Source organism: Clinocottus analis, unplaced genomic scaffold (assembly GCF_023055335.1).
Source record: "Clinocottus analis isolate CAN_PGR_092001 unplaced genomic scaffold, fCliAna1.0.p SCAF_7, whole genome shotgun sequence".
NCBI lineage: Eukaryota > Metazoa > Chordata > Actinopteri > Perciformes > Cottidae > Clinocottus > Clinocottus analis.
This window is the reverse complement of record NW_027176229.1, coordinates 11,386,101-11,523,577: the sequence shown is the minus strand read 5'-3', so window position 1 is coordinate 11,523,577 and position 137,477 is coordinate 11,386,101. Positions and strand designations below refer to the sequence as shown.

The 137,477-nt window shown below is 41.3% G+C and overlaps 15 protein-coding genes and 1 long non-coding RNA gene across 22 annotated transcripts; 9 read left to right on the top strand and 7 right to left on the bottom strand.

The window, feature by feature from the left end:
* Positions 1–1,625: 1,625 nt before the first annotated feature.
* LOC137805292 (serpin A3-1-like) lies at positions 1,626–3,371 on the bottom strand. The gene is made up of 5 exons (XM_068605132.1): positions 2,729–3,371; positions 2,556–2,626; positions 2,247–2,440; positions 1,966–2,113; positions 1,626–1,877 (listed from the first exon to the last, which is right to left on the bottom strand). The coding sequence occupies exons 1-5, from the start codon at positions 3,369–3,371 to the stop codon at positions 1,683–1,685; spliced, it is 1,251 nt and encodes a 416-aa protein (XP_068461233.1). The 3' UTR covers positions 1,626–1,682.
* Positions 3,372–5,144: 1,773 nt separating this feature from the next.
* Positions 5,145–7,231, bottom strand: LOC137805291 (dual specificity protein phosphatase 26-like). Its single transcript, XM_068605131.1, has 3 exons — positions 6,797–7,231; positions 5,510–5,721; positions 5,145–5,429 (listed from the first exon to the last, which is right to left on the bottom strand). The coding sequence occupies exons 1-3, from the start codon at positions 6,973–6,975 to the stop codon at positions 5,236–5,238; spliced, it is 585 nt and encodes a 194-aa protein (XP_068461232.1). The 5' UTR covers positions 6,976–7,231; the 3' UTR covers positions 5,145–5,235.
* Positions 7,232–7,577: 346 nt separating this feature from the next.
* On the bottom strand, positions 7,578–12,288 carry bag4 (BCL2 associated athanogene 4). 2 transcript variants are annotated; one of them, XM_068566805.1, is made up of 5 exons: positions 12,163–12,288; positions 10,571–10,690; positions 10,060–10,290; positions 9,650–9,919; positions 7,578–9,510 (listed from the first exon to the last, which is right to left on the bottom strand). In XM_068566805.1, the coding sequence occupies exons 3-5, from the start codon at positions 10,285–10,287 to the stop codon at positions 9,052–9,054; spliced, it is 957 nt and encodes a 318-aa protein (XP_068422906.1). In that variant the 5' UTR covers positions 10,288–10,290; positions 10,571–10,690; positions 12,163–12,288; the 3' UTR covers positions 7,578–9,051. The 2 variants fall into 2 exon arrangements, with proteins under 2 accessions (XP_068422906.1, XP_068422905.1); XM_068566804.1 differs by lacking the exon at positions 12,163–12,288 and adding an exon at positions 11,268–11,527.
* On the top strand, positions 12,035–14,234 carry lsm1 (LSM1, U6 small nuclear RNA associated). The gene is made up of 4 exons (XM_068566807.1): positions 12,035–12,195; positions 12,333–12,401; positions 12,603–12,718; positions 13,643–14,234. Exons 1-4 carry the CDS (start codon positions 12,150–12,152, stop codon positions 13,811–13,813), a joined length of 402 nt encoding a protein of 133 aa, XP_068422908.1. The 5' UTR covers positions 12,035–12,149; the 3' UTR covers positions 13,814–14,234.
* Positions 14,235–16,001: 1,767 nt separating this feature from the next.
* On the top strand, positions 16,002–38,773 carry grk5l (G protein-coupled receptor kinase 5 like). Its single transcript, XM_068605120.1, has 16 exons — positions 16,002–16,438; positions 27,987–28,082; positions 28,188–28,300; positions 32,223–32,300; positions 32,632–32,729; positions 32,899–32,991; positions 34,408–34,471; positions 34,585–34,725; positions 34,828–35,018; positions 35,206–35,243; positions 35,392–35,481; positions 35,575–35,783; positions 35,872–36,009; positions 36,201–36,338; positions 36,451–36,582; positions 36,677–38,773. The coding sequence occupies exons 1-16, from the start codon at positions 16,387–16,389 to the stop codon at positions 36,758–36,760; spliced, it is 1,755 nt and encodes a 584-aa protein (XP_068461221.1). The 5' UTR covers positions 16,002–16,386; the 3' UTR covers positions 36,761–38,773.
* A 3,222-nt stretch (positions 38,774–41,995) lies between these two features.
* Positions 41,996–44,630, top strand: star (steroidogenic acute regulatory protein). Its single transcript, XM_068605119.1, has 7 exons — positions 41,996–42,185; positions 42,664–42,771; positions 42,878–43,008; positions 43,246–43,404; positions 43,543–43,727; positions 43,868–43,961; positions 44,096–44,630. The coding sequence occupies exons 1-7, from the start codon at positions 42,122–42,124 to the stop codon at positions 44,213–44,215; spliced, it is 861 nt and encodes a 286-aa protein (XP_068461220.1). The 5' UTR covers positions 41,996–42,121; the 3' UTR covers positions 44,216–44,630.
* Positions 44,631–46,017: 1,387 nt separating this feature from the next.
* Positions 46,018–52,943, top strand: elmod3 (ELMO/CED-12 domain containing 3). Its single transcript, XM_068605378.1, has 13 exons — positions 46,018–46,088; positions 47,089–47,914; positions 48,535–48,606; positions 48,698–48,772; positions 48,860–48,929; positions 49,277–49,339; positions 49,467–49,555; positions 50,037–50,160; positions 50,264–50,386; positions 50,728–50,858; positions 51,156–51,232; positions 51,353–51,480; positions 52,297–52,943. The coding sequence occupies exons 2-13, from the start codon at positions 47,879–47,881 to the stop codon at positions 52,536–52,538; spliced, it is 1,230 nt and encodes a 409-aa protein (XP_068461479.1). The 5' UTR covers positions 46,018–46,088; positions 47,089–47,878; the 3' UTR covers positions 52,539–52,943.
* A 7,561-nt stretch (positions 52,944–60,504) lies between these two features.
* On the top strand, positions 60,505–72,348 carry aebp1b (AE binding protein 1b). The gene is made up of 22 exons (XM_068604663.1): positions 60,505–61,172; positions 62,530–62,703; positions 62,788–62,844; positions 63,094–63,564; positions 64,488–64,562; positions 65,069–65,134; positions 65,494–65,577; positions 66,594–66,665; positions 66,743–66,852; positions 67,245–67,384; positions 67,467–67,551; positions 67,650–67,794; positions 68,096–68,184; positions 68,687–68,810; positions 69,019–69,215; positions 69,369–69,545; positions 69,758–69,921; positions 70,025–70,599; positions 70,738–70,877; positions 71,015–71,114; positions 71,224–71,390; positions 71,478–72,348. The coding sequence occupies exons 1-22, from the start codon at positions 60,923–60,925 to the stop codon at positions 71,844–71,846; spliced, it is 3,831 nt and encodes a 1,276-aa protein (XP_068460764.1). The 5' UTR covers positions 60,505–60,922; the 3' UTR covers positions 71,847–72,348.
* pold2 (polymerase (DNA directed), delta 2, regulatory subunit) lies at positions 72,114–75,575 on the bottom strand. Its single transcript, XM_068604664.1, has 11 exons — positions 75,250–75,575; positions 74,821–75,053; positions 74,602–74,723; positions 74,368–74,491; positions 74,120–74,234; positions 73,829–74,027; positions 73,616–73,696; positions 73,321–73,478; positions 73,085–73,212; positions 72,889–72,990; positions 72,114–72,739 (listed from the first exon to the last, which is right to left on the bottom strand). Exons 2-11 carry the CDS (start codon positions 75,044–75,046, stop codon positions 72,579–72,581), a joined length of 1,416 nt encoding a protein of 471 aa, XP_068460765.1. The 5' UTR covers positions 75,047–75,053; positions 75,250–75,575; the 3' UTR covers positions 72,114–72,578.
* Positions 75,576–75,618: 43 nt separating this feature from the next.
* nono (non-POU domain containing, octamer-binding) lies at positions 75,619–77,331 on the top strand. Its single transcript, XM_068604666.1, has one exon. It carries the CDS (start codon positions 75,739–75,741, stop codon positions 77,062–77,064), a length of 1,326 nt encoding a protein of 441 aa, XP_068460767.1. The 5' UTR covers positions 75,619–75,738; the 3' UTR covers positions 77,065–77,331.
* A 5,129-nt stretch (positions 77,332–82,460) lies between these two features.
* Positions 82,461–92,982, top strand: npc1l1 (NPC1-like 1). The gene is made up of 21 exons (XM_068605208.1): positions 82,461–82,502; positions 83,287–83,448; positions 83,611–84,516; positions 84,841–85,134; positions 85,729–85,952; positions 86,048–86,148; positions 86,328–86,500; positions 86,624–86,752; positions 87,076–87,258; positions 87,348–87,462; positions 87,574–87,839; positions 88,138–88,227; positions 88,326–88,516; positions 89,733–89,860; positions 89,954–90,083; positions 90,174–90,229; positions 90,317–90,467; positions 90,604–90,835; positions 91,264–91,377; positions 92,001–92,163; positions 92,272–92,982. Exons 1-21 carry the CDS (start codon positions 82,461–82,463, stop codon positions 92,514–92,516), a joined length of 4,095 nt encoding a protein of 1,364 aa, XP_068461309.1. The 3' UTR covers positions 92,517–92,982.
* A 517-nt stretch (positions 92,983–93,499) lies between these two features.
* Positions 93,500–112,880, bottom strand: LOC137805043 (rapamycin-insensitive companion of mTOR-like). 2 transcript variants are annotated; one of them, XR_011080191.1, is made up of 38 exons: positions 112,650–112,880; positions 112,476–112,523; positions 110,893–110,990; positions 109,398–109,462; positions 108,970–109,101; positions 108,675–108,738; positions 108,088–108,214; positions 107,822–107,991; positions 107,371–107,438; positions 106,904–106,971; positions 106,694–106,776; positions 105,564–105,651; positions 105,251–105,341; positions 105,081–105,147; positions 104,805–104,885; positions 104,501–104,601; positions 104,101–104,266; positions 103,468–103,569; positions 103,345–103,391; positions 103,124–103,259; positions 102,812–103,011; positions 102,579–102,705; positions 102,197–102,361; positions 101,905–101,981; positions 101,724–101,802; positions 101,471–101,580; positions 101,294–101,381; positions 101,067–101,159; positions 100,870–100,976; positions 100,181–100,410; positions 98,905–100,009; positions 96,451–96,710; positions 96,129–96,335; positions 95,866–96,018; positions 95,550–95,673; positions 95,301–95,439; positions 95,047–95,205; positions 93,500–94,821 (listed from the first exon to the last, which is right to left on the bottom strand). XR_011080191.1 is itself a non-coding variant. In XM_068604704.1 (37 exons), the coding sequence occupies exons 1-37, from the start codon at positions 112,696–112,698 to the stop codon at positions 95,125–95,127; spliced, it is 5,196 nt and encodes a 1,731-aa protein (XP_068460805.1). In that variant the 5' UTR covers positions 112,699–112,879; the 3' UTR covers positions 93,500–95,124. The 2 variants fall into 2 exon arrangements, 1 of the variants encoding a protein (XP_068460805.1); XM_068604704.1 differs by having other exon boundaries at positions 93,500–95,205; positions 112,650–112,879.
* Positions 112,881–114,858: 1,978 nt separating this feature from the next.
* On the bottom strand, positions 114,859–118,045 carry cunh5orf34 (chromosome unknown C5orf34 homolog). Of its 2 annotated transcripts, XM_068604706.1 has the most exons (12): positions 117,471–118,045; positions 117,207–117,296; positions 117,060–117,114; positions 116,749–116,984; positions 116,415–116,677; positions 116,218–116,316; positions 115,951–116,071; positions 115,743–115,834; positions 115,603–115,672; positions 115,408–115,505; positions 115,282–115,328; positions 114,859–115,166 (listed from the first exon to the last, which is right to left on the bottom strand). In XM_068604706.1, exons 1-12 carry the CDS (start codon positions 117,723–117,725, stop codon positions 114,988–114,990), a joined length of 1,605 nt encoding a protein of 534 aa, XP_068460807.1. In that variant the 5' UTR covers positions 117,726–118,045; the 3' UTR covers positions 114,859–114,987. The 2 variants fall into 2 exon arrangements, with proteins under 2 accessions (XP_068460807.1, XP_068460806.1); XM_068604705.1 differs by having other exon boundaries at positions 116,749–117,114.
* LOC137805046 (uncharacterized) lies at positions 116,207–117,151 on the top strand. The gene is made up of 2 exons (XR_011080192.1): positions 116,207–116,461; positions 116,557–117,151. It is a non-coding gene; the product is annotated as an uncharacterized lncRNA (long non-coding RNA).
* A 1,033-nt stretch (positions 118,046–119,078) lies between the features above and the next one.
* rnf34a (ring finger protein 34a) lies at positions 119,079–125,545 on the top strand. Of its 3 annotated transcripts, XM_068566666.1 has the most exons (8): positions 119,079–119,301; positions 119,812–120,030; positions 120,688–121,074; positions 121,719–121,781; positions 122,281–122,482; positions 122,673–122,702; positions 123,051–123,092; positions 123,700–125,545. In XM_068566666.1, exons 1-8 carry the CDS (start codon positions 119,296–119,298, stop codon positions 123,885–123,887), a joined length of 1,137 nt encoding a protein of 378 aa, XP_068422767.1. In that variant the 5' UTR covers positions 119,079–119,295; the 3' UTR covers positions 123,888–125,545. The 3 variants fall into 3 exon arrangements, with proteins under 3 accessions (XP_068422767.1, XP_068422770.1, XP_068422769.1); XM_068566669.1 differs by lacking the exon at positions 121,719–121,781; XM_068566668.1 differs by lacking the exon at positions 123,051–123,092.
* A 1,989-nt stretch (positions 125,546–127,534) lies between these two features.
* kdm2ba (lysine (K)-specific demethylase 2Ba) lies at positions 127,535–136,573 on the bottom strand. Of its 2 annotated transcripts, none has more exons than XM_068566557.1 (10): positions 136,436–136,573; positions 133,456–133,680; positions 133,089–133,232; positions 132,252–132,338; positions 131,559–131,846; positions 130,618–131,438; positions 130,312–130,475; positions 130,051–130,212; positions 129,439–129,657; positions 127,535–128,779 (listed from the first exon to the last, which is right to left on the bottom strand). In XM_068566557.1, exons 1-10 carry the CDS (start codon positions 136,487–136,489, stop codon positions 128,598–128,600), a joined length of 2,346 nt encoding a protein of 781 aa, XP_068422658.1. In that variant the 5' UTR covers positions 136,490–136,573; the 3' UTR covers positions 127,535–128,597. The 2 variants fall into 2 exon arrangements, with proteins under 2 accessions (XP_068422658.1, XP_068422659.1); XM_068566558.1 differs by having other exon boundaries at positions 131,559–131,837.
* Between the last annotated feature and the right edge of the window lie 904 nt (positions 136,574–137,477).

Genomic DNA, 137,477 nt, shown 5'->3' with positions numbered 1-137,477 from the left:
TAAAACGTAAATCCATAGAACATGTACAAATTGACAAAATATAAATATGTTTGAACTAAAAGTTAAAGCCAATTAATAGATGATGCAGGAAATGATCAGATGATAGGAGTCCCTTTTCAAAAACATTAGTACATGTACTGCATACTGTAATTCATTGTGACGGCTGGAACCAGCCATAAAAGCGACAGGCCAAATAGGAGGCAATGTTTTCTAGATCTCCGCAGTAAACACCTTCCTACCCCCCCCCCCCCCCCTCCTCCCAAAAAAAACCTGCTGCATCCATTACATTATAAAAACAAAAAGGTCAAGTGACGTTTCCTACAATATCTCCGGAACCACAACTTGGATTAACTTCATTTAAATTACTAAAATACAGTAAAGACTTGTGGGGAAGCGATCTATCCGAACAGATAAATAAAAAAATACCGTTAAGTTTATGAAATTACATAAAACCCGTAACCTCAAAAAACCTTACCAGTCACTTTTTCGAGCAAAAGTTACTTTTCACGTTTCTGTTAATAACTACCCTTAACAACGGAGTTCAAGAATAATAAACACATCTATGTTATTCTGGAGGTCCTTACGAATCTAACAAGGTATGGTTAAGCTGAGTGGATGTTGTTTGGTACCTGAAAAGTCCAGATTAAGCCGGGATGTCTCGTTTTTCAATGCATCCAGTCTTGCAGTTACAAAGTGCTGTAACTCACTTCCGGGTATGAATGTCGCGTTTCAAACGCGTCACACGTCTTAAGGTGGAATTTCTGCAGATTTTGAATACAGGCTTCAACCAGTCAGAGCATGTTTAGGCATAAAGCTTCTAACATTTCCATTTTTTAACCGAACGACACAGTTTTTTTGACTAAAATCATTAGTAACAGGCCAAGGCTTTGTTTTATTGTGAATTGTATTGCAGATTCTGGTTCTTTAGGTCATTATCTTTCCAAAGATGGGTGTTTCAACTCTGTAGGTTGTTGTTTAGGCCTTTTAAAGTGGGGGCGAAAACACTCGGAGCGGCTCGAAAACGCATTGTCGCAACAACAAAAATTAGGTCATGCTAGGTGTTTATAGTAATGTTTCAAATTGAGTACATATTTTTACTATATTTTTTTTCACAAGAAAATTCTGAAAAAAATGATATAAAATAACAAGTATTATAACTCATTTGGGGTTCATATCACTACTTGAACACAGATCTGCTAAATTCTCGAAGCTCATGCCCCGCGCGGGTCACTTTGGGGCTAAAAAGGTTAAGAGGGAACTAAACACAATATTGCCTTTTGTTGTCCCATGTGTTGGGTCCAGCAGCAGTAGTTTGGTTGGCCGTGTGGTTGACTAATTGCTTAAGAATTGCTTAAGGACCAAAATGTCTCAATTTTTAAATTATAATAAAAAAGCTGGAACCTATAGAAGCCACCCACCCACACACTTAAATAATATACAAAGTCACAAAAGTATTTGTCAGAAAAAATATGTCAGGATAAATATCAAATTCTGATGTCTTTCAATCATATTTTATCCCTTTATTATTTTACCCTTTAGTATAAAAATGAACACTCAGACATTCAGAGTGATTGTTACAGACTGAATCACAAAGAAAGAGACCAAACAAAGACTTTTTTCTGAATGTGTTTTATGTGACTCACAGCAAGCAGTGCTTGCGCAAACACAAAATGTCCATTTCATTAGAGGTTTGGGTTAATAATCTTACCCATGAAGAGCATTTTTTCTGTGTTGCGTTCAGTGATGACAACCATAAATGGACGATTGAACTTCAAGACAGGTATTTGGCGGAAGGACAGAAGTGTCATACTAATGCCTGTGGCAGCTGCAGCAGTGGCTCCAGCCTCATCGACATCCAGGGTAGCTTGGTGAACAACCTACAACGTAATGGAGGATAAGAGAGATGAGAGCGATCCAATATAAGGAAAGAAAATGTATGAAATAAAATAGATCATCTCTCCTCACATCTGAGATTGCCAGTTTTTGCCCATCTGAAACACCACTAAAATTTGCATGATCGCCAAACATGTCTGTCATTCCCATTTCAGTCAGCACATCATTCAGGTTGTAGGAAGTCTTGATGGAGAACTTTGGAATATAAACATCATGTGTCCTATGTGAAATAGACATATTGTAATTAATCCAACAGTGACTGATCTTACAAGACCAAGCTGAGTTGTTTATACAGTGTCAAACCTTTTATTCAAGAAACCAAAAATTTCAGGAAGATTTTAGATTCTCCTGACCTGGACGTCATCCATTTCAACCATTTGGTGACATAAGCTGGAGAAATGGCACTCTCCAGTGTTGACATGTCGTCAGGCAACAACAGCAGCATGGAGTAAGAGCTGTTGAAGGGCAGGTGGAGGACTGATGTGTTAATGGCCCTGTCGTAATATGTATCAAAACGCTCCTCCATATTCATCATCTGGACTGCAACCTGAAAATGACAGTATAAACGTGAGGTCCCTTGATTGGAAAAGACCGCCAAGATGAATGTGAGATGATGCATCGTTACTGCGACTCAAAACCATCCTGAATGAACAACTCTGAACCTTATTGTTCTCATCCACCATGAAGATGTCCTCCTTGGTAAGTTTGGGATCAAATGGAGTCGCCCACTTTCCTGTTTGACGATGAGCATAACAAAAATACAACTTTCATAAAACTTAAAGGCGTGGTCTCAAAATAAGCCAATAAACCAATCACATCTCACATGACCTTTTACCTTTGAAGTAGATGTAGCTAATGAGGTACATGACAGTGTTTGGATCCAGGCTGTCGACCAGCTTGTCTATCTTCCCGTTGGTTTTCTCCTTCACATACTTATTGATGGTATTGGCGCTATCTGTGCTTTGGGTGAAGTCAAGGCTGAACCCATCTGCAAAGTAGGACTGCTTCAAGGTCTCCAGGAACTCAGGCTGTGCTTTGAAGCGATTGTCCACAAATACAGCCGTCCCTTCACTGGTGTCTTCCTGAGATGTGTCGTTTGGCCTTTTGAGCAGCATCTGGAAGGCCTGATCTACATCGGTCTGCGTCAGTAAGGAGTTATTGAAACCCAGACCACTGAAAAGCTGACGGTGGGTCTCCCCCCGTGCTCCTACGGACAAGGCAGCCAAGGCAACAGAGACACTGGATGGGGAGAAGAGGATATTCTTGCCTTGGGAGTCAGCATGGGCTGCTAATTTCATGTAGAGACGGTAGGCAAACCCTTTGTTTTCTGAAGTCACCACTGAGAGGCTGTTGGCACCACCATCGAGTGCAGTGTCTTGATCTTTGCCATGATCATGGTGACCATAACTATGTAGATGGCCTCTCCCCACACAGATCACTGCTGATAAGATCCACAAACCCACGGCTGCATGCATCATTGTGAGCTAAGACAAAAGTTCAAAAGGGCAATATAGTTTATTTGGGTTTCACAATGTTTGCTATTGAAAGTACTCATTCAGTAATTGATCGAGAAGCAACCATGACCATGGTTTAAAAACATCTTTCTTAGCTCCCTTGGTATGAATGATGGACTCCAACATAAACGTATCATTTTCTGACAACATTGGTTCAGTACTGGTTGTTGATACATTTCTTTGTGCTTTAAATCTGGCTGTTTGGTTACAGTCATTCAAATCTGATTAAACTCTACCCACAGTCTTCATGAAGCAAGTCATCAGAAGTATTGAGTGTTGTACTCTGAATAAATTATACTTAAAGATTTTGGGAGATTGACTAAAACTCATGTTGTTGAGAAATACTTTAAGTTTAAAGAGGATCCGATTTTAAATAAATGAAGTTACATTAAATGCATTGAACCTCAAAAAAGAGGCTAAGACGAGTTTCTTAACAATACATTAACATTTGTAACGTTCGACAGATGTTAAAGGATTTTTCAATTCCCTGTGCATAGTTGAATCTCAAATTCAAGACATCAACATTGTTGCCAGAATAAACTTGTATGTTAAAAAACATCCTGCTAAAACAATAAGCTCTCAATTATTTTAACCACGTACCTTCTACTGGTGGAAGCACAGATAGAAAAGCACAGGCTGGACTGGGGTAACTGTCCCTTCTTCATAAAATTGATCAGAGCAACTGAACTTTGGATTTGTTTATTCTTCAACTCAACCTCATATTTGTTCTGGCCCCACATTTGTTCTGTGTAATGATTACTGTCTAACCATTGCATCAAACTGAGACTCTACAGGTTGATAGCACGAGCCAAACTGCAATGGTGTTTTTCAGCAACATTTACGACAACATGTTAGTGATGATTATTGTCTCTGACACAGACTGTATCATACAAAATAACCATAATGATTATTTTACATGCAAGTAGCACAAATGTGTAAATTGAATGCCAGACATTTAACAAAAGCTGCATCAGATTATTACGTTAATTATAAAACGTACTGTAAATCCATAGAACATGTACAAATTGACAAAATATAAATATGTTTGAACTAAAAGTTAAAGCCAATTAATACATGATGCAGGAAATGATCAGATGATAGGAGTCCCTTTATAAAAACATTAGTACATGTACTGCATACTGAAAATCAGTGTGACGGCTGGAACCAGCCATAAAAGCAACAGGCCAAATAGGAGGCAATGTTTTCTAGATCTCTGCAGTAAACACCTTTAAGAGGGAACTAAACACTTGTCTATCCCCTTGTCTATATTGAGTGCATGCACTTTAGACAGTTGGAGTTGATATGAGTGCTAACAGTTTCTGTCAGTTACCTTTAGCCAACGATCCTTTGAAGACACTGGCCCCTCTGCAGCACACCTGCCTAAATAGACTGCCCTGGGTAATTGGACCGTGCCAGGCTACCTCAGCCAGAGGGGTGTCCTCGGCATACAGGCTATTCTGCACCACTAGGGAGGGTCTCCTCTCCCCCTTCAATTAACATGGACTCTCTATGTATCCTGCTATATACCCTGCCCATGGGAGATGGTTCAGGAGTGCTTCCTGCTTTGATAGGGACCTTATTATGTTTGTCTTGCATGCCAGTTTGTTATTGGGCACTTTGGTAAGATTTTGTTCCCCATCCTTAAACTGTACATATTATTGGGCCAATAAATCAATATTTTTCACACCTTACCCTGCCTTCCAAGTTGTTTCTTACCCTGGGCCTTCACATCCATGTATCATACAATATGCATGAAACTTGAATTATTTTTTGTCACATTTATTCTTATGTTCCGGACCTACATCTGACCAGTAATGCAAGGCAGTGTTCACTGTGTGCGATATAGCTGCCCATCCAGTTTGATGAGCTGTCGGAGGAAACCTCGATTAGGGATGACGCCCCGGTTATCTTTCACAGCACAAATGGCCTCCACGAGAGTCAGGTTCTGCTTCAGCATCAGGTAAGCCAGGACAAGGGTGGCGGAGCGGCTCACTCCTACATGACAGTGCACCAACACTTTGCCTGAGAATCAGCGAAACATTGCAACATTAATGTCAAAACAGGCTGCCTTTAGATGCATCTGCTAACCCAGCTGCTCTCACCTCCTCTGCTGAGAGCCCTGTGGATAAAGTTTGCTGCTGCCTGGAAGTTGACGCTCATGTCAAAGCCACAGGAGTCATGAGCCTCGACGCCCATGTAGGTGACCTCCATGCCCTCGTAGATGTCCGGTTGTACTCCACGTTTACTGTGAGCTGCATTGAGGATGTGGGTGACTCGATGCTTGGATAGATCAGCCCGATTCTCTGCACTGTGTCTGAAAAGCACAACACTCTGTATTCACTGACAGGAACTGACAATCAGTAGAATATACAGTCAAATGTTGCAAGTGTTTCTTGATGAGCCATTTGCATGTGTCGTTGCATGTTTCATGTAGGGATCAATTGATATTTAGAAGCTGCTTCAGGCATGTAGGCTGAATTTATTTAGAGATCTGAGATATGCTTTCATGGAAAGGCATCAGTGTAAACTTTGACATCGCAAAGCTGTAGTTTACGCATGTCTCCAATGTGTAATGCAACTTGTGGGATCTCAGGTTATTCCTTCTGCAACTATATCTGATTTATGATCAGTTCCCCTTTCAGACTTGAACTAAATCCAAGTCTAGTCTTGGGCAATACTTGTAAAAAGGTTGCTCAGTTCAGTCTCTGTCACAACACAATAATATTTGGAAAGTAAAACACACCGCACAGATTTACAAGGCCATGATTCATTGTTGCCAGCCAAAGACCAAATGCAGATCTCAACCCTTATGAAATCAGAGACTTTGAGGGTTTAGTGCTGTCCCACTGTCAAATCATTGAGTGTTTAATGTGAGGTCAAACCTGGAGTTTCCAGTGGAAGCATGGAGACGTAAACACAAAAGTTAAACAAAGAGGGCGGCATATTGAGGTTTAGTCTGGCAAATTACATTTGCACAGAAATATTAAGGATTAGAGATGGAACATAAAACACATGAAATAAAAGGAATGCATACATGCATATATATATATATATATATGTATATATATATATATAACAGATTTATTCAAACATTTTACTTAGTAATTTAAGGTCTTTCGACAAGTAAATAGTTTATTTGAAATAACCTCTCATCTTGTGAGGAAAAAGCATCTTAGACGTTCAAATCAGGGAGTATAAAATATATAATAAGTATCCACAATATGTCAAAGCTGTCATTGTTATGTGATATGTCCCATTTGTATTTACAGTATTCCAAGCCCTACAGCCTCGCACACTGAACCGGTGACAACAGTAATTCCCTGAGGGTTCAGGGTTTAAGGCCTTAGGGACGTTGGGAGTTGTGATTTAGAAAAAAGTGAGTTACTTACTGGTCACCAATGTACAGCCTTGGCCACACTTCATCTGCATGGCTGATGATTGCTTTCCCAGTAAACAAAAGTCTTTCCAACTCTAACACTGCTAAGCCAGGTGAACTCAGGTCAATTTCCACTTTGCGTGAAGGAGGTTTATCATTCCATGAAGCAGGAAGCTTGGACGTATAGGACATTGATTTTTCTGTGGTGTTCCCTTCGGTGAGAGAGCAGTTTGCGAAGAGGCAACTTCTAGTCCTTTAAAAGTAAACAGTACGAAAAGTCTAAAACAAAAACAAAAAAGATTGCGGTAGTATAGCCACCTAGTTTACCGAGTAAAAAGTAAAAGTAAAGTAAAAGTAAAATAAATGAGAAATCCAACGAGCCGTGGGGAACCACTGTACCAAACTGATTTTAGTCTCAGGCTTCTTTGCCTCAGATGTACTCAACACAGGCTGCTCCAAGGTGTGTCAGGTCATTTGACCCTCACATTGCATCCAGCCCATGTGCCTCAAGCCCTCAGGGGCTTGTATTATGCCTTTGCATCAGAATAGCTGTCTATTTAAAGACCAGTATGCTACATGGCAGACGCAGGGAGGGTCTACTCATGCAGCAATTGCCACTACACAAAAAAGAAGCAATTTCTCATTCTTAAATTTTATAACAGGATTTTCTTTTTAGAATGAAATATGCTCTTTTATATGTCCTCTTTATCCATTTAGAGCTGAATTTGCTTTCTAAACTGTATTTGTATACAATATAGTTGTGAGTGAAATTTTTTTAATTCATTTATCACAGGTTAAAAAATATACTGACATTTAATTATTTCTCTGCAATTTTCTCACTTAATAATGGAAATACTTATCAGGCAAAGATTCCCATCTTGTGTTGGAAACATGCATTACATCTTGAACTGTACAGCTTTTCTCCAACTAAACAGAAAGTGAACAGCACAGGGAAATTAACACATTGACAGGCAATTTGATTTTTCCATGCAAAGCTTGTGATCATATTTTATTTATTTTTTTCTTTCTAACTATATAAAACCACCCCCTGAAATATGGCACTTTTTTTAATGATTGAAAAAAAAGATTTGCTCTTAACATGAAAATAGAATATAGAGCAAATCTGGATTTGTATAACAAGGTTATTATTGTGACAGAAAACAAAAACCGGGTCCAAATGAAACACTTGATCCAAGTGCTGTGAACAAAGTAGTCATCAAACACAAAACATTACTAAAAATGTTGACGTACATACAGCAACTGATGGAACACTTAATTCTGAAAATACGATTCACTTGCTTGTCATGTATATATACATATATATTTCAAGCATTCGGAAAGGGATAAAAGGAACATAATTTAACATTTTCAAGTAATTCTTAAACTTCCTTATGTCCTATATATCTGTCATAACAGTAGTTCCTAGAGTAAAATACATGGCATTCATATGTAGGTCTGATTCTAGATCCGCACTCAGGAAGAAATTTCATCTAAAAGATGGAATAATAGGGAAAGCAATTTTAATGGTTTTTTTTTCTTCTTTTTTTCCACTAATCTGCATCGCTTTAGGCCCAATTACGAGCTTTGAGATGTTAGGACTGTATCGAGTGCTCGTTTGACATTACATGCAGAACTGGGTGCACAAAGGAAAACTTTGCTCATTCCTGCAGAGAAATGGGGAACTAAGAGATAATGGGCAACTAAGTGTGGCCTCTATTGGAGGGGAGGACAATATCGTGCAAACAGACAGAGATGAAAAAAAGATGTTGGATCAGACTGAAACCAACCCACAATCCTGAGGGACAGCATGAATCTGAACAACAGGTTATAGACCACTAACCGCTGCCATGTGGCACTAAATTCATCATCTTGTGACTCTGCCGTGCATTATGCTGGCAAAGGCATGACATAAAAGAGAAGCTGAGCGAGAGTGTCAGGTTGTGAAGTCTGCACAGTCATTCACTGAGGCTGAAAGTCACCAATGCGTACAACTATCAGTTTACACTTGTCACACCATCATATCACTTTTACCAGTATAATTGGGCTTCAATGGTTGATTCCAGGTAGAAATAATTGCTCCACCTTGGCCTCGGGTCCATGTCACTTATTTCCATGCCACTTATTTATGGCATTTTATATCATAGTGGTGGAAAAAAAAAGTAAGATAACACAGCTCAGAGAGAACACGAGAGTAGACTTGACCCTGACTGTGTCCATGGAAGAAAACAGCAAGACGTAGAGATCCATAAACTAGTAAATAAGTCCAGTTCAGAAGGCTTTCTTCTCCAGCTGGTCCAGAATAGCCTGGATCCTCTGTACAGCATCCTTTCGGGCTTGCCGGACATTTTCCTGTCCCCGAGTCTCCACAGAGTCCAGCACTAGCAGCTCTTTGGTCAGCAGTTCCTCCAGACACCGATAACTCTTGTCTGTCTTTTTGCCAACAAACTCATCAACATCCTCCTGGAGCAGTAGCATTCTGGCCATGACCTGTTGGACCTTAGCTAGGCTGTGGTTATCGCTCAGGGGATAAGGTCCAGCCTGGACTGGAGCTGGACCTTGGACTGGGGCCAAAGGCTCACCTTGCGAAGGATTAGGATCACCTCTCCCGGTTTTGTTGTACATTTGGGGAGGAGAACTTATTTCAGCAGGCTTTCCATTGGGGGGATTTAGGGATGAGGTCGGCCTGGGTTTAGGTCCCACTTGTGGAGCACGTTGGTGCTGTTGCTCCTACAGCACAATAAAAGAAATGATTGTTAAGATTTTCTTAGATTGAGATGATTCACATTTGAGAGTTATTTCAGACTTATTTTTGCATCATTGAAGAATCACAAAAACACATTGAAATACAGTGGATGTAGACTCATACCTTGGGTTGGTACGGTGGAGGAGCACCACTTCCAGTCCCTGGCCATGCTGGAGGATGTGCTGGACGGACAGGATTTCCATAGTGGTTTTGTGGAGGCTGCTGACCTGTCTGCCAATGCTGCTGCGGGGGGGCATATGCACCAGAGTGCGCCCAAGCATCAGCCTGAGGGTTTGGATGGAGAGGCTGGCCAGTGGGGTATGGGGGAGTTGAAGGCATTGCATGACCACCTTCACTGTAGTGAGGGTACGCCCCAGGAGGATATCCAGGACCCTGAGAGTAGAGGCAAGACAGATATATGTAGTATTTCTAAAACTACTCCAAAAGAAAAAGTGGTTCTATGGCTTATGTTGGTCAAAGACAATGAATAGTCATGTTATATTTGGCAAATCCAACATTTTAAATTTACTCACTCCTTGACAGTGTGGACCAGGATAGTGATGATGTTGGTGTGGAGCGTGTGGCTGCCCAGACGGCCCACTGCTCTGGTCTGCAGGACAACCCTGGTTAGGATAAGGACCTTGAGCAGGTCTCTGAGGGTCAGCACAGTAGAAAGGGTTGGATGGGTGGAAACCACTTGTTGGATATTGACTCTGCGCTGGGCTGTAGACACCGTGGCCATTTGGATAACCTGCAGGCATTACCTACAGGGAAAGCACAAGAGGGTTTGAATTATCTGACATACCATTGTCTGTGTGTAAATGTATCATGGTATCCTGAATTTCCATTAGGGGGATCAATAAAGCAATTATCTATCCATCCATCCATCTGGTGATGTTACTGTTCGGACAAAGCAGCTGACTGTTGAGGACAATGTGAGGGAAAGGTGAAAGCACTTAAGAGACTTAAAGATAATGATTAGATTTAGTGCTACTGTACTAAATCAGTTTAGAGGGCCGGGTTATGTTGCATCTTGAGTTGTACCTGTTGATTGTACTGTGATTGAACATCTGATCCCGATGGGTAGGTATTTGCATAGTGTCCTGTGGAATGAGACTGGGGATACCAGTAGTGTGAGGGGTAGCCCGGATACTGAGGAGCGTCCTGTGAAAACAGATCACCACACAGAAGAGTTTATGTGAGGGAATAGCTCTGTCCTTGAGTTGCAAGAGTACTATTTAATTGACGAACTGTCTTTGGTACAAGCCACCGGAATCTGTAAACCACATGCTTTCAACATCACCTCCTATCCCAGAAAATATAGCAACACAGTAAACAATGGCAATAATAAATGCATTGCTTGCTGAAGATGTTTAGCTCAGAGCAGATAAATACTGTAGAGAGCTAGCCGAAAACAGGCCACGTTGACTTTTGAGGAGACACATTTCTCAAACATATACGATCTGACACAACTGCAGTCACCTCCAACGTTGCCATCAGCAGTGTCGTCACGTCCAGATGAACGTGACAAAGCCGGGCTACTGCTGAACAAGTAGTCCGACGGTAACTGTTATATAATGCCAGCTAGCTCCGTTAGCCGTCCAGCTAACACGCACGGCGCTACCTGACACTATTTTCTGTACGACGTCAGGTGTTTTTAAACAATGGAGCACACTCAAAGAGTGGCGAAACGGCAGCGGACAAAGGCTGTGGGGTTGTCTCAGTTGTGTCCGCCACTCACCATGGTGTTATTCCAGTTTCCGTTTGTATTTTCCGAGTTGCTCGTCGAGGGCCAGCCAGGTTTCTGCATTTGAAGATGACGGTGCGTCAGCTAAGCCGTCCTGTTAATTGCCATTGTAAGAGACAAACCTTTAACCAAATTAACGTTGCGTATCTGAGATGTTGGTCCAGACTGTAAACAACTATGCTGCCGTTTCCACAGACGTAGAGATTGACTGAATGGACTCGGGAAATTATGGAACGGCAACAAGAATCGGCAATCCCGGCCAGTCCTATAGTTTTAATGAAGAGCACGGGTTATCCAGAAGCGCTCTCACTCTGCGGCTTTTTTATGACACCACAAACCTCGTTACGAAGTGAGGAATATTATACTCATGCTGCAGACAGATGTGAGATTATACAGGCGCTCGACTGTCTAATTATCTAGGCCTATTTGTGTTTTGATGAAAGATACAAAACAACAATTTAGATGGTTGTATGGCTGCACAAGCGAAAATAGTTGAATTGTTCCGAATCTGTCACTGTCGATTATATACGATCTTTGGTGTCACCCGCGCTTCGGTCGACGCTATGAGCCAATAGGAAACACGTCGTTAAATATCCTCTTATGTTGTATATAAACTACTATTTAAATCTGTTATCTACTATTTCAATTTGTTGTTACGTTTATTTGAATGTGTTTTTTAAGCACTGGTCCTAAAAATAAAATAAATCGACATTAAATTGAGTTGCAGCGCTCAAACAGTTAATCAACTACAGGAAGTTGATCCCGGGCGTGTATAAAGACGCTTCCTGTACTCCACTTGAAAGAAACAACATTTTCAAACATTCATGGCTTGACGTTGCATAAAGATACACGAAGCAAATAAAAAAACAGCCCAAGATGAACTACGTACCAGGGACAGCAAGTCTCATTGACGACATCGACAGTAAGTCGGAGGATCCGCTTCTCCATGGTTTGCGCAAAAATCGTTTCAAAATGTGGCATCGTGTCAGATTCAAAGTGGATCGCTTGTGACCGTATAATGTTGTAATTAAACATGCTTATGTTGGTTGTATCATGCAGAGAAGCACCTGGTGTTGCTCCGAGATGGCAGAACACTGATCGGTTACCTCAGAAGCATTGATCAGTTTGGTATGTCTCGTTTAATTGTCGCACACTTGTGTTTTACTCATAGGGTGCAACACAAGCCAAAGCATTTCAGCTAACTCCATAGAGGCTCAATTTAAATGTCCATACTATTCCCAACATCTGGTGTTTTTATTTCAGATGTTGTCCTTTCTATAATACCTTGCACTTAATTTACTTAACCTGTTTCTTTTGTTTCCCCCCCAGCGAATTTAGTTTTTCATCAAACAGTTGAGCGCATCCATGTGGGGAAGAAATTTGGGGACATCCCTCGAGGAATATTCATTGTGAGAGGAGAAAATGTGGTGCTGCTTGGAGAGATAGTAAGTGAGAGTATCACTGTTTTATTTGTGTATTTGGCATGCTATTTAAATTATATAAACTGTGACAACATTCAATTTGCCTAAATCCAAATTATGTCGTTCACAAACAAGTACATGTTGGAGTGCATTTCCTCATAACCATGAGGTCAAGGATCCAAGCAAGATTGTTTGGAAACAACAAGTGAAATGTGTTTTGTAAAACAAAGCTTATTAACCACAGCTTACGTATGTATCTTTTTACTTTCGGACGGTGAATGACTAGGTTGCAAACAAAGTAAATCCAACCGCTCGGATTCTTTGATATATCAGCCCTTTTTTATTTTTTAGTGTGACAGGATGAGCCTAATTGATTATAACATATCTTTTGTAAACGTCTTAAGATATCTGGAACCTACAGAAACGTGTAACTTGGGCGTAGTCATTTGAACTTCTTTTTCAGCAGCACAGCCTCGACAGCTGCATAGGATGTACAGCATGAAGCGAGTATAGCATTTATTGTAAGCAACAAACGATGGCTGCAGAGATGTTATATGCATCATAGTACCAAATTTTGTAATACCATTTTTATTTTTAAGACAGTTGCTGTCAATACACTATTACTATTGTCAGGCTCGGTGCTCCACATCTTTTGTGCTAGTAGAGGTTTGCAAAAGCCAGATAATTGGTTTGATTTGCCATTTCAGTTTAATTTTGTTTATTAATTTATCACTCATTCATTAATTCATGTTTTAATTGCTTGGAAAAGGGGAGTTGTCAGTGGGGAGTCAGCATGCAGGCTGGAATGGTAGTTGAATACTGATGCATTTTCATAAAAAGTGTCTTATAATACACATTGTGTCTTTTGAGATGTTTGCTGGTGTACATATGTGTGATGAGTTTTTCACAAGTCTGGTGACAGATGAAATGCTATCCCTGTCTCTGTAGGATGTGGATAAGCCCTGCGACACAGTCCTGCAGCAGGTCTCCATTGAAGAGATTCTAGAGGAGCAACGGTTGCAGCAGCAAGCCAAACAGGAAACGGACAAAGTCAAATTGCTGGCCCTGAAGGACCGAGGCCTTTCCATCCCCAAAGCTGATAACTTGGATGAATACTAATCTTGATTCCATGAGCCTCTTTCTCAGTTTGTATCAGACTGATAAGTTTTACGTTGAGTTTGAGTTTTTTTACAAGGCTGCATCATGCTGGGCCTGTATACTGTAGTGTACTGTATAAATTTCATTTGAATTATTTGGAGAAAGAAATGTGATGCTGCTCTCATTTGTGCAACAGATATTTACAGCAAAATGAAAGAATCATGGGTTTATGTAAGATCACTCTGTCTGCAATTTAGCAATTATTTTACAGCAGCACTTTCTATTTTGTCAGTGATATGTTGAGCCTTTTTATTTGGAGATGTCGGCCTGCTATTGACAAAAACAACATGCTATGCTCCAATAAAGAGTTTAGTTTTTCATTATGGAAGGTAAGCGTTGATTTTTTTTTTTGCCATCCTACATCTGACCATGTCGCCCATTCTGTTTTGTAGCATGTGATGTATTCGTGAGGCATTAAAGTGGAAAATACATTTGGTGACCGTTGCAGCCAGGGCCCTATTAGTCTTGTGTGATGGCGCTTTAATGGCAACATGGAGACCATGTTGCATGCTGCAATGTGACATCCATTCAGTCTACAGATCAAACGAGAGACTTGTGCATTTGTTATGTCTTAAAGAAAATGGCATATTTCATTTTTAGGAATTCAATGTAGACAGTCGTAATTTCAGTGCATTAGACTATTGCGTATGTTTTGCTTTCAAAGATAAGAGTGTGTCCAGAGAAGTGAATCATTAATCAATAACACGCCCGGTAATAGTTTGGAAGGATACAGTGAGTTAATATAAAACAGCTGCTCGTCAGTCACTCCGATATTGCTTCTGTGGGCCCTTTTCTGGCAGAAGCTGTCTGCAAATCAGCGCCACTGAGTGTTATAACCTCTATAATGGTGTTATCATGACACCACGCGATAGCCTTCTGCCGGGATTCAATGTATGTGCTAGTCATTTTTATTTTTGTTGTTTTTACAGGGACCATTCTACAGCAGCCTGCATGCTCAAACAATAAAAGTTTCCAGAAATTGACGAGCTGTTTACAGTTAAAGTATGGATACCGGTCAACCTTCAAAGTAAGAGTCCTTCAAATTACAGGGGCATACTTTAATCAGGAGGGCAAATATAGAACAGTGTAAACATCCAAAGGACATGACATGTCTTTATTGTCCAGCCACTGACTAGTCTTTAGGACTTAAATACAATTAAATAATGGCAAATTATTCTTAATGTTCAAGATGTTTTATTCATTACATAATTTCTTACCCTTTTCTGTTTTTACTAAGTAATCTACAGTCTATCATGTAGACTTACATATACTGTTTTTAGGTGTCGTGGAGATGATGGAAGATGAGAGCCTTCCAACTCAAATATAAACTGGTTATACAATATATAATATAATACTATCTGTGCAGGTTATATAAACACTTGTGGGATCCTAGAGTTTGGATCCTATTCTCTCAAGTGCTACCAACAAGACAAAAGGATACACTGAGTGACTTGAATACGGCCCAGGCAGTGCTTGTTGAAATAGAAACTTGCAACTGTGTGAACTAATTCAGTCAGAACTCATGGCATCATTTATTAATCTTAGTAGTGTGTACAGAGACACTTTACAAGTGACAGGATAACATTCTTTATGCCCCAAAACAACAGGGGGCATTGTTGCCTTATGTAATGTCTAGATCATAATAGTAAATTAAGGTAGACATTCAACCACAAGAGGGCAACCTTATTCGCACTCAGTATTTACTACTACAATAATCTTACAATTTGACTCGTATCTGTATCATTACAATACTGAAAACTGCAGTTAAAACCAAGACGATGAAGGGAATAGGCACTTTCTGTGGCTTTACAACAGGGATTTCACAGACATACAGCTATGTCCAGTTATATAAATGTGTGATGAAAAACGTCCGTTATTATCTGGATGGTTAGACCTCTATTCGGGTCGGTGCTATTTATTTTTCTTATGATTATTGTTTGGGCTATAATGCAACACGGGGCACTGCCAGAAAAGCAATACTGATATATGCTTTTATTTTGCTGACAATTTTGCTTTACTTCGGGTGGAGTTGATTCTCTCTCTCTGCCTTGACGCAGCTGTTCCAAAGAAGCCCAACCCATTTTGATTACGCACCAACAGGGGAGGGGGCGCGCTTGATGTGCTCTCTGAAGCGCTCCACCAACCCCCTGCTGTTGAAATGTAAAGCGAGCAGTATCCTGGTGTACCGTACCGCCGTTAAGGAGCCGGTTCGCATACATTGGTGTCTGCAACTTGAGTATTCTCTGCATCGGAGAGATTCCTGCAGCGATATTACGCATGGAATGGTTTTGGGGGGATTGGTGTAGAAATGCAGCGCCGCACTTCCAGCCCACAACAAGAACCATGTCCAGCTTACATTGCAAGCAAATCTATCACATCCTGTTTTATCCATTACGACTTTGATATGAGTGAAATTTGCTCGGACACCGACGAGGAGTGAAGAAAATATACACAGCATACGAGCTGAAGGACGTTGTTTTTGCTGCAGAAGATTGTGAACCGAAAAACCTCTACATTTAGGATATTTTTTTTAGATGGAGCTGGAGAACATAGTAGCGAACACTGTACTGCTAAAAGCGAGAGAGGGTAAGTTGGCACATAAAATAGCTGCAATTACTTAGAAGGCCTGGCTGTGTGACAGTGTGCAGATAAAGGTGGGAATAATCGTAATGACGGCAGTAGGTAGCTGTCTGCGGACTGTAGGGCTCAGTACAGCAGCAGGTAAATCCTACAGATTCCACAGAAAATTATTCATACGCAATGAGACACATCTCATTTAAAAATAATTCGTCTTGTGATGCATTCAAATCTCAAACTCAATCTCATGGATCATTATTTATCACTATTGATTTTGACAGATTCTATACATTTTCCCACATATGCAAGAGGAGGGGGGATTCTGCCTCCCACATCCGCCTTCTCTGTCTGGAAATGAATGCGTTCTTTCGCAACATTATACATGCCGAGGCACAGAGAGAAGCAGGGAATAACTCTTAGCACAGGGAGAATACACGAGTGTAGGCTGGCTGGCATTTCAACGATGATTTGATGATGTGTCTGTTGAAAACGATGTATGGGGAGAGAGACTGGTTATCAGACACGGTGGGTCTGAGAAGGCCAAATAGTCTGACAGTCTGGAATGTAAAGGTATATAGTGTTATTAATAGCTCTTTTCTTGGAAGATAGGCTCGTGCGAAGGGCAGAAGGCAGGCCTGCAGGTAAACCATGCAGTCTGACGACATGATTGTTTCCCTTAAAAGTCTTCTGGGGGTCCCCAAACCTGTTTTAGAAACACGTGGGTTAAAGAAAACTTTCATAAGTAAGTATAAGTATGTGTGTCCTATTTATGCCTTTTCTGGATATATTATGAAACCTTTTACAAGAAATACTTAGTGCACCCACAAGTTTGGTTTCAGGCAGCACAGGGTTCCTTGTAGCAACAGTCTCTGTGCTCTTGCAGGGGGATGCAGGAGAAGACTGCACCTCTGGCAGCTCCCTCTATTCATCTCACATGATAACATACTGAGGAGGAAAGGGGGCTGGGCTGCAGAGAGGGCAGAGAGAGAGAGAGAGAGAGAGAGTCATGAGAATCAACAAAGTGTAAGAGGGAGCTGACATACTGTCAAAACCCTTCACGAAGGATGCGTTCACCTGCAGGTCAATCTGGATATTTTGTTTTATGAAGACAGAGCACGACTGGGCTTGTGAATTTAGCTTCATGAATTAATAAGAGCAGTTAATGACCCATGACAGATTGTGCTTGTCCCAGCTGCTCCATTGGTGCTCATCTCTGCCTTGACTGTGTGTGGGAGAGAAAAAGCCTTTTACAATTTCACATAAAGGGATGAGGAGGTTCTTTGAGTTAAAGCTGAAGCACAACTTTCTCTGCAGCTTGATCAACAAATGCAGATCAACAGTTGAGTTCAAATGTGTTGCACTGCACACATTAAAACATGTCACAGGTTGTTGTGTGTCCTTCAACTGTGTGACTCATTAGAGGTATTATCTTACAGGGCCCAGTGCCAAAGAGGTCCCCGATGTGCTGCTGCTAACTCTCCTGCTTCTCGCTCATATGTATGTGAGAGGACCGTGAACACAGAAGCTCACTTTAGGTTCACATAGCAACAGTGAGGGGATGTGAATGGAGCGAAGAAAGAGTGTTTATTCCTGTTTGTTTATGCGGGTGCGTCTTAAGCCAGAGCTGAAGCGAGAGGCATGCATCCTCTTTCCAAACGCTTCCAGGGACGCACAGCAGCAAGGCCGAATTTCCACTGCGATCTCTGCTGTGTGTTATGCCAGCGTTCTCACACCTTCCAAAGCAGTAAAACAGTGTGAGTCTCAGTGAAGCGTAGAAATAAAAAATGATTTGATATCCCCAGGCCAGGAGCTGCAAAACAGGCCCGGTGCCAACTTCCATTGCTCTTTGGCCCTTCTGTGTCAGGCAGATCTGATGGTACAGAACCTGATTTTACTTTGTGAACACTCATTGATTAGGATGGGAGGTTAAAACCAGCTGGTACTCGTTTAAAACTTTAAGATCAATGAGGATTTACAACCAACATGCTATGTCACGTTAATCACAGTGGAAAATATAACTCATATGGATTTCCACAGAGAAACGAAGCAGCTCTCATCATATTGAACCATCTCGTTAAGTGACCACTCTCTTACATAAAGCCAAATGGTATTATGCACCACCAGTTAGATGCAGCCCATAAGCTATTTAATCAAATTGATTGTTACATAACAAACTGAGTGGGCTAGCGCCATCCAAGCTCCATTTTCCTGTGGAGCTGCTCTTCAGTCTCTGTGGAAGATACTTTATGGATGATGAGTGAGTATGCAGTGAAATGAAACCCCCGATCTCCAGCTCAGTCATCAGAGTATCGTCTGACGTCTGCAATCCTGTTAACCAACCTTAAACGCTCTGCTGTCTGCATGATCTTTGTCAGCTGAGGAAACAGGGGGTCACAGCAGATCAAAGAAAGTTCTGTGAAGTCATTCATGGGTTCAATAGTGCGGCGTACTGTATGATGTTTGTGTGTAAGCAGAAGATGGTTGTGGGAGTGAATTCCTTTGTTTAAATGTAACCTGAATCCAGCTGCCCATACGAGAACAACATCAGTGCAGTAGACCCTGGACTTAAAGTGTGTGTGTGTGTGCATGCGCACGTGTGCACATCCCTCTCGTCCCATTCACAACTCTTGCTTGGCAGCAGCCACAGTTTCTAAGCCAGGCGAACAAACGTCATCGGCTGTCGAGGTGAATGAGAGTAACGGGGAAAAAAACTGCATTGCTGCATGCCGATGCCTTTCTTGAATTGCTGTAGCAGAGCTGGGTTATTTAGTTTGGGCTACGAGACTGAATTTCACTCCAATGTCTGCTTGCTTTTGTCTTCGGGCTGTCGTGTTTTTGGAGGTTGTGATTGTGAGAGTAAAAATCCCTTCTGTTACATTTGGTGTATAATTCAGTCCAGGGAAATGCTCCAACCAGTGCAACCAGTATGTTAATATCTTTGTTGTAAAATCAACAAATTAAATCATCAAATTTAGTTGATGAGGAACAAAATGGTCAAATAGTTGACTTATAATGAAAGTAAACGTTTTTTGCAGCTTTAGTATAATTACATGTCTCAAAGATATTTATTTAATGGGCTTGTTGCCGGTCAAGAAGCTCAAATGTGAGTATACCTTGAAATTATCTGACATTGTTCCAGAATTAAATGTTTTTTAATGAATGCTGAACTCATTTTTGGGCTAAAGTATAATTGGAATCCGTACAGAAAAGACGTACATAATCTGTACCTAAATATGGTGGTATCCATTCATTTGGGATCTCCCAAAGTGCAATGGGGCTGTAAAGAGTCCCAGATTCAGATTGCGAAGAGCCCTGATAAAATCTGTAGTTTGACAACAATGTTATGGTTATACTTTTTATTCATTTTGTCTGGCCCCATTGCGCTCTCAAGAGGATGTTTAGATTCATACAAACATGACATGCCAACTGAGTAACGACAAGTGGCCATGCATGATACAAGAATATGAGATAAAAAGCATGAGGTATTTGTCTATACAAGCGATTCAAGTTGACTCCGAACGTGCACAGTGTCTTCGAGCACTTGCGGCACGCGGTTGGGATGGTGTTGCTCTATCGTGCGATGCCACAGCAAGTCTAAGCAACTGGGAGAGCTGCTGTTGTCAGTGCTGACAGAATTATAGTGATAATGAGCTGAGTACTTGCTTGAATCTGCAGCCATGACTGTCAAACACAACGATCCCCCACCTGTCTACTAATGGAAATGCCAGTATGAATAATATCCTGTAGACTCTCGCACACAAACCTTCTCTTCCACTTCCATACAAACAAAAACACTTGCTTGGAAGGCTCCTCCCTCTGGACCTCTCTAAAAGGACGGAGCCATGACATAATGGCATCCACTTTTATTGGGTAGAGAGCCTTAATGGAGAGGAAAGTAAAATACACAAGGGTAAACCAGCTTGTTGTTTCCTCACTTGGTTCTTCTGACAGGAAAGAAGCAAGGCATAGGAAGAGAAAATCTGTGAATAAATTCAGTTAAGTTACTGAAGTAAAATTACAAATAGCTGCAGGGCTGATTGTGACTTACTCTCATATTTATCAGTTCTCTCACAGGTGATTCACTTTGATTATTAAAGCGATAGTTTTCTTTATGTTTTAATTTCCCAGCATGCATGTACAGGAGCACTTAGCCTGCAACATTAGACCCCAAAAAATGTACTGGCGGTCAGGGTTCAGATTTAACTGGTAATATTAAGTCAGAGACTCCAAAAAAACCCAACACTTTCTTTGTTCCAGACTAAAATATTTCAATTTGGTGCGACCATTCATGGTACCAATAGAATTAACTGCAATAATGTTGTGGGTTGCGTGGGTTTCCATTTAGCAGCATCAGCTCAACATTTTGTCCAACACTTTGTCCCTCGTGCCCTTGTTATATGACCAAAAACTTGCAAAACTAATCCCATTCCCATCAACGTCAGCTGTACTTTGGGCTTATTATTAAATGTTAACATATTTACAGGCAGAACTAAGATGATAAGCTTTATACCGGTTGACCTACATTCAGCATGTTAGCATGCTGGCATTCACATTTATTCAGAGCACTACTGTGCCAAAGTACAGCCTCACATAGTTGCTATAGCATGACTGTACTGCTGCGTTCACGCCAAAAGAGTTGCGAGTTTTCGCAACGCTTTTTCGCCTGAGTTTACTCGCTCAACTTTATGTGGTAAATTTGCTTTTTCGCACCATCTACTATTGAAATAACCACTAGTTCTGCTTTATACTTGTTGTGGAAGTTCCACAAACGTTGGAACATCAAACGCCATCGTGTCCGGGTTCATAATATTATCCATGGACACGCACTTCCGACCTGTGTCTGAATGAGTGCCGCTTCCAGCACTACTCCAGGCGGACCAGCAGCAATTGCATTCAGCAGTAGAGACGCACACCTGCATTAGTGACAGCGAGTAGGGACGACAGTACAGCAGTCGGGACGGGCTGATTAGCTTTTACAAACTCGGCAAATCTTTCGCCCAGGTTGATATATTTCATGACTGACATAAAGATAGGCTTCCATATTACTCTTTATCTGTCAAAACACTATTTAGAGTTCCAGTTTCAAATGTTATTTTTTGGGGACCAACTTGGATCTTGTGTCTTATTCGTGCAGGTTCCAGTATAGAGTAATTATTTCTTGCTGAGATATTTTTTAGCAGTATTAAAGAACAAGGGCTTTTACTTGGCTACCCAGTTTCCACCAGTAGTTTTCATGTATTAACAACAACAACAAAAAAGTAGCAGATATACCCATTTCTCCATCAAAAACGCACCACAAGGCTTGCCGTGTTTTGAGTAGGAGTGTGACTCATTTTTTCTTGAGTGGAAATATTCTGCTCTCTGGCTCTTACTATCTCTATTGTTATTGCTGCCTCTACCCACACATAGAGTATACATAACTCCACTGGATGCAACAAGTTCACGCCTTTTCTCTGGGGGTTGTTGTGTGGAATTCTGGGAAATATAGGAGATAATTATCTAAAGTAGAAGTAGACAAGGTGGGCTGAGGAAAAGTGGATGTGGAAAAAAATGTGATTTTTTTTTCTCACCCTATCAGCCATACAGGTGATTACTCATGCAACATTTTATCATGTCTTGATGCTTACACAAATGAGACCTGCTTCCTGTGCTCTGCCACATCTCTTTAATGGAACATCCAATAAATATTTGATGTGCATTAATTGTGGGATAATCAATACTGTAGTTTATGAAGCTTTTACCCTGTCTCCTGTTGTATGAAGAGCTAAATACTAGACTATGCACTTTTTCAACATATACATAAAAACCCATGTACATATTCACAATATGGTCAGACATTTTGAAATTACATGAGGCTACATATTTAAAGATAATAAAATAAGAGGTCAGATATTGTAAAACACTCCAACAAATAAATCTCAGACAGCCTCTGTGTTTTCTAAAGGCCTGCTGTGAGTTTTCTGACAAGATATTGAAAAAAAAGACAAAGCAAATTACCCCATGAGTAAGTCAAAAATGCTGCAGAAAACCAGGTAAATGCATGTGGTAAAAGCTGAAACAGCAACTTTCTCTCAGCAGTTCAGCTCAGTCAAGACCACAACACACACCTAAGTACTTTTTTTTTTCTTTTGTGGGGTGTTGCCATAACAGGGACAAAAAACATGGAATGTCGACACATGAGCAAGACGTGGAACAAACATTTTAATAAAGAGTGTGTGTGTGTGTGTGTGTGGGTGTGTGTTTGTGTGTGTTTATGTGTGTTTGAGGACAAAGAGGAAATGGAGAACAGCGCGAGAGGACAGCTTGAGAAGAGTAATGGAATCACTTTAACCCTATTTCCGGGATAGGTTTTTGTGCACGTACTCACACACATGTTCACTGCTATCTATCTACATACAGTACAGTGCAGCATGTGTTCAATCCCTTTGATAAGTTGGACCTCTTGTTTTCATTGGAAGCACTTTCCTCAATGTTTTGCTTCCCCTCTCTCACTCGGAGTTTCACTCCGAGCGAGAGAAAATGCAATCATTCCTTATAGAGATTTAGGATAACTTTGCCATAATTCTTTGTCCTATCAAAACATTTATAGAAGTGAACAAACAGTGTCAGATTGGAGAAGCGCCCATTATGGCTTGTGTCATGTGGACTATGCTCTGTCCTCCTGGATCTTTATGGATGAGCAAACAGCATGTATTACCCAGCGTGCCCTGGGCTGTGTGTGTTTGGCGCTTTGATCGGACAGCCTGGTGGGTTATATAATTTCCATCTATTGAATGTTTCTCCCCCTCTTCACATTCCATATTTAATATATTTATAGAACAGGAAACTTGTGGCACATGACTCTATCCCAGACAGGAAATGTACCCGGCCTTCTGCTGCCTTTGTAAGATTTTTGCCCTTGCATGCAAGTTGTCACGCTGGTTACCTTCGCACACATGGTTGTTCACATATGATCACGCCTACAATCACAGATAGTTACTCTGGCAACAACTGTCACAGCTCACAAACTCTGAGGTCATGAACCGGTTTGACCACCTTGGTTTGTATTAACACATTGTTCCTGCCCTTGGTTGGGTTGCTATTTATAGCAGTAATATTTACAAGGACATAAAGACAAGGATATAGCCACAGTAGTGTTTTTTTCTTTCTTTGTGTAAATGTAGCAGAGAATGTCATGTCACACACTGAATTTATGTCTAAATAAATTATAAACGCATGTAGCTTTCCTGCTATACACAGATACAATGTTACGGTCATGTTAGATTAAAATGTTATTGCCAACACAGCACACATGGCGCATCGGGAAACAGCTCCGCGCTAGCACAGATACTGCTGATAAGATCTCTCTTTATTGTCTGTAACTAATTTCGAATTTATGACCCTTCATTAACTGGTGATCCCCGCGATAGCCAAAAAATTGTTGAGTGTTGCCTGGTAAAAGGTGTACGTCACAGATGTTTGTTTTGAGGGTATTAGCAGATGTTACAGCCAGGATCATGCTGTTAATATTTCGATAATGATGAATATGTGGACAGAGAGGGTCGTTCAGGATGATATTAAGGCGGCTGGACAGAAAGAAACCAAGATGACATGGTGAACAGGGCAACAAAAAGCTTCTTCCTGTGTTAGTCCTCACCTCCTGTTCAGGTCTGGGCAGGACACACACACATGCACAAACACACACACACACACACACACAGAAAGTGCATATGCAAACGTCACTTAAATTGCTTAATAATCGGCTTGTTGTGTTCTTATCATTTATGTTTTGCATTCATAATATCACGTGAGCCCTCACCTGCAGCTCCAATGTAAATATAGTCCATGTATTGAACAGTGAAAAATTATAGGAGAGAAAGAAGAGGCATACTTGGAGAGAACAAAGGCGTCTGTATCATCATTCGGTACTGGCTGGCTTCACTGTGTTGGTACCTCCACCATGGTGTGACTCAACTGCGAGGCCGACATTTAAGAGATCAGACAAGGGAGGTGAGATGAGACTGAGCGATAATCAGAAAGAGATAATCAGTTATTTGTGAACAAGAATTACATTTTAAGTCGCTGCTGGAAGGAGATGTGTGCATAGAGTCACAGAAATTTACTAAAATCACGCTTTCTGCAGAGTGTAGGTGTAGAGAATAGCACATATTCACTGCGCTCCTGCCAGCACATTCTGTTGCAGATGTTGTTGTTACATATATGCCAGATGCACAGTGTGAGCTTCAGGATGTGGTTTCGGCTGGTTGTCCTCAGCAGATCTAACTGCATTTCTGGAGTGACAGTGTAAGTGGAGGTGTTAGAAACCTCAGAGACCATGTGTTTGAGTGTGTGTGTGTGTGTGTGTGTGTGTGTGTGTGTGCCACACACTGGCTGATGTCCGGGTTTCTTTTGTGTTTTAACACTTTATGAATATAACCTTGCAGCTCAGCAGGGAGGTTTTTGAATGTGTGGATGGATGCGGGCCTGCAGAATTGACCGAGTCGGTTAAATTGAGCAAGAGGACATTACTAGAGAGAGGTCACAGTAGAAACAATGTGAGCACACATACACACACACACACACACACACAGATGTTTGGGATGCCGGTAACGTCCCGGTGCCGCGCCAGACGGATGTCGTTCCATCTCTGACCTTATTTTTGCTTCACTTGACATGCCTTCATGATGTCAGGATCGCAAAGCAGAAACATAAATAAAAGGCAAAGACAACACAGACTCATGGAACAAATTAGAAAAGTTCCTGTGTGCAGCTGGGTACCAAGGGTGCAGTGCATACTTCTACTCCTGTGTAAGTGACAGACCATTAAAGAGGGAGAACTGTATAGTAGAGAGAGAATGAAACGGGGGAGCACAAAGGGTTTATGGACGACATTTACGAGCATATTCATACTTTTAATAGCCCAGTTTTGTGTAACATGATTCCTTTTATGTTGATATTCACAATACTTTTTGTTAACTTGTCCTTCCACCCCAACCTAGTTTGTTACATCTTTCCAAAATATTGCATACAGGGGGGTGAGTGTTCGTCCCGTCACCACAAGGTAGCTGGTTCGATTCCTGGTCTACCCATGTCGAAGTGTCCTTGAGCAAGACACAGAACCTCGTGTTACTCCCCGGGCGCCTCACAGTCCAGCCCACTGCTCCTTTCTAAAGATGAATAAAGGATACATTATTATTATGGTTATACTGCAGCTGATGACTACCAACAATGCAACACAGCATTTGAACTGATCACTGTTGTATTTGTGTATTTGTCTAAAGCGACAGACATCAGAGATGTCAAAAGATACTGAGGACAGACAGGTTTTCGCTTGTTAAATCTAGATGGATGAATCTCTTTTGTGGGGTTGAATAATGCATGCATAATATTTGCATGTTTGTGGGAGTGGTTGGTTGTGTTTGCATACAGATGTTCAGGTCTTTGCACCCAACAAGCCTCTGTTGTTACTCATGTTGCTTCTGAGAATAGAAGAGTTTGTTGCAGCTCGACTAAGTTAACATGCTGACAGGGTAGCTGGTAAGAGATTGCCAAGTAGATTGGATGTTCTCTGTGTTAACTTTGCCACACCCCTAACTCGCTTTTTTCAAAAAAGAGAAGAATGAGAATGACATTCAAGGTTTTATTTGCCTTTATACATACATATATCGAGAAGAAAATCTGTTCTGTAAAGCTGTAAACTTGCAAATGCAAGTAGTAAATGAGATCAGTCACTGGCTGGCAGCAATAATGTAGAGGTTACGGTGACAGAAAGTCATCAACAGAGTCTGAAAGAAAAAGCTGGGGTATCGGATACAGAGAAAAAACTGAAGGTGATGGCAGGATAGATGAGGAAATCAAAAGATGAGGAGGGGGATAAAATTAAAAATACATATGGAGAGCAATGAAAAGAAAACAAAAGAAAAAATAGAAAGGAAAGAGGAACTACATTATTTGTGGTTAATTCAACATTGTGTAGAAGTTGAATGCCTGGGTGGAGCGCAGATGTTTGGTACAATTATTTGACATAGCGTTGACCCTTCAGAGGAAATCTATGCCCTTTGGTGGACGCTTATATCTGCAAATGCCCTTACAGTAGTATTCAGTTTTAGCATGGTGGCCCCCATGGGGAATGACCTTCTTCGCTCACTCTCCTGTTGTGCTTTTCGGCAGACGTTAATTTTTATTTTTATTGAAAAAGATTAACTTATTGGACCACACACAGCATGGCATAGTGCGCTGAAATTTAGCTTTGGAGCATTACTTTACATATTAACTGTTTTCAGAGAACAACTGGTGTTTGAATAAGGAAGTGTGGCTGTTTATAGCTTGTTTGGTCTACAGTAATGGTGATGAGGAGCAGGTGCTGGGAGTTAATGATTCTCTTAGGCGATATTTTGACTTGAGCTATTAATAAATTCATGCTTTGCGTTTGTCCGTGGTGATTTCGCTGTACTCTCTGTGTCAGCTGTGGAGAAGCAGGGTCCTTTATTGAAAGTCATAACCTACTTGAAGTTATTATAACGATTCCTCCAAGCTTTAAAACCCATTTTTGTGATATTTTTAGATCGAAAGTGTGAGAAATTATTTAAAAAGTGTGTTTTCCTGCTCTAACATAAGCTGCAATCGTTGACCAAAATGTATGCTGAATCATTCCCGATATTATGTTTCACAGTCATTATATTTGAAATGGTTACAATCCACCAAGAAACAATTGCAAAAGATGCCAATTTTGAGTCTTTAAAATTTCACATTGTTGAGTGTAATTCAAATGTCTTGAATTAGTCCAATTGAGTGTGGGTTATTTCCTAAAAATGTGGGTTATTTCCTAAAAATGTCTGCTTGTCACTGCTTTTCCTGCTCTCATACTCTCAATGTTGCCTCTCACATCAGGCCAGCTGTTTGCAGCCAATTTCTACTGCAGAGAGTGTTTAAAGGAAATCCCTGTCAGTTTATTAGAGCAGTCTTTTCCCATTAAGAAAAAACTGAGACAAACTTTACTTAAGGCACAGAAAGCTGGAATGGATGGAAAACCGTGAAATAAGTTCTCACAATATCAAAGAGGAAGACGTTGCGGTGAATATAACATGGATTAGATGGGGATTGTTGAGGCGTACAAATGTGAAAGTCAAGATGAATTGGATTGATGGATGACTGTGCAGAAAGTTTCCCTTTTAGGATGTGGATGTAAGGGATTTTAGGACACGTTGCTGCAGGAAGTTGATGCATGATTATTCAGAGCCGTGGAATCCAGTCTGGCAAATTCTCAGGTTCTGATGGGAACGGAGCGTGTCAGAATAAGCTTTCTGTCTGCATGGACATAAACACACACACACACACACTGTTCAAAAGAAGAGTAAGAAAGAAAGTCAGCAGAGTAAGGAACGATTTACAGAGGATGTGAGACATAATCTATGAATTATTTATAAACATAGAGACTATGATTTCATTCAGGGGGGAGCCCCTTCCCAGCCTTCTCGCCATTAGCAATCTAATTGCTTCTCCCTGATGAAAATAAACATTGACAACTTTATGAAGTTCTTTCATTATAAATTTTATCTGTTTTTCTCTGTTTCCACAGGTGGAGGAGGAAAGCGGAAAGGCAGGAGCAAAAAATGGAAGGAGATCCTTCGCTTCCCCCATATAAGCCAGTGCACTGAGCAGGGAAACGACATCGGTACGCGTTTGTGTGCTAACCTTCCTCGGAAGAGGATGTGTGTGTCTATCGGTGTTTCAAAAGACAGAGTTTCAAAGTGTTTGTACTTTTTTTTAATTTCTGCAGAGAGGGACTATGTCAGCATCTGTGAGAAACAGCCTATTGGACGGCTGCTGTTCCGTCTTTACTGTGATACCAGACCTAAACTGCAACGATGCATCCAACTACTGGACACAATGGTAAACACACACACAGACACACAAACTAACACTCACTTGGAGCGAGTGACTTTTAACCAAAAGTTTTCCATTACGAATAAAGGAATGATACGGGGAGAGTGAATAATCAACTCTTTTTCCTTCTAATGATTTCTATCTAAAAGTGTGTACTCAAAGCGTTTAACCAGTAATTGACCATGCACTAACTCTAGCTTTAACTAGAAACAGCAGGCCTCCTACACTTTGGATTTCCTCAGTGAAACAACACGTTGGGTTCTAATAAGAGAAAACCAAAAACACAAGCGCTGTGAGGCACAGTAGACAATCGAGTTCAAAAGCACAACTTAGAGACAGGTGGCAGGCAAAGTTCTTTAGTCGTATATTCAGGCAGGGGTCAAAACCAGGAGATCAATCACACAGGCAAACAAATCCGATAAGGAGCAGGCAAAATCCAAGGTAGTCAAGACAGGCAAAAACGGGGTCAGAACACTAAGGCAAAAGTACAGGGATACGCTGGAGAGTTTGGCACAATGGACAAGACAATCTGGCAGAGGACATGTGCAAGTGAGGGGACCTAAATAGTGAGCTAATGGGCTGCAGGTGAGATGGGTGTGAGGACAACGTGACGGTGATGAGGGGTAATCAGGGGTGAGTGGCAAGACCTGGAATGACAGGCGAGTGGTTAGAACAGACAGACAGGATGAAAACGGTTAACATGAGCGGGAATCCGTGACAAGCGTGAAAGTGTAGGGGATGGATAAACAGGGGAGGGGCTTAGCGAATGGTCAATTCCGCAGACGTGTTCATGTGGGACTTTATATTTAAAGCAGTCAAAAGCAACACTCTTTCCTGGATTAAAGCAAGTGTGGAAAACAGCCCCATACTTTTTTTCAGTGCACTCACTTTCATTACAGCATGGCCTGAAAGTACCTTGATGCTGAGTCATGCAAGAAGAGGAGACAATTAAACGGAGTAGTGATTATTCTACCAGCCGGATTCCCCCTCCCCCGGCATGTTGTCCCCCTGACCAGTCTCGCTCTCTCTGCGTCTAGACGAATAGCTCCCACATGACACATTTAACCCTTTATCTATGCCCAGAATATCTTTGCGGTCATGTGACAGGACAGAAAGGACGGCATTGTTTCCCACACCACCCCTTCCAAACCCACAACCCCCACTCTTCTCTGCCCCCCTTCAACCACCCAGCCCTAAAAATTAACATCACCCTCAGCGAGGGGGAAACCACTTACAGTCACTCATCCCAAACATGCTGTCGTTAATTCTGCGATCCGTGAGGCCACACTCGGTGTTGAGCTTTATACTCACCACTCTACAGACCAGCTATAAACCAGGCCTGAGGGTGATTACAACCAGGCAGGTGCTTGTATTTTAAGTGATTCATGTGATTATGTTGTGTTTACTGGAAACTGTTTTATTATGTAATCTGGACATCATGCATTTCACTCAACTATATAAAAAAAAGTAGATATGTTTTTAATCAGTCAGATGTACGGGAACATGTCTCTCTGTGTGTGTGTGTGTGTGTGTGTGTGTGTGTGTGTGTGTGTATGCATTGCATGTGTGCATGTGCAGTGCAGTAACCGCTTTGTTGTTGGCAGTAAGCTACTATGAAATATTAAGGGGAGTTCTGCCTCATTTGCTAAGTTACGAGCTGTTTACAATGTAAAAAAAATCCAGACTATGTCAGGAAGCATATGCCTAACCATTAAATCTTGACTGACCATGAGTCGCTGTAGGCAATAAATGCATTTGATCCAGTTACTCGCGAGGCAGTCTTCCTTTTCTATCAGATCCTGGACAACAGCTCTGCTGAACACCTCAGGACTTTAACGAGCTGCGTACAGGACTTAAGGATAAGGTCTTGGACAAATGTTTAAAGAGTATACATGGCTGTTACACAGTCTGCGTTATTCCAGATAAAAGTTATGGTATATATAATCAGCTTTTCTCTGACTCTTCCCCCATTTGTAATGAAAGTCTATGATCAGTAATTTAACACATGCTGTCTGGTCATGCAGTAAACTTAATATTGGACCATCTTTGAAGTTACAAGCTAGACCCTGCCCACATATGATGTGTGTGTGTGTGTGTGTGTGTGTGTGTGTGTGTGTGTGTGTGTGTGTGTGTGTGTGTGTGTGTGGGGTGGGGGTGTGCGGGTGCGCCTAGGTGTGTGTAACAGAGGAAGGAATGCACTTGGGAGTTCCAGTGGTTTCTCTTCCATCATGAGAAAGTGTATGTGCATGCAATAGTATGTGTGCGTTTGTCGATGTTGGATCCCATCTGCTTCCAAAAGGCTAAAGGGGCGTCTTCTTTTCCATTTGGCTGACCCACCCCCCACCCCCCCACCCCCACTGGCAAAGGGTGGGAGTCAGAGAGCTCATTTACTCTGTTTGTGTGTGTGTGTGTGTGTGTGTGTGTGTGTGTGTGTGTGTGTGTGTGTGTGTGTTATTTCTCTGCAGTCATTCTGATAACAAAGCCTCAGTTAATCAACACTTGGCAGCCATCCGTGTGTCTCCCCCCTCTCTGTGTCTCTCATACTCCAATACATTTCCTACATTTGTATATTTTCAGCATGTATTTATTTCTGGTCTTCTTTTGGCTTTGTTCCGAAGGGTCAGTGACGCTGTGGCTTTTTAAAGCTCCAGGCTTATGTGTGTATGTACTGAATATATACGTGTGTGTGTGTGTGTGTGTGTGTGTTTGTGTGTTTGTGTGTGTGTGTGTTTGTGTGTGTGTGTGTGTGTGTGTGTGTGTGTGTGTGTGTGTGTGTGTGTGTGTGTGTGTGTGTTTGTGTGTGTGCTGTAGTGGAAAGCTGGTGATGCTGGTGTGACACACTGTGACACTCCAGGACCTCAAGGAATCCCGTCGTGTTTACTGTGTGGTTGCCAAGCGACACAAGACCATGTTGGAAAAAGACCCAGATAGAAAGAGTTGGTCCAGAGTGCAGCACGGGCGGGATAATGCTCCCCCACTTTTTTTGAGAAGTTAAAAGTGCTACAAAATGCGTCAGAGCGTCTCTGCGAGAAAGTCTAATATGTCCAGCGTGGAACATCCAAAACTGTTTGTGTCAACAGCTTCATGTGTTGATCACGCAGTCGAGAGCAGCATATGTTCATGTGGGAGTGACAGCGACACTCAGAGATGCAGAGGGAGAGGTGTGTGTCCCGTCACCACTGAGCAGCAGCTACTCCATCATACAAATTACACAATCAATTAAGCTTTTTTTCCTTCTCATTAAACGTAGAGAGAGAATTTTACAGTTCAGCATTTTTATTTTTTCAAAGTTGGAAAGCAGGGAGAGATAATAAAGACTCAGCACCATTTTCCGAGTCTGTGCAGACTTCTTCCGGTTGGATAACTATTTAACATTTATTATGTTATAGATTTATTCCGTTTAAGGCTTTCTTTTATTTTGTCACTTTTATTAATATAACACAAATAGGTACCACTCTGTGTTGAGTCACCCTTTATGAAGTTGTTGGTGAAGTTGTAATATAAAGGGTTAGATTCATTTTGATATTCTTTATCATTCAATTATATATCATTATTTTAAAATGTGGTTACCAAGTTGAGAAAAAACCCTTTTGCTGATATTTTACTTTATCACAAATAAAGGTGAATAGGGATGACTTTTCATAGTTCATCAATTTTTCTGTTACAAACGTTATTTAAGTAATAAATGTATAATCTCACAAGTTAAATCAGGTTCAAAGAAACAAGTCTGGAGTTCGAATCTTAAGTAATTGATAATAAATCATTTTCTACAAAAATCAACACTTCTTTATACATGTGAGTCTCGACGCTCACAAAATGAAGTAAATGTAGTACTTTCATGTAATCTGTTGATATTTGTAATGCTGTATTGAAATTAAAAAAAAAGGCAAATAATAAAGTTTTCAATATGATTTATTTTGTCATCTAGGAAGACTATGAAGTGACACCAGATGAAAAAAGAAAATGCAGAGGGGACCAGATCATCAAGACTTTTCTCTCAAAACAAGTAAGTTCCTTTATCTGACACATTTTTGATCTATTTTCTTTCACATTTTGAAGTAAAAGTTAAATTAGTTGCCTTTTACAGTGCTATTTAAATCATGTTCAAAAACTGACAATAATGTTGACACAAGGATGCTTCCAAAGGGTGTAGTAGTCACCTTACACATGTACAACAACGAAAAAACAATGTAGTGTTTGCACAGCGCGCATGTTCATGATGTGCTAAAAGTTATGAGTGTTTCTCCTTAGTCTGACGGAGTTTGTGTAGTAAAAAGTAATGTACTTGTGTATGTGTGCACGTATGTCACTGTGTGTGTTTGCATGTGTTGATGTAGTCACCTCAGCGTGTAGAAATAGCAGAGGTTTTTGCAGACCAGTGCAGAGAGAACCTCGAGCTCAGTCCGTGTAAGGAGATCTTCAGCAACTGCCACAAGTGAGCCGCCACTTTGTCTTTATTCCCTCTCACCTGTTTGTTGGACTCTCACCTGTTCTCTCGCTGCCTTTTTTTTTACCTTGTGAAAATAATGGAAACAGCACAATGTTGAGGACTGATTTATAGCTTGTAGTGTATTGTCAGTTGTATCTGTTTTGTGTGGGTCCAGGACTGTCCACGACTACCTGAGTGGAGCTCCGTTCTTGGACTACCAGAACAGCATGTACTTTGACCGATTCCTGCAGTGGAGGATGCTGGAGAGGTACACAAATGATCTAATATTTGTTGTTTGTGTAGGAGAGGTAAATTATTATAATGCTGAAGTATTATACAACTGAATGTACAATTAGTGGTCACTTGTGTTCACCCGTACTATCTAATCCAGTTCAGTATAACTGCACTGTCAAACATTTTAGCTTTACAAAATGTATAATGTTTTTATTGACATTGTCGGATATATGTAAATTAAATTAAAATGTTTATTACTGAAGTTGAACAGAACTGTATCAAGAGATGTTTCCAATTTGGAGGGTGGCAGAATATTAGACACACCTCTCTAATATGATGCAATCCATTACACAACCACCATTAACACAAACTATATTATCAGTGCAAAGTAATTAAATTAATTTGAAATCTCTATGACAGTGCAAACAATAATATTATAAGAATCATAAACATTTTCTTTATTGCACAACTGTTTTATATTGGATTACATTAGGCTGTACAACTGTAGCTCGTAAGGTGGCCACTGAGCAGTATTGCCTTAACAATACTTAACACTAAGAATTATCGTCACTGTCTTTGGGATTTTCTTTGATATGTACTTCTTTTTTGTTGAGGTGGCTTTAATGCTGAAATAGAAAAACCTGAAATAGTCTACACGGTGGGGTAGGTGCACCTCACAGTTCGATCTCCGGTTTGGACGTCCTTCTGTGTGGAGTTTGCAAGTTCTCCCCATGGCGACTTGTCCAGGGTTTCTAAAGATCGACACTACTTACCTAATTTATACATTGTGGGATGGTTCAATCTATAATTTTAAATCTGTAACTATAAATCTATAACTATAGATATCTTCTATGATTATGTTTTGTGTTTTACTTAATAATACTTCATTAAAGTAAATATTAACTATATTTGTCAAATAAATGTATCATGGATGGAGTAAAAGAAAAAATAAGACAATAGTAGAAGTAAAAATATAAACTAGCATAAAATTACAACCGTCAAGTAAAGTACAAGTATGTGTATTTAAAAATGTTGAGTACGTTTACTTTGTGACATTGCTCCTCTGATTCAAACACATGAAATAACTGTCAGATGGGATTTTGCCACAGCATTATATCAGTTTGAAGAACAAAACAAATGGCAGGTAAAGAAACTTAACTTGGATCGAGTTACGCTTCACTTCAAAAACTCTTTAGTGGAGTATGATGGCTCTAGGCTGGAAAATATTTTATGCAGAGTGCATTCAAAGGCAGTTGGAAGTAAACAACAGGCTTTTAGAGCAGCCTTTATTGTATCCGTGTCTGGAAAAAGAAACTGTGTACAAGAGGCCACACCCTCTGCACAGGAAACAGACTCAGGATGATATTGAGTTCCGTTGATAACATCTCTGTCCTAATCAATACTATATGAGCATCTATTAATGGATTTTGCTGTGTCTGTGTTCTGTCAGGCAACCAATCACTAAAGACACATTCAGACAGTACAGAGTGCTGGGGAAGGGGGGATTCGGAGAGGTAAGATGATGATGATGATGATGATGATTGTAATAAATATGGTTGACAATGTTTAATGTATTGTGATTTAAATGGCAGTAATGTGAGAGACACCCTTTTGTTTTTGGCTTCAGGTGTGTGCCTGTCAGGTTCGAGCTACAGGGAAGATGTATGCCTGTAAGAAACTAGAAAAGAAGAGGATAAAGAAGAGAAAAGGGGAGTCCATGGCCCTTAACGAGAAGCAGATTTTAGAGAAAGTCAACAGTAGATTTGTTGTGAGTAGAAAAATGTAAAAGAAGAGTATGAAGGTTGTCTGCACGCCTGTTGCTTTGTCTAAGCACGTTCATACCATTTAACGTGGTCTTCTTTTCTTCCAGGTGAGCTTAGCGTATGCATACGAGACCAAAGATGCTCTGTGTCTGGTGCTGACCCTCATGAACGGTGGAGACCTGAAGTTTCACACCTACAACATGGGCACACCGGGCTTCGAGAAAGACAGGGTCCAGTTTTACGCCGCACAAATCTGCTGTGGACTGGATCATTTGCACAGGGAATTCATCGTCTATAGGTAACCTAGCCCTCTAAATGTTACATGTCCTGAAATGCATTCTGAAATGTTGTTCAGCTGAATTCTCAATTTATTATTTTTATTGAGTTTCAATGCTTTCCTGATTTTTCTTGGTTTTGAAATGCTATACATTATATAACGTATGAATCAATACTTTTGTCCTTAACCAATGCTGTGTTATTTGCAGGGATTTGAAACCGGAGAATATCCTATTAGATGACAATGGTGAGTTTCAGCTAAGATTGGCATTGCACAGCCTTTTTTTTTTTTTGGCCGTGCTGGACAATTTAAAATGTAGCCACTTGCAGGCTTTATAATCCACTGAACTTTTTATAAATCAAAATGCATCATGCTCACCACTACTTTGCTGCAGGACACATTCGTATTTCTGACCTCGGACTGGCCATCAAAGTGCCTGAAACAGAACTCATCAGAGGCAGGGTGGGGACTGTGGGCTACATGGGTAAGAAACACTGTAATCAACATTTTCACGAGTACATTTACCTGAGTAATTATCAACTTTTAAGCATAACAACCTGCTTCCCTTCCTCTGCAGCTCCGGAGGTGATAAACAATGAAAAGTACGGTATGAGTCCTGATTGGTGGGGGCTGGGCTGTCTTGTTTACGAGATGACCGCCGGGCGATCGCCCTTCCGCGCCCGCAAAGAACGAGTAAAACGGGAGGAGGTGGAGCGGAGGGTGCAGGAAGAGGAGGAGGAGTATAGTGACAAGTTTACAGAGGACACAAAGGCCATCTGTAGAATGGTAAGCGATGACGGAAAAATGTTGGTATGGAGAAACAAATGAATTGAATGATTGATTTAGTTATTCATCTTTGCTTCTGCTCACTCAGCTGCTGACCAAAGACCCCAAGCAGAGGCTGGGTTGTCTGGCGGACAGAGCGGCGGGCGTCAAGGCCCACCCGTTCTTCAAAAACATCAACTTCAAGAGGCTGGAAGCAGGAATAGTGGAGCCCCCCTTTGTGCCTGATGTGAGTAGCACTACATACTGCATGTTTAAATCAGTCTCTGCATACAAAACATATTCCAAAAGCTTAAATTGTCTAAAATGGCCACAAAAGCACGTCAAATTCCATGATTATAAATGATCTGTTTGGATAAACTTGTCTTCTGTTTTACCTCTCAACCCCACATCTTTTTCACGGTCACTGCCCTTCCTCAGCCTCGGGCAGTGTACTGTAAGGATGTTTTGGACATAGAGCAGTTCTCCACAGTCAAAGGAGTAAATTTGGACCAAACTGACAATGACTTCTACTCCAAATTTAATACAGGCAGTGTTTCCATCCCATGGCAGAATGAGGTAAGTGTGTGACTTCTTTAAACACTCGGTGCAGTTTGTGTAACTGCTGAAACCCCTCACTTAACAAAGTTCAACGTTTCCTTTTCTTGTCCTTTTCCCTCCTCTCATTCAGATGATTGAAACTGAGTGTTTCAGAGATTTGAATGTGTTTGGGCCTCAAGGGACGAGACCTCCAGATCTGGACTGGAATCAGCCGCCAGAGCCGCCCAGACGCAGCCTGCTGGACAGGATCTTCAGGAGGCATGTAAGTTATCACACACACAAACACATTCACACACAAACATTGACAAATGCTTACAAACTACCTAACACAAATCTATTTAACTCTTTCTCTGCAGCACCCAGAGGTATCCATTTCTCACAGCCGTGTGCAGTCTTCCAGCGTAAACTCTGTGGACTCCATGTCCAACTCTGCCCCCTAGTGGCACAGTTACAGTGTGGGAGCCCAACACACACAAAGGGAAGGAGCTCTGAGGGGCTTCCCTGCTGCTGATTGGTCCACAGCCGGGGCCTGAGCAGCAGCCAGAGACAGCCTGTCTAAAAGCCTAAATGGGCCGGCCATGGGTGGGAGGGGGGTGGGGGTGGGGGACCAGGCCCTGAGACCCCAGGCATTTGTAGTGGGATGGTCAATGTTGCAAAGTTTGGAAATATTTGGACAAACATTACTTACCCTCTGGATTGTTGGACGATAGAACAGAGCCACTGACGTTGAAGAAAACAGAAAAGGATATAAAACAAGCTAATTTTCAGGGGATCCACTGTATAATAAAGACCACAGGGGAAAGAAGTTGGGGGTCTTGGTGAATTTTTGTTTTTTCCAGAAAAGGAATTTCTTTTTCACTCATTCTTTACTTTCTGGCCTGTACCTTGTCTCTCTCCATCTATCTACACCCCTCTGAGCTTCACATCTGTATAACTCTTACTCTGACTTATTTCTTTCTCTATTTTACCTTCCATACTGTACCTCAGATATCACTCCTAAACATTCAGAACACATCACCTCAACAACCTCAACACATAAAGTACATTGCCTTGCGTACGCTCAGGCCAAAGATTACAGTTTAGTTTTGTTATACTGTTGTCATGTTGATTTATTGTTTTTTCAAGGTTTGCAGCCGTCGTTTAGAACCACAAGAGGATCAGGACATGTGATCCGTTTTATACACTTTCTCTAAATATGAGCCTACAGACATATCATATCGCTTAATACATTCAGTACATGCATACACAATCAGATAGATATACAGAGACAGAATTGTGAGAATCGTGTTGTGTTTTCATTGCATGGACAACTGTAAGTATGGACAACTGTATCCTTTTCGCTTCTGCATACCTCATTCCACTAATGTTACAATCGTACACCGTACAACACGCAAACACCTCCATCGGTTTACAGTGTCACTTTATATTTGACATTATGTGGAAACAAATTAATATGCTGTACAGAAACAGAAATCTTGAATTTTTTAATTCTTTTTGCTCAATTCTTATGCACAGTCCCCGTTTGAGTGGAGAGGAACACATGCACTCAGCCTGACTTACAAGTTGCACAATTAAAACTGCCATGCGCTTTCTTCTCCAAATAAACTTGTTTTACCTCTGATCATTAGGGCACATTAATGTACTGATATTGTACCGCACCTCTTGTTTTCAGCTTCTGAATCTAAAGTGTTCTTGATCTCCCTATGCCTTTTTTTCATTTAAGAGATATTGCTGAATTGCCATTGTTGTCACATGTAAAGGTTTTTATATTTGGCCCCTTTTACACTTAAAATGCTCTTTAAAAAGCCTCACAAATCTAAAGGGTTTTTTTTTCTTGTTTGTGCCCAACCATAATCTAACAATCAGGGTGTAAACGACGATGTAAAAGGTTGATCTCATCTAAATTTAATTTTAATCAGTCCAGTTCTTCCATGTCAGAGGAAGAGAGGAAGACGCCAGAGGATCCCGCAGACACCACACAAAGAAGTGGCCTTCTCCCAACAGCACAACAAATTAAGAGAGGAAGATCTTATTCTCTTCTGCTTGTTTTAAGAATGTGGTATTTTCCTTTTGTGAGGTCGTGAGAGAGGGGCCATGCAGTCATTTTAATCGTCTTTGCAGATCTCAAGCAAGCAGATGTTTTTTTTTTGTATATTTTCTGCATACTTGATGTGAAAAAAAGAGAATCTGAATCAGATTGAAGTGCCTCGTTGTTAACATGATCTCCCAGACAATGCCCACACAGACATCAGGACTTTGTTTATTCTCTGACTGTCACGCTCTGTTTGTTTTGCTGGGGAACGCATCAACACAAATACACACAGACTCACATAGTTTTGGAAGGATGGAGAGGAGAGGATCGATGAGAGAATTCTCCTTCTTAATGTGATGCTGAGTGCATGTGAAAGCCAAACCCACTGTGTCCTTTAAGTCCCAATAAATTCTGTGCTATACCGTTTGTCTTTATTTGTCTCTTTTGCCCATGTGGCCACAGAACAGTTCCTTATTCATATTAAAAGACGGGTAAAGGATTAGAGATATTATTTTTCTATTCACCATTTTCATAGAATTTTTCATTCATGGTGACACAATACTCCAGTATTGTGTGCTAAACAGTTTCACAATATTATCATTTGCGATACTAAGAACTTCGTTATGAACCAGGAAAACATATCTTCACACACTCGTACAGTACAGATCTAGTAAAGTTAATGTGCAGGTGCATCATAAGGTGAGTGTTTCACTTGTGAGACCTCACTTCATCTGAAGGATAGTTAATTGTTACATTTCTAGTAAAATAAATAAATAATTTCTAAATTCAACCAAAACTGATATAAGGGTTATGCAGTTTGCGTTTTCCAAATTCAGCAAAGAATTACACAAAGGGAAAATGTCATACTTAAAAGACTATGACTAATAGAGCATTGAAAAACAGTTTCATTGTAATTAAAGGGCCTTTCCACTGAATACCTATTGTCTCTCGGTACATCTATCGTGCAAGAAGATATTATTTACATTATACTTCATTCCCCATAGATGTAATATATATATATATATATATATATATATATATATATATATATATATATATATATATATATATATATATATATCGGTCCAAATCGGTCATGATTTGTTTTTCCTGTTTCCTCTTTTATTTTGTTTTGTGTCCCATGTGTCTCTGCACTTCCTGCCCTGGTGACTGTCTGGGATTGTCTGTCTACCTGGTTCCTGATTGTGTATTGGCTGCACCTGTGCTGACCTCATTATGTCCACCTGTTGCTCGTTACCTCTCTTGTATTTAAACCCCATGTGTCACCTGTCCCCTTGTCTGTTAGTTCTGTCAGGGGATGGAGGAAGTAGGACCCAAACGCTGTAAAACAGTTCAAAGAATATTTAATTCAAACAAAAAGAGTTTTTAAAAACGGACCAGGGAGAGAAAACCAGGGACAGAAAACCAGGGACACGACCACACACTATGAACCGACAAGGAGACAGCCGACAAATGGGGTTTAAATACAAGAGGTAACGAGCAACAGGTGGACACAATGAGGGCAGCACAGGTGCAGGGCATACACAATCAGGAACCAGGTAGACAGACAATCCCAGACAATCACCAGGGCAGGAAGTGCAGAAACACATGGGCACAAGACAACAAAATAAAAGAAGAAACAGAAAACTCAAATCATGACACTCTCATTATCAAATCTAACGAGTCTCTTTGGATGTCAAGATTAACACAAATCATCATTTATTATTATTTTTTGTTTGCACATCAAAAAAGCTAAAGTGATTCCACAAAGGCACTTAAATCTCAGAGATGACTCTAAAAAAACTTCTGAACCCTCTCCAAGTGTTTAAACTCTGATCAGCCTGAGAGCCACATTAGAGAAATGCAGTCGGCCCCATGCAAGACTGAGGCTCATGAAAACATAATGCTGCTTTTGTCAAATAGGGAGCCATTAGAAACAAGCATATGACCCACTTTAGCTCCTAATTCTTTGTCTAAAAAAAAGAGCTTTACTGCACAAGAGACATGGGTGCGTGGTCTGGTCTGTCCACAGTGGCTGAGTAATGAGTCAGATAGTACGAGGCCTGTGTGTTCCCATATTAAACGAGAAAACTCACCCCGCAGAAGGCCAGAGCGACTGATGGATAATTGTGCCATTCAGCCCGAGGGACGTGAGGTTGCAGGTTAAGGTGACTTCAGTCTTTCTTTGGGATTTATTCATATGTTCCTGTTTTCTCTATTGACTAATCAGATGGCCTGCTACTCTCTTGACAGGTTTCCATTCATGTGGTCATGTGTACTGTGGACTGTGGTTGCATGCTTGACTTGCAGCCCTCTGAGGCAATATTGATGTTAGATCATTTGGATTGTGCTTAGACAGAGTTTGCAAGGTTGTCAAAATATATGAGGAGCAAAACATGTTATTAACAGATCATGGTTGCGTTATTGAACGATTAGGCAAGCCTTTTGGAAAAAACATCAAACAAGTAATCCAATATCACTAACAGAGGCCGAAAGCAGAATAATGAGGCTGATGTTTGGATGTCGGTATTATGAAATGTGATGTGTTTGGCAAGTTTAACCGCCATGGAAAAACTGACAGGGCTGCTTTTGGACGATATTAAACCCTCACCGAGTAGTTTTGTTCAACCTTCACTTTTAAAGGGTAGGTTAACTGAGCAGATTGTAGCCTATACAAGATCTGCTACGAAAACAGAGCTGTAATCCAAATATGTAACACACAAATTGTATCTAAAACATAGTGTTTTAGGAAAGCCTGAATGAGTATCTATAAATATGTATAGATAGTGGACTCACACCAGCATTCGCTGGAGGTAATTCCAACATGTACAGTATGTCAGTTCCATAGTGATGAGTCTTCCTGTTAGACTTTATATGAACAAACTGTTATGAAAATTATAGTAACAGAAATCCAGCCAACACCATGTTACTGATGTGTATACTGTGCAGTATTTCCGCAGCGGGCTTCTTAATCATCATTACCAGTAGTTTAAAATCATGTTCTTAAGAAGTTATCAAGTAAAAATCTGAAAATATGAAGGTGATAAAACACATTTGGTTTTAGTCGTGAAAGAGAGCCTAAAGTCTCAAGTACCACATACAGAAAATTAGGATAATGGCTCGTTTTTCCCATCAAATTACACCATAGATATGCTTCTGGATCATGCTAACATATCCTTTATAATAAAGAAGAAACTGAATGGATTGTTTTTGTCCTCAAATTCCAATGAGTTTATGCTGTAATAGACCTTTAAGTTATGAGTCACTCAGGGTCTCTCCCACTGACCTCTCTTTTAGGTATGTCCATCACTGTGTGTGTGTGTGCGTGCATGTGCGCATGTGTGTGTGTGTATGCATGCGTGCATGCGTGTATGTGTGTGTGGGTGTGTGAGCAATGCAGTGGGCCCGAGCACCGGACCTTATCTGACACAGTGTTTGTGAGAGTCTGAGACATGCTCGTCGTGTCCGCTACGCAGCCTTGGTGACATGGCCGTTGGAACAGTGAGGTGTGTGTGTATGTGTGTGTGTGTGTGTGTGTGTGTTTATCTACGTAGTTACAGCCCGGCGGCCTTGTGGGTGGTGCTCTTATATATACAGACTCTTTCAAACCTCCACAGTTAGAAATCCAAGTCTTCTTCAGCACTTTCAGCCATCGGTTCACTTCTTTCAAGAGGTTTTATAGCTCAACCAAATATTGAACTTTTGTGATCTACTTGTTTTTACACTTTTCTAGTTCACTTAAAGCTATAACAAACTCCTATAACGGAAAATGCTCCCTGCAACCTTCAAATTGTGCGCTGGCATCTCCTATCGGCATACAAGGAACATGACAGGTGAGTGAGACGGTCTTGTTTAGACTGACAATAAGCAATCTCGCCTTGACTTGATTTTCTTTTTACTTCATGCTCAAAACCACACGTTGTCTGGAGTTCTGCATATAGCTGAGGATCTGGTGAGTGGTTGTCCCATTACCACAAGGTAGCCGGTTTGATTCCCAGTCCCCCCATAGTTCACACGTCGAAGTGTCTCTGAGCAAGACACCTAGGCCCTCGTTGCTCCACGGGCGCCTCACAGGGCAGCCCACTGCTCCTTACTCAAGGATGGGTTAAATGCAGAGAAGAATTTCCCCAAAGGGATTAATAAAGTTTATTTTTCTTTTCAGTGGGGCTGAATGAAAAATGAAGGAAGAATGAAGCTAAAATTTATATTGTTATCATCTTTTCTTGTGATTGTTTTCTTTTCATGTACTGTATATACAATCCATGGGTTCAGAATTGTAGTATCTGTGTATTTTTCGCCTTTGCCTCACAGGTTTGAGGAAGAATGCCATTGTGGCCATTCACCACGAGCTGAATAGACTGGCAGGTCCAGGACCCAGTAACTGGATCAGGCAGGTCCGCCGCCGAAGCTCCCTTCTCAGTGAGTTGTTCCATGACGAGACAGATAGAAATAAAATGCTGCCACTTAGTATCAGACGGAAAAATATAGAAACAGTGGATGTTGACTGACACATTTTACTTCCAAGGTTCTCGTATTGAAGAAGAGGAGGGGTACAACGAGGAGGAAATGTCCTACTTAAAGCAAGGTGAGGATGCTCTGCAGAAGGCCATCAGCATCCTCAGCGAACAAGACGGCTGGACCATTGAAACTGTCGCTGTGAGTACTGAGATAAGGAACACAGAACAGAAGAAGTATTTATAAATTCACATGTTACAGTTGCTGGCTGATGACACAGTCTTTCCTCGAAAATTGCATACCCAAACTAAAAAGGGTGTATCACTGCAACCACTAAGGCTATTTGTTCTGTTGATCAGAATAAATAATGTGACATTATTCACTGTATATCTTTTCTTATGAGAAAGCCTTCCATAACTTCTTTACATTTTTTCTCAGGCAAACGGAGACAAAGTCCTGAGTAAGGTGTTGCCTGACATTGGGAAGGTGTTCAAGCTGGAGGTGTTGTTGGAGCAACACTCTGACAATCTTTACAAGGAGCTGGTGGGAAATATGGAGCAAATGGGGGAGTGGAACCCTAATGTCAAACAGGTTAAGGTGAGCAGTCGGCGCAGAAATATAGAAATATGAACAGGGATCCGTTTAAATTCTTTACCCTTAAATGAAGTTTCACAACAAGACATACAGCATGTCAATCCAAGAACACTGATATATTTTCACAATGGGATCCCACAGATCCTTCAAAAGATAGGCCAGGACACGATGGTTACCCATGAGGTTTCTGCAGAGACACCCGGTAATGTGGTGGGACCAAGAGACTTTGTCAGCGTCCGTTGTGCCAAGCGCCGGGGTTCCACCTGCTTCCTGGCAGGAATGTCAACTCAGCACACAAAAATGCCGGAGCAGAGGGGTGTGGTGAGGTGAGCTCTCACTCGAGAGGGAAATAATTGACTTGATGTGATAAGTGCAAGCCTTATCTTCAGGGTAAATAGACTATTTATGGGAAATGAATGGATGAGAATATCTCATGCAGGATAAACTGATTTTTTTCATTTTTCAGGGCGGAGAATGGCCCTACCTGTATAGTCATGAAGCCTTGTGCTGAGGACCCAAATAAGACCAAGTTCACCTGGTTACTTAGTATAGATCTAAAGGTATGTGACTTATATTTCCCACAGTACACACACACACACTGATCCGTATTGAAATGTATTCAGGAACTAAAAGTAAAGCTGTGAGGATCCAAACGACATGTTACACAATCTAACAATGTCTTTGTCGTCTGCAGGGCTGGATCCCAAAGACGATCATAAACAAAGTGCTCTCACAGACGCAGGTGGATTTTGCCAACCACCTCAGGCAAAGGATGGCTAATAATGTTTCTATGGAGATGGCTCATGCCTGCTGACACAAGATGCCTCTTGAGCTTTAGCACAGTGCGCTTAACAGTGGCAGGGGAGCAAACTGTGCTCATTAAAAAAAATCAAACATCAGCTTATAACTGCTATAACAAGAAGAAATCTAAGAAGGTCAGATGAATATGATGCTTGTCTACGATCTTAAAAAAATATAAGCATAAATGTTGGTTTCAATTGGTAAATGTGTTTTTCTTGCCCCTCTTAATGCAAAATATGTCATGAGACACATTTATATCCCTCAACTCTACCTGAGCAGACACATTGAGTCAGTGTGAGCACAACATGTACCAAACTGCACATGGTTTCCTTCTGATAGCACACCAGTTATTGTTCCTCCCTCTGCTGTGAAATTGAACTTTTATTTCAATGTTTTATTTATTGATGCTGCTCAGATGCATTACCATGACTGCCAAGTGAATTAACAATTGCAATGTCATCGGTATTTATGTTTTTATGCTTTTATTATGCTATTGGAAAAGTGATTTGGAGAATGATTACGCTGCCCTTTCCTGAATAAAAGCTCATAAAATATTTCAATGGTCGTGCTTAAGAATATAAAAATAGTCCACACATATACCTGGCCACACAGACTTTGAATAGCAAAGCTCTGCCACCATAACAAGAAGAAAAAGATAAACTAAAAGCCGAGAACTCATCTTGGAATTTACACAGCAATTGCACAATCATTACATTTTGACAGGGAGAAGATGGATGGATTTGAAGAATATTTTTTAAACCATGAGAAATTTATTTGATAAAAAATGTCTCCTTGTCCCTCGATGGATTTTCAGACTGACAGTCTGCCAGAACGAGCAGGTGTTTGGACATTTGGATGTGTGAGGAGCCCAGCATAGTGAGGTCCAGCGTGAGCCAGCAGCACATTCCACAAGATTGAGTAATTTCATCCCGGACAGGAAATCTGTTCTCCATTTTTACCAGTTGTGTAACATTTTTCCTTTTTTGTGTCGATCCAAGATGTTTACTCACTTTCCTGGATGTAGTGCAGACTGCAGGGGTCAGGACTAAATTTAAGAGTAGAGGTCTCACTTTATGTTTCGCATGATTAGGTTGGCTGCTAGATATTTGCCATCACCGCTGCATAATTATTTAATAGTGACATACTAAGACGAGACTAGACTGAAGCCTGAAATAAGTTTCTGAGGTGAAATAGAGGGTGAGCTGCAGTAGTCCATTTCATAATAATTTTGAGAATTTAGGGACTCGACAATCCCAGTGTCCATGACTTCAGTCTTCTCTAAATAAAAGAAACTTCAGCGGCATAGTTCCAAGGGCTGCCTAGTGAAATGCAAAACAAACAACTTTTCCTTGAAAGAATGTCCCAGAGGGTAATAATCGGCATCTGCTTGAAACCCTTAAAAATGTTAACATAAGCAGATGTGAGCAGAGTTGTTGCCACTTGGAGATCTTGTTCTATTGTTTGTGTAATGCGAGGAGCAGGGAAATGTTGGGGTAGGAGAGGGGAAATGATCCAGTGCAGTGGAATAAGCACAGAAAACCTAAACAATCCATATGGCAATCATATCAAATCCCTGTTACTGATACAGCCCTCACAACATCTATATTTATTGTTTCATCCGTTTAACGCAATCGTTGAGGAGGGGAATTAAACTCTTCATTTTAAGGAAAGAACAGTCTCTGTGCTGAAGGGAGGCATAGTTAGAAAACGAGGTCACAGACGTCCTGCTCTCTGAGCCTATGATATCGGTGAGAGAGGGAGCAATGACGTAATGAAGCTACAATCCGAGAGGGAACTACAATTCCCAAGATGCACTGGGAATTGCCGTGGCCACTGGACGGGGGAAGGGAAGCTGAGATTGGAGGGAGAAACAGTCAGAAACTGAGGTACTTTTCAAATGCTTCATATCGCATAAAATAGTCGGACAGGCCACAGCACGACATGTTTTATGGCGTTTCTTTAATATACCATGTCAACAAAACCCGGCTAATCCGTTTGGTGCTGTCGGATTTGTGCACCGAGTCCATCCCCGTTACAGTTCAGTGGAGCTACAGCTAGCCCGTTAGTTAGCCTGACAGCTGGCTTTTCTTGTGATAGCGAGGTCTCGACTGCTGCATTGCACTTTAGGGTCATGACATGCACTGTTGAGCTGTTTGTTGCACGTTTTGGGCTGTCGTGCATGCAATCTGTGACGGTGGTGCGTTGTCGGTCTGAGAGGAAGCTGTCGCTGCGTGTGTGTGCCTGCGGGTTGCTAGCTGACATATTGCTAGCTTCTCGGCTGCTACAGATCATATTAGCTCGCGAAGGTTTTCTACATATAAACGTGCAAACTGTCCTCTGGCAAAGTTGGACTGACTCGATACATTTGTCAGATTTTTGTTATTTTCCCACGACACAGGGCATTTAATCTGCACTGCTTTATTTTTGACACCTTAGTTTTACTTATCAGGCTTTTTTAAAATCATTGTTTGTTAAATATAAATCTGTCTGTTTCAGAGAGTAGTAGAGGAATTATTCAGATTCTTTACTTTAAAAGTAGTAATATGTTGTAAAGATACTCCGTTACAAGTCCAACTCATGCGTTAAAAAGGAAAAATGCCAAAGTATTACAAATAAAAGTACTCTGTGCAGAACATGTGTACCCCTCTGAGTCATATATTATGTAGTTAGGATTTATATGCAATTTGCTTTTTTAAATGTTTTAATCCTATGTTTTGTGCTGTTTGGTACTTTAATCTATAATTTGAAATACATGAGCTTTTTATGTTATGTATGTACAATTGTACATTATTTGTGAAGTACATTCAACTAAAGTACAATTACTTCCAAATGTGTATTGTTGTATGGTAAATATTTGTATAGTTCAATCTTTTTTTTTTCTTCTAGTTTTCAGATATTGTGTACATATGAGAACCCCTCTTCAGGACTCTGACCATACAGGAACTCTATCCATGAGCCGCATCTCACTGGACACCTTCACTTCTTACTTACTGGATGTGTGCTGCTGTTGCATGTGAGGCAGAAGACATAACACAGCTTTGTGTCAAGGGAATTATATTGCAACTGTACGGGTAACCTCTAGGTGTGCACTAGATCTGTCTTGAGTACTAAAGAAATGAAGTGTCTCGGACAGGGAGAGCCCAGCCCTGAAAAGCAATGTCATTATCCAGCGTCTGTGTACGTGTGAAGGGGTTGAGGAGTGGACCCACTGGCAAAGCAGATCTGCGGAGGAGAGGAAGGAGGCAGGTTTCCAGGAAACTTGTGCATTGATGGATAGCCATTTCCTTGTGTCAGCTCTTGTAGACCGAAACCTGCACATTTCCGTCAGTGTACGCGCTAAAGTTTGTACTTTATAGTAGCTGATAAAACCAAGCTGCCATATCAACCACACAATCATCGCTCTAACGCAGAAAAGGAAAATAATATGATGTGCACAACATGGATTTGTTCTGCAAGTGATCGCTTTGGTAAATCATACTTATGACTATGGACATTGAGTTCTCTATGTATATGAGGAGAAAAGTATAGATATTTGCAGTCACTACTAATGTGCACTACGGAAACCATGGTGGTCCTTGCATCAGCTCCTCAGCCCATCTCAGTCCATGACTACAGAAGCCTTTAGAGGCTAGGACCAGGAGCACACTCGCCAGCCAACCCATACAACTCATATGCAATGGAAGAAGACATTGATGTCACATCCCACACTGAGGTAATGTTATTTCCCCTTTGGTTTGAAACTGTGTCATCATTTATTCTCATTCCAGTGTTTTTGTTTTCAGCAACTTAACATCATTAAAACATAAAGCAACACCTGCTGTGTTAGTCAATAGGTGCTGTTGCCAGATTGATTTAGTCACCCTCAAGGAAACATCTTCCTTTCCTTTACCACACGGTTTAATATACAATTAAAAGCTAATTTGTTTAAGCAGTTCTGCCTCGTGTACTTAAATTAAAGCCTCAGGTCAAAAGTTGTCCTGCTTTTAAGAATAATCTTTTGTCTGGCTTCTTGACATGTTGCAATGGCAACAGGGCATTTCCTTTATCCTCAATTTGGTTTTCTAGCTGTAACATTAATTATTGCTCTCTGGCCTCAGTTGAATAAGTATGTCCTCTGCCTGTCTGGTTGCAATGTAACAGGGCACCGACAGTTTTCCTCAAAAGAAGTGTAGTTCCCAGATCTACCAACACACAAAGTATCCGAATAAGACAGAATACATGAAGTGCTTCCAAGTGTTCAACTTCAGAGATTCAATTTGGCTAGCTACTTTTACATTTGTATTTTGTATACATGTCTGATGCATCTGCTCTGTGTTGCTGGCCTCCTGTTAGGGCCTGAATGGTTTGTCCCGTGAATGTAAACCATTAGAGGATATCACCAATGGACACTCCAACTATAAGCCTGTGAGCAAAAATTACTTTTCGTTGATCCATGGCAGTTTTTCTTTGTAAGACTTTTATGCATTATTGACAATTCAAACTTGTGTCTTCACAGGTCATGAATGGACTACTAATTAGTCACAGTGTCAAAGACCAGACCAACGGCAATGCGCCACTCAGATCTCTGCCGGTAATTAAAATAAATTCTTAGCATCTCAGTGCAACCAACATGTCTCTCCTTGAATCTAAGGTAATCCATTATTTGGTAATTGTCCAGATTTCAGCACTGAAGCAGAATGGTCTTCTGCAGACTCTGGCAGCCGGAGCGGACCAGCCTCAGCCTGCAGGTAATACACACATAGTCTCACACAACCTCCCCTTTGTCTCACATCCTCTTCCCACCGGAATGTGAGGCGGTGTATCCTGGATACCAGGTCGTTGCTGCAGGTAAAACCTCCCTCAGGAGGCACAGGGCCTCCGTGGTACACTCTAAGTGATGCAGGTCTGCTGGAGAAGAAGGATTTATGACTGGGAATGAGTTGGATGGGTGTCGGCCATTGCATCATAGTCCACTGGCTGAGAAGATACTCATTGCCGATCTGTGCTCCTGGTGAAGTTTATGTGTGTCAGAGTGTTTGACAAAGTTGGGTGTTTTAGTTTGACGTCTTACCATATTTTTTTGTATTCTCTCTAGAGGAAAATGTGGATTTGGAAAAGGCCAGAGAAGAGTGGGAGGCTCTGGAGAACGTCCAACCAGGTCAGATTCATATTGCTATATCACCTGTTTGCGTTAGAATACTGACGGCTTTGTTGATTTATTTCATTTTAAAATTGTTATGTTGCTGTTCCACCAAAAGATTAACTTTTTACGTAATATCCTCTAGCTATCACTGAGGACCCCAACCCAACTCCGCCCATCTCCTTCAATGAAGCCCTGCAGTTCTTCCAAACCACAGACCTCGGGGACTTGCTGGTAAAGAACACTACTTACCCCAAATCCTCAAATAGAAGCTGATATTTCAATAATGGCCAGCTCTCAAATAATACCAGAAGTAGCGGTTTGAACAAATACAGGCTAATTTCAACAAAATGTATATTTCCACCATATTGTTTTGCTATTTGCAGACTTTGAGTTTGATGATATTACAGTAAAAGGTTGCCAGGGATGGGAAGGTAATTTTGAAAATAAAATGAATATAAAGTAAAGACCTGTCTCACATAAAGACCTGCGTCGCTTGTTAGTAAAGGAAAAAAAATTACGGTGTGTAAGAGAGTGAAAACCCGAATTTTTTTTAGTACAATTAAATTGCAATGCTATTGTCTCACCATTATGATGCAAATATTTACATAAGATTCAAGTGGATTACTTTTTGACTTGCCTAAGAAATTGTACTGATAGTGCCAACTATAGTTTTAAAGAGGTATTGTATTTCTGCCCCAACCTCCATCTGTAGAAGAACATCCAGCCAACCATACGCAGGACAGGTCTGGCCGCTATTACACATTTCCTCTTTGGACCTCCACGGTTGCACAGGGAACTCCTGGAGGAGAGGGATTTGGTCTTTGCCATCGCACAGTGTGAGTGTGTTTTCAGGGCTTGTTTGTGTAATGATCCCGCCATGTGTCAAATTTATGAGTGCATCCAATAAACTTTGTGTGTGTTTTCTTTTTCTTTCTACAGGCCATGTGGACAACAGCCAAGCAGTCCACATGCGTGTCCTCCGGACCATTTATAAGAGGCTGATTGGCAGCAGGCTGGACTGTCCTCGCTTTGGGGCGCACTGGGAAAACATTGGTTTTCAAGGTGACAGACGTACTTTACTACCGATACAGCGGGTCAAGTCTGTGGATGTTCACACAAAAATCATTTTGCGAGTGAACTCCTCTTTCATTTAACAACGTAGTTGTTTTTAATTGTTAAAGAATGTTACGCTTCATTAGCAACAGTCAACAAACTAATGAGATTTCTATAGTATGACTAAATGTGGTCATTAATTAAACAATAGTTCTGAAGCCTCTGTGTGATGCTATATTTATTTACTGTAGAAAAGAGTTATACATCCACAATAATACACAGTATTAACAAGGAAACATCATGACTAAATGTTGCATCGTCCCTGTGTTGGTTTGTTTTCTGTGCTGTAGGTACAGATCCTGCCACTGACTTACGTGGCACTGGTTTCCTAGGACTGATGCATACGCTGTACTTTGTGATGGACCCAGAGACTCTACCGTTGGCTAGAGACATCTACAAGTTATCACAACACCCTACGCAGGTATCACCGGGTCGCAATTAAATTGCCCTTGCTAGCAGAGTGTGCTAATGTGTGCATGCATGCATGCATGTGTTTTTATTCTGGAATCAGATTTCACGAGACACTGAAACCCATCCCACTCCAGGCGGGCTACTTTGTAGCTGACCCTGACCTTTGTCTTCCCTGCAAAGGGAACTAGAGCGAAAAGAAGAATTTCCCCCCAGGGTTCAATAAAGTCAGCTACAAAACAAGCTAGTTTCAGGCGTTACTCTTGTAGCCGCTATAACTACATTTATTTTCCTATTTTCTCTGGTTTAGAACTTTCCATTCTGTGTGATGTCAATCAACATGACCCGCATTGCTCTGCAAGTACTCAGAGAGGAAGCCATGTCCAAGTAGGTTGCTGATCCTCAGTTTTTGTTTCACTGCAGCCTCTTGAGTATGTTTTCAGCCTGCAGTCTATTTGCCACACTGTACTTCTTCACTACTTACTTCACTGTCTTCGGTCACGCCAGGGAGTGCAATCGTCGTCAGCAAGTGGTTGGGGTGCTGAATGAGTTCTACGTTGCCACGTATCTGCACCTTTACCAACTGTGGAAGACCCAACAAAAGACCATTGTTGACTCTGGCTTTGTACTAAAAGGTAAAGGAAGTGGTGTATTGTTTCTATGATCACAAGAGACTTTTAAATGTATTGGAGTTTCTCTATTTTTTTTTTCGTGTATAATAATGCATCAGGAAAGGAGAACGACACCGTTTTACACATCAAAGTCTGTTTACCAGACTTGGGCAGTATGACTGTATCTGTGAAAACTGCTGTATAAAGCCCTTTCTGGCTCCAGAGGGAGTTGCCTGAAATGAGATAACTTATCTCAAGGGATTATTACAAAGTCAGCGTTGGTTTGCTCTGGATGCAACAAGTTTGAAAATTAAATACAATCTTAGGGTGTGACCTCTGTATATGCTACTCTTTTACGTAAGACACCACTAGCATGACACACTGGAACCTCTAGTCGTATTGTTTTGACAAATAAGAAAAATGTATGAAATTAAAAACTCCTTAATTGATAAAGAAGTGCTACATTGTTGGAATATTCCTTTAACTGGATATGTTTTTGCCCTGATTTTTATTTACTCTTTTTTACAAAACAACCACATTTAATCCGATTGAAAGTTAAATGACAAGATCATACCACTTTTATATCTGTCAGTTAAATAGGGAAGTTATGCAGCTTACAACACTGCATAGCTCACAGATAGTTTTAAAAAAAAAAGGAAATAGGAAAACAGCTAAACTGGCTGCTGCCTTTGGCTTGGTATTTAATGGATAGTTGTGCAAGTGGTATTAATCTCACGGGTCTCTGCACTGAACGCAAAACCAGGCTGCAGAAGTACAGTTAACCACAGATTGTCATCACAGCATGAGTCCCACAGTTTCTGTGTTTTTCTACCTCTTCAGAAGTGGAGCTGTTTGCCAAAAAGAACCCCAAGCAGATGCTGCGCCGACTAGAGGTCTTCCTGAAAGAGAGGCGGGCAGGTGGAATCCCCCGTGGGACGTCGCCAGACCCGCAGGCCCAACAGCCCTCTCCCACCCTGGGGGTCAGAGCCGGGACGGGACAGGGAAGCAAAGGAAAAGAGATGCACTTCACAGGAGTGTGTGAACTTCCGCCAGACATGGAGGGAGAGGCCAGACTCATCTAAGCTAGTGTGTGTGTGTGTGTGAATGTTTGTTTGTGTTTGTATGTGTGGGTGTGTGTGAGAGAGCAATCCTGTCTGTGAGTACATTTATCACGGTATGTGTGAGAGGCTTACTCTCTGAGAGTTAAAACCCCACCAGTCCCTGATCTAGGACCTCCTATCTGAACCTATTCAAACACTTCCACTCCTTCCTTTCATGCTGGGGTGCTGCACTTTGATTAGATAAAGCTTGGTGGACTTTCAGAGTTCAGTTTGATTTTGTTTTAATAATGTTTGATTTATTTTTGTAAACGGAGAACATAGAAAAGTCAAATATAATGAGCTGATTCAGGTCAGAAACATAAAGTAAAAAGTAATTGTGGCACTTTTCTGTGGATTTAGTAGCCAATTCGATATTTGCCAAATTCTTGGTTTAACTCTACCTTCCGAGAAGTCCCAAACACAGACACATTTGTCCCATAACATTGCAGAGTGGGGGAGCATGGCATGGAGCGCCTTCTTAACAAGCTCGCCGGTCCCTCGCCCTCTAACATACATCTCTACAACACGAGCAAGCTAACAGCTCTAAGTGCATATTGTTGAGAATTAAGAGAATTGTTTAAGCAGAGAGAAGAAATTGCCAGTAGATGCTGTTCTCAAATATCTCACACTATAGACTTTGAATGCAGTTTGCTTTGAAGGTGTGATTTATATTCTCTATTAGAGCGTGAATGAAATGTTCGTCATGTGAAAGATGTGCAAGAATGGTCCAGATGTGGCGGCATAGCCAGTTGTTGGTGTACTCATGGCGTAGATGATAGACTTAGTCCAGAGCTCCCACTTAAAACAGGGAGAATATATTTTATATAATTTAAAAAATAAAAATGTTAAACCTTTCTGAAGGGACAGCTGTCAAAACTACACAGTTATCATGAAAGCAGTTCTGAACTTTGGTATTTAGTTGATGGCTGAGTGACCATGAGAAGAGTTTTAACAATGTTAAATTCCAACAGAATGTAAGAAAATCACCTGAATTCTCAACTGTTCGCCGTTAAAGCCAAGGAGACATTTCATTACAGATTATGTGCTTGGTTTGGTCCCGGCTAAAGTGGAAGGCCTGGTATGAGCTTTCTATACATTCCGTTATAAAGCATGTGATTGTAATTTTATTTGACCAGTTGAAAATGTATTCCAGTGTGTGTGAGATGAGATGAAATTAATGAGCTGATATTGATGAAGGGCGCCTCTTCTAGGAGATGTATGGTACAGTATGCAATCGCAGCTCTCACTCAATGATAATCAAAACAATAGTGCTGTGACGATAGAAATCGTTCCTAACTTCAGGGTTTGTGCGTGTGCGTGTGCGTGTGCGTGTGCGTGTGCGTGTGTGTGTGTGTGTTATATGACAGGAAATTACTACAGATGGGGTGCTTTCCTCTGCACACAATAAGCCAGCTTTACTAAGTACTTGATCCATCAAGCTGCAAAGACGGTACTTTTGTCATTTTAAAAATGGTACATAACATTTCTGAGGACAGGAATTATCTCAAACAAAAAACACATTCTTTGGTTTGCTTTTCGAAAACAAATGTTGGTTCTGGACACGGCTGCAGTCAGCGGCTTTGTGGCCTGTGATGGATAGAGCTCTTCAGCAAAGCTGCTTCCTGCTTTGTGCTAATGTGAAACCGTCACCCATCGTTGTAGTCTCACTCTGTAGCATGTTCAGGTAGCACTAGTACTGTAGCATCTTATAGCCTCCTCCTCTTCGTAAAGCTTGTTGATGTCACGTCTCAGTTACAGTCCGTAGTGTCAATTGGTGCGCAAACTGTTACTACTATAGCACATTTATTTAGTATTTGCATTAAGCCTCCTTCAGTAGACACACATTTAATTGGCGCAGCGTATGTTTTGGAGAGTTGTGGGATAGGCTTGACATGTTATTGAGCTCAACCTTGTCTTCTAAGAAGGTAACAGTTAAAACGGTGCCTACATCCAGTGGAGCCATGTGGGGTAGAGCGCTGGTTTATCCTTGTTTCCTTTTTTTTCTTTCTTTCTTTCGATCCACCGTGCCACAGTAGACTTCCTCCATTCATGTAACGCAGTAAACAGAGTTGATGTGACCCGGCCCCCGCCCCCTCCCCGACCACCACCACCACCACCACCACCACCACCACACTCTAAACATACACAAGCATGTACATTTTCCATGTCAACATCTACTCAAATAGTTGTACTTTGTCATCTCCATTCTCAGCCATAGAACTTAAAAAAAAATGAGCTGATGTAGTTTAGCCAATTGTTTGCAAGTGTTTTGAACGAACAGGAAAATTTGCACTGTTGTAGATATTTGATAGTATGTGTGACGTATGCAAGAGGAAACAGGCCATCTTCAATAGCCATAATGTTCATTATCGCCCACCTCATGAAACAGGCTTCGTGGAGTCCGATTCCCTTCCCTCTAAGAAAAATTGCACCATGGATATGATCTCACATTTAGTTTTATTAAATTTTAAACTGAGGAGCAGTACAGTGTATGTAAATCAGGAAGTTTGTATATAGAGAATTAATGATTGTAACTGTATGATTGTCTGTAGGGCATTATACTGAAACACATTGCTTACCTCAACTTGAGACAAATCTCCTTTCTCCTGATATTTGTTTGGCCTATCAGTCAGACTCTCTTTTTATGTTTCCTTGTACCTATCTCTCATGCTAATTGGACATGTTATATAATGTATATTCAACACCTGAAGCACTACATAATAGCAAACTAACACAAAAGCTGGTCAATGTTATGTGTATTCTATTTAAAGAGACATTTATAGACTATATAGGCCCACACCCGCTCTGATAACACATCTGCAGATGATAAAATCCTTTTTAAAACAATCTATAATTGGCTGATGTTTACCATGTTTGAAATAAGATGGGTTTTCTTGTGGCTTGAGTAATCGTACATTATACTTTTGCTGTGTTTAAGTGTTTAATGTCCGGAACACACTCGGAAACAAGCCGGTCTCTACAGCTACAGTCACAAACAAACAGTTCAATATATATATGATTGTGAAGATATATAGACTTGATAAGCAGTCATAATGCGTTGTAAGATTTGACATTGGTATATATTCAGTATCCAAACAAGATCTAATTTATCCTCTCATATTTTCAGCAGTTTTAATAGATCCTATTCTTATGCGTTGATCATCGTTTGACACCAGAACCAGGAGAAGAAGAAAAAAAACGGGTTCTTGCAGGATGTCTGATGCTCTGAGAGGTGTGATGTGAAGTTCTGCTTCAAATACAATCACTTCTCTCAATATCCTGCGCTTTATATAAAGGTGTTTTCCTGTCGTCATCGTCATGTCCCTCAGAGCATTTTATGACTTTACCTTGATTGTAGAAGCCCTATTTTATACTGAGAGTTATTTCAGAATACAGTATGTGCTGTTGTACATTAAATGTATTGTATGGAGAAAGCTAAATAAATGCTGTTTAAAAACATATGTATTTTCTCAATCATGGAGCTCTTTGCGGCCTTCTAATGTATAATTAATGTGTAAGTGAGTGTGAGAAAGGGAGAAATTGGCAAATATTTCCAGATAGGCCAGATAAAAAAACTAAGATGATTTATTGTTTGACAAAATTGTTGCAGACTGATTTTCTTTCTATTGAGTAATTTATGTAATGTTTTTTTTCCAGCTGTGAGCAGCTTTTATTTGTCTAATGTACTTTGGTGAAAAAGTGCACATCAACAGCACACTCTGAAATCAAGATTTACATTTGCACACAGTACACATTTTTTGAACAGTCAAATTGCATCTATTTAAGTTTGTAGTTTTGAATTGAGACGGCGTGGTTGGTAGTGGCCCCTTTTCTATTGCTTTTTTTTTTTACTGTAATTCAGCCACTAGAGTGCACACTTTGATAGATCTGCAACTATAAGGACTAAAGCTATGAGAACATCTTACAGTCTACAGGTGATACATTATTCAATGTTTTATGTCTTGTTGTACCACACAATACCATCATGTACACAATGTGTTCAGTGGCAGAAGCTGAAGTGTGATTTACACTTCTCAACATACCTCCAAATATGTGTCAGCGCTTAAGCTTTCAAAGCAGTATCAGCTAAATCCTGTAGAATGTAAACCTAATCCTTATTTATTCTCCCTTTCGGTTGTTTAGTTTCAAGTGAACCTCTTAAGTTCCTCTGGCGCTTCATTGTTAAAGTGGAGCACAAATATTGGCAGACTGTAGAGTAGACGATCTTAAAGGTTTCACAGTCCAAGACTCTTCAGTCTGCACTTCATCTTTTATTCGGAAAAACAAATTATTAAAAAACACTTGAAGTAATTAAAACTTTATTAATTAAACGTACCTTCCTTGTGTTGCTATGATGCAATGCAACTGAAGGAAATGATCTAAGAAAAGGGGGTTTTGGTCCTGGGTCAAAAAATGTGGGATGCCTCCAAAGGAATTGGTGCTGTGTGCTTCTACAGCTGCGCTTAATCAGACTTGTGGCTCCAGTCCCACGGTGCCAGATGACTAAGCTGTGGTAGACCTGCTGAATCACAGCACACACAGGGTGGAAAACACTCTTTCAGCCAACCTTTTAATCTCTAATCGGTGTCAAAATCACAGTTCCATGAGCAGTCATTCATATCTGCTAATACTTTTCCGTGCTGTCTGCGCTTGTATTAGCATTCTTTACCCATGTGTTTCAGTGGAGAGAAAAATAGAAATGCAAGACAACTGGAATTGTATCACTCAGGAGCCCATTAAAGGGTAAATAATGTAATACACAGACAGCAGTTATGTGTCAGATATCCTGAGGGAGGAGTTTGGTGTCCACATGCTCAGTGAGAGTGAAGGGGAAAAAGCAGGATGTGTTGTATATGTGTCTCCATTTGTACCTAGTGAGCCTGCTGGAATACAGTGATTCTCTCTCTCTCTCTCTCTCTCTCTCTCTCTCTCTCTCTCTCTCTCTCTCTCTCTCTCTCTCTCTCTCGTTCGTCTTCCCTCCCCTCCCCCAACTCTCTCTCTCTCTCTCTCTCTCTCTCTCTCTCTCTCTCTCTCTCTCTCTCTCTCTCTCTCTCTCTCTCTCTCTCTCTCTGATGTCATTGTTTCCTGCCCAGTAGATGCTGATGCTCAGCTCAAAGCTGTGTGCACACAGACTTTAGACTCTGTATCGGTTGCCAATCAGAGTTGTAGAAGCAAATAAAAAGGATGTCAGATCCATAAAAACCAAAGTCAGCATTCTGTTGTCTGCATTTGATAATATAAACCTAAAATTTCTGTCGATGCTTTTCATATTCATGTCTAGTGACGTTCAGATTAGGTTAGCGAGGTCAGTACAACGCAGCTATGCAGCCGTAGTTGTGTCTAGAAATGTTTGGTTCTCAAGGGAACTTTTATCACACGCCAGCACGCCTCAACACACACACCTGTTCATCAGTATGTTGACACTAGAGAAGCAGGCTGGACGTTGTGCGTCCCTTTACGTGAGAAGAGATGAGGACACAGGATTCTCCTCCTCTTGACAGTCTAGAGCCAATTAAATGTTACTTTGCTTATGATATGTTGGTGACGGAAAACCGTGTATTAAAGAGCCGGACTTCCGGCTGTTCGGGGTGTTGTCTTAGACGGTCAACCTGAGTTGACTGGACGACTCCCTGCCTTTGCAACTGCAGAGCTTCTTACTTTACCTGTGATCGAGGAAATAAATTAGGAGAAAAAGAGAAGTTGTCGAACTGAATTCTTCTGGAGGCTACACCAGGCTTCCAATAGTTTTCACGCTAGCACATTGCAATCATGTGTAAGTGCTAAGTGTCAACAGTTGTCCTCGATAAGTTAATTTAAGGCCTCGGAACGCTCATCTGCTCTTTGTGATCATGCACGGTGTCTTTTCTGTAACAATGCGCTCAAGCTTCTCGGAAAGAAAAGTCCCTCTCACTTAAGCGTGATCGCCATGTGAATGACAGGAAAGGTCAGAAATTCTTGTCTTTATGTCCTGGATGAGTATGTTTTGTCTTTAAGTTCAGCTAACACATAACCATTCTTGTGTGCAGTGGCTGGGAGGTATTCCTTTAAGTATGAGCTGGAAAAAGACCATATTTCATATGGAATTGTACTGGATTACACATTTTTGACATGTTGTACACCAGTATAATTCGGAGGGAAATATTTTGATTTCTGATTCTTATCCTTTTTACTTAACTACAGCTAAAGTTATCAGTTTCATAGACTGTATATAGATAACACTTATTCTGATTTAACATACATAAAATACTTAAAACAGAACATTTTATATACTTGCCATTTTTTTTATTTTTTATAAAAAGACAAATATGTTTATTTTAAATGTTACGTATAGTTACGCTAATATTTGGAGTTCATATTTGCTAGCTAGCTAGTATTTGTTTATTAATATCTACTATAGCTGTAAAGTGAACAAACAAGTTACTTTAATATTTGTCTATGAAATTTGAAGCAACATTATTATAATTGAGCAAAGTAAGTTATGTTACAAGCGCCTCAAATTGTTACAATCTTCCCTCGATCAAGACATTAGACGTCAGTGATTTATTATCAGGAAGTTGCTGCTGTGGCTTTCTTCTAGTCCGTGTTTTAGAAGTAAATGATTGAGGTGAATCACATGTTGTTTTCCATGCTTTTATTTGACTTTCATTAAGACATTGCCTTTGATCCAGATTTCTGTCTGTATTGTGAAAAAAGGCCTTTTTCCAGCTATCAGCCCGCAGTATGAGTCTGTATCCCTGCCAGTTGAAAAGGCCTCTGCTTGACCTCACTGGCGTCTCAATTATCTGCTGCATTTTGTTTTTCTTAGTCACATCCTCCACATTTTTTTTAAGATCAAATTCTGCACAGCTCAATGTGTGCATGTTTTTGCCTCTCTGTTTGTCCCTCTTGTCTGCTAATGTGCTCACTCAAACCCTCGGACGTTAACCAGAATTAGAAGGACTTCATTGGGCTGTGCAGTGTTTTGACTGCACTGTTTAGATTAGGCATTTTTGGATAATAAACCAATTTTCATGGGTAACAATAGAGTTTTGGGGAATTTGGGGTTAAAAACTTGAGCTGAGCTTGCTGTACTTTGTAGGAATGTCTGCATAAACTGGGTTAAGAGGTAACATGATGCCGCTTTCGTTGAACATAGTTTGCCTTCCTTCTTGCTTGAATTGTAGGAATGATTCTTGAGAATTTGGATTTCACAAATTTGGTCATTCCTGACTGAATTTACATTTCATACCCACGATTGAGCTAACATACTCCTCACTGAGAATACACTTCTCTGGATCACCGGGGAGGACAAGAAGATTTACCTTGACTGGTTGTCAAACATACACATTCAGCATTTCAAGGCCCTGACCTTCTCTCCAAACAGTGGAGAAGGGAGGATGAAGGGGTGGGGGCACAAAAGCACCAAATCTTTAAAGTTGTTATTCTGTCCATCATTTCTTTTTCTTCCGAAAAGAGAAAGCGAGCTACACAACACCATGAGGAAAGAATGACAGCACAATGGAGATTGGGCCGGAAAGCAAAGATCCATTCACAACCAAAACAAGTCATGGTCTGAAAAATAGTTTATGTTATACTCCTGCCTGTTTTCATTTTCTTTGAAATCCTCCCTCTGATGATTAGTGGTGTTTGGTTTTGTTAAAACACACGCACGCACACACACACACACACACACACACACACACACACACACACACACACACACACACACACAGAAACCCTGTCCTCCCCTTTTTGCCCCTTCCTCCTCCTCCTCCTCGCTCCTCTCTCCTGCTGATCTGCTCTGTGGTAAGTCTGCAGAGCAAAAGCTTTCCGCCGACGAATTCAACAGGAGTTGCAGACAAAAAAACAGTTGGCTTCTTTCACAAATTCAGGAGGTGCAAGCCCTGTAGTCTGAGGCCTCGTCTGGCCTGCCTCCTCCTCCCCCCCTGTCTTCTGTCTGGGACCTGCACCTGTTGTGACTCGTCAGCCAGGTGAAGGGGATCCTCTGGCCTTGCATTGTTTTTTCAGCTGACCATAGCCGCGGGGCAATTAGGAACCCAGTCTATTCATTTGACTGGATTGCTGCTTTGCTCTGCATCTCTATCGGTGTCTCTCCATAACCCACCTCCCTGCATATCCCCACCCCCCTCCCACTCCATCTCCGTCTAGCCCAGTTTGAGTCTGGTTGACACTGCGGCTGGGAGTACGTGTGGAGCTGCACATATTTCGGTGCTGGAGTAAAGGTGTGAATCACATTTCAAAGACACAGTGGAGGAAAGAGTGACCAATACTTCTTCTGGATGAAGTTGGTTGGAGCATTGAACGGCTGAGATAGAAAAGTAAAAACTACAAACCAAAGAACTCTGCAGTTTCGAAGAGTCGCAGGTATGAAAAGCCAGACTGCGGTTGTGTCTGTGGTTCTGCTGGCCCTGTGCTGCCTGCTGATCCCCAGAGGAGGGGAGAGCGCTGGAGGGATAGTTTCTCTCCGGCAGACTGAACGGGAGAAGCAGGCAGAGGATCAGCTGCAAGACGAATCCCTGGATGACCCAGAAAGAGAGCAAGGACTCACAGTGGACCCACACCCACTGGGGAGCAGCAACAAGGACAAGAGAGACACACAGGAGGCTGCACTGGTTGGTGAGTAGAGAAAACTGTTTTGAACCAAAAACAAAATGTTGTATCATTCAGGACGGGTCTGAGCGAGAGCAGGACATGAGAGAGTAAACGCACACTAGTTCAATGTCTGACAGCTCCAACTGGCATGAGAAAGTCCAGGCGCTCACCTGTCCACCAGTACTCCTCCACTGCAGAGAATACAAAGGATAGACAGTTTTCTTTTTTGGCTAACACCAGACAAGAGAGGAAGACAGTCAGCATCTTACAGACAGATTTAATTACACTGACCTATTCCCTTTGCATTGTGCCTATAAACCTGTATGATTAATGCACTTGTGGTGCACATTCACGTTGAGAGAATGGACATAGATGACATTTGTAACAAACCTTTTTTCTAGAGCTTTCTACCCAAGCTTTAGATGTAATACACTTTAATGAGTCTCACTGATGGGTTCATGGTTTAGCAGTAAGATGTTGCTGAGGTGATAGTGATATGTTTATTGGGTCTGTCTGGACAGATTTTTTGTCATAAAAACTGAAGTGTGGTTAATGGAGCATGGCTAATGGAAAGAGAGAGAAGTTTTTTCCATGAAAATGCCTCAAGACTTCAGACAACCTCAGAATAAAATACTGAAGGACCTGAAGCAACCACTGAAACGCATCTGGTTGTCTGGATTTTCCTTGGCAGCATGATGTTGTAACATTGGAGGAAAGAAATCGTTGCATAATTCAACTCTCACACTGCTCGTAAATTATACTATGCGTTATATAAGCTTTTACTCATGAATGTGCTTTCATTGATTAATAATTTGGCATCCGATAGGTATTTGAAGATTTGCAACCGTTATGAAATATATAGATAATAGCTGAGGAGGGTTCATTTTAAAGTCGAGAAGAATGACTTTCACCTTTTTAGATCCCATCCCCAGTCTTATTGTTCCCCTGTTTAATAATAGAAGAAAAGAGAAGACAGAAATATTTACATAAAAATGCACTAATCTTTATTTCTGTTAAACAAAATATTGTGCTTAAGTAAGCTAGTCCCACATCATTTCAACCAATGACTTCATTACAGTCATCTGCCAGTGAATCTGCAAATTTTAGTGAAAAGGGAGGTGTGTGTGGAGAGCTACTTTCTTAGCTGGTCCACTTTTTATCAATCAGATATTCTGTTTCACTAGGGAATACTTAACAATGCAGAAGCTGAAGTGATCTTTACTGAGAGATTGAATTCAGAGGAGAAGTTCAGGTGAAAAAAAAAAAACTATAATTTTGCATAAATATCTATTCAGATCATAAGTGTTAAATGCTTATTTTGATTCTGACAAAATGTCAATCAAGTGAGTTTTAAGTTGTCCTGTTTTCTTTGTTTTTCCAGGTTTTTCAAGCCGGGTGAGGAGAGCTCCAGAGGAAGGCAAAAAGAAGAAGAAAGACAAGAAGAAGAACAAAGAGCCAAAAGACCCTAATGCCACCAAAAAGCCTAAAACTGACAAGAAGGGAAAGAAGAAGGACAAGAAGACAACCACAACTCCACCACCAACCACAACAACAGGTGAGGACCGAACAGACCAGGGACCCATGTTTCTACTTGAAGGACTTGGGAGTTGTTGACATTGTGTCTGTCTGCTGCGTCCAGTGATCCCGACTGAACCACCCACTGAGCCTGAGCCAGACTACCCCTATCCTGATATTGGTGAGTGACACACACCCTCCACAGCATTATTCATTTTATTTGGACCAACCTGTGATTTAGAAAAGAAACTGAAAGAAATTGTGGACTGTCCAATAGGAATTTAAGACACTGTAGAGGACGTAACTCATATTTTATTCTGTGCTTACACCACCACCATTACCCCAAAAATAAATGTATCCATAAACAAAAAACTTGAGAACCATACAACATGTTCTAGTTTAGGCATCTTTCCATCTGTTTCTCTGGCAGATGATGAGGACTGGAAACCAGAGGATGACTACTGGGAGGAAGAGCCCACACCAGCCAGGCCTCAGCCCGAGACTATGATCACAGATCTTCCATACGACTACTGGAAGCCAGAGGAGGAAGAGCCAGCTGCCCCAGTGACAGACTCCTACGATGACTACTGGAAACCAGAGGAGAAAGAGCCGTCCACTCCGGCTCCTGATGCCTACGATGATTACTGGAAACCAGAGGAGAAAGAGCCGTCCACTTCGGCTCCTGATGCCTACGATGATTACTGGAAACCAGAGGAGAAAGAGCTGTACACTCCGGCGCCTGATGTCTATGACGACTACTGGACACCAGAAGACAAAGAACCATACGCTCCCGTGACTGATAACTATGACAGCAACTGGAAAGAGGCGGACCCAACGCCCCAGATACCTGACGTTGATGGGAAGGCCGGGACAGATGACACCGATTACTGGGACGCCACATGTAAGTCTGACTGTTTCCTCCTGCTTTGTTTTGAGGATTGTTTGAAATCTGTGTCTGAAATGTGTTTTAAAGAAAGAGTGCTGGGAGTGGTTTTAAAGGATCTCCATCTTGGAAAATATTGCTTTAATTTTGATCAAAGAGAAGACCATGTGATTTATCTGAGGCACTTAAAGAAACATATTACACACGTTAGACAAGAGGTGGTTTCTGGTGACTTGTAACTCTATATAATGCATGCTGGGGAGTAGACAGTAGGCTCACAAGCAACTTGATTTAATGTATTTGGTCAATGATCAGTCGGTAATAAATCACAGCAAAAACTTTGAAGTTATCATTATCCGCCCACTGTTGTTGAGACCAGCTTTCTGAGACAACTATACTATAGTTTACTTAAACTATGTGGGGATAATACTATTTGTTTTATTCATATTTGTGACAATATAAACTTGCTGATATTTAAACATATATTTATTATCTTCCGGCCCCTGATAATCACAAGACGTTGTTCAGCCCAAACTAAACTTTCAAACTACAAACTTCAACTAATGGTACAATGATCCTTGAGGATCTAATCTTCAGACTTCAAGATAAAACCTTTTATGATCATCGCTATCTCTTCCAGCCTTCGTCCACCAGAAGTCCTCATTACTGCATTATTTTCTTTCGACAGACTCAGATATAGGAAAAAGTGTGTTGTGTGGCTCTGTGACACTCATCTGGACCGGACTGACATGTTCTCATTGCTCTGTGTTTCCAGCATACTGCACTGTACCTCTGCTCTTCCAACAATTCCACTGATTCATTCACACTCCACCGTTTCTGTCACTTTCTCATGTTTCTCAGTCTGCTTCTGACGTTTAAATAATCTCTGTGTTTGACCTTTATTGTTTTTGATTTAGTCTTATTTTTTTCCAATGTTGCAGTTGAGGTGCCGGATAACCTTCCGTTCCCCGATGGTAAAGAGGTTAGCCCCGAAATCAAAGTAGAAACTCTACCAGGTAACTGCTGTCGCTTCAATTAAATTAACATCCATTGATTAATATGCAGTTAACTCATAAGAAGCCTCTGTCGATTTGTTACGCAGATGAAATATCTGTTCCATATGTGCCTTTTGGCTAGGAGCAGATGACAAATCATGAGCGATTCAACACATGGGAATAACATAATAGTGAGTCTGTGAGCTAACCTGCCCTACTTTTCTAACAAGAGTGGGTGGGTTTACTTGGTTCCACAGAGTCAACAAAACTTTCCTCCGTTTTGATGTGGAGTTAAAAAAGGGCCCTGTCATTAGTTCACAACTCGGTTATGATTCGTGTAAATGTAAATTAAAAATTTAACAACTTAATTACAAAGTAGGCGTCGCAGTGGCATTTAAATTGAAAACAGTTGTTGTGGTTGAATAAATCAAAGCTGTACTAACCAGTAAAACTCTATTAAATCATGTCATCTTTTGAATTCTCACTTGTAGTGGTGCCTCTGACTTGTTTTTATTCTTTTTACACAGAGGAACCCACTGCCACTCCTCCCCATGAGGGAACCTGGTATGATGATTACGACGAATATGGAATGAGTATGTGCGCACTTACACAGACACACACACGCATGCGCACACACACACACACACACACACACACACACACACACACACACACACACACACACACACTGAACCATATCCATAATGAGTGTTTTATATTAGATTCATTAGTTAAGCTGCACTGAGACTTCCTGGCACCAATGTGGAGAGCAAGGAAAAGGAATAAACAGCAGTGAGGTCAAGAAGTTTCCAGATTTATAAATCCTTTGTGACCTTTTTACTGTTTATGGTTCCAAAACAACTTTCAAAAGCGTGCTTGCTTACACACTGCTGTATACAGGAATGCTGCATTTATAGGTATTTCTTTAAAAGATATCCTTGATTTTCCACAGGGAGGAAAGAAGATGAGACTGACGACAAATGGATGGAAAAGGAGCGAGAGAGAGCAGAAAGAGAGAGAGCAAAGGAAGCGAAACGTAAGACGAGTCAGATGTGAATCTTTTTTTCCCCCTTACAATAACCCCACTCTGCACAATCATGTCAGAATATATACAATAATGTAGTTGCCAAAGCAAAGAACACAGCCTGTGACCCAAGTGCAAAAGTACTAATAGATAACAGCTCAAAGGTGTTCACTCCCTTGGATCACATTTCTATAATAAGAGAATGCAGATGTGACTTCCCGCCATGTTAATGACATTGGTACTTGCCCTTTGGTACTTGCTTTAACTTACATCACAGGGACAAAAGTTTATCCCTTCACAACTAAATGGAGATTAGTCCAAAGAAGTTCAGAACGCTCTTGTGAGCTAACGGAGAATGATTCACATGTAGTGGATTAGTGTGTGTGATGAAGGAAAAAGGCAACAAGAGAGAATTAGCAGGCAGAAGATGTGGCAATGTAGGGCTCTAAAGCATTCCCATCGGCTTTGGTTTGCCACGTGTCTGCTGTGTGTAGCGAGGTTACCTGGTGGTTTAGGCTGAAGACAATGATATATAACACCATCAGGATGGCGTCAAAAGGGCACTTCCTGTGTGGACGGTTCACTGCTCTGGGGTTCAGCTGCAAAGCATTCTTGGCTGACATACGTTAAAAAAAAGTCTGCAGCTTGAAGCACTCATCTTTGACAGAAAGGCAGATGTGTGTCTGCATCTAAGCACATCAGTAAGGGTCGGCGGGTGCGTGTTTTTGTCCACTTGTACATGTGTGTATGGTCGGCCAGAGAGCTTACATGTTTCACATTCCCAATGTCAGTAAGACTTCTGGCAGCCATCCTATCAGCAATAAACTGCATTATGTGCCACACAAGTCAATGTGTGAGAATATGAATGATCATAATGATATGTGTGATTCAGCAGTCTTCTTCAGTACTGAATGAACTCTATGGGTCAGAAGGATGTGAGTTTGATTTGATCACACTTGGACTGGGAGGGAAATCTTAACATCTTAACATTTATTTGGCATTAAGACCTTTTTTCTGACTTCTGCCAGAGAGAGCGCAGAAGCTGAAGGAGGCAGAGGAGCGGGCCAGGAACAGACCACGCGTCTTCAAAGAGCCGAAGAGTAAGCCCTGTTCAGATCTGGAAAGCATTGCATAAGCTTTGCAATACGTTAACATCTCATTTGATTTCCTCTGGCAGAATGTCCTCCACTGGGGATGGAGTCCCGTAAGATTGAGCCAGACCAACTTTCAGCCTCCTCCATGTCTGAGTATAGTTTTGCACCTCAGAGGGCACGCCTCAACATGCAGGTACGCAACAATCAGAGCAGGACTGCTGTGGTGCGAACACTTACATACAGTACAGCTATCACTTACATACTGCCAGGCCCTAAAGTAAACACCAACTACCAGCCACATGTTAGAAAATACTGTTATGACTCAGTCTGTAATGTCCATTAACTGCTTTGTGTTTTTATGTTCACAATATTTGTAGTCTGAGATTAATTTTAGCAGCTTAGTAATTGAATCAGTCAATGACTCTTGATCTCCCCACTGCTGATTCTTTTATTCATCATGTCATCTGGGATGTACTCAATGACTTGCATGTCAGGGCATGATAAGCTCATATTTGAAGTATGTGTGTAAACTCAAAATGATTCAAAGGACCCATCAGCATGTGTTCTGGTCTCTGTGGCCCCCAGGGCTCAGATGATGAAGAAAACATGAGAGGTGGAGCCTGGTGTGCAAACGCGGAGGATAGAAACCATTGGTTTGAGATCGACGCTCGCAGGGAGACGGAGTTCACAGGAGTCATAACACAAGGACGTGACTCTTTGAATGAGTAAGATGCAAACACACAGATGAGTACACTGTATTTTCCATTTCTAAATCCAACATCTTGCCCACGTATCGTCTTGTTTCAGGAGTGACTTTGTGAAGTCCTACTTCCTGGCCTTCAGCAATGACAGCAGAGAATGGACCACCATCCACGATGGATACACTGACTGGGTGAGCTCACCTAAAATGACGTCACTTCATAGGCACCTTGAATGATGTTTCCCTCCTTTTCCCCTGGCTCACTTTCCTCCCACGCTTCTCTCCCTTAGTTGTTCTTTGGAAACAGTGATAAGGACACTCCATTGATGAACCAGCTGGCAGAGCCTGTGTTGGCCCGTTACATGCGGATCATCCCTCAGAGCTGGAACGGCTCTCTGTGTATGAGGCTGGAGGTCCTCGGTTGCCCTGTACCCGGTGAGCCACACACACAAACACACAAAAAACAGCGTAAATGTCTGACGCCCACCCTTTGCCAGTGGGGGGGTCAGCCAAATGGAAAAGAAGACGCCCTCTTAGCCTTTTGGAAGCAGATGGGATCCAACATCGACAAACGCACACATACTATTGCATGCACATACACTTTCTCATGATGGAAGAGAAACCACTGGAACTCCCAAGTGCATTCCTTCCTCTGTTACACACACCTAAGTGCGCACACACACACACATACACACAAACTGAATGACACATTTTTAGTATTTTTTTTGCTTCACAGATCCAGTGGATGTTCAGTACAGGCAAAATGAAGTCACTCCAGTCGATTACTTGCAGTTCAAACATCACAGCTACTCCGAGATGGTTTCAGTGAGTATCCTCACACGCTGTGCAGGTGTCTGCACATCTGCTGGCTGATTGAAAATCCACAGGAAATCCTTGGTTATTTTCCCAAAGACGAATATTAAATAATTTCCCAGGAGCAATTTAACCTTGAAGCAGGAGCTCTGCATTAATCCACTTTTATATGAATTCATATGAAAAGCCTGCAAAATGCTCACTCTTTCTCAATGTGTTATTTCAGCCATCTGAAAGCAACATGACCTTTCCATGCTAACACAATGCTCATCACAAACAACACTCACAATTTGTACAACTTTCAAGAGAACAATTGATGATGTTTAGTGCTTTCTTCCACAGAAATAAGATTTGGTTAATTTAATAAACTGCAGGGTTGTTTAGCTGTTGTGACAGATCTGTGAAAAGGGTTTGATGATGCTTTGAATAGTAGCCATCAGCTGTTTAATAAATAATATGTAGCTATAATGATAAACTTTGCATAGTGACTGTTTTCATAATCTCATGTGTTCAGTTCATGAAGTCAGTAAATGCGGAGTGTCCCAACATCACCAGCATCTACAGCCTGGGTCGAAGCTCCAAGGGACTGGATATCTTGGTCATGGTCATTTCTGGCAACCCCACAGAGCATGAAATAGGTGGGACAGTGTTTATACAAGCATAAGAAAATGCAGATCAAAATAGGTTTGAACGGTTAAATGTTGATATGTTGAAATGAAACCTATGAAGACTGTGGGGCCACGATGGCACCACCGATAATTCCTGTAAATCCATATAAACACCAGGTGGAAGTCAGCAGACTATAGTTAATAGACAAACTTCAGTCTGGTCCGTTTGTCTCTGCAGGCGAGCCAGAGTTTCGCTTCACGGCAGGACTCCACGGAAACGAGGCAGCGGGTCGGGAGATGACCCTGCTTCTGATGCAGTACCTGTGCAAAGAGTATAAAGACAGAAACCCCAGAATCCAGCGGCTGGTGGAGAGTATACGCATCCACCTGGCGCCATCGCTCAACCCTGACGGACATGTGGAAGCTTTCGAAGTGGTCAGTTATGATGATTAAAAATCATATGTTTTTACTCAATTGGCAAAGAAAAGAGATAATCAAACAAAAAGGAAATGCCAGTGAATTATGTTGTGGTAGTGGTCTGTGGATGACTTGGCTCATTGTCGCACTTGTCAAAATTCTCCTCGACAGGGATCGGAGCTGAGTGGATGGACCACTGGACACTTCACTGAGGACGGCTTTGATATCTTCCAGAACTTCCCGGACCTGAATAGCATCCTGTGGGATGCTGAAGATATGGGCATGGTGCCCAAACTCACCCCAAATCACCACATGCCCATACCAGAGAACTTGGAGACCAACAGCTCGGTATGAGTATACCATTGTGTTTTAAGACCAACTATTCATAAGGTTTGGGGACAGAAGACCTCCAGTTCGGGGTTGTTGTGAGGCAACTGTTTTCAAACACAAGTCCATTTTTACTATACAAGTCTGTTATAATTTTACAAAGGTGGTCTAGTCGGTAAACAAAAAATGAGAATATACTGTGTTTGCATCGGCCTTTTCTTTTTTTGTTCCAGATTGCTGTGGAAACTAAGGCCATAATCTCTTGGATGAAAAGCTATCCATTTGTGTTAGGTGCAAACTTTCAGGGTGGAGAGTCAATTGTAGCCTACCCTTTTGACAGCTTACGTCTCAACAAGCCAGCCGAGAGCCGGAAACCCCACAGTCGCAAGAAGAGACAGTATGACTTCTCCTCTCCTTTTGCCACTGCCTTCTATTGTTGTTGCTTCCAATCATCAATTAACAATCATAATAAATAGTTCAACCAGCCTAATGTCTTACAGGTATGAAGAAGAATTTGATGTGACAGAGTGGGGAAGGGGCTACCACGAGGAGCCAGAGGAAGACTGGAGAGGAAGGGGATATGCAGAGCCAGAAGAGGAGAGGAGGGGCCAGGGCTACGACCAAGGTTACGAACGAGGCTATGACCATAATCAAGGTTACGAACGAGGCTATGACCATAATCAAGGTTACGAACGAGGCTACGACCATAATCAAGGTTACGAACGTGGCTACGACCAGAACCAAGGTTACGAACGTGGCTATGACCAGAACCAAGGTTATGACCGTGGCTACGACCAGAACCAAGGTCACGACCATGGCTACGACCAGAACCAAGGTTATGGTCGTAGAGAGGAAGAAGAGGATGATAGAGGAAGAAGCGATGGGTACCAGTACTCTGAGTCCGAGGATGAGCCTCGGATGATCGCAGACGAGTCCCTCTTCAGGTGGCTGGCTGTCTCTTACGCCTCCACACACCTGACCATGACACGCAACTCGGCCGGGTCTTGCCACGGAGACACTGTGGAAGGGCTGCACGGCATCGTCAACCGAGCCAAATGGAAGCCAATCACAGGGAGTAAGTAGAGGCCATAAGGTTTGATATATGTTTTAAAAGGTTTTTAAGATGGCTGTATTCATTTATAACACACCCTGGTGGACAATATGTGAAGTGCAGGCTCTGGGGTTAACGTGTGTGTGTTCGTCCTCGCTCCAGGTATGAATGACTTCAGCTACCTGCACACCAACAGTTTTGAGTTGTCCATATTCTTGGGATGTGATAAGTTCCCCCATCAGAGCGAGTTGGCAAATGAGTGGGAGAAGAACAGAGAAGCAATGCTCATCTTCATGGAGCAGGTCAGTCACTCACACAGCATGTGACATACAGTACACTGTTTTCTGTTCTGTCATACACACTTGATGATTTTAGATTGTCCTAGAAGAGACAGATATGTTAGAATGGCAACGTGAGAACTTTCTTCCTCTCTATCAAGGTGCATCGTGGCATCCGAGGCATTGTGAAGGATCAACAGGGGAACCCCATTGCAAACGCCACGGTGTCTGTAGAGGGGATAAACCATGATGTCACTACAGGTCTTGTGAAAGACGTCCCCTTTTCCCCTCCTTACGTCTAATATGTGTGAGGCAACGTAGCCCCCTCTGTGCTAAAAACAAAACGTGTGTCCTCTCTCCTTCATTGCAGCATTAACAGGGGACTATTGGCGGCTGCTTAACCCGGGAGAGTACCGCGTGACAGCTCGAGCTGAGGGCTTCTCCCCTGTGACCAAACTCTGTGTGGTGGGTTACCAGTCAGGAGCCACCACCTGCAGCTTCAACCTGGCCAAATCCAACTGGGACCGCATTAAACAGGTACGGCGCTTCCATGCTGCAATGACCACAACCTAAATACTTGCCTGTCCAGTGCTTAATAAAGAGTCCTTTTATATTTCTCTTCAGATCATGGCCCTGCATGGCAACAAGCCAATTCGACTGAGCTATAGCAACAACAGAGCACAGAACCCTGCATTTAATGGCAACAGGCGTGTGGTTGACGTTAACAATGGGTATTCGTCAAATCCAGGAGTCGGCACTGAACGGCAGCGGCGGCTTAGGATAGCTCGTCTCCGTCGCCTTCGGCAACAGAGACTACTTAAGTTAAGATCAACGACAACCTTACCCCCAACGACCACAATCCCCACAACGCCAGAGACCACCACATCCTGGTACGAGTCGTGGGCCATCGGGGAGGGACAGACTTCCACGCCTGGCGGCTTCACAGACTCCATCCTGGATTATAACTACGAGTACAAGATTGATGACTATTAATCTGAAAACACACACGTTCCTTTTCTAGAGGTAGTTCTCATTGCTTTGTTGTCTTCTGAGGAATCAAATGAGTACTCCTGTCTTTGTAGGACATGTTAGCAATGGGAATGTACAGAATATTAACTTCATAGTTGTATAAAGATAGTGTATCTATTACTTTACAAAATTCCTCTTCACAGAAATTGACCTCATTCATTATAATAGTACTTCAGTTTGACGGTTCATGCTGCATTTTTCTGATTGGTAGTCAGTCTTTTTGCTTCCTGAAAAGTTGTTTATTGTGGACACATTTATAAAAATTCATGACTTTGTTTTTATACTTCACCATGACAGAATTTTTTTTACAGTATGAACAGTCAATGAAAGATTAACAAGCATTTGTTCAAACTTGATAACAGAGTCAGAGGAAGGAAGGAGTCTTCGGTCATGTTGCCTCAAAGCTTCAAATAAAAGGCCTGTTAATACACAATGCTTGTCTTCTTTTTCAAGCACCTTTGTGAACACTGATATACTGGGATAGCAGTTGCTGTAAAGGAAACAGAAATAACCTTGAAAAGGCAATTCGAACCACTTTTCATTGACTATTATAATACAAGACAGCATCAGTGAAGCAAGAACTGTAGGTTTTGGCCAAAATTTGTTATACTGCCTCTGTGGTCAGGTGAAATCCTGACAGTCATCAATAGTGTTCAAGACGTAACAGCATGTTGTACTGCATGTGGATATGGATCCTCAGTGGCTGACATTCATCTCACTTTCCTCATCGTCACCAGCGGAGAAGGCTGAGAAGCTGACTGGCTCACATGCAAGAGTGCGTAAATTGACAAGACATGCTGTTTGGGTGCTGCTGAAATCTGGAATAGTAACCAAAAGGACTTCTTGGCCATCAGGACCTGGCAGGAAGAGAAGAAAAAAATATAGTGGCACATTAGTAAGAACAGTTTAAATTCAATAATGTCCATATTTGGTCAGTTGAAGAGCCTAAAGAAAGACAATTGTCCAACAAGTTTCTTATGTCCACATTTACACTACACATACTGACCTTTGATGAGCTTGGAATCATAGTTTGGGGCATTGCCACTGAAGTAAACATGGGGACACTCCTCCAAGATGAAAGGGTCTTTTTGGTAAAATGGATAACAGCCTGACACAAAATGTACAGAAATCTGTGTCAATACTTTGAACCAATATCAGCCATAAGGTTTGTGTTTTATTCTGCATCAACTTGTCTAACTAACCCAAAGTATCAGGTGCAGTCGGGGCCAGGTGTCTGAGTCGTAGCGTATCCTCCAGTATTTCCAGGTGGCTGTCCATGCTGCTGTACCTCTGAATGTCACAGATATTTTGGCCTGATGTGCCCAGGAACCTTTTTGGAATCACACACAAAGTCTTGTATATAATATCTGCAACGTCAACTTGGGATTCAAGACTAAATGCAAGATGGAAGCTAACGAGTGTGCATGACAATTCTTACCGCACTCCATCAATGCTAGATTGGTGTGGATTTGAGGCCAAGTGTAGTGTGGGGTACACTGAGGACAAGGGGAACATACAGCGGTGCAAAGGCTGCTGAGGGAGGGTGTAGTTGGTTGGGTCGTGGTGGCCTGGCATTACATCCACTGGTACTGAGGCCTACAACAACAGGAGACAGTGACACCCACATCTACATTTTTGTTGTTTTATACAGTAACCCATACATACATACATACACACACTGTATATAGGTATGCATGTGTCTGTGTGTGCATGCAAAGAGGAAGCAGACTCACCACCAGCTGGCACAGTAGCTCATCCAGTAGTCGAATGGCTTCCACGCTGCCAGCCTGAGTCTTTTTGGTGAGGTACTTGGGCTTGCCACACAGAAGGGATAAAACAGTCAATTTAAGTGAGCCAGTTCATGTTTGCTTCTTTTCTAAAAATAGAAAACGAATCAAATAAATGATGTCACTAAGTGTGTGAATGGTTAAACTAGTTCCAGTTACCTTCGTTGACGCATCCTTGTCCTGGGTGCTTTGGCTCAGGAGGTTTCCAGCCAGTAGGACCCTGGAAATTGTTGCTGCCCCACTCTGCTCCCTCTGGTCACCAAGTTGACCACTTACCATGTCCACCAGCAACTGTAGCCCCAGCATGCTGTCAGCTTGACTACTGCCGAGACCAAGTCCTGAGACCAGGAGCACAAACCTGGATGGGGACAGTCAACGGTATTAGAATAAATTATCACCAAAGGCTGGGATGCGCTGTGTGTGTGTGTGTGTGTGTGTGTGTGTGTTCACCTGTCAGAGCTGAGCGCAGGTCTTGGTGTCTGCAGCGGAAGATCAGCTGTACAAAAGTCCTCAACTGTGAACTTCCCATCATTTTTCTCGGCTCCATATATTGCAATAACACTACCTGAAGGAGAAACAGAAGAGGCCACATGACGTAAAATATACCTGTCCATGGCTGTATTTCAGTGATGTAATCCTTTAGTGATGTGATGGGGACATCTTCCTTGACCCATCTCAACATCAAGAAAAATCCTGACCTGTGACACACTTGTCTTTGTCAATTTTGCCCTCCAGTTTGATCCTTTGTAGCTCGTCCTCCAGAATCAGCTCATCTGTTTCACTGATGTATTTGGCTCGTGCAGGCTGAGGCAGCAGGTTGTGCTAAAGAAGAGAGAAAACAAAGAGACATTAAGCATGACACCTGCCAGGAAATGATTTAATTTTGTCTGAGATATAGGAGGCCATCTTTTGAATTAAGCATGACCGCTAACCTCCTCGCTGATCTCTTTCAGAATAGATGGCTGCAAGTCCATACGCTTGAACAAGGTTCCCACAATGCAACACTGCTCCCCTGTCTGAAGATCACACAGTTCCCTGATAAGGACATCTGGTCCTGGCAGAAACAGAAAGAGACATTCAATAAAGTATATGGAAATGCATTTTTGAGGCTTTACGAATCCCAGATGTAGGTCAAACTGTCCTGCGCTTACCCCACTTCTGCTGGGCCCTCTCTGAGAGCAAGGGCCTCATCTGCATGAGTCGTGCTGCGTAAATATGAGCATACTGGCGACTGAAACTCCGCTCCCCGACTGTGTAGCGCTCGGAGCTAGAACTGTAGGCCAGTGACATCCTCTCAAACACCGGCCCCTGGTCCTCGGAGGCAGGCCGGCAGAGCAGCGAAGACGGCTCCTTCTGGGCGCTTATGTCGGAAAACATGACGGTCCTGCAGCGGGGCCACAGGAGAGGTTAGTTTAAATAATGTGTCACATGCACACTTGGTGTGTGCCATGCATGTTTATATAGTGGAGGTGACAGGCATGCAAGTCAAGTGTTTTAGCTAATGCGTTAACGTTAACGACAACGAACGTCAGTGCTGTCTAAGCTCTTCCAAATCATGCCGACAGATTTAACTATCTCACCTTGGAAGATGGGAAGTCACGCTTTAGCTGTCCACCGTTTTATATCAGGTATTTATTTATATTTGTATTACTGGTTGTTTTCCTTGTCAGCGAGCGAATGAAATTATTCCCGCGAAATCACCTGCTCAACGTGAACGTGTGGTCTCGCGAGAAACTTTGAAAATAACGTCATACAAACTAATGTCCCATCAAGTCTAACGAAAATTGCCTTCATCGACTTTAAGAAGCAGTGTTATACAGTCTGAGCATAACGTTGTATAATGTACGATTTGACAAAAGCCGAGACCAGTCTGTTTTTAGATTTTTCGCACCGTCGCACAGAGAATACGTCACAGAGACGTATGAGTCGCCTCATGATGAGGTCACAATAACGTCGCGGCAGCACGCAGCGTCGCCATTTTTGCAGCTCTTTGTGCGCCACTCTCTGCTAATAGTTTGCGTGTTTTGTCGAGCGATTCGTCGACTCGAGATTTAAATCTTTTCCACACAATGCAAGGAAACAGAGGCCCCCAGCAGAACCACGGGTCTAACCGCCCGGGGGACCAGAAGAGACCCGGAGGAACAAATGCTAACGGCCAGCAGCCGGAGCATTGCGATCCGACCAACCCCAACGAGGCCTTAACCCTGGATCTGCAGAGCTTCAGGAAGCCCGGGGAGAAAACCTTTACCCAGCGCAGCAGGCTATTTGTAGGAAACCTACCAACCGGAGTTACGGAGGCGGATCTCGAGAAGCTGTTCAACAAGTATGGCAAGGCCAGTGAAATCTTTATCAACAAGGATAGAGGTTTTGGCTTCATTCGACTGGAGACCAGGATCATAGCAGAGATTGCCAGAGCCGAGCTGGATGATGCTCCGTTCAAAGGAAGACCCATACGGGTGAGATTTGCAACACACGGTGCTGCTTTAACTGTAAAAAATTTGCCTGATTTTGTGTCCAACGAGCTGCTGGAGGAGGCATTCGGCGTCTTTGGTCAGATAGAAAGAGCTGTGGTCATAGTGGATGACAGAGGGAGGCCCACGGGAAAGGGAATAGTGGAGTACACCTCAAAGCCAGCTGCAAGAAAGGCGTTGGATAAGTGCAGTGATGGTGCCTACCTTCTCACAGCTTTTCCTCGACCTATTACAGTGGAACCTATGGAACAGCTTGACGAAGAGGAGGGACAGTCAGAAAAACTCATAAACAAAAACCAGCAGTATCACAAAGAGCGTGAGCAGCCGCCACGATTTGCTCAGGCGGGCTCCTTTGAGTATGAGTATGCCATGCGTTGGAAGGCCTTGATGGAGATGGAGAAGCAGCAGTATGAAATGGTGGACCGCAACATGAAGGAGGCTCAGGAGAAGCTGGAGGCTGAGATGGAGGCGGCGAGACACGAGCATCAAGTGATGCTGATGAGACAGGACCTGCTGAGGCGGCAGGAGGAGCTGCGGAGGATGGAAGAGCTCCACAATCAGGAGATGCAAAAGAGGAAACAGGCTGAGATCCGTCAAGAGGAGGAACGCCGAAGGCGAGAGGAGGAGATGAGGATGCGCAATGAGGAGATGCTGAAGAGGCAGCAGGAGGGCTTCAGGGGCAACTTCTCTGAAAATAGGGAGCAAGACATCAGGATGCATATGGCCAATCACGGAATGAACAGAAACTCGCTGGGTGGCAATTCTGGTCCTGCGGGTACTCCCGGCATGGCTGCTGAGAATACTCCAATGATGCCGGGGCAGGGAAACAACAACAACAACATGCCCGGAGGAGGCCAGGGTGGCTTCCCCAGAGGCGTCCCTGGACCTGGAGACTATGGACCTAATAAGCAACGCAGATTTTAAATTTCATGTCTTTTTATTTCCCCCCCTTTTCACTCACTGTTTTAAAGTTCAGGTAGTGAGTTTTACTTTTGAACTTTTTGAAAACTGTTGCATGTATTATTTTTTCTGTACCTTGAGTTGTGTTTTTAGTACTAAAATGTCATAACCCAAAATGAGCCATGTCTTTTACTTTACTATCTTTTTATCTTAGTGTATTTTTCATAGGGATAGAAAATGTTCTTGTCCTGGCCATGTTGACTATTCTGGAATAAATTCATGATTCCCTAATTAATTTGTTTCAATATTAAAGATTTCTCAATGTCTTTCGAAGCAGCGTGGAGCCAAATGTGTCATTAACAAGACATCATTGATCTACAGGATAATAATCTAGGGCATGTCTCATTATGGTCCTTGGTTCACTGCATATAGTTACAGCAGTCAGCTGGACTTTTGGCATTGATTAGAGTATTTATTTAACACTGACGCTGAATCAATGACCTGAAACACAATTCCAAGGCAGTGTATAATCCATACCATCCGATTAGATTGAGTTAGGCATAAATTGTTGCAAAATGTCATTAATATTAAAGATTGAGTAAAACTAACATGCTGTGAGTTGCTCTAAATTCAACATTTTTTTCAACACAGCTGTAGCTATTTTAGTTAATTGGTCAGTCTAAATAGAGAAAGGTAACAAGCATTCACTGACAGTAGCATTGAGGCTATTTGGGGATTGTCATTGTTAATAACTGCCAATGTGAATACCCTAAATTTGATTTGCTGATTGTTACAGACATTTTTTAGGCTCAGCTTTTTTTCCGTCAACATTAAGGTGTGCCACCCATTATGAGTTCCTAGGATCTGAAGTGAAACGGTAATTTTCTCGCTATGCCAATATGAAGTGTGTGCTGTTATAAAGTCACGTAATGCTCACAGATTAATCTGGATTGTTGACTCCGGGAAAACCACCACCTACTGAACTAAAAGTTTCATGAGTCATTGATCCTCTAGCCAAAGAGGAAGCTCAGGGGGTTGGTGATCACTCTGAGTGAGTAAAGCACAGTCCAAACACTCATGCTCACACAATGTGTGATACTTAAGGCGGGGACACCTGCATACCTACATGTGACTCCAGTAAATGTTGGTGTCCTGAAATGTCACAACCCACTGACTTGAGACGAAAGGAAGAGGAATACCTCATTTTAAATTGTCAGTAAGAGGGTCTGATTGAATGCATATGTTTTTTTCAGCTTATTAAAAGGGAGGCATGCGGCGTTTCACAGAACATTACAGGTTGTGACTATTAAGCACACAAACAACTTTTTTATTTACACAAATGTTAGAAGCTTTCAAATGCTGTTTTAGCTTGCTCCTGTCATGCTGGTCTCAGTACCGATTCATGCCACATCAGCAGTGTGTAGTGCAGATCATAATCTAGTGTTTGTGACATGTTAAGATGAAACCCAAACAGAAACAGCATGCAGAGAAGGTCTAGTTTGTAAACAAATACTGTGTTCATGGTAGTTGACAGAAACTGTTGATGCTTGCATAACAGCCAAACAGTGCAGTGAAAAGCGCCATGTTATATCATTACTATGTCCCTCTGGTTGAGCAACTGCTCAGTACAAACCAAACAGCAATGCAAAGGTTAAAGTCAGGTGGTTAGTTATATATTTAAAACAATTAGCTTATAGTCAACTGCTGTCCAGCTCAATCCAGCTGTTGGATGATAAAAGAGATGATGAAAATTGCAGATCATTTTAACTGTTTTTTAAAAATATATAAACATAGAATCTTCAAACAAACATGCAGCTCAAAGTGCTTCACGTAGGAATAAATAAATGAAATGTTGCGAGACTAAAATAAACAATAGAATTATAAAGACCAAGTAAGTAAAAACTTAATCCTGGGAATGAAACCAAATTCTGTAAAAAATTATTAAGGTCTAAAAACTAATGCTATAATATTACTCTAAATCACAAGCAATATTATTAGGTTAGGTTTTTCATTTCCTTTAAAATTCAGAGACTTGCCGTTTTGAACATTCAGTGGCAGTGAGTTCCAAAAAAACAGGACACGCTGTTTTTAAGGGGCATAAAATGACCATTTAAATGAACAGTGGTGAAGGACCTCAGTGATCTGGCTTGAACATAAAATAAAAGTAAATCTCTGAGGGTTAGGTTGTTTAATGCTTTATAAACAAGTACAAGAACTTTGCAATTACTTCTAAAAGATGCAGTTAGCCAGTGCATTGTCTTAATCTCCATCACGGTTTTATATCTTCATGGATAGTTTTCAACTGATAGCCAAGGACGCTTCTGAGGAATCTACCCTTCACCTGTGCCGGAGTCCAAAAAGTCAAGACCGTCCTGACCACAATGATGGCTCCATAAATGGTGATCGATAAGGACTTGATCATAAAGAGGGGACAGTGCGTACTATATGGATCAGCATTAGATCAGCAGGCTCTCTGAGGAAAACTGGTCAAGTGAAGTCCATTTTTTGACACCAGACAACAGCTTCTCAGTAAGATTTTATTTTTTATTTTTGATCATGAAAAGACAAGAACAAAATTAAAAAAGAAAAGCACAGATATTCCGTTGATCTTTGTCAACTGATATTCTTTGTATTCAACATTGTGTACAGACAGTTCATAATTATAAATGCACAATAATTGAAAGGATGATTATATAAAGGAAATTCATGTCAGAGTATAATAAGTAGATCACACCATGCAGCATAATAGTAGGTGTTTAAACTTCAAACTGAATTTCTACTTGTCAGAACCTTTTCGGATAAATTAGTGCCCTACAAATAATACCGTTTTTTATACATGAAACCTTTTCACTTGCACCACAGAAGGATATGTTACACCCATATTCATATTCATCCTTTACACAATTTGACAAGGGGAAATGATGTCAGTGCTCATAATATTTAATGCACTTGTTCCTGTCTCAAGACCAAATTGTACAATCAATACATCCAAACGTGCATTTCAATGAAAGTAGATATGTATGATCAGCACAGTGTAGAAGTCATTTTCCCTTTCACTGTTAAAACACACAGAAACAACAACACAAACTAAATACAAATATATTATAATGTGACTGGTGTTGGTTGAAATGTTTAAACTGTATCATGTTTAATGAACCAATCGAGTGCTTTCTTTGTAAAACCTTATTCTGTGCAATTTTGCTATACAATTAATATAGTACAACAAAAGTATAACATTTCCCTAAAAATGTATTAAATTAATTAATGGTTTACATTTATTAAAACAATATAAAGTTCTTGTGTAGGAACATCCATGTCTTCTATCCTTTATTAATGTATTTAAGTTCATAACATAAATCTGCTTTACTGCCTCTTTAAAACTTAATTAAACACATTGAACTTTTATTTCAGAATATTTGATGTTAAAGTGATTTAGCATCATCAATTTAAGTGATAAAATTCTTCTTCTTGATTTGTTCAAGTCCACTCATTTGAATTGCTGAAGGACAATGGGAACTACAATAGAAAAAAAATACAACGCAATCGGATACACCATCACAAGTAACAGAACAATACAAATTATTGGACCAATAAATCCATATTTTATTTGACAACCAAAGTAGCCAAAGCAAAGCACGATCATTCTTTTTTATGAGCTGAAGATTGTGTAGATGCACGACTGTGGAGCGGGATCCAACGATAACAGGGTTTAACCTGACGGCCTATTTAAAAGTGTAATTCAGATGAGCAGATTAACATAAAACGCTTTCCCTCAAATGTTTTTACATTTTGTTTTGTATCTTTTAGGAAAAACTTAATTCCTTGGTACGATGGTGCTCAATTAAAAACGGTTTATTACCAACAAAGCATGTTCATTGTTGTTATTTATTGCTTAAACATAATATGCATCTAATATTAATAAACAAGGGCCAAACCTTCACATATATAATACATCTGTTGACGCTGTGGTCTGTTCTTGAATCTTTAATTATTCTTCCTAAAATGTATTTTTGGACATTTAAAACTTTTACGGTATATGCAGGCTTCATAGTCAAGCCCTTACTGTTAACACTAAAGCAGAAGTCTAATCTAGCACAAATCTAGCCTCCACATTGGATTTGGAGATTTGCCAGGAAGTCTTTTCTTCCAGAAAGGCAGATGATTATTGAATTCTGTCAATATAATTCATGAATGGGTAGAGTCCTTTGCATATGTGGAGATTGGCCCTCCAGTTGTGCCAGTGTCAGTCTGTTGTTCACCTCTCAGGGTTATTCCAACATGATGAAAACAGAGTGGGAATAAAATGACTATAGATCAATAAATAATAATATAAATGGATTTCTTCACAGAGGTAAAACACTGTAAATATAAAAAGCAAGTCATTTTCAGAGTACTTGTTGATATTATAAATGCTGCACAGCCACTGTTACAGGAGATTAATAATGCTGATAAATCACGTGATTATACTTTTTGATGTGAATTGTGGGCAGTTTTCGTTAAAAGTTACAAAATGTTTGCGTCGCAGAGGGAAGAACAAAGGACATCCCGATACCAGCTCTGTTTCTTCTTGTCTTCTTTACCATCTTTGTTTATCACAAATTGAAATGCATATGCACCTTCACCCTGACATGATCGTGGAGTATTGGTTGAAAGTCTTATCTCCGCCATGACCTTGACATGTGTTCACATAATCAAAAGTTGATCTGATATTGTAGGATGTGATCCAAGAAGTGGTTAGTCATGTTGACTTGGAATGGAGGCCAACTCGTGTCACTGGGTTTTTGCAAAAGTGTTAAAAAAAAATTCTTCTTCCTCTTCTTGGGATATTAGCTCTGTCTGTACTGTATAGGACAACCGAGCTTCACCAGCCTGGCTGTTTAATAGTCCATTACAGATCACATAGCCTGCACACCAGTGTCACTTAGATGATGGTCTAAAGGTCACATTCAGTGAACAGATCTTTTTAGGTCAACTAATGTGTGGACGTGCCTGTAATAGACCAGAAGTGGCAGAGCTTTAGAATATATATATATATATATATAAAATAAAGAACTGGGTGCGGTTGTCATTGCAGATTGGGCAGGAGTTTCTCATTGCTGCTTCGTGTCTCCCAAGCAACCCTATCGAAACATCCCCCCTGTTAATTATCAAACAGGAATTTAGCTGCGATTGGACAGCCGCTGCATCAGACCAGATAAGAAAGGTGTGACATCACAGGATCGATGACCCTTTACATGTCGTGACGCTTTACTTCCCTGACCTGAACACTGTTAGACGGAGCGGACAGACGATAGGAGAGACTGTCTCTCACTGTCTTACTTTGTCTGATGTCCAACAGGGCAGCAGTGATTTATATACACTCTTTTACAAAGTGTACTTGAGAACCCTGACTCTTCTGGTGCGGAAAAAAATCTGGAATCATGTTTGGTGCCGCAGCCCTGATCACTTTTCTGTCTTGTGTGGTAAGTTGGGCAGGTATTTTTTTTATCAGGAACCTGTGACTAAGCTGTGTAACTGTATTCTCAACACGGTACATTTGTTTCAGCCTCTAGCATAATAACTCACATTGCTTTGTTTTCATACTCCAGTGTTAAAAAACTGTATAGGTCTAAACTAGGCTATGATCTGGATTAAAGTAATAAATATAATTGCTTTTGTAATTTAAAATGTACAGTAACAGGGTCCCGGGATTTATTTTCTGTTTTTCGTTTTGGTTTATGTCACACCTGGATGAAGGAATGCACCAATCCTAATTTAAATAAAGATTATAATCACAATTTAAAAATCTAAATGTAATATATTTTACTAGTTTACAATTATAAATAAAACATTATGGAAAGAATATCATGTAATACTTTAATATGAAAATGTACTATTTGTTACAAATGTTTGGACGTTGTGATCTTCTCCTGTGGCCACCGTTGTTCATTGTGGTCGTACATTGAACATACGCAACATATTTGAACTTAGCAAACACACAAACATTTTCCCTTGATTTGTCTTGCAACATGGTTTTCAGAAGCTGCCATGGCAGCACACAGTCAGTCACGAGTCAAGTCCATGACACACTTTTTATTGATAGTTATTGTATCTTTCAGTCTTTCTTTGTAAAATATAAAGATATGATGATACAACATAGTTGTATGACATCTCAATAATTGAGCTGTCACAAGTGTGCGGTCTTCTTCAAATGCGTCCAGCACGATGTGGCTCTTCCTTTTTGTGATAAATCCTTCTTCTATACAGGTGCTGACAGACGCCCAGCATGAGCCGGGCTACTGTGCCTTCTATGAGGAGTGTGGTCATAATCCGTCAGTCGGAGGATCTCTACTCCCTCCTATTGTCCCCTGTTACAACTACAGTCGTGCCCGAGCCCTCACAGGGGAACACTACGAGAAGCTCAAACAGGTCTGTAGGTCCTGCTTAGTGTCTCAGTGAAGAACAGGGTTGAATAAAACATGATAGAGTAGGTTTATATGTATTGATTGTCTGCTCTGATGAAATCATTGTCAAAGGATTCTTTTGACATGTGAGCTTGTGTTTATTAAACGGCACCTGTTCTCGCTGCAGGTGTGTTCCATCTTGGACCGTGGAGAGAACAACACTTACGCCTGCTGCTCCATCAAACAGCTTACGTCCCTGGAAATGAGTCTGGCCCTGTCCAAGGCAGTGCTGGTCCGCTGTCCTTCCTGTGCTGAGAACTTTGCCCACCTGCATTGCATCAACACCTGCAGCCCCAACCAGAGCCAAACAGTTGAAGTCACAAAGTTGATGAATGTCACTACCGGGAACATAACGAGGGAGGCCGTGGTTGGTTACAAGGCGTTCTTAAGCACCAACTTCGCAGATGGCTCCTTCCAGTCGTGCAAAAATGTCAGGATCCCTGCCACAGGAGGCTTTGCCATTGCCACCATGTGTGGTCGGTATGGCGCCAAGTTGTGCACCCCCCAGAAGTGGTACGACTTCCAGGGAGACTCCAGTAACGGCCTGGCTCCACTGGACATCGACTTTAACCTGATAAAAGAGGGAGATACTGAGGGACTACCCAAGGGTGTGATTCCCTACAACGGACGTGCTCTGAAGTGTAACGAGACCACACCATCCGGAGGTCAATCCTGCTCCTGCCAGGACTGCCAAGAGTCGTGCCCGAGGATGCCGCCTATTTCACTGCCGCCGGGACCCTTTAGGCTGTTGGGGACAGACGGATTCCTCGTGATTTCTATCATCTTACTCTGTTTCCTGATGTTTGCCTTCATTTTCTACCTCTTCGTGGCTTACTTGGTGAGGTCTCACAAAAAAAAGAATACAGAGAACGGAAAAGGAAAAAGCAAAGACCAGAACAGTAATGATGTGCCTCAGCAACTCATTGATCCGTCGGAGGTGACTTGTGCTGACAAGAACAGCCTGGATGCTCAAGCTTCCCTAAGCAGAGCGTTTCGCCAGTGGGGAACCCTCATGGCCACTTATCCTCTCACGGTTAGTTTCGCCCAAGTTTTTTTTAATCAGCAAAAGAAGATTACATCATATCTGGCATTCATACAGACATATGTTTTCTTGATTTACTTGAAAGGTTAAAGCCTGTTTGACTATTGCTAAGCAGTAGCCTCTGTGGCCACAATGGCAATTACAAGAATCATGTACTATTTGCATAGTTGAACTGGAGCGCCGACAGAAAAGAGTCATTACATTAACTCAGGAAACTGACTCAGTAATGCCAGCTACTACATTGCACGCTATTTGAGAAAACAAAGGTTGTCAGCCAGACAATATTATTGTGTTAATATCCTGTCTTTATTCAAGGTGCTCCTGCTGTCAGCTGTAGTCGTGGCCGTTTTCGCTGCTGGCCTCAAGAACATTGAGCTCACCACTGACCCAGTGGAGCTGTGGTCAGCTCCAAACAGCCGCGCCCGCCAGGAGAAAGACTTCCACGACACACACTTTGACCCTTTCTTCAGGACTAACCAGCTGATCTTGACAGCACCGGGCAGAAAAGGCCACATTTACGACTCTTTGCTATTTGGGCTGCAGAACTTCAGCGGGATTGTATCCAAAGATCTCGTCATTGAGCTCCTGCAGCTCCAGACACAAATCCAGGTAGGGAGACTAAAATCAAAATTTACAGTCACCATGTACACATGAAGAAAATGTACCATCTTGACTTAATAATCACATTATATTGTATCTAATTTTGTTTTTAATTGTTTAGGTTTACCCTCCCCTCTTCTTTTCTCGTTCCTACACATTGTCCTTTCTTATATTCTCTCTCTCTATTGATGATGTATCACTTACTTGATAGACTTCTACATTGACACAGAAGCACCCTCCCACTCTGCTGATTAGTGTTACATCATGTGTGCAAGCGATTGCTGACAATAACCCTGATGAAGACCCACGTCGATAGCAGCTTGTTGGTTATTAGCCAGCGTCGTGTTATGTTCATCTTGCCATGTAAAATAAAGGCATTATAATTTTGCACAAACCTATAGTGTGCTTGTAGGAGACTTTCATTTTACATTTTTGTTGAGACTATATTTAACCAATGCAATGAATCCTTCACAAGATTAAATAAGCACACCTAATGGCTCCAAGGAACACCTGTATGTGATCTCCACAAAGTCACAGTTAGCTTTTGAAAGAGTTCACTGTATGATTTTTGACACACTGATGTTTCTTCTCTGCCATCTTTAGAACATTGAGTTCTGGTCAGAGGATCTGAACCGCACAGCGAGTCTGAAGGACGTGTGTTTCGCACCATTGAACCCCTCCAACCCCGCCCTGACGGACTGTGCGGTCAACAGCTTGCCGCAGTACTTCCAGAACAGCCTAAAAAACATTGACGCGAAGGTGAACATGACAGAGCTGGGAGTGACCAAAGAGGTGGACTGGAGGGACCACTTAATCTACTGCCTGAAGTAAGGATTTATCAAATAGACTTTCAAATCAAAACAAAACAATCGATCTGTGATTGTTCAGGTAGTTTAACCCAACCTCTATGTTTCTTCTTAAGCTCTCCCCTGTCCTTCCAAGACATCACTGATTTACGTATGAGCTGCATGGCTGATTACGGCGCACCAGTCTTCTCCTTTCTGGCTGTGGGAGGCTATGAGGGTAAGTACCTTTTAAGATAAGATAACATAGTCCTTTATTAGTCCCTCAGTGGGGAAATTACGGGATTACAGCAGCCCTTATTTACAGTAAGTAGCATGTAGATGCACAATCTTCTCCACATTTACAATAAACACAAAAAGGCTTGCTCACTTGAACATTATTCCTTTCGCTTCTGCCAGATGATGACTTCACCAATGCTGAGGCTTTCATCCTGACCTTCTCCCTCAACAACTACGCTCGAGACAATCCTAAATACAAAGTGGCTATGCAGTGGGAGACAGAGTTTCTTAAAATTGTCCAGGCCTACCAGAAGAACCCAGCAGCCAACTTCACCTTTGCATACATGGCAGAGGTGCAGTAGAACATGATAAAAATGTTTCTGCGGTCACAGCTTTTTCAAGGGGCTGTTAAATTCTTTTCACTATTTTAAGCCCCTAATTCTTTTCCTCACTTTGGTTTCCCCCTCGCTCTACAGAGGTCTCTGGAAGATGAGATTAATCGGACAACATCAGAAGACATCCCCATCTTCATGATTAGCTATGCTGTAATCTTTGTTTACATTTCCGTGGCACTCGGCGAGTACTCTTCATGGAAACGCATACTGGTGAGATTTTAGAGAGTAATGTTTATCTTTTATTATAATGCTGTATTTCACAATAATCTGCGTGTTTTTAGCCAATTATGGTTGATCAGTCCACTGCTTTTGCTAAGCCTCCACCAAGAAAGTACAACTGATAAAGCAGTACTTATCACATACATAATGAGGAGAAAGTGCAGCAGTATGGCTGAGTCAGCTGTATAGCGCTTATCTCTATGGTGACCATGAAGCTGTATGATATAGAAGACATGAAACAGCAAAAGATATGGAACATAAAAAAATCAACTGAGTTGAATGTACATCTGGAGTCTTATCTCTGCCGTACATAGGTGGACTCCAAGTTTCTGGTGGGTCTAGGTGGGATACTGGTGGTTGGCTGTTCTGTGCTGGCCTCTATGGGCTGTTACTCCTGGATCGGCATCCCCTCCTCGCTGGTCATTCTGCAGGTCGTGCCTTTCCTGGTGCTCGCTGTTGGAGCTGACAACATCTTCATATTTGTTCTGGAGTACCAGGTGTGTGTACAATGGATGTCCAGTACTGCTGACTCTGTAAGAGACGTGTATCATTCTTAGTGATGTTACCCTTCTCTCCCTTTCCGCAGAGAGATATGCGGAGGCCAGGAGAGAAGAGAGAGGAGCAGATTGGTCGCGTCCTTGGAAACGTAGCTCCCAGCATGTTCCTGTGCAGTCTCTCCGAGACTGTCTGCTTCTTTCTAGGTAGGAACTTTTGCACAAACTACATGAGCAAAGCAATACAATTCCATGCATATGAAGGAACCATTGGATGTGACGCTTTAATCTCTCACTGTGTGTGTTCTGCTACCCAAGGGGCCTTGTCCACCATGCCAGCAGTGAAGACCTTTGCTCTGTACGCTGCTCTGGCCGTGCTCATGGACTTCATACTCCAGATGACAGCCTTTGTGGCCCTGCTTTCCCTGGACACCCGGCGCCAAGACAACAACCGCTGTGAACTGCTCTGCTGTGTCACAGTGTCAACCAAGCGCCTCAACAAGCCAAATGAGGGCTTTCTGCTGCCCTTAATGAGGAAATACTACGCCCCTGTTCTGCTGCACCGTTACACCAGGATCATAGTGGTAAAGCTACTAAACCTTAAACTATAACATAAGATTAGACTTTCCTTTATAAAACAGGTATTCTCAACCGACTGGTGTCCCTTTCAAATTCCCGTGTGTAACATTTAAGGTGATATATTGGCAGAAATGTAATTTCATGAAATAACAAAGTTTTCTTTAGTGTATAGTGATTGTTAAAGACGAAATAGATGTCCTTAGAACAAGCTATTTATATTTACTTACAGAGTGGGTTCGTATGTAAACCAAGGTGTTTTAACTGAATATTTGTTGAATACATTCTGCCCTGTGTTCTCTTCAGATGGTGGTTTTCATCTTCATGTTCAGTGGGTCCGTATTCCTCATGTTCAATGTGACCGTGGGTTTGGATCAGGAGCTGGCAATGCCTCAGGTCCGTAAACACTGCTACATAAATATGTATAAATGAACGCCTGCACAGTTTCAGTGGTTTAGTGTTACCTCACAAACATTTTTCTGTTTTGGGTGCAGGGCTCTTATATGCTGGACTATTTCCAATACCTGTACAAATACTTTGAAGTTGGAGTCCCTGTTTACTTTGTAACAAAGAAGGGCTTCAACTTCACCAATGTGGAGGGTATGAATGCAGTCTGCTCCAGCGTGGGCTGTGATCAGTTTTCACTCACCCAGAAGATCCAGTACGCCACCAACCACCCTGAACTGTGAGTTTGTTTATTTTTATGGACAAGAGACCGATAAGCTTTTAGACAAGCAACTTTACAACATGCGGCTTCTCAGTTAAACTACATTACATCAGCCAGTTCCTCTGCTCAGTTTAGTGGAGAGTGTTTCTCTCCCTTTGTCCTTCACATTTGTATTTTTATCGGCATATCCTTGAACCTGCTTATATCATAATAGCAACTTGTTACATACTAACCAATCAGATCAGTTAATGATGAACTTGTTATATAAACGCTGCTGAGCAGATACCTCTAAATTGACGTGCCAGAGAGCGAACACCCCAAAATATCTCCTAAATTACTATGTTCTATTATGGTCTATTCAAACAATTGTGCAGTGATTATGATCAGGTTGATTAGGAGGAGTAATACATTTATGCCTTCATCCTGCAGTATAATATGTATGGTTCCACTGCACACACAACGTGTGCCGCATTAATGCATCCCAACACTTACAGTAGAGGATTAAATTACCTGTTGACTACTGTGACACAAATATTCAATCAGCGATAAATGACTTGAAGGGGATTTTGACAGTTAGAGGCATTTACAACAACATTGTTTTGTTTCCTTGAGATAACAAAGACTATAGAGCTAAGCTATGTACTCTTCCTGGCAAACAGTAAAACTCTTTTTATCTTTAATCGAGTGGAAATTTGCCAGAATTTTAATGTCATATGAACTCAAAAGATGTAAGACATTAAAAGCTGAATATGGACTTCATAGGCTATTCAAGTTACATTTAGTTTCCAAATATTGGCTTAAATAAGCTTAAATGGTGTTATCTTCAATAATGTGAATACTTTCAAAAGGTAAAAGAATAGTTTAGACTTTGGAAAATATTAGGGGTGGGTAAAGTTGAAAAAATGTAACTGATTAATCGTATGATTGTTCTGCGATTAATCACAATTAATAGCATTATGCGCCAAATTCAATAATGAAGTAAAAACTAGTGTATTGCACGCTTTTATTTTAAAGTAATGTAATCAGAACAATATAACAGGCACTCAACAACAGCAAGTTAACATACATACAAAAATACACCTCAAAATTGATGGGCGGAGAACAACATTGTAGGTTTTGTTCCATTCATGGGATTTGATGATTACAGGAAAAATCGAGAATAGTCTTGTCTTATTCTGAAATACGGACATATGTATTCCTGCCTTCTTTAACCCATTGACGATGTAATCTGTAGATCCTACTTGGCTATTCCTGCTAACTCCTGGGTAGATGATTTCATTGATTGGCTGAACCCTGGATCCAGATGTTGTCGTCTGTACGGCTTCGGTACAAATGTTGGAAAGTTCTGTCCTGCAAGCGAATGTGAGATTCACCACATTAATACACATCATTTACTGTGAATTACCTTATATGACTTTGTTTATTAACACCTACTCTGCTTCCATGTCTCAACAGCTTCTTTCCTCTGTCCCATAAAGTGTGTAGGTACTCCTCCAGATGGCGTCCTCAGGCCAGAGGTGGAACAATTTAATCGCTTCCTCCCTGATTTCCTGGGTAACAGGCCTGACCTGAATTGCCCCAAAGGGTGTGTATCCTAGTGGAACGTGTGCATGTTATACCCAAAACAACAGAACATGGAAGCAAGTTTCTCACTGCTTATTTCCCATATTACCAGTGGTCTTGGAGCCTATGACAAAGCTGTGGTAACAGATCAGAGTGGAGAAATTATAGGTAAGTCATCTTAAAGCAGTCAAAGATCTTTTAATCTTTTATTGGTTTCGGTGCAGTTCGTGAACCTTTTCTTCCCCGTGTTCCTAGCCTCTCGGTTCATGGCTTACCACACACCTTTAACCAACTCTCAGGACTTCACGGCTGCACTGCTGAAGGCCAGAGAGCTGGCCCACAACATCACACTGGGCATGAGGAAAATACCAGGCACCTCACCTGACTTTGAAGTATTTCCTTACACGTATGTACATCTTTCGTTCTCGACAATAAATATGATTGCTTCTACAACTCAGTGGGCTCTTTTCGTCATTTACACGGCGAATCAAACGAAATGCCGTCTGTCATTTCTGACTAATATTTTTCTTCCCTCCTTCCAGTGTGACGAATGTGTTTTATGAGCAGTACCTGACTATTGTGCCAGAGGGACTCTTCAACATCGCCTTGTGTCTGCTGCCGACTTTTGTCGTATGCTGTCTGTTGCTGGGTTTGGATCTGCGCTCTGGTCTGCTCAACCTGTTCACCATAATCATGATCACGGTGGATACCGTTGGTGTCATGACACTGTGGGGCATCGATTACAACGCAGTGGCCCTTATCAATCTGGTCACGGTAAGGATATGTCTGGGGTGGAAATTAAAGAGCGAGGACAGAGGTACAATGTCTCCAGTGTCTACAGAGGGAGCTTTTTAAAATAAAACAAAAATCATTGGCCATAGTGACAGGGTTACCTTGACTTGAGCTAGGAGTCTTCAGATTTGAAACAGAAAGCCTGTGTTACAAATTTGAAGTGTTGGTGTTCACCAGGTTTCATTGAAAGATGCTATCAAGTTGCATGATAGGAAATGTAGGATCCAGTGTTTTTTGAGCTAGACCCATGCTGGGGACTAAAACATGTTGATATTTTGGCCTCTGCTGCCAGAAATCTCTTTGATGTTATCCTTGTTTTTCAGTAGGGCAAGTGTTTATAATCCATTTAATCGCCATGAATTCCTCTGGTCATTTCTAACTTTACCAACTTGCATTCTCTTTGTTGGCAGGCGGTCGGAATCTCTGTGGAGTTTGTGTCTCATATGACGAGATCTTTTGCACTCAGCACCAAGACCACACATGTAGACAGAGCTATGGAGGCTACAGCTAACATGGGCAGTGCGGTAAGTGAACTTTAAAGCAATCTAAAGCAGTCACTGTTACTCCCTCACTGTGACGACCCTCTGATCCACTGTGTTCTTTGTCCTGGCAGCTATTTATCTCGCAGACGCTGGGTTGTCAGTTGATGAGCCACACCGGGGCCTGGTTTGGTTCTAGCTGTAAAAGCTCACCACATTAACAGGGAGTCCCTTTTCTCTCATTGCTGACCTAGCTGCTTTTTAGTTTTGTTTCCTAACCAAACAAATGAAACAAACATGGAAGTCTGTAATCAGAGACGTCGACATGTTTGGATGTGTGACAATGTCTGATGCGAACAAAATCAAATAGCGGCAGTGTCGGCAAAAGAAAAGAGGAGACTCACTCCATTAAGGTGGTGAGTTTCTTTATAGCCAGAACCAGAACAGGCCCAGGTGTGGCTCATTAGCTGACAACCCAGATCCTGCAAGATAACTAGCAGCCAGGACAAAGAACACACACCCCGAGTGACTTGCAGGGGTCACGGCAGTCATATAGGAATAATAATTTACTTTTAATGCTACACACAGGTGATTGTATAAATATACCCAACAAAAACAGGTGTTATTATGTGTGTTTTATATACATATGTTTGTTTTCTACTCGTTAGGTGTTTGCTGGTGTTGCTATGACCAACCTGCCAGGCATCCTTGTGCTGGCATTTGCCAAAGCACAACTCATTCAGATCTTCTTCTTTCGATTAAACCTTGTCATTACACTTTTGGGGATGGCTCACGGACTTGTATTCCTCCCTGTACTGCTCAGCTACTTTGGTATGTACTTTATAGCTGTTTGTTTATGTAAGCAACAAAGAGATTAAAGAACTACTGTATAGTACAACTGAATACATGTGTTCACATCTTGATGTTCTATTTTCTCAGGTCCTGGTGTGAATAAAGCAGTGTTGCTGCAACTCCAGCAGGAGAAAGCAAAGGCCAACCAGGAGCTGGAGCTGAGGAAAACTATGAGACAAATGTATGATAACTTGAGCTATGAAAGCAATGAGATAAAACTGGACTCGGACTCGGACTCAAACTCCACAAAGGCCCCCACACACGCTAGCAAACCTTCACAAATCATGGAAAACCAGCAGGATGAGAGAGAAGAGAGAATTGACCGTTTCTGAGCACCAACAAAAGAACTGTTTTTTTTAAGCTCTGATGAGTAAATACCTCTGTAATTGAACAAGGATGGACCCAGAAAAGGACAGAGATTCGCAAACAAAAAGATGGTCTCTGTATGGAAATCATTAACCTAATGTACCTTAATCAGAACTGGGATAGTGGGACTGAAAACAGCAAACAGTTGTGCAATATTTATGAGCAATGCAAGAGTGGACTCAACCTTCCTGTAACAATATTAAAAAGCTACACATCTGTCTTCACAAGTACCTCAGCCAGGCAAGAGTTATTGTTCGAATGTAGAAGTATTTGAGAGGACAGAAAGTCGACAAATGTTTTTGAATTAGTCATTTTGTGTTTTTTGTATTGTCATTTTTGTTTGCCATTAGTACTGTTTAGAGTGATTCAAAGAAACACACTCCAGCTTTTCATGATAGTTTCTTTACTGGCACTCAGGTGGCATTGTTGTAAATTGTGTATTTGGTGACAAAATATTAAATGAGTTTAAACATTTAGCATCGTAAGTTATTCATCGTACTAAAAAAGCAAACCCAACCCAATACAATAGATTATTCTAAAAACAGGGTTACGCCCAAAAAGTGTGTGTGCGTGTTAAATACATTATGCAGATTTTAGGATGCATGTGTTTTATAAGCACCACCGTTTTTGCTCTTCCAGCATCTTGCAAATGCTTTAATGCAATGATTTCTATTTATAGTATGAATAGTATAAATAGCAGATATATTTCCATTTTATCTGCATATCCTTTGAGGCACAGGATTTGTCTGGTCACAAGGGCATCCTGCTTTAGATGTCCCCACCAATCACTGTCTCCTGAACCAACATACATATCAGAATTTCCCTTTAAGGTCTTGGATAAAACTATATTTTTGGCATTTGAGAGATGTTGTGCATAAGTATATTACAAATATGTTATTACAAATGGAAAATAAAAATAAATGAGGAACGTGTCAAACGTTTTGGGTATTTCAAATTTTGTTTTATTAACAATGCATCCCTTTGATAGGATTGTATGTTTCTTTAGGTCATCAATGCCCCCAAAAACATACTGTACACATTATACAAGGGAAACCACGATTCAGGCAAAAACAAATAAAAACAAACTTTAAATTATAATACAGTCTTGAGGAAAAAATATAAATAACTTTTTTTCTTCTCTGGTTGAGCTCACTCTATGGTACAGACATATAATAAATAGATCGGATCTGACATTACTCAGCAGATCTATGAATCATCTCTCTATGAGTCCATTTGTGTAGCAGCATTATAGCAAAACAAGCCAATGGAAACAGAGATTCCTGTTTCCCTGGAAACCTTTTACAAATCCTTTAGTCATCACAACGCCCCCTCCTCCGTCTCAGCCAATGACAGACAGTGATATTGCATTGCGGAAACAGATTCAGGGGGAATTATATTCCTACAATGTAATGGCAGCATGTAATGGCAACCTATTTTTTTTAATTTATTTTTAAAAAAATGTACAAGCAAGAAACACATTAAGGTGACATTACAACTTTGCCATGCGTGTTGCACATGCAGTGGAAGTGAAGCACAGAGGTAAGAAGGGATAAAGTTGGGTAGCTGCTGGGGCTTATGCAAGTTTCACAAACGTCTGACAGCAGAGTTTGGTACTAAATCTGTAATGAATTATTCTACAGATAACTTGTACAACTGAGCATCTTTCCAAAATATCAACCCAACTTCTGAGAAGTTCACCAGTAATGCAATGGCTGAAGAAAAACATTAAAAAGGTCCTAAGCAAGTAAAGGATGGCATAAACTAGCATTGAATGACATGCTATTCTCCTCATGTACTGTGTAAGGGTGGCATATATAGTGCTTTAGAAAATACAATACAAGTGATGTTTGATTGTCTGAGATACAAGAAATAGAAAAGTAATTGGCTGTCTGTGCGGACGAGAGGCTACAAGTTGTAGGAAGTGTTGAGGCAAAAGAAGCAAAAGCACATATCTGGCTAAAACAGATCACAAGTCGGGGTGGGATATGAACATGGGAGGCTCCAGATACGTTTTAAAAACAGCAGGACCCCTTCTGTAGTGTTTTATTTCATAAGGAAAAAATAACGCGGGGGTCCGAGGAATTACTGGTTAGACAAAACATGCCTTAATTATTTCATTACAGAAAGAAAAAAAAACACCTCTGGAAAGACATAAAATGTTGATTTTTTTCTTCTTCTTTTAAACACGTGAGTCTTTGTGTTAATGATCCCACTTGTCCTTTAGCATTATGTTGATGTATTATTGAGTGTTGCTCAAGATTGCCAACCAATCTGAAAAAAATGTATTTGGTTAAACTCCTCCCCCATATTTCTGTTTTAAAAAAAAGAAGTCTTAAACAGCATTAGGCGTGTTGGGTTAAATTTTGTTTACAGATATCAACATCCTCCGTTTCAAAGAAAGACAAGCAATGACCACCTTCTCCTCTTCCTTGGCTATGGTATTCTGTTTTGAGCAAAAGAAACATGCCAGACACCTCTTATAACTTTATAACTTACAACTATCTGACTTTTTTGTTTCCATGTTTGTAGGGTGGCAGGTCCAAGGCTTTGCAGGGAACACAAGGGAGAGGATGATCAGGATTCTGCAGGAGGGTCACCATCTTCTTCAACAGGTTTTGGTAGCTTCGTCAGGATTGCCTCTGCTTCCTCATACATCTGAAATAAGGAAATAGGAATATATTACATGGGATGACAAAGACAGAGAGCGAGGGTTTTAGAAAACGTAGAAGAACTGGAGTATAATGTCCTACAGGCATGAATTGCACGTCCTGGAAGAGTTCCTGTATGAAACGCCTGGACGTCAGGCGAAACATACAGTGGGCTAAGAGGTGGGAAACTTCAGAGTACAAGCAGATGTCGTCAAACGCACTGGGAAACTTCTCCTTTATCCTGCAGGGAAAAATACATTTAAGAGGCCTTAACAAACAACTTCTATTGTTCTGCAATTGAATATGAATCTCAAAAAATGTACGTAGAACAACAGGGAGAGGGAGCTTTACGTCAGCAGTCCTGTTTCGTGGCCTTTGGTTCCTACAGAGGAGCTGAGGTTGATGATGAGGCGGAGCACCTCCTTCCTCAGTAAGACTCGGGAGGCGGGGCCGTCTTCTGATATTGCCTTGCTGCCTACAAATATTAAATATTCACCACAATAAATACAATATAAAGCATTTATAGTTGATTTTGTTATGAAATTAATTATATATTGATATTTTGCAGACAAAGTCAGCTTCACTGACCCAAAGGAAGAAAAATAGTAATTTTACGAATGCAACATGTTTTTTTGTTGTCGCGTAAGACAGTTACTTGTGGTCGTACCTAGAACAATATCTCCAGGCATGGGCGTGCTACAGATTGAGCCTTGTGACACAGCAGCATCGCTGCAGCCCGACACCCCAGAGAACTTGGACTGAGGCATCACCTCCAGACGATGGCCGCTCTGCCCTCCCCATGAAGGGAAGTCAACAAAGTCTGAGAAAAAAACAACAACATCATCATTTGTTATATTCTGCACTGAGTTTAAAGTATGACCATGTGAAAGTGAATGTCTGAGTCAGAATCTCATTGTGTGTTTCACTCACCTGTCCGAGGGTGTGTGCTGTTGACCTGTGGCTGTGTGGGGTATCCCAGTACGCTGGCTCCGACACAGTAGAGGCAGTTTTCTTCAGTGTGTTCCTGAAGCCCCGTCTCCTCTGAACCCACCATGTTGTTTTGGCTGTCACCTCGGCACACAATCAGCTCAGTTATACTGAACTGCTGTTTCAGTGATGGAAGAGCAGGGCGATCACCTACAGAGGGGAAAACCATGGTGAGCACAAACAAAACCATCTGTTTTAATATATTTTTCTTCGAACATTTACGTTTTTGTATTAAAATTCTAATCAGGCATAAAGTTACATTCACCATCTCCATCACCAAAGAGGAAGCGTTTTCGCTCTTCTGACGGCGGGCTGATCCTCTGCTGAAAGTAAGCCGATTCTCTGATGTGGAACATATCGTTGATGTCCATGGGCAGTGCTAGTCCAACATAGTCATCGCTACACCCGTAGGTGGCACTAGAAACCATTGAACGTACTGAAGAGCAGCGGTGCAGAGTGCTTTGGTTGATTGGACTTAGTAGTTCCTCTTTATCCAGAGAGGCAAAGCTAAGAGCCTTCAGAAACCTGGGGAGGGCAAGAGGAGAGGTACGTGAGAGGAACCGGGGGGAGAGACTGGGACAGAAAAAGGATCATGAGGAATAAGTGAAAAATGGATAAAAGCAGAGAGACACAGACTTAGTGAACAGAAAGTTAGAAGGAAGAAGTTGGGATCACGAAAGGCTCTAAAGCCTGAAACACCAGCCAGGCCAGCAGCTTCAGGGAAACCAACAGCAGAGACACATGTGTGTAATGTCAGTCTTAATGCAATGCCAGATACCTATTGGCAAAGCTTTAAACACATCAAAGCACCCAAGGATCAGAAATCTAAAGCTTCACACACGAACAATACCTAAGAGTCTAAGTGGAGGCAGAAGTTCATTAGAAAAGATGAAAGAAATTCTGATGTTAGAAAGAAAAGTGGTTAGACCTGGTCAGGATGACTTAAAAATGGTATGCATATTTCTAATATTGGACAATAACAATACATATTATAGTATGTCATTTTTTTTCAATAATTCCAAAGAATGTTTTTTGTCAATATTTTTTGTATTATTTATTTAAAGCAAAAATTCTCAACATTCCCGAGTTAAAGTTTCCAAAGGATTTGCTGCTTTTCTCTATTTCACATAATTGAATACATTAGGGACAGAAAACAGTTGTAAGGAGAGGGAAGAACCAGCAACTGACCAATCTATCCACACTACAGGACTCGAAGCAATGGAAAAACAACTGCAGGCCTAGAGCTAGAGCAAGGACATATTTGTTTGGATCTGCGCTAGAAGCTACATCTCTACAGAGGAGGACTCTGTGTAGGTCCACCCACCGCGGTACCAGTGTTCTGGGCAGTCGCCGGTACGGACTTAAGACGCTGGGCTCTGGACAGGTACCCCTCCTGTCTGATATCCTGACAGACACAGAACGTGCACAAAAACACTCACACCCATCATTGCCAAGGTCGACAGAAGTCAAACAATATCCAAAACAAATAGCTGTTTAAGCTACTGGAGTGAAATGGAGTCATCGCTAGACGTTTTCCCATAAAAAACGACTTAATCCACATATTCAGCGATGGCTAACTTCCATGCAAGGCAAAAAACAACAACAATCGAATAATGAAGAAATTGATGAACTGATTAAAAGGGCTGTCAGGGATTGTAAACCAAAAAAGATTTGTGCTCATATACAGCCATGGAAACAAACAATGTTGCTTTGATCAAGCGACACAAACTATTCCAGCCAATCAGCAACAAAAGCTGTTTGTGCTTGTGCACAAGACAGCGAGAAGTCCATGGATATATGAAGAGAAATACAGTGGGAGCGAGAGGGAGGGTCAATACTTATTTTACTTATTGTTGAGATCCAATATCAACAATCTCTCTCCAGAATTTCTGACTCTACCTTAATTGATACATTTTTCCTCTCATTAGCTCTAATATGAGATTGAAATGCTGTGCAAGACTGTTAATCACCTGAAATTTAAATTAATCATCAAATAACTATAATGGGTAAAATGCTTCAGAGTGAATGTGCAGAGTTTAATATCCAGAGTTAGGAGCTTTTGTCCTCCCACTTTGACACTTTTGTGTCAAAGTGGGAGGAAAGTTGCTCTACCTTTGACACAAAAGTGTCAAAAGGTAGAGAATTCCTCACACTACGTTTCCACATAATTTGGACCTGCCTTTAGCCACATCCGTCTATATTTATTTACCCACATTTGTCTTACATGGATGAGTGACAATTAACAACCAGCAACGGAACATTAACACGGACATCTACACATTCACACAACGTGACGGCAGGACTCAAAGCAATGGAAAAACAACTGCAGGCCTAGAGCTAGAGCAAGGACATATTTGTCTGGATCTGTGCTAGAAGCTACATCTCCACAGAAGAGGACTCTGTGTAGGTCCACCCACCGCGGTACCAGTGTTCTAGATAGCCTGCGGTACGGACTTAAGACACTGGGCTCTGGACAGGTACCCCTCCTGTCTGATATCCTGACAGACACAGAAGGTGCACAAAACACTCACACTATTGCCAAGGTCGACAGAAGTCGAACTCTATCCAGAGTCAGAGTTAGACGTTTTCTCTACAACGACTTAATTCACATCTTTTAATTCATGTAAAAATAAACATATATTTTTAAAAAAATCATGTTGATAAAGTAAAAACATAAAACCAGATGCTTTCTGTCATATTGTAGCGATGGCTGATTTACCTGCGAGGTGTTAATCTGGAATCCAGGCTGCCGGTCTTCATAGTGATGGTGTCGGTGAACAGCACGTCTTTGGCTGGTGAAGCCAAAGCTTCGCTGTGAGACAAAGAAGGGTGTATCCTCTGCTGCTGCAGCCTCTTCAGCGTAGCGTAGCCCAGCGCATCCCGTGGGCTGGTGTACATGAAGCTACAGTCAGCCAGGCTCTTGATGGTTGTCACTGAAGGAGACTTAAGAGACTGAGCTCGGCGGGGAAGAGTGTGCGAGGAGCCAGGCGGTACCAAAGAGACAGTTGAGGACTTTGACGTGGACATGTGGTTAATCTGAGCCTGAGGGGTGAGAGAAGAGAGTGTTTTGACAGTCTTGGCTGACACCACTGTGTTGAGGCTCACGCAGTCAGAAGAGTCTGGTTCGGGTTCTGGATGCTCTGGGTTTCCAACCGTCTCCCTGGAGGGACTGGAGCTCATGGAGCTGATGCCGCTGGTTGTGGTGTCCGTGTTAAAGCTCTGGCTGCGGCTTTTAAACTGAGTACCTCCGCCGCCTCCAACGCCCACTCCCACATTGCCTCCACTAGACGAGGAGCCACCATCTCCTGCTAGACGCTCTCGGCTGCTCTGCTCCTTCTCCCCGCTGGGGTGCTCCACGACCCCATGCCCTCCTAGACCACTTAGTCCAAGTCCTGAGCCTCCTCCCCTGGCCAGCCTGCCATCCACAAGCTGCTCCTCAGAGCCGCCCCTGGTCCCAACAAAGGATGTCTCTAGGCTGACGGTAGGACTCTTCGGCATTCCTCTCCCATTAAACACAGGAGTGAAGACGTCCCCCTGGTTTGGGCTGTAGACAGAGGGCTCTGTCACTGTCCTGTTCCGCCTCATACTTCCCGTCTTCAGTTCAGTAGGTGTGCGAGAGCCTGTTGGGGTCTTGGGGTCACTGGTGGAGCGCAGCTTCTTGCTAGGGAGGGACAGGGAGTTGAGGAAGCGAGTGCGAACAAAGCGTGTGGAGGCCAGAATTGTGAAGGGGCTGCGGTCCTTGACTGGTTTGGAGTGTAGATAAATAGAGGGCTCGTCTGACTGGTCCAGAATATCACACTTGTCATCATCCAGGATGTACATGTCTGAAAGCACATGGAAAGAATTAAGAACACAATAGGAGCATAAGGTCGTCCGTCACAACAACCAGGGTACATTGAAGAAAGCTGATCACTATAATAGTGGAACATCTTAAATACAACCAGTCCCGTAACAAATAGTTGCAATAAAGTACAGAAAAAATAAGTTCAACATACTTGGTTGAGACTCGCTCTCGCTGTTGTGGCGCGAGCTAGTGGATTCAGAGTTCAGACTGAGCGTGCTTGGTACTGAGGAGAGTTCAGAGGTCAGCTGTGCGTCAACCTCTTCTGGAGTGACAGGCCACAGTGTTCTGCGACTGTGTCTGACTGAATCCCAACCATACTGCTTCAGCACCTCACAACCCTGCCTGGTCTTGGAGATGACACCCAGCACATATACACATGTCCTGTGGATGAGAGGGGACAGTTAGCAAACACACTAAATGTACAAATGTGTTCCACTGAACCATTACACATTTTCAGAAATATGTGCCATTGCTTAATTTGTTTTCTGTTATAGATATTTAACAAATAAGATGTTTTACATTAATAATCCAATGTAGTGGAAGAAAACATGAACAGTTGGAAGTCAAAATCCTGTTTTCACAATAGTTGTGGCACTGCAATTCTATCCTTAAGACTGAGAGACCAGAGTATTTCCCACAATACTGTTGGTGTTAAAACAGCAGAAAATAAAATATCTTGATGCCTTTGGGGGCTTGCCGAGCTGCAGCATCATAAGCAGCTCATTTCTATATTTGGAACTTTACTCTACACAGTTTATATTTATATTTAGAGCTCTCGCAATCAGAAAATCCTGTATACTGTGATATTTTGAAGGTAAAAACTGGTAACGATGAGCCTACCCTCGTACTGACAGCACGTCACAGTGCTGCGCCAATGTGAGGATGTCAGGAATGACATTCTCCTCCTGCAGGAGATTCAGTCCCCAATTTGAAGAGCCAATGTTGCCCTGCAGGACAAACAACAAGTCAACAATACTGTTATTATTATGGCGACAGAGTAACTGAGGTCACTTAAATTGATAGCAAGTAATACTGACCAGGGCCCAGAGAGCAGCCTTTATCTGTTTAATGCCCTCCCAGGTGTCCAGCATCGGGGAGCGAATCGTATAGCTGAGGTCAGGAACCACACTCTGGAGACAAACAGAAAAAAGATAGACATTAGAAGAAATGCCACTAAATCTGCAGCACCCACTGCTCCCCAGACAACAATTGTAAAAAGAACAGTGTGCTGTAGAGCAGGCACTAAATAAACTAAAGCCGTTACCTGAGCCTCCAATAGATGACAGCCCGTCTTATCGTGGACCAGCTGACCATACAAGTGCACAGGGAGATAGACATTTGGTCTTTGTAACCTGGAGACACAACCAGAGAAATTAGGCACACAGTGATACAGCGTATCTTGTGACCCATCGTCAGACGATGACAAACTCCAGCGTCTCACCTTTGGTTGCTGCGTCGGACGTAATTGTCTCCATCGACAGGTTTGCGGTAGGTTGTTAGTGCTTCGTTGAGCTGCTCCTCTATCAGGTCCACGTACTTAAGGTTGTATTCCTGCGATTTAAAAAATAAAACAAAAACCTCTATTAAACTGTAGTCTTGATATAATATCGTAGCCAAATCAAATCAAACATGGATTGCAAATGCTTTTTTTTTTTTAGTTTTCACTGTATGCCAAAGCAATGTCCTGATAATACCTTCTGCCATTTGTCCAGCTGTTTGCTGACATAACCTCTCTCATTGAGGTAGGAGAAACCCTTAGGAATGGAGAGGAACCTAAACGGCAGAAAAAGATGTGCAGTGTATTTAAGAAGGCTTTTGTATTACATACAAGACTGAAACTTATTATTAACTCCAAGTTCTGCTGTAAACTCCCACCTGAGGAGCAGCAGGAGGCCCTTGTCTCCCAGGTGGGACAGAGCTGGTTTCAGCTGGATTAGAGCATGGAGGTTGGCCTGTAAAGCAGCACAACATAGCAAGTTAAACAGGAAGAGTGGACACACACCATTGCCAGACAAACACCATTAACTCAAACAATTGTTTTGTTCATTAACACTTTTTAAGTAAATGGTGGTGATTTTTTTTTTTACTGCTCCAAAGAGATTAATGCTTCCTGTTCTGATAAACCACTCTTTAGTTTTCCTGTACTGACAGTACTCGACAATGTCACCTTGTCCTCGCAGGCCTCGTCCAGTATGTCCAGGGCCTCCATGGACACAGCCTTGCTGTGGTCGTGAAGCTGTGTGACCAGCAGCTCCATTCCCCAGCTGCTGAAAAACTCCACGCTTGCACGCAGCAGCACACGGAGGTGTTTGGTGGCATACAACCGGCACGCCTGCTCAGAGCCATTGTGGGAGGAAGAAAAGGGACATCAGGATGCTGTTCTTGTTGGTGCAACAGTGCATTGATGACAAGTGCATAATTCTGTATCCAACTCCACAATGTGATGTCTAATGTTTTCAAAACATTAAAACTTGTGAACATTTACTGCTTTATAGGTATTTATTTGTTGCTGTTGTATGTGACACCTCTTGTTGTTATGGCTTTCTTACATCAGTAGCAGCAGTGAGGATCTTGGAGAGGATCACTCTAGCCAGACCGTCTCTGCTGTAGTCCAGTGTGGATACAGCAAGTTTCAGCACAGCATCCTGGTTCTTCACAGAGCACAGATTCAGCAGGCTGGAAAATACGAAAAACAAAGAGTTGTTATCAGAACCTCAAGAAAAATGTTTCAATTTATCCAACAAGCATTTCTGAAAGTCTAAAATTCTGTCTGTACACTTACCACTGAAACAGGCCACATTTCTCCAGCAGTTTGACTCCCTGTGGGTGTGCAGAGAGAGTCCCCAGGAAGAGGAAGTAGTGTTGACTGAGTGTGGTGAGCAGACCGTTACTCTGCAGACAGCGCTCAGGCTTCAGCCCTGAGGACGAGGAGAGCCATGACACCATGTCCTTAACCAGGTCTTCCAGATAACCCTGGCCATCCTAGTGACAGTGGGAGGAAGTGGACAGAAATTCGACAAGAGAGTCAAGTTAGAAAAATAAAAAAGGTAAAACAGGTATGTGTGTTTTCTGTGTACTTCCACACTTCTCTAACCTCATCTGATTCCATGAGGAACTCGATAAATTGACAGCCAACCACAGTGAGTTGTCTGGCCTTTGGGTGATCCAACGCCAGCCCTGCGTACAATTTACTACTGGGCTTATAAAAGTACAGCAGCCTTCGCACAAACCTGCGTCACACACAAAAATAAAGGAGGTATGTAAAACAAGATGTTAGTAAAATATGTCTATTTCAAATGTTGCACTGGGTCTTACTTGTGCATATGTTCATCTTTGTTGTTCCTGAGGTTTACATGTGGCCACTAGGAGAGAAAACACAACATATAAGCATGGAAGAGAAATACAAATATGCAACAGTCTCTGTGACATCATCCTAACCTTAAGGATGGTGGCAATAAGCAACCAGTTCCACTCCAGGTTCTGCTTGTGGTTGAGAATGTGACTGTCTCTAAGGTTCATCATCAGTGCTTCCTCTGTGTCCTGACCAAAAAACACAGAAAACATTGATTTGATATGTTCTTACTATGTAACATGAGAAACACAAATAATAATGAAGCTCCGATAGCTTTGCACAATTTGGATTCATATGTTTAAATCATCTGCTTTACATTGTGCAAAACCGTAAGCTTAGCAGAAACATTGAAAACAAAGTGGAACAGTTAGCTTAGCTTTGTCAATTATGGTGTTAGGAAAAAGTTAGTTTACACATGTGAGTCATTTGCTGGCAAAACCCTGCTGGCTTTGCACATTTTCAAAATTCTAAACACCCACCTCACTCTTGGCTGAACTGGCAAATAGCTTGCTAGCTAACAAAAGATAACTTGTAAATAAGAAGACTTTTTAAGAGAAGCAAGATCTTTTAAAAAAGAACCTGCGATGAAAACCTCTCAGTGTTTGTGCTAAACTGCTAAACAAAACTAACCTTCGTACTGAAAATAATCATGTTTCTTATTAAATGTGTTCTTTTAAACAACTTTTTTATGTTGCAGAGAATAACATGTTTATATTTACCTTAATGGCATAGATGTCCCTGTGGACACGTGAGTGTGACTCTCTGCGGCTATGTGAAGACACAGACTTGCGAATGATGTGGTCCAGGTAAAGACTGTGTGGTTTCAAACCTTTCTTCTTCTTCTCATGGAAACACTTAAGATTGTTGACTGCTGCACTTGCCCGGCTGTAACAAAAACATACATGGGGAATGTTTGGATTTTTTAGAAGTTAGGTTTAAAGCTTTTAACATACATTACTGTTCATAGTTCACTACTGTGTGTACAGTGTACTGTGTTCACTGCTACAGGAGCCACATGCATGAGAGATAGAGAGAGTTACAAATATACACTGTAGTTCTCGTAAATACTTTGAAGAGGGCTAAAAGGGGAAAAAGACACGTATTCGTCAGTGTACTTACAGTCGTTTCTGCTGTTTGATATCAAAGGAGGCTGCCATGTTGATGAGGGTGGGAAGACAGTGCAGATGGTGACTGTGAGAATGGGGAAGGATGGTGTTTGCCTAAACAAGAGAACGGCAGATGGAGAAAAAAGATGCATTTTGTATTAGAATCACAATAACTCAGTCGTAGCAGGGAGTTTTTCAACACACACAAATTTTTTCAGAATTTGCTGTGACAGAGAAGAACAAACATTAGTTTATTTTCTAGATTGTCAGCTTTTCAACATAAAAGTGTCAGAGTGCATTTTGCATATTAATATTACCATGTGTAGGAGTTCTCCCAAGAGGATAGTGGCTCTCACAGCGAGCTGATCATCGCTACTGGTCACAACTTCAACGAGACCCTATGTTGGCAAAGGTGACGATAGAGAGAAGGATATAACACAATACAATCCGAGAGGCCATGATGTGCAATACCCCTAAAAAAGACATACACATACATACATATACATACACGCACACACACACACACACCTCTCGGATTATATGTATTGCCCTAAAGTGCAACGGTCTAACTAAAACACATTGCATCAGCTCACCTCTAACAGCCCACTGGTGATGAAGGCAGAAAGAACAAATGCTAGGTAGTTGTCCATCAGATCAGGCCTAATGAAGCAAACAGAACAATAATAATAATTTAGTGGCTCATATCAAAAGTGGACCAGCTGTTTTGTCATTTTATGTGTTATTTCCTCATATTATCTCCCACCTAGAGCGGGCTCGATGGGGTAAGATGACTTTGGCCTCAGCAGCAAGAAATCCATCAGAGAGTCTCCAGCTGTCCTGGAATCTGGCGGGGTCTGAGGAAGACCAGAGCAAAGATAACCTTACTTTGCGTCTAAAACCTGGACTTAGTTAGGTTAAAATACTACCTAAACATTTTAGTACAAAACTTTGCATTAGGCTTTCTGTCATGATCATACAAGGCCACAAAGTCAATGTGCAATTACATTACATGGAACCAAGACACTGGGGGGAAGTATACTAATGAATTATGAAAGTACAAAAGATGTTTCTCTCACCAACACTTAGAAGAGCTTCCGTGAAGTCTTGAGTTACAATAGGTACAGGGAGCCTGAATATCTCATACAACACCTCCAACAAGCCTTTCTGAAGGGCAAATTACATGAGAGCAATCAGACACACATTTGACGCAGCACAAACTGCATCTGCGAGATCTTGAAAGAGCACTTCTATTATTTCAATGTTGGAGCTGTATAGTGCAATACTCAAATTACGAGAGGATAGTCGTAATCTTTCCCTGAAGCCACAGGAAACAGAGTGATAATATTGCCTTTTATCCATCTGTGCCTCGGCTGCCTTTGAGTATAATGTATCTCATTCTGTGCTCTGATACTCCAAACAGACTAAACCCCAAAACAGGCAAAACGTCTTATTAGTTTGTTTTTATACTCCACCTTATTATTTTTTTGTATTATCTTGTTATTATGTTGTAAAAGGTTTGGTGGAGGAGTTCAGGCTGTCGACCATAAAAAAGAGTGAGAACGTAACACTAAAGCAGCAAAATGTAGACACTATGTCTAAAGGCAAGTGATTGATCAATTTACTGCTACTCGGTCAAGCTATCAGCACTAATGTTACCGTCACTGCCTCCTTAAAGAAATATTATCAAAAAAGTTTAAAACTCTGTCAAACTGATTCAGCTGCAACACTGGTTAAAAAGATAAAAGTAGAAGCTCAAGCCAACAGATCACAGTGTAAAAGTGAACCATCGCCTACTGATCAAGGCAGAACAACACAGTTCCTGTAAAGACAGTTAGGTCTTTATTTTCCATTACAATCATTAAAAAGCAGAAGCAGCAAGTGTGTGCATTAAGTATGCTCACATACTCTGCTAATGTGAGCTCCACAGGATTTTAAGTAGAAACATTACATTCTAGGAAAGTATATCTCCTTCCGACCTCTCTGGGTATCGAGTATCACTAATACACAATGTTTAATCAGGGCCAGAAAATCTGAAACTACTACATGAGAATTCATGGAGCAGAGTCTAAGCGGATTTCTGGCAGATGGACGTGAACATCTTCTGTCAAACCGTGGTCAGAGTTGGTCGTTACTACACTACGGTTGGCCGGTCTGTGTTAGAGGGGAACGCATTTTATTTATGATGTATAACTGTTTACATACTCACCCTAACTTCCATATTTGGTATGCAAAGTAAGCCAATTAAAGATTGGATTCCAGAATTTCCAACCTTACATAGGTTGATAATTCCTGATTAAAAAAAAGAAGACAAAAAGAGATATTACGTTAAATTCAACAGTAAAGTAAAAGTGTTACAAAACAAAATAATCAATCTATTTACAAATAACTACATCTACTACTACAGCCAAGTCCTTACCAGACCAGGAGCGAAAGGCTGCCACTATGGCCATTCTACTTGACAAGAAACGAGCCTCTCTGTCCTCCCTGTGAACATGAAAACACACACAAACACACACACACACACATTAAAAACAGGACACAAAAAAGAAGTGGATGAAACCACATTACGTAAGGAAAACACTGACAGAAGTCAGGGAGAATCACAAAAAGGTCTTTTTATATAAAAGCTAATCTTCCCGAGTGATTTAAGAGATTATTGTGACTGTTTTACATCCTCGGGCAAGTCATGCTGAAGTCAAGCATCCCTAATAACAAGGGTCACGTCACAAAAAAAACACAATACAAACCCTCAACTTTCTCAACACATTGTCTAACCAATATGGGACCATAGTAATTGGTAAACAGAAGGAAATGTCAGAAGACTATCTTTTGGTTTCACATGTAACAGTGACACACAAAACGCACACACTCGCACACACTCACTTGAGCTGCGCTTCAGCCGTGTCTGCGTTGTGACGGTAGTGAAAATCTGTGAAGGGCGCGAGGATTTGCTGGAGGACCAAACACAGAGAAAAAAGGAATCAGTGCAAAATACAACAGACTTCATTAGTTCTTGAACATCAAGTGGAAACATTCCTAAATATTCCCACGAAACACCTTGCAGTAATTATGAACCTGCTTCAGATTTCATAAAACATTTTTGTGAATAATATTAATTTGGTAATGAAATGCTTCTATCCCAGAAGTCTTTACAGACAACGTGGCTTTAGAGAACTGCTGTAGCTGATTACTGTCAGCTCCATGGGAAAGAGATGAGCAACAGACGGCCGCTAATTCTGACTGAAATGACTCTCAGCACATTGTTTAATTTATAAACAGCAGCTTCCTATGAATTCATTTATCTCTGTGTGTGTCTGTGTGTTTGTGTTTATACCTCCAGTTCAACGTCAACACGCACGTACTGACGGGTCCGTGGGTGGTTGAGTAGATGGAGGATGGTGGTGATCAGAGCTTCGTTGATGCGACTCAGCTGACAGTCAATCACACTCTTCAGGATGGTGCTGAGACCTCCACGTTTTGCCACCACCTCTGGGTTCTTCAGAGCTATACAGTCAGCAATAAATACGTATTAGTGGCTTTTCACATCTTCATCACAAACAAGGTTGTTTTTTGTCAAGGTAATTCCATCCACAAACTCACCTAGCTCACATACTATGGCGATGGCCGCGCGGACCATGCGGTCTCTCTCCTGTAGTCCATCGGTGCCCACAGCAATGAGAGAGTTTGCCACAGAGGAGGGGAACAGCATTGCATTGACAGTGATAATCTACAGAGGGAGAGGAGGAAAATCTCAAAATTTACAATGGAAAAAAATGATTAAAGAGGCGTATTTCAAAAGAGGCTATATTTAATTTAATGAACAGGGGGATTTCACTCCCAGGATTTCCAATTGTCCTTTTCTGAAACCAGACTCTGACTCTGGGTAAGTGGAAGCCAGCGTGTGTGTGTGTGTGTGTGTGTGTGTGTGTGTGTGTGTGTGTGTGTGTGTGTGTGTGTGTGTGTGTGTGTGTGTGTGTGTGTATATAGAGTTTACAGTAAACTACAGAAGGAGCTATAAATAACCTTGCCTGCAAACTTGTGTAAACTGTCCACACTTTGAAACTGCTGCTAACCCAATGAACTTTTATGGTGGCACTAAAGGCAGAGGGCACCTTTCTCTAACATTATGACACTAAATCAATTGGAGAAATAAAAAATATATATATTTTTTTTTTCAAAGACCTTACCTTTCGAACTAATCTCAGAGCCTGAGTCCTCTCTCCCTCATTGCTTTGCTGGATGTCAATACATCTAAAAGAGCACAGGCTTAATTAGTCATGCCTTTTTCTTATTACCACAGCCAGCAAGTAAGAGCACAATAAATGTGTCAGCAGGAGAAAAACATGTGTGATTAAACCAAACAATTCAAAGGAAATGGGACATTTTTAAACAAATATATGAATTCTCAAAAAAAGGAATATTATTTGAAGCGAAAAAGGAAATGTCCCCAAACAGCAGACAGTGTTCAGAGTAGGATCTCACCTTGCTATCAAATAGTCCACCTGTAGCCTAAGGACCTTCTGCAGCACGGCGGTGTCTCTAATGAGGTAGCGTAGCGCCCGCAACCCTGCAGCACGCACTTCCTTAGCCTCATTCAGTAGAGCTAGTCGCAGACTAGAGGTTAAAAATCAAAACACTTAGATGAGTCCATAATTGTTATTTGCACATGATGTTAGATTTACTGAGACTTGGCAAACTATTGTTATTTCCTTAACGTTTTCATAAGCATGATGACTTCTGATTACGTCTGTTTTTTTAAATTAAAAAATGTAATGTGATGCAAAACATTACAACGGACATTAATTACAAACAACTGCACTTGGCTGAATAAATAACGAATAAATTTAGCACATATCGACCAAAAGTACATGGTGCACGAATAGTAACTGCTGGTTGTTAACAACACTTACCAAATGATGATTTCTTCGTATGTAAACCCAAAGTTTTCCTCACGGTGGCTAATGCTGCATAGCAGCTATAACACAGAGAAAAAACAAAACAAACAATCATTGAATGATTAAAGGAATGCATAACATGGCTTTGTTCGTGGATAAAAGTGAGCATTGCACAGATATTGTGGCAACGATTCAAGGTGTTTATGAGGTAGTTCAGCAACTCTAAAATTACACCATCTTTCAACTGAGAAGCTCGCTGTTTTACAGTGTGCGAGTCAAAGAATCATCAAACTAACTGACATTTAAATCTAACAAACAGTACAACCCTTTACGGCAGAGTGCTGCAGGGGCCCGTGTTTGTTATATTTTCCCACTTGTCTGTTAAATGCCGACTTGTTTGGAGGAGGTAATGTTATGCTTTCACTGGTGGTAAATGGAGGTTATAATCACAAAAGCGTTGGGGCAACACATTCACAGTTACAGTGGGAGTCCGCTTGTGTCACCTCCACCACTTGTTATTTATGAGTGCACTTACATGCGTTGTATGTGAAAATAGATGAGAACAGAAAGTAAGAAAATAGGTTCAGTTGTATTCTTCTGCCTGTAGCCTATTTGTTCCTGCTTTCTGTACTCTACAATGCTGAGCAATGGACCCAGTTTTAGCACAAACTGCCACTGTGTTCCTCACCACAGATCCATGTAAACAAGATTCAAATGATATGCACACAACAGCAGTTCATTGAAAAAACAATAAGGCTTCAGCGACAGTCTGTGTCAACCAGCAGGCCAAAGCTAACTGCAGTCTAAAACTCATTATATGAGCAATGAAATGAGCTCATTGGACGAAGATTGCTGCAATTTTAGAGCTGCCACCTTTTTTATCTGCACCCAGAGGAATCCTAGCTTTTCCAACCAATCAGTGCTACTCCATCAAAGTAGTTCAGTCTGCCCTTGCTAGTCACGATGCAGCAGCAAAGGGGTCAATGAGTGACTTCAACAGGTAATCTTTGTGCAATCTCTCTCTGTCTCTCTGTCTCTCTGTCTCTCTGTCTCTCTCTCTCTCTCTCTCTCTCTCTCTCTCTCTCTCTCTCTCTCTCTCTCTCAATAAGATTATAATTCCCATGTTTCAAAGTCAAAGTGTTACTCTTGATGCACATTAGTCAAGAGTGGTTTCCCGTCCCTTAAGCTCCTGTTACATTCACTGTCAGCCTCTCAATGACATGCACAGCCAGGCCTGCTGGCAGCAACACCAAGAGGAGAGGATCAAGGAGAGGTTAGTGATGACACTACAGAGGAGGGAAAGCTCAGCGACTCAACCTTTACAGATATGTGAACAGGGAGTCAACCTATGTGAACAGGGAGTCAACCTATTCACATATCTGTAAAGCTGTATGTTTGTATCCACAGCTTTATGGGGTCTTCATATTGGTAGAACACTAATCCACTAATTATCAGTGTCTTCCACACTGCCCAGTGTAACAAATAAAACAACATAACTTAACAGCATTACCTTTATGAAGTTGTTGAGGTGGCCCAATTTTCGCATGTTACTGACTCCATGTGGCTTGGCCACATTTTGAAGGATTTCACGAAAGTTTTCTGATGGTTCTGCCGGAGAAAGAAAAGGAAATACAATGTAACTAAGACAAGTATTTAGCCATATTGCCATAATATCGGTTGATGAACCGTAATTTATATGTTGCAGGAAGGAAGTTGGTTTATCTGGTTGAACATCTTTAGTGTGTACAGTCAAAACAAGGTCGAGGCAGTAAAAGCGAGACTTGAGCGAAGAACGGTTTTTCTTTGTCTTTTAGTTATAAGCTATTAGTATTAGTCATCATGGTAGAAGCGTTCACCTTTGTGATCCCCGTAAGGTTCAAACAAACCTGCTAATTCTACCGAAGACATTGAAGCCGAGTGAAAGTCGACCCCGCTTCAGTTAAATGAAAAGAAGAAGTATTTGTCATCAGTCAAAATCATAACTTAAAAAATTAATTAAAACTCTTTAATTTTAAACTACTGCTAAGTACAACAATTTACACACATCCATTTATCGAATGGAGACAATAACTAAGACTGTGGTTTTAGATGAAGAAATTAAACTAGAATTGAAAAATAATTTTCAATTAATAAGAGGTAACCAAAGGTGCATTAGTTGTCAGGACAATGATAGGAATCTATCAATACCTGCAAGTCACACAAAAAAACAGTCGATTTAGTCTTTGCCGAGACATTTTGGGCTTAGTGGTGTTTAATACTTGGACACAGACAGAGCTTTAAGATTGTCCCCAAAAAATTTTTTTTACACACACACACACACACACACACACACACACACACACACACACACAAACACACACACCATTCAGGTTGACCACCATCCTTCATAGAGTTATAATTCAAAACCAGGATTAAACAGCTCGCAGATTGAGCCCATCCTTATGTAGCAGGCTCGTATTATGTCAACCGGTCTACAATACCGTTGTTGTTGTTGTTCTTTGGTGCTGCATTGATCTGCAATTTCGGGTGCAACGCATCCTCTGGTTTGCACAATGACATGGTCAAACCAGCTGGTGCCTGGGTTCCAGAGAACCGCTGCTCCGTGTAAACAAACCGGTATGAGCTGCTGCTGTAGAAGCAGATGTGACCAGGATGTGCAGCTGTGCATCAGTGAGCAAAAAAAAAAAAACACTCTGCGCTTTCTAAATGAAACTCATCGATCAGCATTGTAACCCAACGTCTCACACAGCCAGCGATGACCAATGCATGACGACAGCACGTCTGGTCGGCTGTCTAAATAACAGGCTATATTGCTCACTCACACCAATCAAAACAACAAAGCTTCGTCACGGCTGGTTAGCAGAGGCAGCTAGCTGACGCTAACCCAGCTAGTTAATTAGCCCGCCGCCAACTGTTATGATGTCGCTACCGATGCTATTACAGAAAGGGAGAAGCGACCAAATGACTACAGCAGTGACAGGACATTGGCACGGAATAACTGCGTTTTCACTTCACGGGGGCTGCTGTTTGCAGAAGAGCCCCTCATCCATTTTGAGCAATAATCTCTTGTGATGTGGTGCAGCTCAACGTTACCTCTGGTCAGATCCAGCGGTACGTTCTCCTCCCCGCTGTCATTCCGACCTGTAAAAACACACACCCCGGGGACACGGTGAGGGGTCACACCGGGGTCATCACGTGCATGGGAAAATATATTTTCTGAATATGCCCCATTTACAGTCGCCAGTGAGTCTTGTTTTTCACGCTTACCTCGCATCCGAAGACTCCGGATAGGACGGCCGCGGAAGCTGGCCGCCATGTTTCCAGGAATATACACAACACCGGAAACTTCGCGGATTCTCGCGAGAAAAAGAAAACTGACAACGGCGGTTGTCGCGAGCAGCAGCAGACTTCCCACCAATTTGAGATCGGATCCCCCCACCAATCTTATCAGCAATTAAAATATACATCTGACCTGGCGATTGATTTATGGTCAGTGAAGAAGACCCAAGCAGCTCGATATACGAGTGTAACATTAAATAGAGGTCAAAATAAACCCAATTATGAGTGTATGCATATTCATAAAAAAAATAGTAACAATAATTCTAACAGTAAATCTATGCATTAACAATGAATAAACCATATTGATCAATCTGTAACGTACTAACAAGTTTCTTGAGAGAATAATGATAATTACACATTTTTCCCACAACTTAAAATAAAATTATTTTACATATTTGTAAAAGCAGATCACTTAGACTGCAAAAGCTGAACAGTACCAAACTGAATATAAAGTGAAAGTAACACAAGGTTGCATTATTATAATCCCCAATATCACATATACATCATATATCCATCCATTAAACTGTGTTAGTGCAGATTAACTCGTGATAAAGATAGATAGATAGATAGATAGATAGATAGATAGATAGATAGATAGATAGATAGATAGATAGATAGATAGATAGATAGATAGATAGATAGATAGATAGATATGTACTTTATTAGTCCCCAATTGGAAATTTTTTAAACTCTGATGGGTAAACAGTATTTATTATGAATCCTTATCATCATATCATTATGAAGATGCTGTGTGATCTGTTTGATGCAGACTTGAGGGTTGTATATCTAAAAGTTTTAAATAAACTTTATGGACAGAATACCAACACTTGCAAAAAAGGTTGTCCGTGGCGTAAAATTTACACTTGTCTGACTCTGCTTCAACAAAACATTTACATTTTAAGAGTCAGAAGTTATTATTTGTTGAAAGGCATTGTGTTGTTTTCAAGTTTACACACATTTAAGATTTTTAAGGTTTCAACAAATCCAACATGAAAGCAGTTTATACTAGTTGCCATAATCATGTCAACCACTAGGTATCACCCATAACAATTCACATTGTGTCAAATTGGACTGGAGGGGACTGGAAAAGGATGGAACTTTGTCACTATTTGAAATAATTATAAGTGTCACTTATTTGCTTCTTGGCCATGTTTCATTTTCTTCTCTGTCTTAGATTGCATGTCTTACTCTTTAAGTTACTGCCATTACATTCTGCTACTACAATATAGTATTTGAAGACACAACAATCGAATGTGAATAATGCAACATTTGAAAGTGTTTCTTACAATCGTTTCGATTAATTCCGAATTGGGGCCTCAGATCCTTCAGAGGAATAAATTCCAAAATAAGCACAACAGGACGCCTCTTCATAGGAATGGTGCTCTCTCTCTCTCTTTGGAGTTTATTTTGGGTTCCACATGTTTTTATGCAGTTAGGTTTCATTTTTGGAAGTTTAGCAGTGATGATGTTTACCACCCCATCATTTCTATGACTCAAACATTGCTGTGCCACAGATAGTTTGTTGCGCTGCTTCACTTTGGGAGACAAATGCACGTCTGATTCCTGGGTTTGTGATTTCAAATATCCGAGGATACAGCGCACACTTTTTGTCGAACTGCTGGTTTATAGGAAGCCTTAGGCACAGAGCTGCAACTTGTGTTGATTTTCTTTTTTAGGTAATCCCTTAATGAAAACATTTTGGAGACATACTCTGTTATGTAATATGATTATGACCCCTTTTGGGCTGTCAACATTGCCCTGAGATGTGTATTGCACCCAGTCATATGGTTCAAGAAAAGACGACAGCATGTAGCAACCTAAATTAAGACTCATGCACTTAGGTTTATAACCCAGAAAGTAAAAACTGTAGTGATTTTTTTTTATTTTTTTAAATCAGTCACATCTTGCAATTGAAACCTCAATGTATCATGTGTGTAGGCAGAAAATAAATGTTAAAGCCATTTGCTACCAATGCAAGTTGACAGGAAGGGACTGTGTGGTGATAAAGCCATGAGAAAACATTATGAATGTTAAGTCATGCCAGTGATTGTAGTTTTTGTAGTTTTGGCAGTCAGTAGTTAAATACAGCCTTTCACAATAAAGAGCAAATCCAAAATAAATACCATCTGCCAGCATCAACATAAAAGAAAAATCTTTATTTCGGTCTCTACACATGCGTATCAGGATAACAGTGGGACAGATTTTCAAGTATCAAACTAATACGTTAGGGTTTTTATTCCTAAAACGTTTCTCTTAACAGGCTCTCTCAAGTCAGTGTGGCTGCAGATATGAGAGCGTCAATGTCCTGTATGGCTTTGGAAGTTTTCTGAAGAGCCTCATTGATGCACTTCTCATTCATTGGTTCATGAGTCACCTCTTTTGCAGAGTTATCTTGTTGTGCACAACTTTTCTCACTTCTTAGCAGGTGGTTGTTTTCCAGCAGAACTGGGCAGAGATTGTTAAAGAGCGTGCATAATGTTCCTCAACATTATCTATCAGCAGATATGATAATATAACATGGGTGATTTATTATTTGTCCACACCCCCTTGCAAAGGATACAGTTGAATCGTTTTATCTTCTCCAGTTCTGCAGCTACCAGATCTGACCTACATGGAATTAAAATAACATGACATTACACATTTATTGATAAAATACCAAAACAATTACAAGAAAAATATAACTCACCGACTTTCTACCATCTGTGTGTCATTTGCATGCTGCTCAACTACTCCAAGATTGAACTGATTTTCTTCCATTCTGTCTGGTTCAGAAATATGTCTTCCCTGGAATGAAAATTGCAAACCATTTAGAAGGGTTAACTGTGTAAACACTGCAGATATTAACAGTTGAACTAATATGGGCAAGGACTACTTATTTGACCTCTTGAAGGCAGCAGGGTGTGGCAGAGAGCTTCAGTGAATGCTTGGCCTCATTGTAGCTCGTGAGGATCCTGTAACACAGTGATGGTCACTGACTAAGAGTCATCAAAATCATCTGTCTGTGAGGAAGCAGTGGCTCACCTGCTTGCACGTCTCACAATAGAGCTCACAGAGTACAGCTGTCCAGGTACGTCTGGTTGAAGGTTGTTCAGATGGTATGTTATCTGTTTTACCTGCCAGATAGACACAATCAATTCAAGCCTGTTTGGTTTTGTTTTTAGTTGTAAAAAACTGATGGCATGCATCTTTTAATTAAATGTAAGACAGTTACATGATGAGAGATATTTACCCGCCGTGACAAGAGCTCAGGTTTGTAATGGGTAAAGTAAGTGTCAAGGACACCGTTAGAGCGGATGACTGATCCGTCTCCCGGGGAAACCTCGATGACCGAGACCGCCCCACTCTGTATCCTACACAGGAGACATGCAGTTTGTGTACATAAATACATATGTATCAGGTATCCCTTCATTGAATGCAAACAAGCTTACATGGGCATGTGTTGTCATAACAAGCTGTTAAATTCAGAATCAGTGGTTAAACTTGAAAACCTGCATACCTGTAGGTGACTCCTTGACACCACATCACTTTTACCAACTCTGTTGGAAGATCTTGGTCTGAATGTTCGTTTTTGGCTAGTGGTTCTTTGAACTTCCACCTTAAATGCATGAGCAAGGAAGCTTAAATCAGTCGGTCAACATTGTGATACAGTGCACTCCATGTCTGTTATTTATATTCATACATTAATCATTCAACCTGTGCCAGTGAGGTGATGGACATGTGAGAGGCAGCGCCTGAGGAAGGTGAGACTTTCTATCTTCAATGGATATGTCGAACATTTGTATTATCCCGTCTGCCTTTCTGATATCGCTGGTTCCCTCTTCTCCGACCTCTTTAGGTGTTGAGAGATAAGCCGTCCAGAGATGGCGGGCCAAGGAGAGAGGATACCGCCAGATGGGGGCAACAGCGCAGCAGGAGTGATGCTGGACCACTGTGGTGGATTGATACATCTTCTCTGGCTAGGGGAGGAAGGTCAAATATTTAATCAAAGTTATTACACAAGGAGATAAATATTACTTTGAAGGATTACCTTTGGCTGAGCAGTGCTGCTCATCCGAGGAGAGCAAGACCTCGATCTAATAGACTCATTCCTTCCGCTTCCCTGATGAACCTCTTGGTTCTCACCATTTGTGGTGTGACAGATCAGATTGCTTTCTTGCTGCTGCTGAATGCCTGAGCTGCTGTCAAAATCTTTGCTGAAACCTTGCATGATGTGGCGCTGATCTTGACTGAGGCTACATGTAAATTTGATGGAGAATTCTTCACCTGAGGGAGAGAGCATTAAAGCAGCGCGCCCCCCCTCTGAGCAGATGATAGTCTCTTCTCCATGTCCAAGCTCACCATCACAAGAAGACAACTCAGGCCAGAGCACGTCAGTGTCAATGCTGAAAAAAGGCTGCAGTGTAAAAATAAAAAAAAGGCATTAGATATCATTGCTTTGAAACAGTTTGGGGGACTAATAGTAAACAGGGAAAAACCTCTTAGTACCTTCTTGTGGTCAACGGGAATGAGCTCCTCCGGAAGGTATGGTCGAGAAGCGTATTTATTCCGGAATGCCAATGCAGCGACCATCAACTCCTGTAGAATTACACAATCATATTCAATACAGTGGACCCTATGCATAAAGTGGACCCTATGTATATTACAGAAGACCGTGTACGTTTCAAACGACAGCCTGGAGCATCAATGTGAGCCTTTTAAAACTGGTACTACAAACCAATTCTAAAAAAAAACGCAAATTCATGTTTGCACCTTATACGTGCTGATCGTGAACCTTGTCCTTTGTCTGGTTCTCTCGCTGCTCTGCAGAGGATGGCTGGAGGGATCTGAGGGTTTTACCAGCATGAATTCACAGCCACACGGCGAAAGTTGTAACTGGGCTCCGTTTCCGTAACGAACATCAACAGATTCATCCTCATACATGATCATCAAGCTGACACTGGTTCTGGTTTCCATAGTTTGAACTGGAAAGGGGAACTTATTTCCTGGGTTTGACTTGTCGACCATCGATATGTACAGTCAAGAGTTGTAGCCGCGCTGAAACCATGGTTGAAAGTCAAAACATGGTGACTCACCGGCCTACGTCATCAGGTGGAGACGTTTGTAATTGGCGCGCACCGGAATTGAGCCCTGATAGGCCACCGGCGACTTTACCATCAATTTGACTAAAAACTGCCGATACTGTACTCAATAAAGATCCGAAATGTATAGAATGACCAAATAGCATACAAAATAAAACCTGCCGATGTTCGGGCGACGGAATAAAATATATTATTTTCCCTGGCCAGTCTCGTTAGAAACGTTAACGGCACCGTTTAGCAGCCAATCTTCACCCTCTCACCACTAGGCGTACAAATGGCGCTGACTAGTGGTCATAACTGTTATCAGATCATCAACTTAACAGAACTAAATACTAATATCAAAATATGTGTTACACAGCAATGCAATAACATACTAAACGTATACTTGCACATGTTAAATTTTTAAACCCTGTGTTTACGTAATTAAGTTTACATCACACAATTAAACTTTACAAAAGAAGTGTCCTCGCTTCACCATAGCTGAATTTATACCTTAGGTATCTTTACCAACTTATACTAAATATCAATGTAAACAGGCGATAGTAACCAAACAAGAGTAACAGTAAGGATTATAACAAGTTATAGTAGAACAGCGTAATGTGTTTGTATGTATTCTTCATGTCTGTTTAATATACATAATAGTTAGGGGAGTGGAGAATTTAATTTTTTTGGTTTAAAAGGGGCATCCTGGGAGGATATTGTCAGTGAAGATGTTGAAGACCTAAATGAGTCTATATGTCAAGCTACAGTTATATATACACAGACACATCAAAGAATTCCGCAAATAAGGTAGGAATAGCAGTTATAGTGCCAGAATTTAAGATAAAAATAGATACAATTATTACAGAGGGATTATCGACGTACACAGGAGAAATGTTGACCATAATGTTTGCACTGGATAGAGGACACAAGACCATGAAAGGCAAACATTTGTTCAGACTCCAGTACACTTGACAGCGTACAGAACATCAGTCATACAGTCATTCAGACTATGAGCCCTGGGTTTATTCATTTAATTTCTTTTTCATTCATATTTTGGTTGGGTAGTTATGATTTGGTTTGTTGAAATATATATATATATATATATATATATATATATATATATATATATATATATATATATATATATATATATATATATATATATATATTGGGTAGTTATGATTTGGTTTGTTGAAATATATAATATATAATATATATACCATACCAGTTGGTGACGGTAATGCACCAAACAGTTGTTTGCCAACTGCCAATAAACCGTAAAGAAGAAGAAGTCCGTCTCAAGTACAGTTCTGCATATGAGCTGAGGAGGGCAGCAGAACAACGTGCAGCAGCTGCTGGACCAGACAGCAGCAGCTAGCAGGCAGCGCTCGGGTCGCGACCGTCGCTCTCGTCACGTCGAGACACGGCGCGTTCAGGCGATTAGAAGTGATGTTCCACACTGCGATGTTCACACCGACAGCCTCCACTTTCTCAGTAGACGCACCGGAGCCACAATGAAGGTGTCGTTTTCTTTATGTAGCCTCTGTTAGCTTGAGCAGCTTCATGTCGCGTTACGTGGCCCGTGCTCGGTAGCTAGCTATCATAACCTCGATCAGGCAGCTATCACGTAACCTCGACTTTATTGTATCGTTAAGTTTTTAAATTATTGGGGTACATGTATTTGATTGTTTCTGCTTTCTCACAACATTGACGCTTGTTGTCAAACATTGAAACTATGCAGCTAACGTTAGCTTAATTGTCTTGTTTGCTCTGTTGCAGTGTTTTGACAGTTCTAGCTGTTTGCTCTTCATGTCTGCATGCCTTGTGCTTCATTGTGTTAAGAGTTGTTTAGTTGACTTACCTCGTCTATAATTAGCACCCATACTCTCTATTCAACGAATATGACTTGTTTGTGTGCATGAATGATGCTCTCAGCACCCATTCATGTTGAAGATATGGTAGTTAGTACAGCCTACAACATGAATGTGAGCGTGGCAAATACTGACATGAAGGTGTTTTCTGACTGTCAGGCAGGGGCCTCGTCCATGTGGGCTTCATGCTGTGGTCTGCTGAATGAAGTCATGGGTACCGGGGCCGTCAGAGGCCAGCAGCCAGGATTTGGGGCCGGTGCTGGTCCCTTCAGATTTGCCCCCAGTGCGGGGTACTCGACATACCCGCCCACCAGCTCAGGGACTCCCAGTCTTGTATGCAAGGGCTGTGGTCAGGCCTTCTCTGTGTTCAAGAGGAAGGTAGGTATCCGGATTTTATGTGTGATGCCAGGATATGTTAATTGGTCCACTGATTTATTGAGAAAGTAAATGTGCATAGAAGCACAGGGGCAATTAATATTATATTAATATTGTAGCTTGTATAAGCATAAACCTTAATTATTAGTTCTCAAAAACATGTTATTTTATTGTCATAACTACAACAGAAGAAGACTTTAACAGAGCAGAGCCTAAACCTAATTCAATCTACACCAAAAGGCTTCTCATTTCTAGTGAAAAGGCTGTGCCATTCTAGCTGATTGCAGAGGCAGATGGACACATACTTGCTTTAATATCTTCACTGAGTACTCATGTTCATGTATGGCTCAGGGTCTCATTTTGTCTGAACCTGTGCTTCACTTACTCACTGTGGCAGTCTAATCCCACGTCTTGCATGTATTACTGTTTGATGTTTGTCACTTGAAACAAATGAGCTGCCTCCTCTCAGTGCATGGAGAGCTAGAGCAGATGTGAGTGATTTAATAATGAAGGAAATGTCTCCTTGCATTGATATGTTTTCCAGTAATTCATTAAGTAATAGTTATATACGTTTTCCAAAATTCAATGCCATATCACGATTTTAATGTTAAATTTTCTAATTTCCATTACCCTGTTTTTTTTCACCCTCTGTTTCTGCAGTATATTTGCTGCGACTGCAGGAAGAGCTTCTGCTCTCTGTGCTCTGTACTTCAGGAAAATTTACGCATTTGTGCCACATGTCATTTGCTGAAAGCAACAGCCTTTCAGCGGCCACGGCTCATGCGCCTACGAGTCAGAGACCTGCGTCAGTACTTGCTGCTTCGTAACATCCCCACCGATACCTGCAGGGAAAAAGAAGACCTGGTGGACTTGGTGCTCTGTCACCAAGGTATTGAGGAAGAGGAGGACCCTGACATGACCAGCCTCCACTTGCGTTCCGTGTATACTCCGACTCCTTCCACCACACAGTCGGCCTCAGAGCTGTCTGCATTCGTTGCCTCCCAGGAGGAGCCGCTCAGCAGGAGTGATAGCTCTGATACCAACCAGGTCGGGACTGACTTTAAACCATGTGTGATGTTTAATAGAATATCAACCATATCCTTGTAATCAACTGTTGAGATCCAGAAGTATGTGTACTACTAGCATCTCAGTTTTAAAGCTTGTCATCACATGGCCCTTCTAGTTTGTTCTTACGACACATTTTGGCAGGTAAATAATGGTGGCCTGGAAGGGCAATGGTCACATTTCAAAAGTGTTTTTTTTAACAGATCTTATGCATCATATTATCACATCAGGCTGATATATCATAAGCTGTCACAACTGAGACTATGGAAAACGCTTGATAAAAATAAAACGCAAGTGAGGGTTTTTGCTCATTCATTCATTCAGTCTAGATAGAAAGTGCCCAGGATTTAAGAAAGCAGAGAAACAAAAAGTGAAAGAGAGAATAAGAAGCACCACAGCTGGTACCATGAGGGAGCTCAGCGTCAATCAGCTAGGATCCACTATAAATACTTGTACGTGGCCTGCTTAGGGAGCAGTAAGCTTTTCTATGATTGGAAGGTATGAGACATTGTTGTTCACAAGGTGTCAGTGAGCTGAAGATTGTCTAATCCTGATCCTCCGTTAACTGGCTTGTTTCTTGCATGTGTTGCACACTAATGTTTGTCATTGACGCTGTTGGCTTCCAGGATATAGGTGATGCCACATCTGTGTCTCTCCTCACCTTGGACGCGAGTGAACACATCCCTGAGGTGATCTGTGACTGATCAGATTTCTTGCTGTCATGAAATCATATGTGACGTATAGACAATTGCATTTAATTCATGTTCATGTGAAACTTCTAGAGTGCATGGACGTCAATGCAGCAATTGAAAAAAGATGATCCGTACAATGTTTTGGCTGGATCTGAACAAAAAAAACAATAAACCCAAATGTACATGAGATTCAACTGCAATCCAGAATGTTTGGCTGTGCAGATTGCATCATGTAATACAATTTCAAATTTAATTTAAAAAGTGCTTTTTTGTACAAAAGAGTCAGAAATGAACCACTTAAGGATTCACAATGGAAAAATCACAAGAAGTATCTCGTCAGGCATTTTTACTAATGAACACAACACATGTTGTGTCACTGCATGTCATGTGGCATCCCACTCACTGTTTTGCATGAGGCTAATCTACCATGTTTGTCATGGGAATCTCAAGGTCCAGTTTTGTTTCGACCCTAAAGTCTGGATTTTTGCTTTTTCAGCTCAGTCCTCAGACACGACGTCGGGCCAGAGCGTCTCTTTCAGACATTTCCAGCTTGAGGGACATTGAGGGCCTCTCTGTTAGGCAGCTGAAGGAGATCCTCGCCAGGAACTTTGTCAACTATTCAGGGTGCTGCGAGAAGTGGGAGCTGGTGGAGCGTGTCAACAGACTGTACAGAGAGACAGAGGAGAACAAGAAATCATGTGTGTATTTAATTTACCAATCTGAATAAATACTGTGTGCCTTTGTTTTAGTTGTTGGCTATACTATATATTTTTTAAATAATTTATTAGATTTACTATACAATGTGTCTACTAAACAGAGTATAGGCTGTAATCTAATAATTCTTGCTTGTCAGTTGCTGTAGTAATTTTAATAATTTTTTTCTTGCAGTGGAAAATGTGAGCACTACTGTAACCACAGGTAAGTTGTCACTCAAAGTCAGCTTTAATGCCAATTTGTCCACATGTGCACATACAGAAGATTTGAAAGTACGTTCCTCTCGTGTCCAACAAATAGTAAAGACAGATAATATTAAAGTAAAAATAGTGTGTGCAAAGTCCTATATGTCATTATTGGAAACCACGTCCTGTTTTTAACCATAGAAACCTAATATCTCTGCCTTCTCTAATAATATGATATACTGTAGGCTATAGTAATAATACAATGCAATAAGTTGCACCAATCACAAGCAGAGTCATTCAAATAAGTTTTCTCATTCAGAATCATGATGCTATGTCTCTTGCCTGCTTTGCTCCTCCCACACTAAAGTGGAGGCCCTCCCCCCTCCTATCTGCAACGGGGCCATTGGAGGTAAGGCCTATAGATTCCTTGCCACTGTGGCAGTGGTCACATGCCCCACCTATGACTCGCCTCTCCATCATACGAACAGTGTTGCCACCACATCTGTATTCATCGTGAACCCATTCTCATTTGTTATCCAACTTTGTGAATGTGGTCCAAATGGTGAATGAGGGTCTGTGTGCGTTTTACTGGAAATAATTTCCCTCATCAGACATTTGAATATATTAGTTTTTTCATGCTCCAGGAACATTAATTCAGCATGAGTTGATCTCATGTGCGTGCTTCAATGTGTGAAGCACATCATACTGAGAATTGCAGTATTTTAAAGCTGTGTACATATTCACTATCGTACCAGCACGCTTCAAGTGATATGACCGTGTGGTCGTCACTGAAACACCTTGACACTTAGCCATAACAGGCATTGTCATTTTTGAGAAGAATGTGAGCATGACCTTAACTCAAGATTGGGCTTATTGGATTCAATTAGGTGTTTTATTAAGCTGCGTTACGGGCCCCATTGTCCTACCTCAGTGCATGATATATTACTCAGGCTTTTTTTAGCAGCGTTAAAAGCAGTTTCCCAACATTTCCATTGACCTGTCTGTCTCTTTATCAGACGGTGAAAAGGGTCCGCTGACGATGCAAGAGGACAACCTCTGCAGGATCTGCATGGACGCTGTAATCGACTGTGTTCTCCTGGAGTGCGGCCACATGGTCACCTGCACCAAGTGCGGCAAGAGGATGAACGAGTGCCCGATCTGCAGGCAGTACGTCGTAAGGGCGGTGCACGTTTTCAAGTCTTAATGCATCACTGCAATGCTACAGCACCTGCCTCGGAGCAGCAGCTCAGACTGGAACGGCACCTCACATCAACCATGCAGCTCATAACCTTTTGGATCCCCAAAATACCTTTTGTGTGGATGCTCTTTCTTTGTATTCAACTCTCACATTATTTGCACATTGAAATATTCAGATAATTGTGTTTTTCTGAAGAAATTGTCTCCTCCTTTTCACCAGTGGGCACAGCGCAGGAGCCTATCCGCCTATCAGTCAACTCTTAAGTAAACATATCTCTAATCTGTGTTCACTCCGAAGTGTCTGTTTTGCTTTTCAGGCATATTTTTCAAAGCAAAGAATGTGTGGCACTCAACCACGTGCAGTCTTTTTAAACGCAACTCTTCACCCTCAGATCTGCCTATAAACTGTAGCTTCAGAGCATCTCTCTTTACAACCGTCACTGCAAGTGACTACATATCTAAGTAACACCAAGGACAAACATAGAAAACCTCATCACAGGAGAGAAGAACAAGGTGCCAAATAATGGATCATCATGCCCTTTTGCTTCTAACTCTCCCTCCCCTCGACTCTGTGTGGCACGTTTCTGCAGAAAGCACTTTGTTCACACAGTGTGTTAATAAACCACTGCTGAGGTTGCACGTAATGTACTAATTCTTGAATGCCACAAATAGTCAGTGGAAAAAGTGAATAAGAAAGCGCTTAGCTTGTTTTCTTTTCAAGTTAAACTCTGTGTTACTCAGCCACAAATGAGCAGGTGCTTTGCCTTTGCGACTCAAGGATATTGCCTATATGAAGTTAATGCATTAATTATATTCACTTATTTGTTAAGTGCATATTGTCATACATTGCACATTAAAATGATCCTTCAAAGTTTGTCATTAAACCAATAGCTAACCCTCCATTGTCACCTCTGTCTCAACACTTGAGTTGAGACAAAAGACAAAAAACGGTGCTAACTCATCTAACCATCTTCCCTGTTTTCCAGCTGAACTGTGGATGTGAAACTCTGAATGTTTTTTTTTTTTATTGTTGTATATTGTTGGGATTGAAATGAAGTGTCTTCATGCTTCGTAGTTGATTTTCTCTAATGTAGGAGTGATGTATTGAACTAACTATTCAAAGATATATCTACACGAGTTTACTGACACCTGTGGTATAAATGGTATATAAAAATAATGATTGCTAATGTACATTTACATAGAATGATCCACATGAGATGTGTGTGTGTATATATACATATATTTTTCCATTTGATTTAAATGGTGTAATATCAGATTATTGAAATGTCGCTGAGATTGGGTTAGTTTTACTTTTAGTTCAATGTTCTTGTCCAATGGTTTGAAATGTATCTGCACCGGTTTGCTTGAGTTATATTTCCCTCTTGAACCAGAGCATGACCAGAACCTGGGAAAGTTATCTCCCCGTCTACTTTACCTATCATCCCCAAATCCCGTACGTTTCGAAGTATCCAGCTCTGTACTGTACCCACACAACATTGCTGCTATTAGAGTAAAGATCTACAATGAACAGTAGCAGAGCAGTGTGCACTTTTATTTAGAACGGTTGTAATCATGTGCAAGGTTTGGTCTTGGTATTTGGGAATGTGAAACTTTTTATTTTGGTAATTAAAGATTTTAATTAAAATCGTTTTTTGTATACTCATGCATCACGTGCCGTTTATCTCTATTAACTTTGATAAAGTAGTTATTAGTGCTGAAATGGAGCTTAAGTGGCAGTTCAGAAAGGAAGACTCTTTAAAAGTCTGGTCCTTCATAAATATGTCTCTAATTCTCCCTGTTGATTGGTTGATTTAAAGTGGATGCCCCTCAATCAGATCGTGTCCTTAAGCCAATCATACCATTGCTGTCCAACTTTTAAATGGGTTCTCCACTCTGTTGCTCCCGGTTGTCATTTCAGCGCAAAACGAGATACGACGCTCCACCACCACAAGCTCCTCCAACCAGCATTTAGTCATGCTCCTTAAGGCTGATTATTCACCGTCGGATTGCAGCAACTTCATTCTTTACCACCACCACCAGTATCTGGACTCCGGGGGGATTCTGCGTGAGCATCAGAACTCAGCATCACTGCCCCTGATGATCCTGTTTCAGGATAGAGTCCAATCGCCAAAGACTTTGCACTATTTAACTGTTATGCATGTCACGGATGTATGTTTAAAATTGTAATAAGTCTCCTGATTGAAATAATCAACCATTTTGATAATTGGCAACCTACGGTTCACTGGTTTCAGCTCGTCTAATGTGAGGACTTGTAAGGACTGAGAATGTGAGGATTTCTGCTTTATATCATTGTAATTCTTTGGGTTTTGGCCTAATTGGATATTTCACAGGCAATGCTTTGAGCTTCAAATGCTAACCACTTACAGTGACAATGCTAACATGCTGATGTTCAGCAGGTGCAGTGTTCCTCATGGTAACCATTTAGGTTTAGCGTGTTGGCATCTGCTCAGAAGCAATAAACACAGCTGAGGCTGATGATAATTACTTTAGTATTGCAGCAATTCCATCAGAGATGTTAAAGGGTAAATTAAAAGAGCATTACAGTTTATCCTAATGGAGATATAATATAAGGGAGATATAATTATGTGTAACAATTTCAGGTCAATCCATCCAGGAGTTGCAGACCTTTCAATCAAAACCACATAGTACCATCAGTCTCTAGGGAGCAGACATAGATGTCTTGGGAATTGACATTTCCATTTCTAGAGGTGTGCGGTTAGCATCGCAACCAGTGGCGTCCCTAGCCTCAAACATCCGGGGCTAAAGACCGGATGCTTTTGAATTAGCTTCGAATATTAATTTTCAAAATTTAAAAAAAAAAAAAAAAAAGATCACATCCTTAAACTACGGTTATCTCATGTGGATGCTTCGATAAAACTGTTTTTGGACAGGTTTGAGTAATTATAAATATTTATTTTTTTAAAAGCCACTACTTTGGCTTTGGCACTAACACCTCCAGGTCGCACGAGACGTCATTCACCCAAAACAGCGGCGTCAGGCAACAGGCGCACTTGACAACAGCAGGCTGCTGTCTTTGGGTAGTAGCACAACAAGATGTCACAAAAAAAGATTTCAAGGTTTTTCCCCCAAAGGTGGTCAGGAATTAAAGAGGTAATGGGAATGGAAATTATTTAAAAATGTATGATTTCGAAAAGAGTGTTACAGCTGGAACTACTAGAGGGATGTAGCTGCTAGTTGATATTACATGGGAAAAACTTTATTATTTGCATCTGTCTGTAAATGCAATTGTAGTGTGTGAGAATTGTGTACCTACAAAAAATGAAGCTTGGGCTTCTTCTGGAGGGGAAAGTAGCTAAAGTTAATGTGAGGGTATAACGTCCAACCATCTTGTTTATTTTCTTTTTCATGAAATGCCTCAATTCAATTCAGTCCAGAAGAGCAGGTACTTGGAGGGTATGTGAAGTGTTTTTAGGCCTACAAATTTCGGCGCGCGCATCTGCTATACTTTTCAAGGCTAAGCCCCGGATGTGTCAAAATCCTAAAGACGCCTCTGATCGCAACCAATGTTCATGTGACCTCAAAAGATGTCCCATGAACCATTGCAACATCTGACATCTGCGTCAAATACAAGTCAACCTGGCATAAGAAAACTGACTAGACTCAGCGCTGGTACAAAGGAAATTCTTTTAATGCATATTAGCACTTAGTATTTGGATTTACAAATATAAACATTATCACATTCACCTGAGGTGATAGGTTACAGCACAACACACCCCAAGATACACACACAACACCTACAGTATGGAGTTATTATTTAAACATATCCAAATTAGTCATATGCAAAAGTTTTTCTGGAACCTGTTTGGAAAACCACGTGTGAAGTCGACTGCATTATAGATATCGTCAGTCACACGTTTGCTATGGCTGCGACTTCCTGCCGCTGATTTTTTGGGTGTAGACTAGGATCAAACCACCTGGATAAATGATTTGCAAGCATTATTTAACCCAGCTCTGAGAGGCCCATGTGAAGTTACTTTATGAATAAATACAGACTGTAAAAAAATATCAATAAATTAATGTTGAAATGTTGGCGAAAAGCCTGTTAAACACAACACTCAACAATTCATAAAAGTATTAAGATAAGTGAAGACGTGAGGGTGTAACAGGAATATTTAAATTGATAGATTTGTTTTATCATTCTTGAAATACATTCTAAATATTTGGGAAGGAGTTATGATAATTTAGTCATATTTATATCTGTACAGCTTATTTTTTGTCTGATACTAAAGTTACATGTCAAATACAGATTTTGGCACATAGAAGACACTGAATGTATGAAGGCAAACTGAGGAAGGGGACAATTTTCAGTTCACATGCCATGCCGTCTCTCTGTAATATTTATTTCCAGAGACACTGAAACTCGTGAAATTATGCTTGTATAAAAATGCTGCATTTTCAAATATTTAAAGAATAAAAATAAAACAACCCAAAACTCAAATACAAGCACGTCTTTATAAAAGTACAATTCGAACACAAATACATGCATGCCGTTTCCTCTTTATCTGTCCAGTGAATGTTAGTCACCTGCTTAAGTCCATTGAAGATCTCCGTCCAGGAATCTGTCTCTTTACTGTGACATTGATTCGAAAACTTATCACAGGAGCAATTTAAAAAGAGAAAACATGTTCTTTTAAGTGCAAAGACAGTCTTTAATAAATTGTTGTCCGGTTAAGAACTAGCTTGTCTTCTGCAGCAGTTTGTCCTCTTTCAGTCTAAACGGTACACTTACAGACATCTCTGCGATGAACCTTTCGCAGGCTGTCTTGGTCACCTGCTTGCAGAAGCGAAGGTCGATCTGACAGATGCTTCCACAGCGCTTAAAGAAGTTTAGGGAATGGTCTGTGACTCGGTTACAAACTAAAAGAAAACAGAGAGAACAATCTGTCAAACTTGGTATGTTTAAAAAAAAGGGTGACTGTAGAAATTTCCCTGATGACATAATTGTATCTTTCTCTCTCTTGATGCATGAGGTCAACATTAACAGAGATGCATGTAGATTATGTAAGTAGGACAAATGCAAATTATGTAACAATACAAAACATGGTTCTGTCTTTTTCCCCCATGGGCTCTAGTGCAACTGGGCCCAACGGACAGACTCAACTTACAATATTGACAGGCAACTACAACTTTCCCCGTCAACTATTTTCCATTTCATGTTGTGGTACTGTTGTTGTAGCAAAGTAGCAAATGTGTGAAAACAAGACTGACTAATGAACCAAAGTTACTTGAGACAATAAGCATGACCCAGGCAACTCCACATCCTTTTGTTATCTTTTAATTCATTTACTCTTTATTCTGAAGTCTTTAAATCTTACGTTGGTAAATCCGTCTTTACACCTTTTATCCGTGAGATCATTTGTTTGTCTTCAACTGCTGATTTCATAGATTACTGAGGATGAAATGCACACATCTCAACATCGTGTCCCAGAAGAAGCTTATGACTGTATCACTCCTTTTTGGGCCCCTTTACAGTTGTTGTATTCCTACTCTGCTGGTGCTCTGGTCCCAGGTCTCACCTGACAGGTTGATATCTGTGAGGGAGTCTCTTGTCGTGGTCCCAGCTGCTGTCAGCAGGTTAACAGACTGGTCATTGATATGGTTGCAGTAGCTCAGGTCCAGCATGGACAAGGAAGGCATCTGCCGACTGATGAGACGTAAAGACGTGTCGGTGATGTCGAGTCCCGCCAACCGCAAGTCCGCCACGTTCCGCAATTTGCAGCGGTTATCCAGCTGACCTGTCAGTCGGTCACATAAGAATTGTCACAGATCAGTATTTGGTCAACAGGTGCATAACAGTCTACAAGGATCTTTAGGATGGCTAAAAGCTGTAAATGAGGAGTCACTTACGTTATCCTCTAACTTACAAGTAACTTTATTTTTAAAGCTGTGTTTTAGTTATTAAACCTTAACCTAAAGAGGTCTAAAGGGAAACAAATAGCTTTTTGTAGGAAAATAATCTCTAATTTGAAGAATGAATTGGGTAGGTAACATGTCCAATGTTAACCACTATGACTACTTATTGAATGAATCACTAGACATCATAAATATATTATAGCATGGAAGGCAGGAATAAAAACCCCAAACCATGGCAGTGCTTGTTTTTGGTTTTTGATTGACCCACAATTTACCTGGTCTGTTGTCTGTTGGGGGCGAAAGGAGGTCCCTCATCTGTGGGTCTTTGAGTCCCTCCACCCACTGGACGTCCAAGGTGCGCAGCAGAGGGCAGCTGGAGGTGCAGAGTGCAGATACAGCAGCCCAAGAACACCCTGATAACCTCAACACTCGCAAACCTGAAAAACACAACAGCTCTTTCAAATACTGATGCAGAATGAGAAAGAAAGAGAGAATTTTCCTTGTTCACAGATCAATAATCATTTATAGTTAGGTACCTGGCAATCTATTAATAAGCCAGCTTAATTGTTTCTTGGAAATGTTGGTCCAACTGAGGTCCAGAGAAACGGGCTGTCGGCGGATAATCCCACTTAGCATGAGCGGCGTGATGGAGGTGCAGCGGTTCAGATCAATCTTTGTCCAAAGTCTCTTATCACAACACCTTGACATCAGAAAGAAAGATTTATGTTTCAAATCATTTCTTTAAAGATTTGTACATTTTGTGCAGCGGTAATATTTTTCTTTACCTGTGATGTTGCACATAAGAACGTTAACATGCAAAGTTAGGTGTGCTGTGCACGTACCATCTATTCCACGTCTTGCAAACTCTCATGCAAACACACAGCTCCTGGTGTGTGAGATAGCCAAAGATCTTCATCCAGACCTCGCGCTGTATGACATGTGTTTTACCATCTTTTAGAGGCAGCCTGTCAGGAGGTGGGCTTATCGGAGGGGGCCGAATGACGTGCCGCTCCATTTGGACACACTTGGGTGGAGAGTGTGGGGGTACCGGCCGGTTGGTTGGGGTGCTCCTGTTGAAGCCCAGTGGAGTGATCTGACTCGGGTAGAAGTGGCGCAGCTCCCATGGGGTCCCGTTCATCTCTTTGGTCTTGAGGTGGGGCCTCTGATCCCCGAGTTCATTGCTGTTGCGAAACAACCTCTTGGGTTCCTCGTTTTCCGTCTCCGGCTCCACTTTGAGAGGTTGGCGGTTCTCGTTGGCCAGGCAGTCCTCTGTCTTCTGGATTTCCTGGTTAAGTGCTTTGCTCAGCTCTCGACTCAGCTCTCTATTAGGTAAACGACGCTTACGGCGAGCTTTAGGACATGGCCCTTTTTCCTGGGTCTCACTTCCGCCCTCGCTGCTGGGGCCAGCCTGCGGAGAGCTGCAGAGGGACTGGTCACTGTCTCCAACAGGTGTTTTAATGCAGGGATTCAAAAGTGCATTCTTGGAGTCCTTTTCATCCCCTTCTTCTTCAGTGTCTCCAAAACGCCCCTTCCTCTCTACAATGCCCCGGAAGTGAGGCCCCCTTCCTTCTTCATCCTCCTCCTCGTAATATGCATCTTCGTCCTCCTCTTCTGTCTTGATTTGGTGTAGAAGTTTGGAAAAATAAGGAACGTCTGACTTTTCCTTCAGGAAAAGAAATGGGACAAGAATCACAATTACTTTGGTGTGGCACAATAAAAACTGGCATCTAAAATGTTATGTTAAATGTTAAATTAAATCAGTCACTCCATAAACCATACAAACCTTCTTCCTCACACCAAGATCATCTTCTTCATCATCATCAAACAGCTTCCTCTTCTTCCTCAGTTTGTCCTCAGGCCTGGGCCGGGGCAGGTTGCTGGGAGAGAGCAGTGGTGGCTGTCGGTGGAGAGACTCCTCGGGCCGGTACCTAGGTGTCTCCTCTCTGTCTGGTCTTCTCTTGACGGCAGAAGAAACGTCCCCCTCCTCCTTGACTAGCTTCTGCTCCCTCAGCAGAGAGCCAGGGAGGTTGGAGGCGTACTTGAACCCTGGACCCCTTTTTTGCTTCAACACCAAGGGGGACAAAAATTGCGAGACAACTTTATACCTTTAGTCTATCGCGGCTAGATGAACCAACTGTACTACAATTGTGTCAAAGGATTAATAAAGTAAGTCACTGTGATCAAAACACAAAGCATGTGTTAGTCAGTGGTTTCCTGCTTGTGACAAACAGAGTCACGTGTGAAAGATGCTCACAAACTCGAAAAGTATAAACAGGAAGTGGCAAGCTGATTAACACACACGATAAAATTAAATTGCTGAATAACAAAAGCTGTTACCCACGAGTAATACCGAACTAAAAACATCTCAGAAATCTTTATTTGTTTTACTGTTTTAAAGCGTGAACACATTTCCAACACACCATTAGTAAATCTGCTTTGCATAATCTAGGACTGTGAATGACATATTTGTACTCACTTTTCCACTTTTCCCAGCATGGTTGCATTTGGGACATTCCCAGCAGTTAGGGAGTTCGTCATTCACCACTCCTGAGGCCTCGCTCACCTGATAAACAGACAAGGAAATGAACAGGATTCAAACAAGAAGAACAAGCTTTTCCTATTTTAACACTAACAAGACAAGGGAAGTGAAAGTGACTGTTGGGATGTGTGCCTGCTTTGCAGGTTAGCACAGTTTAACCTCAGCTAACAGGCAGACTCTTGCTTAAAGCATTAAAAAGGGAAGGGAAGTGAAGTTAAAGATTCTTACTTGAGAAAGTTAAATAAGCAATTCTGAATAGATATAATATCCAAATTCTTGTTTGTTGTTATGTAAATATCTTAGTTGTTGGTTGCTACTAAACAACTAGACAGTGCTTGTCTGAAAAACCGGTTTGCCCAAGCCTGTACTAGCCTGGTTACAAACAGGGTGTGTGCTGCTTTACATTTGGGCCTTAATGTAACAAAAGGTTTTTAGTGCTGCAACTAGTACGGTCTAATGTCTCACACTACATTTTTGGTGACTCAGTAAATAGTTTTGATGCTTCATTACTTGCGTTCTTGAGCATGTGGCAGGAGTCAGAGCCGAAAACACATTTGAGCCGTAAAATATTCTAAGCCACATAATCATGATGGGTTTGTTCAGTTCTATAAACACATCCAATTACCTTCAGTGACTACAGTCCAAATGTCTTAGTCACTCACATTATGTTACAATGACATGGGATTCCAGGCACACTGTTTCAACAGAAATGAGTCACCAAGTGAATGACTTAAGGTTAAGTTGTTTAACGGTTCCCAGCCAGGCCCTCTGTACCTTGAGACAGTTGGGATGGACGATCTCGTTGCAGATAGAGCACTCCATCAGCATGAAATTGAACTTGTCCTCCTCTTCCTCCAGTGTGTCCTCTTTCCCTGCCTCCTTACACACCACACACACCGCTGTGTGAGGCAGAACTGGCTGCACAAACATAAAGAACATGAAGGAATTAATACATTTAACTCAAATTAATCAAACAATATTCAACTGACTTTTTGTTTTTTATTTTTGAGAAGAGAAACTATGACCACACATTTTTTTTTGATACAAAGCCATCAAATGCAAAACAGGAAAAAGAAATGATTTGTGGAAAATGTGCATGTGAGTGCTTTATAAAGCCTTTTGAAAATGCCAACAAACTTACCGCAATGCACTGTCTCATAATGCAAGACTGCTTCATGCGCCCTGGCCCTCCAAACTTCTTCATGTCCTTGCAGAAGTGACACTCTCCACACTCGTTCCGGAGGCACGCTTCGCACTTTCGACATCGTGTCCTCCTGCGTCTTGCTCCGGATGAGCTGCGATTGGATGGCAGCTTAACAGCCGACGACGTCCCCACCTTTGGCTTCGGCCGGTTGGCCGCCCGCTGCTAGAGGGCCAACAGAGAGAGGTGAGAAGTTAGAGAAAAGCCACAAAATGAAGCGATAAACAAATATGTCAGCCATCCAATGGGGGTCTGACCATCAGGACACATGAAACTGATGCCTGAAAATTTTCTTAACACAAAATGCAACAGACTCATTTCACTTAATTTGAATTAGAACAATGGGTTCCTGCTGCTTATTGAAAATGACTTGTCATAAAATTTTCAATTTACAAAGATATTAATAGGAGGATATTAACACATTTGAGACGTTGAAACTAACTAGCGCTTAAAAGGATGAATTGCTTATAAAAATAGTTGCTGATTACACTGCTGTTGCTAGAATGAATTTACCAATTGTGTCATTAGTTTTGGGAATCTAAAAATATCACAGAATTTATCAGATCAAAAACATATGTTTATATGATGAAAAAAGTGCTTCCAGCCTCACAGCTCTGAAATTTGCATACATATATCCTGTATGTGTGACTCATGGGCGTAAATATGTAACATAAAAATGTAACATGGATATTAGACTCATCTTAAACGCACACTCACACTTCATGTTTGTGAATTTCTCACATTTATTTTAAGTCTCTTTCCTGTTGCCATGGCAGGACGATAAAGTGTGATGAAAATAAGACAAATCATAGGCCATTAGTGATTCTTGTTCTAGCAGAAGAGGAGGTTACCTTGGCAACACGTTTGCCGTGCTGGTGGCAACTGTTTGAATAGACGACTGCTAGAGATGGATAAAAATAAGCGCAAAGGAGGATTTAATGCGAGGCTGTGAACACTTTCATGATGTAATTTATTCTACTACTGATAATTACTACTGCGCAGTATTTGAGCACATGTTGATTTAATTTCCAAATAACAATGTGAGAATGCTACAGACACGTCAGACAGGTAACACCAGATGCAAATGGAACAGGACGTCCCAGGCTAACGACAATCAAACTGATGCTGTCAGAGAGATATTTCCTCAACAGAGAAGAGAAACCAGCCCCGACTCTTAATGTTGTCCTGATTTTTTTTATTTTCCCTAAGCAGGACTTGGGAAAGATGTGTTTTTTTATATTTAGTTTCTTTTAAATTGTATACTGTCCCAGCACAATACTTTGTGCTTTGCCCACTGTTACTGATGGAGAATTTAGTGGAGATAAGAAATAATTCCTCTGACAGCTTTCCATAAATCCATCGGACTACCGTGGAAATTTGGGAAGGAAGCATCAAAGGAAGGGCGGCTGCTGCAGGGTGGTTGACTGTCAACATTGCACAATGTGTTTTTGTTCAGCGACCTCATTATTTTCCTGCCCTTGTATGAAATGACGATTTTTCTAAAATCATATCTAATGTCAGGCCCCTGAACCAAGCTACTAAAAGTAAAGTGTCCATGCAAAGTTTTGATCACAACAAATAATAAACACTGCTTCCATTCCCTGACGATCTCAGACATCTGCATTTAGTTTACTCAACAAACAAAAAAAATACAAAAACATCAGAGCACTTTGCAGAGTGTGGTCACAACTATCAGCTGACCCGTCTCCACTGTAACTCTGTGCAGTAATATGTCAGGAATTTGGGATTGGTTCCTGAGGTCTGTGAACAAAAACATGGCCTATATTCAGAGCTCAGTCTTCTGACTCAGCTTGAGTGTGGATTTTAGAGGGAAGAAGTCATAGGGATCATCACTTGTAGCTTATGTACAGAGGTTCTCAACACAAACAATTACCGTCTGCAACAGTGTGTCACTACAGAGGAGGTCAAAACACCCTCTCTGATGAACTGTTTGCGGGTGTTAACATTGTGTAAGCACAACCTGGCTCTTATGTCAGCACCTCTCATATTTCGGAGACTTGTGCAATATCCCATAAGCCCGGTTAGAAAGCGTTCATGCAGTGAACCACACAATAAATGCACTTCATTGCACAAATGCAAACCTTTACGTCAGGACCCTCAAAAAAATATAAACTTCTAAATCACAAGAGGTATATATTCCTCCACCCTATGCAGAACAAGTGGACAAAACACTGTTGAAATAAAATCAACTACTACTTTTTCCAGGGTTTTGAGGGGGTCACTGGACCCAAGTTTGGGAACTACTGGAAGTAGAGCCACTTCATTGTTCCCTAAACCCATCCCCCTCCCTGGTCCCAGCCCAGACAATATTTTGCCTAAAGCCTTCTTAAAGGCACAGAGTGAAGAGGCAAGTTTAGTAAGTGTGAGGAAATGAATCACAAGTATGCATTTTTTTTTCTTTCTCACAGGACATGTGCGGGGTTAACGTACGTGTGTGAATCACAGCTTTTTATGATATGAAGTTGTCTAACTGCTAATAGGGGACATTGAGGTTCTGGTCACAGCCACAAATAACAGGATGAGAGGTGCATTAAGAGCTGGTCAGTACAAGTGGGTCAGTTATGCTAACATGATAGATGTGTCCGAGGAGGAGAGGACATGGTGCGTTTGGACATTCAGGGAAGCGAATCTCATGAGTAGCCCGAGTCCAAATAAACTCAGTGAACACAACATTTAGCGAAGCAACGTAATTCACCTCTATAACCCGGTTAACGGAGGAGGTTTCAATCCGGCTCAATAAGGGGGAAGAAGAGCGGGTGAGAAGCCAACGTTACCATGAAGCAACTGGACAAAAAACACCATTCCGCTCACAAAAGGCTTTCTTTTATCGCAGCAGACTTTGAGAAAAACACACACACGCATACACGGAGGTCACATATTGAAATGTAGCAGCTCTGACCTGCTCAGACTCTGAATCATATTCCTCATCGTCTCCGCTCAATGACAAGGCCATGGCTCCTCTCTCTCATCGTTCGTGAACAGCAGAGAAAACTAACATGGCTGAACAAGCATCCAGCTTAGCTCATTCACCCCCCTCCTTCACATCGCACCAACACAGAGGCAGCTGGTCGCAAATTGTGCTGTGTTCAGAGACCATGGGAAACCTGGGAAACACTAACTTCCTGCTCACGTTACGCACCATAGATACAGCATTTAGGTTAACAAAAAATAAACAGTCGAACGATACGGTAGATAATAGTGACTATAAAAGTGTTTTGAAAATGAAACAGGGTATGTAATAGTTAAGTAAGGTGACTATACTAAACGTAGCGTCGAAAAAACCTTGGCATACGTTGCAACAATTATTAATGCGCGACTTGAGAGCAGCATCGATGCAACAGGAAGTGAAGATCAGCAGGAAACACAAGATTGTTCACTCCTACATACGTCCGTCTTAGCTTCTCCTGTTGTACTGGGAAGTGAGTCAGTCAGTTCTGGTACAGGTTCAATTCCGGCCATTGAATATTTCAAGAGTCTCGGATGTCTATTAGATACAAATCTCTTCATTGATTCTGCGAGATTTGCTGTTAGATGTTAAGGACGAATGCCCATTGCCCAATACATTTTTTTCCCCTTAAAATTGGGGGACTATCAATGTATTAACATTTTACAACAGCCACGCAGTTGACCTGATGTTGATAAATGCTTTATTTATAATATAATGATGATGATGTAATAAGAAAGCATGTAAAACCACAATTCTTGAGCTTTTAATATGTCTTACTCTGGCATCATCGATTGGTAGTCTGAAGAATACGTTTTTGGCAGACGTTAATATTTTTTTAAAATAATTCAGCTGTATTACAACCATGACAAAAAAAGGCTATTAAAGCTCTTATTAAACATACAGTTAAAGGGTGTATTTCTGGATTTAATATGCCTTCAATGAAAACTGATTTTCGGCCTTATGCTAATATTTTTTGCATTATTAGATATGCATG

What these genes read in the sequence shown, in the direction of transcription:
- LOC137805292 (XM_068605132.1), bottom strand. Translation starts at nt 3,371, where the DNA reads ATGATGCATGCAGCCGTGGGTTTGTGGATCTTATCAGCAGTGATCTGT. An exon ending in TGGTGGATGAGAACAATAAG is followed by an intron (nt 2,441 to 2,555) that starts GTTCAGAGTTGT and finishes TGTCATTTTCAG; the next exon opens with GTTGCAGTCCAGATGATGAA. An exon ending in TTGAAATGGATGACGTCCAG is followed by an intron (nt 2,114 to 2,246) that starts GTCAGGAGAATC and finishes TATTTCACATAG; the next exon opens with GACACATGATGTTTATATTC.
- LOC137805291 (XM_068605131.1), bottom strand. Translation starts at nt 6,975, where the DNA reads ATGTCCTATACGTCCAAGCTTCCTGCTTCATGGAATGATAAACCTCCT. An exon ending in AGGCTGTACATTGGTGACCA is followed by an intron (nt 5,722 to 6,796) that starts GTAAGTAACTCA and finishes TGTGCTTTTCAG; the next exon opens with ACACAGTGCAGAGAATCGGG. An exon ending in CAGGGCTCTCAGCAGAGGAG is followed by an intron (nt 5,430 to 5,509) that starts GTGAGAGCAGCT and finishes GCTGATTCTCAG; the next exon opens with GCAAAGTGTTGGTGCACTGT.
- bag4 (XM_068566804.1), bottom strand. Translation starts at nt 11,336, where the DNA reads ATGCAGAAACCTGGCTGGCCCTCGACGAGCAACTCGGAAAATACAAAC. An exon ending in AATCACAGTACAATCAACAG is followed by an intron (nt 10,291 to 10,570) that starts GTACAACTCAAG and finishes CTTTCCCTGTAG; the next exon opens with GTAATGCCTGCAGGTTATCC. An exon ending in CTGGTCCACACTGTCAAGGA is followed by an intron (nt 9,920 to 10,059) that starts GTGAGTAAATTT and finishes CTCTACTCTCAG; the next exon opens with GGTCCTGGATATCCTCCTGG.
- lsm1 (XM_068566807.1), top strand. Translation starts at nt 12,150, where the DNA reads ATGAACTACGTACCAGGGACAGCAAGTCTCATTGACGACATCGACA. An exon ending in TCTCATTGACGACATCGACA is followed by an intron (nt 12,196 to 12,332) that starts GTAAGTCGGAGG and finishes TGTATCATGCAG; the next exon opens with AGAAGCACCTGGTGTTGCTC. An exon ending in TGGTGCTGCTTGGAGAGATA is followed by an intron (nt 12,719 to 13,642) that starts GTAAGTGAGAGT and finishes CTGTCTCTGTAG; the next exon opens with GATGTGGATAAGCCCTGCGA.
- grk5l (XM_068605120.1), top strand. Translation starts at nt 16,387, where the DNA reads ATGGAGCTGGAGAACATAGTAGCGAACACTGTACTGCTAAAAGCGAGA. An exon ending in ACTGCTAAAAGCGAGAGAGG is followed by an intron (nt 16,439 to 27,986) that starts GTAAGTTGGCAC and finishes CTGTTTCCACAG; the next exon opens with GTGGAGGAGGAAAGCGGAAA. An exon ending in AGACTTTTCTCTCAAAACAA is followed by an intron (nt 32,301 to 32,631) that starts GTAAGTTCCTTT and finishes GTGTTGATGTAG; the next exon opens with TCACCTCAGCGTGTAGAAAT.
- star (XM_068605119.1), top strand. Translation starts at nt 42,122, where the DNA reads ATGCTCCCTGCAACCTTCAAATTGTGCGCTGGCATCTCCTATCGGCAT. An exon ending in GCATACAAGGAACATGACAG is followed by an intron (nt 42,186 to 42,663) that starts GTGAGTGAGACG and finishes TTTGCCTCACAG; the next exon opens with GTTTGAGGAAGAATGCCATT. An exon ending in GAGCAGAGGGGTGTGGTGAG is followed by an intron (nt 43,728 to 43,867) that starts GTGAGCTCTCAC and finishes TTCATTTTTCAG; the next exon opens with GGCGGAGAATGGCCCTACCT.
- elmod3 (XM_068605378.1), top strand. Translation starts at nt 47,879, where the DNA reads ATGGAAGAAGACATTGATGTCACATCCCACACTGAG. An exon ending in CGCCACTCAGATCTCTGCCG is followed by an intron (nt 48,773 to 48,859) that starts GTAATTAAAATA and finishes GTAATTGTCCAG; the next exon opens with ATTTCAGCACTGAAGCAGAA. An exon ending in CTCTGGCTTTGTACTAAAAG is followed by an intron (nt 51,481 to 52,296) that starts GTAAAGGAAGTG and finishes CTACCTCTTCAG; the next exon opens with AAGTGGAGCTGTTTGCCAAA.
- aebp1b (XM_068604663.1), top strand. Translation starts at nt 60,923, where the DNA reads ATGAAAAGCCAGACTGCGGTTGTGTCTGTGGTTCTGCTGGCCCTGTGC. An exon ending in TGCTCATCTTCATGGAGCAG is followed by an intron (nt 70,878 to 71,014) that starts GTCAGTCACTCA and finishes CTCTCTATCAAG; the next exon opens with GTGCATCGTGGCATCCGAGG. An exon ending in AAACCATGATGTCACTACAG is followed by an intron (nt 71,115 to 71,223) that starts GTCTTGTGAAAG and finishes CCTTCATTGCAG; the next exon opens with CATTAACAGGGGACTATTGG.
- pold2 (XM_068604664.1), bottom strand. Translation starts at nt 75,046, where the DNA reads ATGTTTTCCGACATAAGCGCCCAGAAGGAGCCGTCTTCGCTGCTCTGC. An exon ending in TCTAGCATTGATGGAGTGCG is followed by an intron (nt 73,213 to 73,320) that starts GTAAGAATTGTC and finishes GATTCCAAAAAG; the next exon opens with GTTCCTGGGCACATCAGGCC. An exon ending in TGATTCCAAGCTCATCAAAG is followed by an intron (nt 72,740 to 72,888) that starts GTCAGTATGTGT and finishes TCTTCCTGCCAG; the next exon opens with GTCCTGATGGCCAAGAAGTC.
- nono (XM_068604666.1), top strand. Translation starts at nt 75,739, where the DNA reads ATGCAAGGAAACAGAGGCCCCCAGCAGAACCACGGGTCTAACCGCCCG.
- npc1l1 (XM_068605208.1), top strand. Translation starts at nt 82,461, where the DNA reads ATGTTTGGTGCCGCAGCCCTGATCACTTTTCTGTCTTGTGTG. An exon ending in GCCACCAACCACCCTGAACT is followed by an intron (nt 88,517 to 89,732) that starts GTGAGTTTGTTT and finishes TGTAATCTGTAG; the next exon opens with ATCCTACTTGGCTATTCCTG. An exon ending in TGTACTGCTCAGCTACTTTG is followed by an intron (nt 92,164 to 92,271) that starts GTATGTACTTTA and finishes CTATTTTCTCAG; the next exon opens with GTCCTGGTGTGAATAAAGCA.
- LOC137805043 (XM_068604704.1), bottom strand. Translation starts at nt 112,698, where the DNA reads ATGGCGGCCAGCTTCCGCGGCCGTCCTATCCGGAGTCTTCGGATGCGA. An exon ending in CTCTGAGATTAGTTCGAAAG is followed by an intron (nt 108,215 to 108,674) that starts GTAAGGTCTTTG and finishes CTCCCTCTGTAG; the next exon opens with ATTATCACTGTCAATGCAAT. An exon ending in CACGAAACAGGACTGCTGAC is followed by an intron (nt 95,440 to 95,549) that starts GTAAAGCTCCCT and finishes TTTTCCCTGCAG; the next exon opens with GATAAAGGAGAAGTTTCCCA.
- cunh5orf34 (XM_068604705.1), bottom strand. Translation starts at nt 117,725, where the DNA reads ATGGTCGACAAGTCAAACCCAGGAAATAAGTTCCCCTTTCCAGTTCAA. An exon ending in TCACGATCAGCACGTATAAG is followed by an intron (nt 117,297 to 117,470) that starts GTGCAAACATGA and finishes GTAATTCTACAG; the next exon opens with GAGTTGATGGTCGCTGCATT. An exon ending in ATTGTGAGACGTGCAAGCAG is followed by an intron (nt 115,673 to 115,742) that starts GTGAGCCACTGC and finishes ACTGTGTTACAG; the next exon opens with GATCCTCACGAGCTACAATG.
- rnf34a (XM_068566666.1), top strand. An exon ending in ATAGCTCTGATACCAACCAG is followed by an intron (nt 121,075 to 121,718) that starts GTCGGGACTGAC and finishes GTTGGCTTCCAG; the next exon opens with GATATAGGTGATGCCACATC. An exon ending in GAGCACTACTGTAACCACAG is followed by an intron (nt 122,703 to 123,050) that starts GTAAGTTGTCAC and finishes CCCACACTAAAG; the next exon opens with TGGAGGCCCTCCCCCCTCCT.
- kdm2ba (XM_068566557.1), bottom strand. Translation starts at nt 136,489, where the DNA reads ATGGCCTTGTCATTGAGCGGAGACGATGAGGAATATGATTCAGAGTCT. An exon ending in ATGATTCAGAGTCTGAGCAG is followed by an intron (nt 133,681 to 136,435) that starts GTCAGAGCTGCT and finishes TTGGCCCTCTAG; the next exon opens with CAGCGGGCGGCCAACCGGCC. An exon ending in ATGCTGGGAAAAGTGGAAAA is followed by an intron (nt 131,847 to 132,251) that starts GTGAGTACAAAT and finishes TTGTCCCCCTTG; the next exon opens with GTGTTGAAGCAAAAAAGGGG.